This window comes from Lytechinus pictus, chromosome 6, assembly GCF_037042905.1.
Source record: "Lytechinus pictus isolate F3 Inbred chromosome 6, Lp3.0, whole genome shotgun sequence".
Taxonomy (NCBI): Eukaryota; Metazoa; Echinodermata; class Echinoidea; order Temnopleuroida; family Toxopneustidae; genus Lytechinus; species Lytechinus pictus.
This window is the reverse complement of record NC_087250.1, coordinates 13,897,458-14,041,636: the sequence shown is the minus strand read 5'-3', so window position 1 is coordinate 14,041,636 and position 144,179 is coordinate 13,897,458. Positions and strand designations below refer to the sequence as shown.

The 144,179-nt window shown below is 36.8% G+C and overlaps 5 protein-coding genes and 1 long non-coding RNA gene across 7 annotated transcripts; 4 read left to right on the top strand and 2 right to left on the bottom strand.

The window, feature by feature from the left end:
* Positions 1–23,692: 23,692 nt before the first annotated feature.
* Positions 23,693–24,885, bottom strand: LOC135154414 (uncharacterized). Its single transcript, XR_010293809.1, has 3 exons — positions 24,791–24,885; positions 24,268–24,387; positions 23,693–23,800 (listed from the first exon to the last, which is right to left on the bottom strand). It is a non-coding gene; the product is annotated as an uncharacterized LOC135154414 (long non-coding RNA).
* A 6,894-nt stretch (positions 24,886–31,779) lies between these two features.
* On the top strand, positions 31,780–41,749 carry LOC129263313 (zinc finger protein 676-like). The gene is made up of 6 exons (XM_064100776.1): positions 31,780–31,930; positions 36,157–36,255; positions 36,463–36,546; positions 37,207–37,289; positions 38,534–39,113; positions 40,236–41,749. The coding sequence occupies exons 1-6, from the start codon at positions 31,780–31,782 to the stop codon at positions 41,747–41,749; spliced, it is 2,511 nt and encodes an 836-aa protein (XP_063956846.1).
* A 582-nt stretch (positions 41,750–42,331) lies between these two features.
* Positions 42,332–43,679, top strand: LOC135154511 (zinc finger protein 93-like; the record flags this gene model as incomplete). Its single annotated transcript, XM_064100775.1, has 1 exon — positions 42,332–43,679. A coding segment is annotated over one exon (1,320 nt), but the record flags the coding sequence as incomplete, so codon positions are not given.
* Positions 43,680–58,142: 14,463 nt separating this feature from the next.
* On the top strand, positions 58,143–90,115 carry LOC129263773 (zinc finger protein 208-like). 2 transcript variants are annotated; one of them, XM_064100964.1, is made up of 7 exons: positions 58,151–58,308; positions 66,993–67,225; positions 68,216–68,314; positions 69,042–69,121; positions 75,495–75,912; positions 77,029–77,253; positions 85,660–90,115. In XM_064100964.1, coding segments are annotated over exons 1-7 (1,065 nt in total). In that variant the 5' UTR covers positions 58,151–58,300; the 3' UTR covers positions 85,662–90,115. The 2 variants fall into 2 exon arrangements, with proteins under 2 accessions (XP_063957033.1, XP_063957034.1); XM_064100963.1 differs by lacking the exon at positions 85,660–90,115 and having other exon boundaries at positions 58,143–58,308; positions 77,029–81,313.
* Positions 82,994–84,116, top strand: LOC135154461 (zinc finger protein 85-like). Its single transcript, XM_064100605.1, has 2 exons — positions 82,994–83,011; positions 83,415–84,116. The coding sequence occupies exons 1-2, from the start codon at positions 82,994–82,996 to the stop codon at positions 84,015–84,017; spliced, it is 621 nt and encodes a 206-aa protein (XP_063956675.1). The 3' UTR covers positions 84,018–84,116.
* Positions 90,116–101,872: 11,757 nt separating the features above from the next.
* On the bottom strand, positions 101,873–142,464 carry LOC129263775 (inactive phospholipase C-like protein 2). The gene is made up of 21 exons (XM_064100962.1): positions 142,248–142,464; positions 140,796–140,859; positions 138,300–138,393; positions 136,172–136,289; positions 135,428–135,513; positions 134,672–134,792; positions 130,804–130,972; positions 128,970–129,065; positions 119,687–119,786; positions 118,740–118,919; positions 117,367–117,474; positions 116,699–116,823; positions 116,010–116,094; positions 114,372–114,518; positions 113,385–113,482; positions 110,314–110,415; positions 108,404–108,658; positions 107,791–107,880; positions 106,827–106,883; positions 105,856–105,951; positions 101,873–103,010 (listed from the first exon to the last, which is right to left on the bottom strand). The coding sequence occupies exons 1-21, from the start codon at positions 142,367–142,369 to the stop codon at positions 102,939–102,941; spliced, it is 2,385 nt and encodes a 794-aa protein (XP_063957032.1). The 5' UTR covers positions 142,370–142,464; the 3' UTR covers positions 101,873–102,938.
* Between the last annotated feature and the right edge of the window lie 1,715 nt (positions 142,465–144,179).

Genomic DNA, 144,179 nt, shown 5'->3' with positions numbered 1-144,179 from the left:
CTTCTACTCCCCAAGCGGAGTACGCAGAAGAAGAAGGACAAGAAGAGGGAATCTAAGCTCGTAATTTAGCCCCGTTATCTCGTTAGGTGTCGCAACTTTGTATGTTGCCCCAGAACACCTTCGAGTGATGCATGTTTATTTCCCCATGCTCCAATCAGCTTTCGGCCATCGCGCTGGTGTCTCCGTGCTCCGAGCGGATCGAGCTGACGCCTGTCATCTCGCTCCACGGGGAGTCTCCAGCGATTAGTCACGAATCGGCAGCACACTCATCTCTACGGGAACCCCCCGCTAATACGCAGATGCTACCGACACACGTAGGGTTGTCGTCCCCAGTCTGTCGTCTGACTCCCGAGTCTGCCCGTGAATTATTAACGGTGCTGTACTGGTTATGTTACCATTTTCAGACTCGTGTGGCTATACGGCTCTTGCCCTCCGCCAGCCCGCACAGGAAGCCATTGAGCTCCTCCAGCAGAACCTCCCTCACATCTACCCCAAGAGTGGCCCCGCAGATGGAGAGGAAGAATCCCTCCTTTCTGCCCAGGCATACTTCTGCCTCAGGGTACCCAGCTCATGAGGGATTTTAAGGCTGTTTCTGAGAGGCCAACATACGAGGCCCGCGCCCACCGCTCTCACGGGGAGGCCGTCGCGCTCTGTCAAAAGCTTCCTTTTATACATTTATCATTTCCGTTGCCACTAATCCTACTCTCCCCATCTCGGTCGAGTGAGAGCTAGACTAGGCATAGGCGGATCCAGGGGGGCCCGAGGGGCCAGGCCCCCCCCCCCCCCCATTGGCGGAGCAAAAGAAGAATAAAAAAAGAAAAAAGAAAGAAAAAAGGAGGAAAAGAGAGGAGGAAAAAAGAAGAGGAGGAAGACGAGTGAATAAAATAGTATTAGGGGAAGACTTGGAAAATAAAAATAATCTTTCATGTCACTATATATAAAATTTTCGCTCGCGCTCGCATTGCCTGTTACGTGATTTTCATATCTTGTTCAATATGGAGTTTAAATATCAAGTTTAGAAGTCAATATAAAAAACATATTTCATCTCGGAAATCGAACTTGTATTATTTTGTGTGATTTCCAAATTGATTTTTAAAAAGTGCTCTGTAAAAATGTCAGTTTTATGGTCTGAATATTAACATTTTCTGTTCGCGCTGCGCGCTCGCAAATTTGATTTATCAGGTACCTATTATTTTCGTGTTTAAAATATAAAATTTGCAAAATATCCCTTTTCAGGTCTGATTGTCAAAACGTATCAGCTGCACTGCACGCTCGCATTTTGATTGGCGATTTATGTATGTCTCAATATTGATTATACAACAACCCACTCAAAGTCCCCTTCTCATGACAGTGTATAAAACATTAGGCTCGTAATTTGCACTCGCATTAATGGTTAAAATGTATTAACTGATGCGTCCTATTTATAATTACAAAAGTGCTTGAAATGTCCAGTTTTCAGGCCATAATATCATCAGATTTCGCGCCCTCATTAGGCATTAATGAATAAGATATTAATTTAATAATTGAATTGTCCCTTCTGTTTCATCTCGCGCTTAGCAAGAGGAATCATCTTCATATGATGTCCTAAGGATGTCCCGGTCCTATGTCAAAGTAATTATAATGAAAAATGTCAAAGTAATTATAATGAAAAATATCAGCTCTTTATTAAGTGCGATCCATATGCACCTCACAATTTTTCTACAATGTGCTTGAAATATAGAGCTGAAATTGACTCCTTTTTCAGATTGGAATATCAAATAGTTTAAGGTCGCGCTTCGTGCTCCCTTTGATTTTCATTATAAAAGATGTATTTAGAATGCCTTCATTCTAGGTCTAAAGATGAAACACGCGCGCGCATATTTATTCAGATACTCAGCTTGTTCTCTATTTAAATCATTATCCAGTTTCAGATCCCAGTATCAAAAATTTGTGCTCGCATTATTCATGTAGGAAGATCTCCTATTACAGATCATTCTTTTCATGATTTACAAAACATTATTAGAGTATCCAGTTTTTAGGTCTAAATCTCGAAAAAAAATCCGCTCGCGCTTCGCGCTCGCATCAATTGTTTAGTTATATAGCTTTCCTGTTCACAATTACAAAAATTGATCGAAATTTTCCATTCTTTATGTAGAAATGTCATTTTTTTCAGCTCGCGCTTCGCACTCGCATTATTTGATTGTTGAAATATGTGGCTAACTGCAAGCAGTACTTAACAGGTACATTTTCGATCAGTTCAAAACGTATATAAAAATCTTCTACTCGTGCTTTGCGCTCGCATTATTAATGTAAGGAAAATCCCCAATGATTTACGAAACATGAATAGAGTGTCTCGTTCAGTAAGTCTAAATCTCAGGATATTCCGCTTGCATCAATTGTTTAGTCATATTCTGGTTAAGTTACAAAAAGTGCTTAGAATTTCCATTCTTTAGGTAAAAATTTCAGCTCCTTATGGAAGCTTGCCCCGATAATAATCTGCTAAGGAGTGAGGTAGGTTATTATTACGCAAATCATACATGAAGGTATATGCTGATAGATTATGCAAATCATAAACATTATAAAGAATATTTACATCATTAAATAAAGGGCGAGAATGAGCTTGCCACTGACTAAAGGTAATTGCACGCACTGCCATTTTGGGGGAAAGATATATACAATTCAGGCTGCTCTTGTATGTACTCCCCCACACCTCAATGCCATAAGTGAGATAACAATATCAAAGTAAATTTGGGTACAAAATGTCGTAATCGAAACAAAATTCCTATTTTCTTACGTATACTTGAGCTAATCGTCCGTATATGGCTTTTCCGTGACATATGCTTATCAACTGTTATACCTACAAAAGTTGCTTCATCAACTTCTTCCAATTCCTCTCCATCTAGTGTAATATTACAACGCAACTTAACATTCCTTCTTCTACTGTTAATTAATGTACATGTATTTTTTTATTAACTTAATTGTATATTTGATACATCCCCCATACTACCCCATCTAGAAACAGCCTTTTTAGATATGCATTGCCTTCATTTTTTTTTTAAATATAACCTAATGCTTGGTAGACTCTAATTAGTATTGTTATGTTATTTTCAATGTTTCAGAAAATGGATTCCTTAATAAACATGTTAATTTTCAATTAAATTATCTGATCTTGGTAATTTTCATTTATTAACTACCAATTTGTGATGAAAAATTGCTACCAAAATTTGTTATGCAGAAATGGCACAAGATGTTGCACTCTGTACTGAATTGTAATGACGCTACTGTGACATCATGAGAGCAAATAGCAGTTAATGGAAATATTCTTCAAGAGAAATACGGATAAAAGTGGGAAAGGAAGTAGAATGACAGGAAAATTGTTTGCGGTCTCCTTAGGCTTGTACATGAAAAATGACAGAAGTGTGCACTTTTGACCCTCCAAAATTTTCTCCATGTCTGACCGCATGCAGAAGCGGAGTTTCACCCCCTGTATGTTGCTGCCCTCTACGTTCGTTGGTGAAACCCTTTCGAGGTATTCCACTTGACGATTTTAGTAGGCCACCTTTGGCATTCTGCCAACCCTTCACGTCGTCTTAATCACTTTTCGTTTGAAGAGGCGATTCTTGCCTCCTCGGCTATGAAGGCGGTTGCCTCCGTGTCGTAGTCTCCCTAGTTTTGCGCTCTTACTTGCTTAGAATTGCGCCCCCCCCCCCCCCCCCACGAATGAGTCCGTGCTGGTCTAGCATAGAATAAGGAGGTGTCAGATATTATCGTGGTGAATCATGAAAATACGATGATTTTCTTATTTACTAGATAACCGAAGACACCTCCTTATTTCCCTCCCACCGGCCCCTCTCTTTGCGTGGCAACAATTAGGCTCAGCACGAGGAAGAATTTAGTTGCTTAAGCCCCTTTCACAATTGACGTACGACCAATTGCGAACTTTTGGTCGTGCGACAGGCTGCAACAGACATCAATCGCTAGTCATCTCATAAGATCGCACAGAGGCTTTTACAAATGCAACAGCTGTCGCACAACAAAAAGAACCAGTAAACCCCGTCGCACGAGTAAGTCGCATATGCTCTTATTGTGCTCGTGCGATCACATGCGAGTGTTGCACGAGAAAATTGCGAGTGGAACGGTCGCATACATGCGAATGCAACGGTAGTGCAATGCTGTATTAAGCCGTCGCGATCGGTCTTGCAACAGTCTTATGGCCTATATATCATCGCACCCAGTCGCAAGACTGGTCTCTGTACATGTAGGTCGCTAGCACATGTTCAAGTGTTGTACGACCTCCAGTCGAGTAAATGCGACTACTTTGTTGTGCCACCTCTCGCACCAAGTCGTACAACGTTGAACAACACTCAAACGATGATACCCCGACCGATGGTACCACCTGATGCGAGTGAATCGATCGTATTTGATCGCGTTTGGATTTTGAACATGTTCAAACTCCTATTTTGTAACACCGAGGAAAGGTCGCATACATGTGAATGCAACGGTAGTGCAATGTTGTAACCGTGTTGCGATCGGTCTTACAATAGTCTTAAGGCCTATATATTATCGCACCCAGTCGCAAGACTAGTCTCTATAGGTCGCTAGCACATGTGCAAGTGTTGTACGACCTCCAGTCGACTAAATGCGACTACTATGTTGTGCCACCTCTCGCATCAAGTCGTACAACGTTGAACAACACTCACACGCTGATCTCCAGATCGATGGTGCGATCTGATGCGAGTGAATCGATTGCCTTTGGATTTTGAACAGGCAAAGTTCAGATGCGACCAGTCTCGACCACCTCGAGTTCGTGCGATCATCTACAACGACTGCGAGTGCTCGCAAGACACCAAGAGATCGATCGTGCAACAACAGGAAAATATTGTTGCAGGCGGTCGTAAACAGGTCGTACGAAAATTGTGAAAGGGGCTCAATGCAATGAGCGGGGTATGAGCGTATAGGGAGATTGTGCGCTGGCGCAGACTTGCTGTATAACTGTTCGGATGGTGAGCTTTAAGTGGAACATTAAGGCATTGAATAAGGAAATTTCTTCGGTTATGTAGTAAATAAGAAAATCCTCGTATTTAAATTTTCGAAATTAAATGTGGATTAAGGAATCATGTGAACGCCAATTGGATTATAGTGTAAATATCATATTGCAACATAGTCATTGGTGCTTTTAATGTGCAAAATAGTCAACAACTGCCCATAAAATACATAAGTATTTTATAAGTTATAAATGATTGATTGATTGATTGATTTTATTCGTCAAGAATATCACAGGAGATTACAATAAAATTGAAGAATACCTTGACAGGATAGCCCATGAAAGCCGAAATGCTTAATGATGCTATTTTTCATACCCTCTTAATGTGCATGATCTGTAGATCTGCCGAGATTTCTTTATTTTGTTAAAAAGATGGTGGTCACAATGTTTGTCTTGCCTGCATAGCAGAGCGAGACTATAGGTGCCGCTTTTCCGACGGTGACAGTGGCGTTGGCGTCGTCAACATTGAAATCTTAACCAAGGTTAAGTTTTTGAAATGTCATCATAACTTAGAAGGTATATGGACCAAGTTCATAAAACTTGGACATAAGGGTAATCAAGTATTACTGAACATCCTGTGCGAGTTTCAGGTCACATTTGGGGTAAAAAAAACTTTGGTAATGTTGGGGGTATTTGTGGAACTTTCATCATAAATTTAAAAGTTATGGGTCTAGTTAATGAAACTTGGACATAAGAGACACAAGAGCAGCAATGTATCCGTGAATACCCTGTGCGCGTTTCAGGAACATGGCCAAGATCAAAGGTCATTTGAAAGTCAATGAACTCTGGCCGTGTTGGGAGCATGCGTTGGATTGGCATCATAACAACGTGGAGCGTTGTGGCCCAGTGGATTAGTCTTCGGGCTTTGAAACAGAGGGTCGTGGGTTCGAATCCCAGCCATGGCGTAATTTCCTTCGGCAAGAAATTCATCCACATTGTGCTGCACTCGACCCAGGTGAGGTAAATGGGTACCTGGCAGGAATTTATTCCTTGAAATGCCATCGCGCTGTAAAAGGCTGCGAGGCTAAAGCCAGGGTAATAATATCCAATTAAGCGAATAGGGACGCATTTGGCAGTGATATGCGCTATATAAGCATGTTGGTATTATTATTATTATAACTTAGGTTTATGGATCTAGCTCATGAAACATCGACATAAGGGTAATCAAGTATGAATGATTGTTTTTCACTTGTCTTAGGTCACATGATCATGGTCAAAGATCAAAGGTCATTTTGGGTCAATGGACATACTATTTTATTAATAGTGTTTTCTTCTATGAATAATTATTCATTAGCTGTTTTCAAAGGCAGCACTGCTGCTTTATCGAATTGCGTAATGCAGGCAAGACTACCAGAGGCGTTCTACTTGTTATATCCCTTTGCTATATTCTGTATAATTCTGGTTTATTATATTAAGCCATTATTGAATACCATCAGGGTAACTGCTCATTTATGAAAATAGAATGATTATATGCCTAAAAGCAGCGGATTCTCAACTTGAAATTTGGAAATATTAAGACACCTTCTTATGATCTCCAAATTTCAAGTTGAGAATACTAGCCAGCTAGTATTGTTTGATTTATAATTTGACATTTAAACTTCACTTTTAGATTGAGTATTTTTCAGGTCCTCAATGCTAATTTTAGCTTGTTGTCTTCGCCATTTTGTTCTGCCTTATCCATTCACAAGGCGCACCTATTTGAGATATGCATTAAAATGGAGAAACTCTAAATATTTTTAATGTTGAGAAATGTGAACTTTTTATTTGTACTAGCAACTCATGTAGCCATGTCTACAGAAAAGATTTGTAAAAACGCTGTTTATATTTTATACTTTTATACTTTTAATAAAGTTTCCAAGGAGCAAAATACGTCATCGGAAGGTTCTGCGAGACAACACCCAAGGTATCACGAATGTTTTTTTAATGTTAAATATAGTACCTTAAGTTTGAAAATGAAAGAAAAATTTATCCTTCTTGCCTTCTGGAAAGTAATGTCAGTTTGGCTAACAAACATGTCATGTTTAAACTTGAACTTCAGTTGTTTCTTAATGTACATTCCATTTATGCATGGGCGGAAATCCCAGGGGGGACACGTCCCCCTTACCCAAAATAGTAGGGGGGACACAATATCAATTGTCCCTCCTACTATTTTTTGTCTTTTATATTGGAAAGAAATACATCATTAAAAATCGAAATAATACATGTATTTTGGAGGAGATGACCTTACTTTTTGGGCCCCCCTCCTATTGGCGGAGCAAAAAAATTGAAAAAAGGGGGAAAGAAATAAAAAAGAAAAAGAAGAGGAAAATAAGAGGAGGGAGACGAGTGAATAAAATAAAGTCAAGGGAAGACTTGGAAAATTATTTGAAAATATATTTCAGGTTACTATATTAAATTTTCGCACGCGCTTCACGCTCGCATAGCCTGTTCGATGAAATACATATCTTGCTCAATAGGCTGATATGTAGCTTAAAATATCAAGTTTTGAAATATACAATGCATATTTCAGCTCGGACATCGAGCTTTCATTATTTTGTTTGATTTACAAATTGAATTTTTTTAAGTGCTCTGTAAAATGTCCGTTTTTTTGCAGCTTTTTGAGCTGTGCGCTCGCATTATTTGATTTGCCAAGTAGGCCTACATATTGTTTTTGTTTATTCCATAAGATTCTTTATATATTAATTCTATAACAAATTACTTACCCTTTTATGACAGTTTTTCAAAAATTTCTTCTCGCGATTTGCGCTAGCATTATTGTTGAAAATATATCAACTCATAAATCCTATTCATGATTACATAAGTGCTTAAAATATCCAGTTTTCAGGCCTCAATGTCAAAAAAATTCACTCACTCTAATATTAATAAATACGATAGATATAATTTTCATTAATTCCTAGTAACAAAATTGTTCCTTTTTCAGGAGGGAATATCGACAGGTGTCATATCGCGCTTAGGAAGAGGGATAGGAGGATAGTCATCATTTTCATATGATGCCAAAATGTCCTCAGGCCTAGAATGTCCAGGTCTCAGGTCAAAATAGTAATAAAAATATCAACTCGCGCTTCGCACTCGCATCATTTATCAAGTGCTATCCATAAGCACTTCACATTTTCCCTACACAGTGCTTTAGATAGTGCTTAAATTCACCCTTTTCATACCGGAATATCAAGTATTTTCCGCTGGCGCTTCGCGCTCGCATTATTGATTTTCATGATAACAAATGAATGTATTTAGAATGCCCAGATTCTGCTACCTCTAAAACACGCGCACACATGTTTATTGAGATATACGCAGCTTGATCTGTATTCAAAACGTGCTAAAATCATGCAGTTTCAGATCAGAATATCTAAAATTTTCTGCTCGCGCTTTGCACTCGCATTATTTATGTAGGAAAAGGCAAAATTTCCCATCTTTTTTTCTTGATTTACAAAACATGAATAGTGTCTCATTTTTAGGTCTGAAATCTCAATTTTCCGCTTGCGCTTAGCGCTCGCATTAATTGTTTGGTTTTATACCTATACCGTTTGATAATGATTACAAAAAGTGCTTAGAATGTCATTTTTTTAGGTCGGAATGTCAAAAAAAATTCAGCTCACGCTTCGCGCTCGCATTATTTAATAGTTAAAATATGTATCGTCTTTAATGGCTAACTGCAAAACGTCCATAACAGGTCCCTTTCCGATCAAGCCAGAACCGCTCGCAGTGTAATTATTTAGTTACATACGCATCTTGTTCAGATTCACAAACATTGCCCAGAATATTCAATTTTCAGGACAAAATACATGAAATTCCAAAAATGTTCAGCTCGCGCTTCGCGATCGCACTATTTAAATAGGGCTTATGAGTTTATCACACTTTTTAAGTTGTTTTATAAGAATAAAGCTAAGAAGTGACTGTTAGGACATCGGTGTTTTGTCCCCCCCCCCCCCCCCCCCCCATTTTTCACGACCAAGAAAAAAAAGAGAAAAGGAAAGGGATAAGGGTGAATATAGGCCTATTATATTCCAAATGTCATGTCAAAATCTATCACAAACTTTGATTTTTGTAATAAAAATGTTGAAAATTTTGCTCGCTCGCTTCGCTCGCAACTTCTTATTAATTTTACGTGATACGCCGTATCGAGCCCCCTCAAAATGTTTGGCTCATTACGCCACTGGTACAACACCTTCAAAGGAACAAAAAAAAAATCAACTTTGAGCAGCCGATCGAGGAGAATATGGGCGAAAAAAATTTGCCCCCCCCCCCCTATTGGCGGGAGCTGGATCCTCCCCTTGTCCCCCCCCCCCCCTACCTTCAGGGAGAGATTTCCGCCCTTACATTTATTGTTGATTCAAGTACATGTTTTAATTCAGAAATAATCTTTGTTTTAATGTACTTTATATACCGTATTTTCCAGAAAGTAAACCGCACCTTTTTCCGTCTGGTAAATCGACCAACCTGAAGCAAGCGGACAGGCTCAGCGGACACTTTGATATCGCGATATCCAAATTAGTCAGTTTTCCACCAATGCAAACTCATCATCGTTCACTTTTTCGTGTAGTACTCTTACCATATTGCACAATATACGTATTCATGGTAACTGTAATTTTGAGAAGAATTATCCCTTGCGTTAATTTTCTGGGACCTCACGAATTAGAGTTATCTGCGGCTGCAGGAAGTGATAGTTTCACTTTAAGTATGTTACTTTTTTTCTTTAAACCTCTTACACGAGACTTTATTTACATATTTATTAATGCAATGTAAAGATCACAAAATAAATACAAAAATCAATGCAATCAATATATTAATGAATTCTAGCATTTTTTTCCAATTTCTTTGGTATTCTTATTTTTGTCTCGCTTGCATAACAGAGCAAGACTAAAAGCGCCACTTTCTCGATGGCGGCATCGTCAACATTGAAATCTTAACCAAGGTTAAGTTTTTTGAAATGTCATCTTAACTTTGAAATTATGTGAACCCGGTTCATGAAACTTGTAAATAAGGATGATCAAGTATAACTTAACATTCCGCCTGAGTTTCAGGTCACATGACCAAGGTCAAACGTCGTTTAGGGTCAATGAACTTAGACCCTGTTGGGGGAATTAATATAGACTTATCATATTCATTACATCATCAATGCGATATCATTGCTTTTTCTGAAACCTTAATATAAGAGAACACTGCACCAGAATATATTTTTAAAGATTATATATAGATATGTTGGATTAGGCCGTCATAAACGACACGGCGGTGCCGTTGATTTTGTAAACATATGTGATCTTAATATTTTTTTTGATACATGTATGTGAAATTTCCTTTATTGAAATTCCTAACCTGTGTAGAAACCTCATAATAAGAGTATTTTATAACCTTTGTTACTTTTTAAGTGATCCCCACATTTACATTTACTGTTTCTCTTCTTGTCTGATTTAAGTATTGTGCAGATTTTGGTATATTGTTTTGGTGTAGTGTATGTTATAATTCAATTTGTTTTTGTAGTTTGTTTAGTTTATTCATATTTGTTTCACTTGTAGTTATTAGAGTCGAATGTTGACATACCATTGCTAGTACGTAGTCATCGTTTAAAGTCGCATTATGTATTTGTTTTCTTTCCTAATATCGTTTGTTAATTGAAATAATAGTCAATGATATGAATAAATATAAGTAATTGGGAATAACTATAATAAGTGCCGTGGTGCCATGGACGAGTGGTCTAAGACGCCTGACTGTAGCCTACATGAAAAGTCCGGGGTTCAATCCCCGGCCGCGGAACCAAAATCTGAACAATACTATTCATTACATCATCAATGCGATATAATTGCTTTTTCTGAAACCTTAATATAAGAAAACACTGCACCAGAATATTTTTTTATTATTATTTACAGATATGTCGGATTAGGCCGTCGTAAAAGACATGGCAGTGTCGTTGATTTTGCAAACAGATGTGATCTTTATATTTTTTGTTATACATGTATGTGAAATTTCCTTTATTGAAATTCCTAACCTCGGTGGAAACCTCATAATTGGAGTATTTCATTACTTTTTTTTAACTTTTTAAATGATCCCCCACATTTACATATACTGTTTCTCTTCTTGTCTGATTTAAGTATTGTTCAGATTTTGGTTTATTGTGTTCGTGTAGTGTATATTTTTTCTGCGTTGAAATATTAATGTGTATATATTGTAATGTATTCTGTAATACTATCTTTACACTGTAGTCTCTACACACTTTAGTCGGCACTTGTGTAATTGATGAACTTATTATCAATTTATCTATTTAATACTAGTTTATTATAATTCAATTCTTTTTTGTAGTCTGTTTAATTTATTTATGTTTGTTTCACTTGTAGTTATTAGAATCGAATGTTGACATACCATTACTAGTACGTAGTCATCGTTTAAAGTCGCATTATGTATTTGTTTTCTTTCCTAATATCGTCTGTTGATTGGAATAATAGTTAATGATATGAATAAATATATGTAATTGGGAATAACTATAATAAGTGCCGTGGTGCCGTGGCCGAGTGGTCTAAGGCGCCTGACTGTAGCCTACATGAAAAGTCCGGGGTTCGATCCCCGGCCGCGGAACCAAATTCTAAACAATACTATTCATTACATCATCAATGCGATATAATTTTTCTGAAACCTTTATATAAGAGAACACTGAAACAGAAAAAAAAATGAATGTTTTATTTTTTCTCTTTTTCTCGTAGTATTCTACTTCATGTTTCACTATAGCATTGAAATTAAATTGAATCGTCATATAGATTCTTTCTGTTTGGAATCACATTTTTAAAGAGTGCATTGTTCTTCGAACCCCCTTCCGAACTGGACCGAAACTCGTCACTTAGCATCTCGTGTAAAGTGAGGCAGCCACATTCATTATTACCTATACCGGTTACGATCCTAGCCAAAGCGGTGCCAGGTAAAAATGGCAGAGGTAATAATGGCAGAGGTAAAAATGGCAGAGGTAATAATGGCAGAGGTAAAAATGCCAGAGGTAATAATGGCAAACTTAAAGGACAAGTCTACCCCAACAAAAGGTTGATTTGAAAAAAAGGAGAAAAATCCAACGAGCAAAAAAATGAAAATTTCATCAAAATCGGATGTAAAGTAAGAAAGTTATGACATTTCAAAGTTTCGCTTAATTTCACAAAACATAAATATTCTAATCTTCTCCTCCTTGTAAAGTGAAACAAAGTTTTATTTCTCCCTGAACATGTGGAATTACCATTATTTTAACAGTTTATGATTAAGTTAAGTTGGTCCTTATTGTCAAATTTGTAAAAATTTAAATATTGTATTATCCAAACAATAAAAAACAAAAGAAATAGTGAGTGATGGACATCATCGACTCTCTCATTTACAGGTGACTAAATTGTGCATATAACTATTTTGTGAAAAATAATCGAAACTTAAAAATGTCATAACGTTTTTTATTTTATATCCGATTTCGATGAAATTTGCTTGTTTGATTTTTCTCTATCGATTCAAATCAACAATTTTCTGGGGTGGACTTGACCTTTAAGGTAAAAATGGCAAAGGTAAAAATGGCAGAGGTAATAATGGCAAAGGTAAAAATGACAGAGGTAAAAATGGCAAAGGTAAAAATGGCAGAGGTACAGATGGCAAAGCCGAAGATGACAGAGGTAAATATAATAAAGATAAGCTACATCATATCAGTCATTATTATTAGCCTTGACCGGATGGGGTATAAGAACTGATAAGATATTATCTATGTTGTTTTTCGTCATTTTTGGTCTGTACTTTGTCGATTATATGATTAAACTCAAGCATTTTCTTGCCAAAATGATTTAAATTAGTGAGTGATGAAAGGATCTTAAGCAAAACAGCGCTTCACATGCAAACCCAACGATTTTTCATTTGAACACCAATGTGTTTACATGACCCTCGGAAAAAGGCAAGTTCGGGACTACTACGAACTACTTGCATAATATAACTTGGATAAAAAATAATAATAACTAAACATTTTGTCATAGATTAAAAGTCATTTTCTTTATTTCCACATCATGATGGATCATGATGAATAGATATGGATGTCACTGGCGGATCCAGGGGGCACAACTGGCCCGTGCCCCCCATCCCTTGAGAGGCACAGTTAAAAATTTGTAAACATATATGCGGTTCTACCACAAATGTGTCCCCTTTTTAAAGCGAGGACTTTTTTTTTGCTTGTTAATTATTTTTTGTGGACGAATTACCTTAAATTATAGGTGGAAACCTTTTTTTGCTTGTCAGTTTTTTCACAGGAAAATGTGCCCCCCCCCCCTGGAAAATCCTGGATCCACCCCTGATTAATGTGATACGTATAGTAAAATGTAAATGATACTATTATTGTTCAGTCTTTAGAGCAATATCTCATTGCAGCTAGTCCAAGTGGATATTAGGTTCGCAAACTAGTGTCTGTGGTAACGGTAACCGCATGGATTTTGAAATGTGTAGCGAATTAGGGATTCAAATGTATGGGTGTTTCTTAGATAGGTACAATTCTCTAGACCTGAATTAAAGGGAAAGTTCGCCCTGATGAACAATAAAAATAGCAGAAAGTGTATTGGTGAAGGTTTGAGGAAAACCCATCAAAGATCAAGAAAGTTATTAGAAATTTAAGTTTTTGAGTCTGTGTACGTCATATACGAGCAGCTGCCCCGTGACATTTTATGCACAACAAAATGGATCATAATGAGCAAATATTTCAGGAGCGGAAGTTAAATGATTTGTCCCTTGATATATACTGAAGTTACAATAAAAACCATTTTGAATGGTTTTTTTTATAGAAAATTACATTTCATTGACTTTTTATACACCAATATGGGAAAGCTGCTTGCAAATGACGTCACTATTAAAATCTAAAATCATAGCTTTTTTAATCTTTGATGGATTCCCAAAACCCTCACCAACATCATTAAAAAAAAATCTGCTCTTTTACAATGAATTTTATGTATGGTTGAACTTCCCCTTTAATGAATTAAGTACAATTGCGAACCGAAGTGTGCTTCAGATTTGAATATTAGTACAGCGATTTGACATGAGAAGGCCATCTATGTAAGTCCAGAAAAAAATAAGATTTTCAAACCAAAGGGTTATCAGTTTGGTGCAAACGATATATCTATGTTAAAAAATTGTTACCCTTCCCATTATTTAAATTCTCTTAGAACCTTTCTTAGTTAATCTATGCAGGGCCTACATGCGGGGGCTTTTTGAAAAAAAAACATTGCATGGGGTTTAAGGCCATTTTTACTTATGCCATTATGGCCTCTGTCATTTTACCTCTGCCATTATCACCTCTGCCATCTTTACCTCTTTCATTATTACCTCTACCATTATTAACTCTACCATTTTCACCTCTGCCATTTTTAATTCTGCCATTATTACCTGTAACATTATAACCTCTGCCCTTTTTACCTCTGCTATTATTACCTCTGCCATTATTACCTCTGCCATTTTTACCTCTGCCATTTTTACCTCTGCCATTTTTGCCTCTGCCATTTTTACCTCTGCCATTTTTACCTCAGCCATTATTACCTCTGCCATTATTACCTCTGTCATTTTTACCTCTGCCATTATTACCTCTGCCATTTTTACCTCTGCCACTTTTACCTCTGCCATTATTACCCCGGCCATTTTTACACCGAGCCAGAGAAGCAATATCTACTCTCAACTATACGCAACAAAAAGTAAGCCCCCCCCCCCCCTCCCCCTTAAACAAACACTCATAATTTCCGAATCATTGGGAGTTTTTGATATTTTTTTTTTTATATGAGAGTGTAGCTAATTTCATAGCGGTTACACTTCGTAATTCCGAAGGTTCGTAATTCCGAAGGTTCTTTTTTCCGAAGGTTCGTAATTCCGAAACACGTAAATTGCCTATACCTCGATGTTCGTTAATCCGAAAACGTAAAAGGGTTCATTAATCCGAACATTACACTTCGTAATTCCGAAGGTTCGTTATTCCGAAGGTTCGATAATCCGAAAACGAAATAAGGTTCGATGTTCCGAAGGCTCGTTAATCCGAAAAGGAAATAAGGTTCGTTTTTCCGAAGGTTCGTTAATCCGAAAACGAAATAAGGTTCGTTGTTCCGAAGGTTCGTTAGTCCGAATACGAAATGACGTTCGTTAATCATTTAGTTTTCGGACTAACGAACCTTCGGAATTTCGAACCTCATTTCGTTTTCGGATTAACGAACCTTCGGAATTACGAACCTCACTTCGTTTTCGGACTAACGAACCTTCGGAACAACGAACCTTATTTCGTTTTCGGATGAACGAACCTTCGGAATTACGAACCTTCGGAAATACGAACCTTCGGAATAACGAACCTTCGGAATATCCGAACCTTCGGAATAACGAAGCTTCGGAATTACGAATGTATGCGTTCTATAGCTACCATCTGAGTGAATGTTATGGACGTATATTAGATCATGCTTCAGTGAGCACCGCCAGAAGGCATCATTGTCATTTTTTAAAAGTCACAAGCCAAATACCATGACTGTTATTCCATTTTATAGGAGAGAATTCCACATTCTCATGATGAAATATCGCCAGAAGGCTTGTAAAATGTACTTTCTGAAAGATGATGCAACTTTTTTGCTTAATTCCACGGTTGAATAAACACAAGTCAAAATATGCTGGATTTTTTACACATTTATTTCGATAAAAATGATCGAATACGACAGTTACTGTGAAGAGTATGTTAAAAAATATACATCATTTCACGGTTTAACAAACACTTAATGAGAAAAAAAATGCGATTTTAAGATATCAACGGCAAGTATTGTTTCATTTTTGGAACTGAAATTATCTTATCCAGTGTTTTCTGTTATTTTCTTGACCAATAATAATACTTCAATGATTCAAAGGTGTTTAATTAACATCCATGCTTGAATGAACATGTGGAAGGTGGATAGCTCTCTTTTACGTTATTGGAAAAATGAAATTACTAAGTATGGATATCTGTCACAAACCTTCTTGTATAGTTCATTTGGTTTAATTTTTATGAAAATTCCGATGTCTAATACTTCAGTGAGCACACAGTATTACAATCATTGCAAGCTTTCCGTGTGCAAAATTATTTCACGCGACACCCGCACCATGCTGCGAGATTATAAATCCCGCGCCGCTTTCATGCATGTAAGACTGGTCATCAGCGTATGCCCCCTGAGCTGCCGGAGGCGAGTCTCAACGGTCTCTACTATGGCAGCTGGCTGGAGATATTCGAAATGCTGGACCTACAATAGATTATGACATGGATGACAAACAAATCGAGTACATATTGAGTGAGGAAAAACTTACTGAAATCAGTCTTAGATATAAATCATTACAGTCCATCGAATCGATGTTGCATCTAATGTGGATTATTGGTTGATCACTGGCAATTGATTCCATGGGTCAGATAACATCTCCAGGTAAACCATTTTGCATGCGTTGATATGTACACAGCATATGCAATAGGCCTATCCGTCTGAAAACCATCCGAATTTGCGGCTTTTCTTTTCTTTTGCGTGCTCCTCCTGCACAAACGGTAAGCAATCTAGCACACAATGTGATGGGCATTATCTTTTACTTTTCCCCGAAATGGGGATACGATTCAAATTCCCGGGGGACCACTTCCATTGACGAGTGGATACCAGGCGCGACCACGGGATTTCAAAAAGCACCCTAAACAAGGGAAGCAAGTCTTTTTTAGATTATGAAAATGCATCCCTTAACAAGTATTTGGCCTGTGAATTCCCTATAAGTATTGGAAATATATCCCTCTTTTCAGTATCTCAAACATCGTTTTTGACACCCTTATAACAATACATAGGCCTATATTACTTACCGTGCCCACTCTTTCCTTTTTTTAGCGTGGTCGCGCCTGGTATCCACTCGTCAATGGAAGTGGCCTCCCCAGGCGGCCCCTCGAGCTGTGGGAGGAACCAAATATGGCTCTGTAAAGTCGTCCTAAATCGGATATATCGCTGTTACCATAGTACCAACAAGAATTTTGCACACGAAACGCAGATTGAATGTTTCTGTTGCGGATGCGAAACGAAAACAATTCTCATGTCACACAATTTGCATTGCAGGACAGAGTTTTACGACCATGACGACGGGCCCAAAAGTCTCTTCCAAAATCAAAATATCGTCGTAAAGTCCGTCTGCGGTGCACATGCGAAAAGTGGGGAATAGTAGATTAGGGTCGCTAGTCATAATAATAGAAGAGGGTCGCCAATCATAATAGTAGAAGGGGTTCGCCAGTCACAACGGTAGGAGAGGGTCGCCAGTCTTAATAGTAGATGAGGGTCAGCAGTCATAATAGTAGATGAGGGTCGCTATTCATAAAAATACATGAGGGTCGCTATTCATAATAGTAGAAGAGGGTCGTCAGTCATAATTGTAGTACAGGGTTGCCAGTCATAGTAGATAAGGGTCGCTAGTCATAATAGTAGAGGGGGTTCGCCAGTCACAACAGGAGAAGAGGGTCGCCAGTAATACTAGTATAGATATCGCTATAGTAATTATATTACAAGGGGTTTGCCAGTCATAGTATACAAATATACTTTGCCTTGAGAGTTTCTGGTTAAAACTATGGGCAAGAGGTGACTCCAGAATAGTACTATTCACTGAGGGGCGCAGCCCCGAAGTGAATGGTACTATTGGAGGCACCGAGGATCAAAATTTTAAACAAAAGGAAAAAAACAGAATAATGGCTTACCTTTTATCCTGTCTTGTCACTCTGATGGTCTTGTGCTCTTTTCTTAAATAATATCAAATTTTAATGAAATCCAAGTTTTAATAGTCAATGAAAATATCTGAAAAAGTCAAAGCATAAACTGTAGTCTAAACATTGAAAAACGTAGCCGCGACGTCGCGAGAGTCGCCCATGGCAAGCACTCGAGCTCTCGTATACCCCGCTGAATGTTGGTGATTTTAATATCACGCGCATCAGGCGTATGGCGCCGTGACGTCATTTCACCAAATAGTTTTATTATTTGGGGAAATGACGTCACAAAAATGACGTAATTTTCCCAAATAGTATGCCTAGCTGCCAACATTCCAAAATAGTTGAAAATACACATAATCACGTGAAGATTCTTTAGCCAATGACCGGAGGATAATTTTTTTATCCAAAATATAATAGTAGATGAGGGTTGCTGGTCATAATAGAAGAAGGGGTTCGCTTGTAATAATTGTAGACGAGGGTCGCCGGTCATAATAGTAGATGAGGGTCGCCAGTCATAATAGTAGATGAGGGTCACTTGTCTATAGAAGAGGGTCGCCAGTCATAATAACAGATGTCGTTAGTCATTATAGAAGAAGGGGTTCGCTTGTCATAATTGCAGTAGAGGGTCGCCAGTCATAAAATGTAGAAGAGGGTCGGCAGTCACTATATAATAGAAGAGGGTCGCCAGTCAAAATAGTAGATAAAGGTCGCTAGTCATAATAATAGAATAGGTTCGCCAGTCAAAATAGTAGTTGAGGGTCGCCAGTCATATTAGTATATGAGGGTAGCTTGTCATAATAGTAGATGTCTCTATAGTCATTAAAGTACAAGGGGTTCGCCCAGGCCCCCGAAGCTACCGCCATTTTGTTTAATCCATTAGAAGCTAAAATAAGCCCTCATTGATATTGATTTCGTACGATGCTCCCTCGTCAACTGTGGTTTTGTACGTGTATTAGACAATACGCACATCAGCGCAATGACAAATGTCAACTTGGCAAATTCATTAATGTTTTCATTTTGTTACGCGCTCGTGACGCGAAGGATTCAGCGAATCAGCAAGCGCAAATCTGAGACGATATGTTGCGCGCTATAAAGTATCGATATCAAAAGCGATATCACTTAAAAACAAAACATTGTTTGCATGCTAATTCTAAAAGGGAAGATGAAAAGAGTAGACCAAGTCGTGATTAGGTAAAGAGGTCTCCAGTGCCTTTGTCATTCCAAAAATGTCACATGTTAAGATATACAGCAATATTAGTGTTTAACAAATGTAAAGAATCTCGACTCTAAATAGCCGGCAGAGGCCGCGGAAAGAGCAAAGGGGGCTGTTGCACTGACCCAAAGTTTTTCTCCATTTTTGAGGGGGGGGGGCAGAACATGGTTATTACAATTTGATGGTAATTTTCACTGGTTGAGTATGGTTACTGAAAAAAAAAATCCTTGTTACAAATTTCGAGAAGCAAAAAAATATATATATTTTGATCAAGGTATAACGTTAATTAGGCCGGGGTCGGCCCCTTCATATAGATTCCCGTGCATGCTTTCTTCATCTGGCGTCCGTTTCATAATGAATTACAGCTATTTAAACATCGCTGTTATTGTGATTACCGTGGTAACCTAGATTATGATTGGTTATAGCCCAGTGGCGTACCTAGGATTTTTCAAAGGGGGGGGCAAATTCGTCCGCCAAAAAATTTGACAAGAAAAAAAAAAGGTCTCCAACCGCTAGTAAAGGACATTTCGCAACAGAAAAAAAAATGACGGAAAAAAAAGTCTTCGTCTTGAAGTTCAAAGGAAGGGGCCACTTGTGGCTCGTCAGGGATCACTTGCGACTCGTCAGGGGGGGGCAGTCTCCCCCCCCCCCCCCCCCAGGTACGCTAGTGTTATAGCCGTTACCATCGTAGTTACCATACTTGTAGCTCATGATGAAGCGGGCCCCAGTGTTTAACATGTTTAATACGTTTCCTGTCCCCTTTATTCTCCAGCATTTCTTACTGCTTTTCCATTTAATCATTTTCCCACTCGAGTTCTCTTGTGTCGCCTTTCTCCTACATATATTTCCTTTTTATTTTCCCACTTGTTATCTGTTTCCATAAATCTTGTCTTATTTCTCTTCGACCCCATTGTTCCTCCTTCCCACCATTCTAGCTCTCTTACCCCCCCCCCCTCTAAATTATATCTTCATGTGTGCCCCTCCCACTTCTCTCTCATCTCTTTTCAACCCCCCTCTCATCACTCTTTCCCTCTCTCGATCTTCATCTCATTTTGAATTTTGCCAATTCCAACCATTTTCATTTTAGCTCTGTACAAGTACTATATGAATACAAATGAAAGACATAAAGGCATTCTCTGGTTTGTGGTGAATTTTATTAATTAGCCAGAAAAACTATCACATTATCAAAGGACTTAGCTTTACTTTCTTCTTAAGCGTATGTTAATACCTTTAACCGAAAGAAAATGTTTTTTGTATGCAGGGGCAACGATCCGGGGGGGGGGGTGTTACACCCACAAATGTAATAATCGCCCACAAATGAAATAACGCCCACAAATGTAATAACACTTTACCCACAAATGTAGTAACGCCCACAAATGTAATAACACTTTACCCACAAATATAATAATTTTTGATCGCCCACAAATGTAATAATGACTTTACCCACAAAATAAATTTGAAGGGATTTTTGGCGAATCCGTTCTAAACTGAAATCCTATAGTAATACGTTCATATAGCACAAAAGTGCAAAGTCTTTTTTCCAGACCCGGTTGTTTAAAAAATTATAATATAAGTCCAAAGTCTTTTTTCCAGACCCGGTTGTTTAAAAAATTATAATATAAGCCCAAAGTCTTTTTTCCAGACCCGGTTGTTTAAAAAATAATAATATAAGCCCAAAGTCTTTTTTCCAGACCCGGTTGTTTCAAAAATTACAATATAAGTCCAAACTAAGATACGATAATGATATTCCAGTGGAATGGAAATGAGAATCGAGCTTAGTCTTTTCTCCAGACCCAGTTAATTAAAACTGGTGGAATAAATGTCTTTGTTGTTGTGTTAACTTATACGGCCCATATTGTGAATATATGCGCTAAGAGTAAATTAAGAATCAAGCATAGTCTTTTCTCCAGACCCGGTAACTAAAAACTAATTAACCCTATGGCTATAGTAATGCGTTCATATAGCACAAAGTGCAAAGTCTTTTTTCCAGACCCTGTTAATTCAAAAATGATAATATAAGTAAAAGCCTTTTTTCCAGACCCGGTTGTTTTAAAAATTATAATATAAGTCCAAAGTCTTTTTCCAGACCTGGTTGCTTCAAAAATTAGACCCAGTTATTTAACACTGGTGGAATATATGTCTTTGTTGTTTTTTTAACTTATACAGTGCGTATTGTGAATATATGCGCTAAAGGTAAATTGAGAATCAAGCGTAGTCTTTTCTCCAGACCCGGTTACTTAAAACTAAAAACGAAAATACTTTACCCACAAATGTAATAATGCACTTTACCCACATATGTAATAATTTTTGATCGCCCACAAATGTAGTAATGACTTTACCCACAAATGTTATAAATTTGAAGGGATTTTTGGCGAATATGTTCTAAACTAAAACCCTATAGTAATGCGTTCATATAGCGCAAAGTCAGTGTTTTTTTTCCAGATCCGGTTATATAAAACATTTAAACAATCTTCCAAATAAAGATCCCAAAATTATTTTAAAAAAATCTTCTTAATGTTGAATAACATAGAAGTTTAGCGTAGTCTTTCCTCCAAACCCAAATATTTCAAATAGCAAATAAAAAATAATAAACAATAAAATAAAAAAAATACCCCACGATCTTATTAATGTTGAACAAAATGTAAATATAGCATAGTCTTTCCTCCAGACCCAGTTATAAAAAATCATTCAAAAACACAACAACAACAAAACAAAGACCCTGCAATCTTATCAACTTTGAATAGCATGGAAATATGGTGTAGTCTTTGCTCCAGACCCAGTTATTTCAAAATAGGAAATTATAAGAAACAATAAAAACAAACAAACAGTATCAGCAAAGACCCCACAATATCATTGATGTAGAATAACGTTGTTGTTGTTATCTTAGGTTTTAAGGTGCGTATCATATGAATATTTACGCCTATGATTAATTTGTCATCTCTGTGGTATGCGTTATCACATGGTTTTTATAGTTTGGAAGATGCTGGGGTCTAAGTTTTAAGATTAATGTTTCGCTTAATTTGTTTGTTTTTTAAGAGAACTGGGTGTGGGGTAAAGACAACACTCTAAACCCAAGCATTTAATTGGGTTTAAATTTGAAGATTGGTCTTAGCTTTGATTTGTTTTCAATATTTGTTTATCTTTTAAATACCCGGGTCTAGACGAATGACTAAGCATAATACCCGTGTTATTCCACATGAATAAGAATATGACAAAGTTTTATGTTTTTAAGATTGTTTAAATTATTTTTTAATGACTGGGTCTGGAATAAAGACAACGCTCTAAACATGTGCTTTTCTACATGGTCTTAATTTGGAGGATTGTTGGTTCTTGGGATCGTTGTTGGGGGTTGGGATTTATTGTTTTTTTATTCTTAAAATAACTGTGTCTGGAAGAAAGTCTACAATCGATCTTCATGTTATTCCACAGTAATTAGATTATTGGGTATTCGTTTTAGAATATTTGTAAAAACTATTTTATTTTTTTTCAAATAATAACCAAGTCTGGAGAAAAGATGTTTGCTTTACCCATGCATTATCACAATGGTTTGTAGGGGTCTTAGTATTATTTTTTTTTAATGGGTGTGGGGTAAAGACATATTTTTTACTGGGTGTAACTTTTGAAGATTGGTCTTAGATTTGAAAAAAAAAATTAAATTCATTTTTTGAATAACCGGGTCTGGAGGAAAGAGTACGTTTTAAACCTTGTGTTATTCAACGAGAATAAGAATATGATGGGGTCTTACGTTAGAAGATTTGTTTTGGTAATTTTTTTTATGATTAGGTCTGGAATAAAGACAACGCTCTTAAACTCTTTTTAAAACAGGTTCTTAGGTTGAAGGAATGTTTGGTCTTAGATTTGTAGTTTTTTATTATAACTATTTGCGTTATTTTGAAAAAAAATAACTGGGTCTGGCTGAAAGACTTCGCTATATGTCCATGTTATCCAGCATTAATAAGATTATGGGGTCTTTATACTGTTTTTTGTTGTTGTATTGCTATTTATAATTTTGGAACAACAGGGTTTGGAGAAAAGACTAAGCTCGATATTCACTTTTATTCCACTGGAATATCATTATGGTATCTTAGTTTGGACTTATATTATAATTATTTAAATAACCGGGTCTGGAAAAAAGACTTTGGACTTGTATTATAATTTTTGAAACAACCGGGTCTGGAAAAAGACTTTGGACTTATATTATAATTTTTTGACAACCGGGTCTGGAAAAAAGACTTTGGACTTATATTATAATTTTTTAATTAACCGGGTCTGGAAAAAAGACTTTGCACTTTTGTGCTATATCATGGACCTATTACAATAGGTCCATGGCTATATGAACGCATTACTATAGGATTTTAGTTTAGAACGGATTCGCCAAAAATCCCTTCAAATTTATTACATTTGTGGGTAAAATCATTATTACATTTGTGGGTGATCAAAAATTATTACATTTGTGGGTAAAGTGCATTATTACATTTGTGGGAGAAATTATAACATTTGTGGGTAAAGTGTTATTACATTTGTGGGCGTTATTACATTTGTGGGTAAAGTGTTATTACATTTGTGGGCGTTATTACATTTGTGGGTGCAACACCTCCCCCCCCCCCCCCGCCCCCCCCCCCCCTTTCAACTTTGCTCCGCCGCTCCTATTTGTATGTTTATAGCTTCTCCTTTTGCAACAAGTTTTAATGAAAATCAACAAGAAATTTCATACGTCATGAATTTGGGGTTGTGATAATATTTTTTTTTTAATGGACTTGAAAAAAAAAACCTTTTCCATTTTCATCAAGTGCTTCCTAAGTCAGATTTTTCAATTTTGAATTGTTGGATTTCTTGAATGAAAGCATTTGTTACACCAGTCCTGCAGATTGAAAAAAAAAATAGAGAAAGAAAATCAATGAATTTAAATTAAAATTGTCATGATTTGTAATTCATAAATGTTTTAAGAAAAGTGAGACTATACATAGATATATTTCTTCAACACATAACATAGGAAATCTTACTTCTACTAATTATAAACTTGTACTTCTATAAAGCATATCAATACAGTTTACATACCACTCTCCATTATAACTATATGTACTCTATATAAAAAAAATGTCAGAGATTTCTCATAAATATACAAAGTAACATATATAAATTATATATAATAGTCAGAATTAAAGTTGATATGTTTTGTTGCACAGAATATATTGATCTGCGAATAAAAACGACACTAACTATAATCTAAAAACAAATTTGAAATGGGATTTTCAAAGGCAGGTTGATTTGTTGCCTAAAAAATGTGACAAACCCCCCATCATTAAAAATAATCACTAATTAACTCACTCATATAACTGCTGTAGGTTGTATTTCTCTTTGTGGTCCAGACACTGTTCTATTAGGCCTACTTCACCAATTATTTATCATTATCAATCACCTCCATGGAAATTGTAAAACTGCACCATCCTATTGGACAAAATGTAAAATAATAACAAGATTTTTAAAAAAATCGTAAATCTACAAATATGAAATATGGATATCACACTAAAAAGTGATTAAAATGAATTTTATAAAATATGAAACATTAAAAATAAATATTGCTTTGTTTATAAACAAACAGGAAATAAAAAGGCAATTTAAATACTAGTAGATCACGGACATGACCTTATTTAATAAATTTGCCCAAGATATATAACTTTTGGCATTGGTTCTTTTTTAGACTCGAGAGCCTGTATATATAAGAACTGTATTTTCAGTATAGATCCTACCTCTTAGTGGCTCAGGTTATTTTTATTTAATGTAAACATGGTTAACATTCAATACATGTAATGTATCTGTAATTTTGTATGGGTTAGTTTAACTTTTATACCTGGATGAGAATCTGCAAAATGATGCATGCACTTATGATCATCATCTTTAACCATAGGTAGGCCTCTACTGTTTTTCTTGTTCTTCAAACTCAACCTGTTTGTGAAAGAAAAGAGAGAACAATACTAGTAATAAGAAGTGATCTTTTTCATGGCCGTATGTACACCGTTAAAAAAACCCTGATTTTACAGGAAAAAAATCAAGATTTTGCAGAAAGCAATAACAGAATCATTCTGTAAATTCATAAAACAGGAATTTTTCTACAATTTAAAAAGGGGAAAATTGTGTTTTATTTAGGACATTTGTAAGGTTCCATACACTAAATACCAATTTCCTGTAATTTTACATGATATAATGTAAGATTACGCAATCTGGTAAGATTACAGGTGTTCTCGAGACTCTGCTGCAAGAACTTCTTTTATTCTAAGGATAAATTTTCTAAGTGTAGGGGGAGGGGTTTGGGTGGGAGCTGAAATGAGAAAAATTTCATTTAAAAAAAAGGAATTGCATGAAATCCTTCAATTTTACTTTAGAAAATGCAAAAAACGGCACTAGGTAATATTGGTCGCTTCTGGCCCTCGCTTTATGAATTTCAGGTTTCTCTAAATTTTTCCACATGTCTGCCCCCCCCCCCCCAAAAAAAGAAAAAAAAAAAAAAAAAAAAATCTGCATCTTTAAATTTCTGAATCTTATTTCATTTGATTTTAACAACATAATTTCATAATCTCATGCACAAGATGTAGATCTATTTGTCAGAAAGTATAGATCTAGTCCAACCAGACTCAGTGCTGTGCGACTGCATTCATGTTTCTAAATTAGGTCGGCTTATTATAATAAAAATATATGAAAAGAACTGTATCAAATAAAGATTATTATTCCGTTTTGTCCTAAAATGCACCAAAAAAGGGAAAATAAACTTAAAAGGGGAAACAACAGTAACTAATTGCTTCGGCTGTCGCGCAACTTCACTTCCCCGTTTTATTGGAACTTAATGCATAAACATATGGCCATTGAGTCCCTGTACAGATCGAGCTAGAACTTCGGTCTCTGTATTGGTGAGTGGAGCTAACGGAGTTCAGCGGAACAACGAACATTACAGAGACCGAAGATTTTGGTTTAATTACGTATATATGCATTAAACCACGGATGGCTGGCTATGCATACCGCTGTATTAAATACTTTCGGACGAGCTGCGGACTGACTGGCACTGTAACGTGGGATCTAACTCGGCTCGACTCACGTTACCTTGCTCCATGCTACCGATGCACGCCGTGTCCGACCGTGGCCGGGTCCCGCCTTGGGGCCATTGCATGCAGGCATTGCATGCAGGCATGCATGTCCGCACATGAGAATGACGATGTGATATCGATGTGGCAGATATGGCAAGTTCCGACTCGGAGTCCTCGTATAAAAACAGTAGAAGTCTGGATGTATTCTAGGATAGTTGAGCCACATGGCTGATTTGCTTGTTTGTTATGTTAAGCAGTAGGCGAGTGCATTTTATTTGAGGCACTTGCCGGCTTAAAACGAAACTAGAATTTCAATTTCATTTTATTTTCCCAGCGTGTTTGTCCCATTGAAGACACCGTAAAAAAAAATCGCATCCAAATAAAAAAAATCGCCATGAATCCAAAACCCGAGTGATTTCAACGCGACCCGATTGATTTCGAACGCGAACGCGACCCGAGTGATTATAATAAGCCATACAACTTGGCTCTTCAGTAAATTTGATTCTTTAAATTTTTTTTTTCTTAATTTAAAATAGAGATAGAAAAATGAAAATTTTCTTGCCATAAATACTTTTTACCAATAGAGGGCGTACACAAAAATATGCCCAAAATTCAAGTTTTTGAGCGCTCTGGTGAATACAAAAATTATTCCCAAGTTACTAATGAAAAATAACTTGCAACTGTAAGGAAATTAGTATTAGTAATTTTGGTCACAAAAGTGATATCTTATTGATTTTTCAAAGTGTGTGCTCTGACTCTGTACAGCATTGGCATACCTTAGTCCTACCTGTAGATTCCCCACACTCCACAGGCAGGATGGTTGCAGTAGACAAGTGGTTCATTAAATGAGTGGGTATATTGACCTCGAAATATAACTGAGGTCTGAGCTGAGAGACTTGTCATAACTCATATGACATTTGTGAACAATTTTTTGCGATGAAGTATGCTGGACATCGGCCGGTGCGAAACTGCATTAGCGCTCGCATTTTTTGCTGCATTTCGTCCCCCCAGGCCCACCCAAGGGTTCATTACATGCCGCCGCGCACAGAAAATTCAAGCCATAGAGAAGTCGTGTGTTGTGGACCCAAGAAGTGAGATCCCAGCACGCGCGACCCACTAGTTAGAAATCCACTGCCAAACGCGGTTCGTGGTGCGAGGTTAGTATACTAATACTAACCTCGCAATACGTGTGAGTGCCCCATGCCCAATATTATAATTGCAGCTAGCAGTTAAAGTAAAATATATTATTAGTACAAATCCAATAACCAATTCTCATTTTAATTTTCCTTGAATTCTACTCTCATTTCCTTGAAATTGAAAATCCCTTATTTTAACTTTTTCCATTTTCCTTGCAATTCCTTTAGTTTCATAATTTCGTTAAAATTATCCAAAACAAGGAAAATTAATTGCATGCGGAAGCACGCCGGTCACGCGGTAGCCGCAGCGTGCAGCTGCCTAGCCTGCCCGCTCTGGCTCTGCCGACATTTGGCTGGCACTGGCAGGCTGGAGCTGGAGGCGGAGCACGGCGGGAGCACGGACCACGCTTACCTCTGCATCTGGATGAATATTGCAGGTCTGCAGTTTCATTAACTCAAAATTATCGCAATGCTAATAAAATCGGCCGACATTATCCTCCTGGTTTAAGTCTTTAAGTCACCAGTCCATTCACTGCTGTTTATTTCGTCAGCGCTGGACTGTTCAGTCACGTCCAGTCTCCAGATCAGACGCAGTAAAATTTTTATTTCAAGTTTGTATTGTTAAAAATACGGTAATGGATTATGGAAAGCTATTTGTGCCTTCAGTTTGCAGCAAGCCACCACCTCTTCTTCTTCTTTGTTGTTCTTCCCCCGGTATTCGAGGATCAGCGGCTATCCGCAGGTTGGTTGTTGTGTTGAAGCAATTTCTAAGCGAATATGATTAATTTTAAGAATGTATCTGAGGCAGTGGGTCATGACATTGGCAGCAAGAGTGACAGATAAGGTGCGAGGAGGGTAATAAGATATTAGTGGCAAGGATGAGGGGATGAGCAGAGGTGAAGGCTTGGCTAACTGAAGCAGGGAGGGTTAGAGATAGGACATGTTGAATGAGAACAGACCGTTGGGGTTTGAGGGTTGGGCAGGAAGCAAGGAAGTGGGTGGAGCTTTCTTCCTCCGTTGAGCAAAGTCTACAGGTGGCGCTGGGAGACTTGCCTATGGTCTTCAGTCTTTGTTGTGTTAGGTAGGTGCCTGTCAGAAGTTGGGAGCGAAGTCTTGCAGCAGTACGGAGGTGTGAAGGTAGTGCAGGGGGGAATAGACTGCTAGGGCTTGGAAACGTTGAACATTGCTTCCAGAAGGCAAGAGTGTGCTTCTCCTGAGTGGCATCAACTAGGCCAGCATTGTGCTTCTTGAAGATGGCCTGGCGGCACAGTCTTTTCCAGGTGAGGTAGTCGAAGCTCAGGGAGCCAGACAGGATGGCAGGCAAGCTGTATTTGGCGATTAGCTGCTTCCAGTAGGAGATGAAAGGGACATCGGCAGCGAGAGCATTTAGAAGTATTCTGTGCTCAAACCTATCGCTTGGTAAAGTAACCAGTTGCCCGAGAGTCATCAAGGTGTTCAGGTCGATCTGCATAGAGAGAGGGATGATTCCGGTAAGGAGAAAGACTGCCTCGTTTGCTGTGCTTCTGGGGAGCCCTAGGAACTTTTTGAAGAGAAGGGCCTGCGCTGAGTCTAGCTTATCCCTGGACCTCTTGGTAACTCTAATGGCAGCAATGCCATATAGCATCCTAGGAATGCAGTAGGTGGTCCACAACTTGGCAATGGTTGGAGGCCAGAAGTTGTTTCTTGAAGCCGAACCACCTAGCAGAGCGAATATGGAGTTATATCCCTTAGCAATGATGTTCGGCGCAGGATCTTGAAGATTTGGTGACACCAAGATGGGGATGCTGACTGACTTCTTGAACTTCCTCTTCATTCAGGTACCAAGTGTGCTTGAGGTGGTCTTGCCCATTAAAGACGAGGGTTGCACTTTTTGATGGGTTGATCTTGTACTTCCATGTGGTTGCATAGGTATGGATGAGATTCAGCATGCATTGAAGTTCTTTGGCTGAGGAGGCTATGAGGGCCACATCATCAGCTAGAACAATTACCCCAGCATACAGGTTTTGGCAGTGGCATCCAAGATCTTTGTCTCTTAGCAACTTAATCAGGCCATCAATAAAGATGTTGTAGAGAAGAGGGGAGAGGATTCCTCCTTGTCTCACACCCTTCTGAAGAGGGAAGGAGCAGCTGGCATCTCCTTTCCATAGTACTCTGCTGGATGCACCATTGTACATTTCCACCAATGTAGACTGAGCTTCCAGTGGTATAGGAGTGTCAGCTAGCTTTTGAAAGAGGCCAGGGTGCCAGACACAATCAAAAGCTTTAGCAGCATCCAAGAGGGCAAGATATGTTGGCTTCTTCCGAGATGTATTCAGCTCAATAAGCATCTCAAGGGTCAGTGAGGCGAGAATACAGGACTTTGAGGCTTGGAATCCAAACTGAAGTTCGTCAGGTGTATTGACTTCAACCAAGGAGTCCTCAATCTTAGGTTTTAAGGCAATTTCAAAGAGCTTTGATAGAGTTGGGGTCAGGGAGATGCCTCTGTAGCTAGAGGGTTCGCTGACTGGTTTGCTCCCTCCTTTGTGCAGTGGGATGATCACTGCTTCCTTCAATGACGCTGGAAGATGTGCCAGTTTGATGGAGTTTTGGAGGAGAAGGAGAAGAAGGCGACGGAAAATTGGACCTGAATGAACCAGATGCTCAGAAGTTATGTTGTCGAGGCCTGGGGCTTTGTGAAGCTTGAGTTTCCTAATGGCTGTGTCAAGATCATGCGAGGTGAGAGTAAGCAAGACTTCTTCTGCACCTTCTGATTGAATGGAGGGCAGGTAAGGGGAGTGCTCAGTCATGTGTTTGGCTCATTCGTAGTTGGGTGCAGTAGGATCTGAAGAGAGATCTTGAAAATAAGATTTCCAGCCCTTGATGACATCCTTGCCCTGGAACAGGGTCTCCTTGTGTACCATGAATGGGAGGTCCACTGTTGAGGGTTTGCCTGCTTTGTTTGACTTTACCAGGCTGTAGAACAAGGAGCTGTTCATGTCATTTGCCATCTTTATCTTTCCTTGCACTTTGAGTCTGTTGGAGGCTTCAGATTGTCTCAGGGCTCTCCTGAAGTCCTTTTTGGCTTCCAAATAGGATTTCTACGTAGGGTGCCCATCTACTGGTTTACCTGCCTGTTTCCACTTCTTCCAGTGGGCTAAGGAGTGGGAGTAGGCAGATTTGACGTCCTGAGTACACACTGGTTTGCCTTGTTTCTTGTCTTTATGGGCTTTGTGAAGGAGTCTCAAGGAGAGCTCTAGAATCTGATCTTGAAGACGACCAAAGAGCAGATCCACAGTGGCATGGTCCAGAGATAGTGAGTGTAGGTTTCGGAAGATGGTGGCTGCTTCTAGTTCCAGTGGGTTGGTGTAAAGTGAAGCAATTTCATTGCGATCACTGGGCCACAAGATGGAGTATCTCTGGATTGGTGTGAGATGGTTAGCGGTTGCCTCAGGCATGCGCTTTAGTCCAGCTGGAGACTTGGAAGTAGGGAGTTCTGCTGTGATGAGAACAGGACGATGATCGGAGAAGTTGAGGGGATGTTCTGCAATAATTTTATGTTGAGAATAGAGCCCTATATCCTGTGGGGGGATGATAAAGCCATCGATCCTGGATTTCTTAGAGCCATCATCAGACATGAAGGTATAATCACCAGGAGAGCAGCTAAGTGAAGTAAGACTGCACAAATCTTCTGAAGCAAGAAAATTCTTGAGAATGTCAGCCGTGCATTTCCTGGGAGAGGTCTGCATGGGGTCAGCATTGAAATCTCCTGCAACAATCTTAATGTGGTTACGTGTGTCCACGGAACTCAAAAATGACAAGATAGTGGACAAGCATAAATGGTATTCATTCACTTCATCATGAGAGGTACCTGAAGGAAGGTAGCAGTTAATGATGAGGAGGTTTGTTGATGTTGAAACATGCTTGGTTGAGATGGCTTGAACCCGAGGTGTGGTGCTTTTGAGATCTTTGGAATCTATGAAGAGTGCTTTGCGTAGGAAGATGGCGAGACCTCCCTTGCCTCTTCCAAATTTGGGAATACCAGGGTAAGTCTCCTCTTCATGTGCTTTGGCAAAAGTGAGAAAATGGGAGTCTAGACGGGAGAGGGAGTGGAGCCCATGTTGGTTTGCCCAGTGCTCTTGGATGCAGGTAACATCTGAGGTGCATAAAAGGTGCTGGATGAAAGGAGTGCTACTGGTGGTGCCTCGAGAGTTGAACGTGACTACATTGATCGTGCAGGAGGTAGAGCACTCCGGCTGCTTTGAGCTAGATGGATTATTTGATGGTGAAGGACGTGTAAGTTGGACAGAACGACCTGATCCTGTGGAAAGTTTGGGTGGGAGAGAAGGTAGAGAGCTTTTGATGCGGCAAACTGGAGTGATTCTAGGAGAGACGCATGTGTCAGTGCCGATGCTCTGCCCTGGTGAAAACCCGAAGGGGTTGAGTTTGGGCGGTGCATTGATGAAGTAGGAGCTGCATGGATTGTCACTCGTTGGGCAGGAGGAGGATGTGGTGGGTTCCGCTCAGAGGCACTGCTACTGGGATGTGGCAGAGAAGTGTTTGTGGGGGGCTGTGAATATGATGAAGCAGACCTTGAGACCATCATACACACCATCATACACACCACAGACCATCATACACACCACATCATGTCTTTGACTTTGCCAGAGGCAGAGATGGATCAGTATCTTTTAGACGTCCAGGTTTACTTCACAGCCATGGAATGGGCAAAGTTCAGCAGTTATGAAAGAATTTGTATCAAGAACGTCAAAGAAAACTATGAGATGATGAACAAAGTTGGTAGGTGTAGACTAGAACCACTCACACGTATTGCGAGGTTAGTATTAGTATACTAACCTCGCACCACGAACCGCGTATGGCAGTGGATTTCTAACTAGTGGGTCGCGCGTGCTGGGATCTCACTTCTTGGGTCCACAACACACGACTTCTATGGCTTGATTTTTCTGTGCGTGGCGGCATGTAATGAACCCTTGGGTGGACTAGAACTGCATTCAAGGGTTCATAATATCCTGCCTGTGGAGTGTGGGGAATCTGAGGTAGGACTAGGAGTATGCCAATGCTGTACACAGCACACACTTCATTAAAAATCATTAAAATATCACTTTTGTGCCAAGAAATACTAATTTTCATACAGTTGCAATTTATTTTTCATTAGTAACTTGCAAGTAATTTTTTTATTCACCAGAGCGCCCGAAAACTTGAATTTTGGGCATATTTTTGTGTACGCCCTCTATTGGTGGAAAGTAATATGGCAAGACAATTGTCATTTTTCAATCTCTATTTTTAATTAAGAAAAAATAATCTAAAGAATCAAATTTATTTAAGAGCCAAGTCGTATGATAAATAGCTGTAATGGAAACTGACAGTGTCAAAATATCAAGCATTGGTCACAAAGACAAAGAGAAAATATGCCAAACATTGCCAACCTTATTTCAAAGACGTCAAAGAATAGTTAACCCAGGGAGCGCGGGCGGGAGCCCAGGGGCTTACCGTGTATTTTACCATACTCACGGGACTAGGGTGACTTATGGTCTAAATATTTTTCCAAATGAATTGTGAAAACAGAAATTATGCACTTGCCACGATTATATGGATGAAGGTCTAACGAGTGGCAGTTTCCTGACATCTGGGCACAGACTGGAACCTCAAAAAACGAAAAGTTCTCTCCTTCTACCCCCGTCTCCATCAGCCATTTTTGTTATGAATTGTAAGGAAAGATTGGAAATAAAGATGGAACAAAAAAAAGGCAAGCAGGAATGATAGAAAGATGAAGAAAGAAGGATAGAAAAGGGGGAAAATTTCAAACTTCAAGCAAACAAACAAAAATCCATATTTTAAATTTAAAAAAATAAAATGTTTTAGAAATGAATACAATTTCAAAGTGGAACATTGTCAAACTTTAAAATTAGATGAAACATCGTGGCATCACACACAGGCATCTCTCATCCCATTACAAGTTTGCACCAATCACAACAAGACTCAAAATGGAAGCTCAGATCTAGATCTACAGTCCATATAAAAAAAACAACGGGACAGTTTTGAAAAGTCTATAAAAATTTTGTTTCAAATTATGATATCTATATTTTGATGTTGATAGATGCTCTGAAATCTAATCTTTGAAATGCCATTTAAAAAAAAAATTTGTTCATGTTTGAGCAAACACAGGACGTTTTTGTCGGGGGTTCAAAAAGAGGCTTGCGCCAAAATGGCAGAAATTAGAAATTTGATGATCAGACTTCCTCTAAACCTATTCATTATCTCTGCCATGATTTTCGAATTATGCTGTCAAATTTCATTTACAAATCTATTTACTTGAATTATTTTGTTTTTTCATTGAAACTTCTTTAACCTTTGAATTTTCCTTCATAAGTAAGAAAAGAAGACTTTTGTCAATCCAAGCCCGAAGATTTGCATTATTGATTGGGAGAACTTGTAATTATTCAAATCATATTTTATTATTTAAAAAAAATTATTTTATGGTACCTTCCTTGTCCAAGTTTAATTATGTGATTGACAGGACAAACAGGAAAGGATTCATATCTTTCAATTGCAATGGTATATTTAGTCAATTCCGAAGGAGCTAGATATGGAGATTGGATAAAATGTATTAAAAAAGTTGTGAGCGAGCGAAGCGAGTAAGCAAAATTTTTTACTTTTTTATTAAGATATCCAATTTTGTAATAGATTTTGACATAATATTCAGAAAATAAATCATATTTCACTTTCTATCTTTCCTTTTATTTCCTTTCCACTTTTTTTTTATTGGGGGGAACACCCCGAGCCCCCGCTCATCTGTATGCCACTGTTCAAACAACCGCGTAGCCAGGATTTCGTTTTGGAGGGGGCGGTAAATGCACGCGAAGCGTGACAACCAAAGGTGACAACACTTACAAAGCTGCGCTCCCTAGGGGGTGGGTGCAGGGAGGGGGAGTTTCCCCCTCCCGCGCGAAGCTTTCGGTGTTTCATAAATTGAAATGAAAAGGAGCCGTCTCTAGTACCTATATCAGCCCCAATTCAGTTGACTATATTGTGATTTTGAACCTTGTTTTCAAAAGTGATTGTGAACGCACAAAAAAGGGATAACATGGAGGAAGTTAAAATAATATTAACCCCGCGCAAAGCACGGAAGCTAAAGCGTTTTATCATTTTTTTGGCAAAGAAAAGGGTCCCGAGAAAAGGGTATCCTCCAAGTTATATTGAATACTTCCCTTGGAAAGATCAGATTTGAATACAAACAATTTAGCGACAGTGCATATCTTAATTCGCAAAACAGAGGAGAAGAAGGATATATGCCAGGAGGAAGATATTCCTCCCCGTGCTGAGCAATGAAACTCTGAAATTTCAAAGGGCGGACGTTTCATCAAATGCAGATATCTCTAATACCACCATCGGCTCTAATTCAATTGGTTTTCTTCTAAGATTATTGAAATTAATTACAAGGAAAATAGTGCGCAAAAAGTTGAAACTTCTGTGATTTATTGAAATTGTATAAAACAGGATGATGTATAATTTATTTGACTTATCCTAATGCGCTTCATTTTGAATGATAAAGAAACTTTAATAAGTGTCAAAATTTCAAACTGAGGGCGCAAAACAGGACAGGAGATGAATGTGCAGGGAAATGACATGAAGTTTAGTAGAATTTGATAAAAAATATTGTACTTTTTTTATTTAATACGACACGAATTTTATACCTTCCTCTTTTTAAATTAAGAACCTGTTTGCCCCCAAATTATGGTTGTTTAGTAATGAGCTGAAAAGCGGGAGAAGTTGTCTATATGGAGGTGACGGCAGAAATTGATATAAAGATTTTACCAGCCCGGAGCCGACCCGACCAGAAGTTGCGCGATCAATTTAAAAAAAGATAACTTCAGATACTTCGGCCTATCCTTACTCTAATTTCATGCCCTAATGTATATATTTGAACTTTGACTGGCAAGAAACACACATAGATGAGGTGGAAAAACTGGGTTAGAGAAAGGGTGAGGGAAACAGAGGAGAACTGCAATATTGTCATTTAACCGCGCGCAGCGCGGAAGCAAAATTCATATAAATTTAGAGCAATTAGAGTGAAGAAGTTTCTTTTTTTTAGAAAAAAAAAAAGAATAAAAAGAAAAACCCACAAAGCAACCTTTCTTCCCTTTCCTTCCTTCGCTTTTCCTTTTCTCCTCTCTTTTTCCCCTTTTTTTTCTTTTTGGGGGGCGACCTCTCCCACCGCCCCTAGCTACGCGCCTGTGTTCAAAGGCACCATAACCTTTGTATAACACAATGAAAGGATTTGAAAAAAAATACACACACTCCCATACCTCTGTTGAATTTTTTTGTTTTTGCTTAAAGAAGGAATATTTAAAGCTAAAAGAAACAACAACAGACAAATTCAAGCAAAATGAATTTTGACCACATGATTCAAAAATTATGGCATAGATAATGAAAGGTTAAGAGGAAGTCTGCTGATTAGAAAGAAGTCCAATCATCATATTTATCATTTTAGGCCATTTTGGGACAAGCCTCCTTTTTTAACCCCAGACAAAAACATTCCGTGTTCGCTCAAGCATGAACAAAACTCAATATTTTAATGGCATTTGAAACACAAGACTTCAGAGCACCTATTAACACCAAAATATAGACATCATAATTTGAAACAAAAATTCTATAGACTTTTCATATCTGTCCCGTTTTTTCTATACGCACTCTCGCAAAAAGTGTTCACTAGCTTACTAGTTCACGATACTTGGAGAGACATGTAATTTGCCATTATTATTGGTGATCGGTGATCATGTTTCTGTTTAAAAACTTTTTAGATGTTTTTTTCAATAAATAATTCTCAGGCTCACATAGAAATCCTTGTTTCTTCAATAAAAGTTGTAAAGACCGTGTAGCTCAATCACAAATGAAACCTGTTTCTATAATCTAAAAGTCCTCTACTAGGCTCTAACATTAGACTGCACAGTCAAATTTCTGATTATAAACCCATGGATTGTTTGTTTTTCTTGTTTTTCAAACAGGACTACAGGTCACTCCACCGATGTTCATACAACGTCAGCAAGAAATAAAAATAGAGATCAAAGAGGAAAATGACAGCGAGGATGAGAAAATGATGTTAGGTACGTCTGGCACTCAAAGGTATTATGGCCTCACTCATTGTTCCTTGCAGCATTTTCTGCAACCAAAAAGTGATCCACATTTTTTTTCATTTTTTTTTCAAGTCCCGCACAACTTTTAAAATCATAGGCATTTCATAAGTTATACAGTGAATTGAGGACAAAATGTTGATATCCTTTTTCGTTTCAACTATTTATATTAAAATTCAGAACCTTTCCATGTACCTGTCGAAGATGAAAAGCCAGATCATATAAAGGAGAACAAGTTACAGGAAGAGAGTCCAAATCATGGAAGTACCTGTCAAATAATAAATTATAGCATGCTATATTTGAAATTCCATATTTGTTATCAAAACATTTCAATTCTTCCTGTCTTTTTCTTGTGTAGTCTCATTTCACATGGTCTAATAATCGTCCTTCATCCTCTACTGCTTTAGGATATTCCATACTTCAGAGATTGACTCGATCCTGAAAGCACCTCGCAGAGCCTTTAATCTCTGCAGCCAATAAGAGTGGATGATCTTTAGCCTACCTATTGTGGGTATGCATTGACTCACCACAAATAAGAATAGGAGCTTAGTCCTCTACAACCATTAACCTGCCAAAACAGACTCTAATCTAGACACAGTTTAGCGACCTAACCAAATCCATCAAGGAGGCTCACCATCTTACCTATCCATCTCCAATCTGTTACCTATTATCCTGTGTTGCCTCACCATACATAAGAAGAGAGATCTCAGCACACATTGATGGCTTCACCCACAGTTGGAAGAATCACCATCTAGTCTATCCATCTCCAATCTCTTACCTGTTATCCTGTGTTGCCCTCACCATACATAACAAGAGAGATCTCCTCACACGTTGATGGCTTCACCCACAGTTGGAAGAATCACTATCTAGTCTATCCTTCTCTAATCTGTTACCTGTTATCCTGTGTTGCCTCACCATACATAGGAAGAGAGATCTCAGCACACATTGATGGCTTCACCCACAGTTGGAAGAATCACCATCTAGTCTATCCTTCTCCAATCTCTTACGTATTATCCTGTGTTGCCTCACCATACATAACAAGAGAGATCTCCTCACACGTTGATGGTTTCACCAACAGTTGAAGGATCACAGTCTAGTCTATCCACCACCAATCTCTTACTTATAATGTCGTGTTGCCTCACCCATACATCATGAGAGAGGTCTCTGCACGCATTCAGAAAACCAAGCCAGATCTTAGATCTGTTTACCCGTCTCGTATAAAGAGAAGTCAGTCCAGACACAATTTTCTGCATTCAATTGAATTCCTTGAAGGCACTACCCTACAGCTTAAAAATCACTTAATTGTCTAGCCCTCTCCAGTTAAAGGGGAAGCTTACCCAGGGGTGATTTCATATGTGTCAAACGGTACATTTTGACAACAATTTTTAGTTTCCTAGCCGAATGCTTGAGCAATAAATTTTTCTTTTTTGCCAATGATAAAAGCTCTATAGTGGGTAGTCATGTGAAAAACTAAAAACCAACACAAAAAAAATTATTATGGGTAAATTATAGGTGAAAATATTGTGTGTCGTACAGGACGCAGAAATGTCCCGTACGACACGCTACATTTTAAGCTCTGGACAACATATCTTTGATGGTTACCAGTTTTTGCATGTTACCCAGTAGTACTTTAATATTACCACAAAGCAAATTGAAGTTCTTCATTCGTTTAGACAGCAGGTTGAAAGATATTGTGAAAATGGCTGATTTTTCTAGCATGGAATAGGGCCCTGAGACAAATTTTTTTTAAAATCATCAGAAATTATAATAAAGCATCACAAATTAAAAAATAATTAACTTTTTTCATCCTTGCTGGATTTTCCTAAAACCTTAACCAATATTTTTTATAATCTTTTTCTGCTATTTTTGCTTTTTTTTTTATGGTGAACTTTTCCTTTGATGGAGCACAAGCTCTTCTATCGTCCTAGTGAATCACTCTTTATAGTTTCTAGTGAGGCATGGCCAAACTTGCCATGTTTGAATCATCCATGGACTGTAACAGAACAATGCAAAGTCCTCATTCATTGACTTTTAAATGGTATATTGGAGATCAATAGAGTAATTAAAGTCCATAAACAAAAGTATATCATAGGGAAAATCTAGACAGTATAGTTCTCCAACTGTCTTTTAACACAGGTTGCATTATAATGGCACACTAAGAATAGGATGAATCTGATCATGTGTCAAAGTAAACATGTATGTCATGTCATCAGTTATATGTTAAAGTTTGTCCCTTTTTCTTTATAATTAGGTCACTATTAAAGTGGAGATTAAGTATGATGATGGGAATCTGCTAAATGCTCATGAAATCAAAGGAGAGGGAATCATTGCACTCCTTCCAATTGAGGACTATGATGAAGCTATCCAGTTACAAATCAATCCAACACCATCAGGTGATCTCAACACTCAGTCATGTGATCAGGAGGCGGAACAAACCTTGACAGATGTAGCTTCAGCGGGCGACCAGACTCACAAGCAATCAGGCGATCTCAGCACTCAATCAGGTTATCTGAAGGCAGAACAAACCTTGACAAAAGTAGCTTCAGGGGGAGACCAGACTCCCAAGCAATTGGGTGATCTCAACACTCAGTCAGGTGATCTCAACACTCTGTCATGTGATCTGAAGACTGAACAAACTTTGACAGAAGTTGCTCCAGGGGGAGACCAGATTCCCAAGCAATCAGGGGATCTCAGCACTCAGTCATGTGATCAGAAGAGAGAACAATTCTTGACAGAAGTAGCTTCAGCGGGCGAGCAGACTCCCAAGCAATCCCAACCATCTTGTTCAAAAGTGGAGGAAGGAGATGATTGGCAGGAAAGAAAGGGCTCAGGTAAAAAAAGAAAAAAACAATATGTATTTGACCTCTTTTTTTATGGGTGGTTATGTTTAACCAGTGAAGAAATAAATAAATCTTCCCTAAAAATTCTGTACATCAATTACATTCCCATCTCAATTCTGTAGGGTATCTTGATATAGTTGGAAACTACCTAAAAAGAGAGAAATAGTACCTTCTTTCTTCACTCTTAAGGACCGTATACTGGAATTTAAAGTTTATGTTAATCTATATACTAACACCAGTGTATACATGAAGGACATAAATGCCACATACAGACACAGTCAACAAACATCTGTCCATATTAATATAGGCACATTTTACGCCGATGGATAATGTAGAATAAAGCTCTACAGTCATTCTGTTTTAAAACTTATAAATGCTTATGGTCTTATTTTCTTGACATAATCTATACATCTCTGATTTTCTTCTCTCCTTTTGGTTATCCACACCCCCCCCCCCCCTTCACTACTTGAAAAGTATAGGGGTAGGGGCAGTTGTCTTGGTTGCTGAACTTTAACCCTTGCTTCCATGTACATGTTATACAATGTAAGGCTTGTCTAGTCATGGATGATATATCATGTCATCCCGAGTTATATGTTGATTTGGAACAAGCCACTTGGCAATGTATCTGCATGCAAACGATGATGCGACTGTCATCCTAAGACTCCCCATGGCCCGTATTCTGATAGCAGGTTTAACTTAAACTCAGGTTTAAAGTTGTGGTTTAAGTATGGGAAGCCAAAAGTATCAAAATTTTTATTAAGTTGTATGTTTCTTATGTTTACTGTGCTCTTTCCTGATTCATGATGGTGAAGACAATCATCTATTTATACTTCCTAGACAATTATGAATGATTTGAGAGCCAAATGAGCTGAAGTATGATATCTCTACTGTTAGTGATTTATGTAACAATTGGCTCTCCATACTTAAACCACAACTTTAAACCAGAGTTTAGGTTAAACCTGCTATCAGAATACGGGCCATGTATGTTTTACACTGAAGTCATTTTGTTTGCCTTCCATGTTCTTTTTCGATCATGTTTGAGTCTTTACGGGCCTAATATAATCTCTGAATCATTTAATGATAATATGACAATGTAAATTTCTTTTCCAATAGATTCTGGGATCTACCGATGTGAGTACTGTGGATCATTCTATGCTATTCCTCTCATCTTAGCAAGGCATCTCAAGGACAAACATGGAATACATGGTATCTACATGCGGTCGCAGGAGGGCATTCTACAGTTTGTTGATGGAGAAATACAAAGACCTCCCTGTAAATCTAATGACTTTGAACTTGGTGAAATGGGGATTTTAAAAGAAGGAAGTGAAGTAAATATGATACTTGAGTGTAAGTCAAGTATAGATTCATATTTTGCATCATGCCATGAAGTAATTAATGATGAGAAGCCCTCTGTATGTGATCAATGTGGTAAGGCATTTAATAAAAAACAGAGTCTCATAAGACATAAACGAATCCATACAGGTGAGAAACCCTATGTATGTGATCAATGTGGTGAAGCATTTAATAAAAAACAGAGTCTCATAAGACATAAACGAATCCATACAGGTGAGAAACTGTATGCATGTGATCAATGCGGTGAGGCATTTAAATTAGAACATCATCTCACTAGACATAAACAAATCCATACCGGTGAAAGGCCCTATGTATGCGATCAATGTGGTAAGGGATTAAGTCTATCTTATGATCTCACAAGACATAAACTAATCCATACCGGTGAAAGGCCCTATGTATGCGATCAATGTGGTAAGGGATTTAAATTAGAACATCATCTCATAGAACATAAACGGATCCATACAGGTGAAAAGCCCTTTGTATGTGATAAATGTAGTAAAGCATTTAGTCAATCTGGTGATCTCACGAGACATAAACGAATCCATACCGGTGAGAAGCCCTGTGTGTGTGATCAATGTGGCAAGGCATTTACTCGATTAAACGCTCTCACTATACATAAACGAATCCATACTGGTGAGAAACCGTATGTATGTGATCAATGTGGTAAGGTGTTTAAATTAGAACATAATCTCACTAGACATAAACAAATCCATGCAGTTGAGAAACCTTATGTATGCGATCAATGTGGTAAGGGATTTAAATTAGAACATCATCTCATAGAACATAAACGGATCCATACAGGGGAAAAGCCCTTTGTATGTGATAAATGTAGTAAAGCATTTAGTAAATCTAATGGTCTCACAAGACATAAACTAATCCATACCGTTGAGAAGCCCTATGTGTGTGATCAATGTGATAGGGCATTTAGATACAAATGGAATCTCAGAAGTCATGAGCATATCCATATAGGTGACAAGCCCTATGTATGTGATCCATGTGGAAGGGCATTTACGAGATCTTATGATCTAACAGCACATAAACTTATCCATACAGGTGAAAATCTTTATGTATGTGATCAATGTGGTAAGGCATATGCTCGACAATCTAATCTCACAGCACATAAACGAATCCATACAGGTGAGAAACCTTATGTATGTGATCAATGTGGTAAGGCATTTAATAAAAAACAGAGTCTCATAAGACATAAACGAATCCATACAGGTGAGAAACCCTATGTATGTGATCAATGTGGTGAAGCATTTAAAGGAGAATGAAACTCTTGGAGCAAGTTAGCTTTTGTGAAAGCAGAAAAATCAAAGAATAAGATCAACAAAAGTTTGAGTAAAATAGGACTAGCAATAAAAGAGTTATGAGTATTTGAATGTCGAGATCACTAATGATATGGAGATCCTCCCATTGGCAATGCGACCAAGATCTGTGATGTCACACACGTACAACTCTCCCATTTGGACACTGAAAATATACCCCAAAACATCTCTTTTTGCTCATTCTAATCATATGACAAACGATTCATCAATGATATAATGTTGTGAAACCTCTGTACTCGTCATCTCATAAAGAGAACACCTCACCTTGTGATAGACTCTAGTAAAAGTGAGAATATAAGTGAAATAAGTACTAAAGTAAGGAGGGAGTTGTACGTGTGTGATATCACAGATCTTGGTCGCATTGCCGATGGGAGGATCTACATGGCACTAGTGATCTCAATATTCAAATGCTCATAACTTTCTTATTATTCATTCAATCTTCCTCAAACTTTCAACAATATGTTTCTTTGATTTTTCTCTTTGATATGGATTCAGCTGGTTTCAAGGGTTTCATTCTCCTTTAATAAAAAACAGAGTCTCATAAGACATAAACGAATCCATACAGGTGAGAAACTGTATGCATGTGATCAATGCGGTGAGGCATTTAAATTAGAACATCATCTCACTAGACATAAACAAATCCATACCGGTGAAAGGCCCTATGTATGCGATCAATGTGGTAAGGGATTAAGTCTATCTTATGATCTCACAAGACATAAACTAATCCATACCGGTGAAAGGCCCTATGTATGCGATCAATGTGGTAAGGGATTTAAATTAGAACATCATCTCATAGAACATAAACGGATCCATACAGGTGAAAAGCCCTTTGTATGTGATAAATGTAGTAAAGCATTTAGTCAATCTGGTGATCTCACGAGACATAAACGAATCCATACCGGTGAGAAGCCCTGTGTGTGTGATCAATGTGGCAAGGCATTTACTCGATTAAACGCTCTCACTATACATAAACGAATCCATACTGGTGAGAAACCGTATGTATGTGATCAATGTGGTAAGGTGTTTAAATTAGAACATAATCTCACTAGACATAAACAAATCCATGCAGTTGAGAAACCTTATGTATGCGATCAATGTGGTAAGGGATTTAAATTAGAACATCATCTCATAGAACATAAACGGATCCATACAGGGGAAAAGCCCTTTGTATGTGATAAATGTAGTAAAGCATTTAGTAAATCTAATGGTCTCACAAGACATAAACTAATCCATACCGTTGAGAAGCCCTATGTGTGTGATCAATGTGATAGGGCATTTAGATACAAATGGAATCTCAGAAGTCATGAGCATATCCATATAGGTGACAAGCCCTATGTATGTGATCCATGTGGAAGGGCATTTACGAGATCTTATGATCTAACAGCACATAAACTTATCCATACAGGTGAAAATCTTTATGTATGTGATCAATGTGGTAAGGCATATGCTCGACAATCTAATCTCACAGCACATAAACGAATCCATACAGGTGAGAAACCTTATGTATGTGATCAATGTGGTAAGGCATTTAATAAAAAACAGAGTCTCATAAGACATAAACAAATCCATACCGGTGAAAGGCCCTATGCATGTGATCAATGTGGTAAGGCATTTAAATCAGAACATCATCTCACAGAACATAAACGGATCCATACCGGTGAGAAGCCGTATGTATGTGATCAATGTAGTAAAGCATTTACTCGATTAAGCCATCTCACTAGACATAAGCAAATCCATACAGGGGAGAAACCGTACGTATGTCATTATTGTTATAAGGCATTTACTCAATATAGTAATCTCGCAAAACATAAACAAATCCATACAACGGGAGACGCCCTAGGTATGTGATCAATGTGGTAAAATAATCCAATCGACCCCACCATCTCACAAAACATAAAAAAATCAACACAGGTGTTTACTTTTATCATCAAATTGTTGAGTATATGCCTATTTAAAGGGGAATCCAACCCAAATAAAAACTTGTTTTTATAAGGAAAAGAAAAATCAGACAAGTTGATAGGTGAAAGTTTGAACAATATTGGACAAATAACAAGAAAGTTATGAATTTTTAAAAGTTGTAAATATTGGTAATCACTATACCCATGGAGACTTCAAATTGGCCGCATATGGGATGTCATAGTGATGTAAGGCAAGGACTACTCTTCCATGTACTCCAATACATATTATGGCTAAAATGTCATTTTTCCTAAAAGTTTTATTTCAAATTATATTTTTCTTTCATGAGGACATAAAAACAATATACTACCTGGGTTATATTTAGATTACTGCCCCAGGGGAATGGGTACTTAGGAGAAAACCACAAATCCCTGATAATAAAGTACATGGCCTATGGGTAAGTTGTCCTTGCCCCTTGTCATAATTTACTAACCCAGTTGCCAATTTGAAATCTACATAGTATTAGTGATCTCAATTTTAAAGCAGCTATAACTTTCTTATAGCTTGTCCGATTTCTTTCAAACTTTCACCATTCTGTTTAATCTATTTTTCTCCTTCCCAACACAACATTTTATGGCCGAGGCTGGATTCCCCTTTAAGGCTCCCATAAAAGTAAACACTTTACTAACAAGAATATATATATATATATATATGATATATATTGCTGAACATCAAAATGCCTAAACAGATACCTATTCATGAGCATAAATGTTTCATGTTTCATTTGTGAACTGATGAGCTTAATTTCCTTTCATGTGCATGCATACTGTAACTTAAGATTGGAAGAAATCATGTAACTGGTAAACACTTTACTAACATGAATATCAGTATGTAGGACTAGAGTGAAATTTCATGGTATCTTTGGAAGAGTTCTAAAAGGTGAAGAAATAAAATATCATCATTGATTTTAACATATTTTGTCAATATCATACTAATAATTGACATACACGAAAATCAAGTTAAAAAATTATTTGTCCGGGGGTCAAACTCAAGGTCAAAAGTAAAGGTCAAAGGTCACGACCTTATAAATCGCTCCAATACATTATTTGATGCACGTTTTGGATTCCTCTCTAAATTTCCTAATAAATGGTACCAGTTTCATGAAAATTGGTGAACACGTTACGACGCAGTGGCCATTGAAAGTTGAAGGTCACGCCCATTTTTGTCAAAGCAAGGAGAAAAGGGCGGGCCGTAGCGCGAGAACCGACGGACCAATTGGAATTATTTTTTGTTTGTTTTGTGCGTGGGCCATTGTGAATTTTATGTGTACCAATTTACAACGAATTCCGAGAGGGTAGGGTGCAAAATTGCACATTCATTGGGTGAATTGGCATGGAATGACCCGTACCCGATAGGATGCAAAATTTATAATAATAATAATACAGGTATATTTACCGAGAGAAGCGACTTCAGTTCTGAAACTGTTCTCACAGTGAGCCCTGCTATTATTATTACTCCGGCTGCCTTTACCTGGGCTGCCTAGGCGCCCAAGCATTCAAAGAATTTCTTCCTACCGGGTTCCTCATTCACCTCACCTGGGTTGAGTGCAGCACAACGAGGATAAATTTCTTGCTGAAGGAAATTATTGTATGTTTGAATTTGCCAGCGCCATTATGAGGCTGCGATGAAGGCAAGGAATGCCCTCCAGTGAAAGGAAATCGTGCACTTTTCACGTGGGATTGAAATTAATCCAATGACCGGGGTAATGATATGCAATAAAGCGGTTTGAGCTGTTATGGGAAAAGTGCTGTATACCTGGGGGGGGCCACTTACATTGATGAGTGGATACCATGCGCGACCAAAAAAACACGTAAAAAGGATGTCTTTTTCACGATAGGGCACGTTACGTACGTAACGTGATAAGGGTGTCAAAAACACAAAAATAATGAAAAAAGGGTGTCTATTTCGCTAGGGCAATTACGTGTTTAGGGTCGAATTTGCGGGGATGATAAAACAAAATTAAAATGTTTTATAAAGGATGTCCTTTTTGCCCCAACACTTCGTGTTTAGAGTCCAATTTGCGCGAGGTGTAGAAGGTTGGGTTGTACTACACCAAATAAGGTAAAGTACCGAAGGACCCGTAACAATAAAACATTCTTGTACTTGTTTAGGGGTTCATTTCAGGGAATATTTGCCAAGAGTGTCGTTTTGTTTCCAATACTTGTTAAGGGTAGGGTTTCACACGCCAATACTTGTTAAGAGGTGCATTTTCAGAATATGGAAATTACGTGTTTAGGGTGCTTTTCAAGACCCCATGGTCGCGCATGGTATCCACTCGTGAATGGAAGTGGCCCCCCCCCCCCCCCCGGGATATTGTTATTAAATAAAAACATTCTTTTCCAGGACTTTTAAACAGATGGGTGGAGATTCAAGATGAAAAAGAATGAAAGGTTTATGTACTGTATATGATATTTTTTAACACATGACATAAAAGGCCGGACCCCGACGGAAAACAATTACTTTTGTTGATAGGGTGTTTCATCCTTAGTCGCGTGCATTTGAGTGTCCGAAAGTCCACACACACACACAGCTTCAACACAGGGAACAGTGGTTTTCATGGACGTAATATTGCAGAAATCCGGGTATATCTTTATAACTATCAATAATCTCACACCAGATTGATAATAGTGTGAAAATTTTATCTAATTCCATTAATTTGATGTAAATATTATTACAAATAATTCACTATTTACGTCTCGCTGTTCATTCGAAAGTGTCCGTATTCACAACTCTTGCTATGGCAAACGGTCCGACTAACCACCCATATTTTCGAGACCTAGACACCTTTGTTTCCCCCTGGAATATGTCATGGGTCGAGCTTGATTGTCATCTCAATGCTAAATAGATTACCTACAGTTTGATGTATAATACTTTATGACTGGTATAATAGTTACATCTCATTTTTCTCCCAAACTTTGAGACCAAGCAGGCAGAAAATGGCATATTTCTGAGTACAAGGTCACGTGACTAACGTATGATAGTGTCCGTTCCTAGACCCTTTTTTTATTTGAAACAATTAATACAGTCCAAACAAATTTAATTAACGCATTTAATGTTGAAAGTAACAATGTTTTTGTACTATAAAGCTTTGCCTACTGATATTTATAATATAGCTACGTTTGAGGAAGCAAATATCGAGTCCGAAATTAATTTTGATTTGCAATAGGGTCTGCGTAAGTATACTATATACTAGCAGGCTAGCATCGTCTGCTACGTAAACCAAATGAGCGAACATGACCAAAACTAACCATTATGAATTAATTTTAATAAATCAATTAATTCAAAAGGGTGGAAGAATAAGGTGCCGGGTAAAAATGGCAGAAGGAAAAATGGCAGAGGTAAAAATACCAGAGGTAAAAATGGCAGGGAAAAATGGCAGAGGTAATAATGGCAGAGGTAAAAATGGCATAGGTAAAAATGGCAGAGGTTATAATGGCAAAGGTAAAAATGGCAGAGGTAAAAATGGCAGAGGCATAAATGACAGAGGTAAAGATCATGACATGCAACATCAACGAGGAAGACAGGGCCTTTTCGGTTAATATCAGTCCTAATTATTGAACTTGAATGGACTCGACCCTCTCGACGAAATGAGTATTATGAACTGATTAGATATCATATGCATTTTTGTCATCATTTTAGGTCTATACTTTATCGTTGATATGATATTTTCATGCCAAAATGATTTTAATTAGTGATTGATGAAAGGATTTATCTTGGCCAGTTCGTATAGTAGAACAGCACTTCATCCCATACATACCCAACAAATTTTAATGTAAACAACAATTTGCGTTACCATTAACACACTGAAATAGGCAAGTTCGGGATTTCTTTGAACAAATTGTAACAAAACGCTCTGTAATAAAAGTAATTTTTATACATCATAATGGATCCGAATAGATATTGATATGATACGCATGTAGTTTGGTGTAAATGATAAAATAATATTAACTAGTGTTCAGTTTTCAGAGCAATACCTCATTACACCTAGTCCAAGTGGATGTCAGGTTCCTAAACTAGTTTCTATATGGTAACAGTTATCGCATGAATTTTGAAATGTGTAGCGAATCAGGGATTTAGATTTTTTTTTAAATAGATTTTTAAAATGGAAATTCACCCTGACAAATGGTTTACTGTAAAATTAGCAGAAAAATATATTGGTGGTTTGCAGAAAGTCCATCAAAGATTAAGAAAGTTATTAGAATTTTCAGTTTTTGATCTGTGACGTCATATACTAGCAGCTGCCACGTATGCACCAAAATATATACTTTCCAAGTTTTTAATCAGTGGTTCATGATTGCCAAAAAATTCTTTCAGGAGCGGATGTGAAATATTCGTATGTTGATATACTTAAGGTATACAATAAAAACCATTTTAATTTTTTAAAAGAAAATGACATTTCATTTATATTTTTTATTACACCATAATTATGTGGGAAAAACTGCTCGGAAATAACAGCTTTATAAATCTTTGATGGATTCTCTAAAACCCCCACCAATATCATTTTAATTATTTTCTACTATTTGTACAATAAACTTTATGTCAGTGTGAATTTCCCCTGTAATGAATTAAGGATAATACTTGGGATCCAAAGTGTGCTTCAAATTTGAATATAAGATGAACGATTTGACATGAGAAGGCCGTGCATGTAAGTCCAGGAAAAAATTAAAAAATACCAGCTCAAGTGTTTTCAATTTGGGGCATAATATTTACAGTATCATTTGAAAATATTACCCTTTCCATTAGTCAAACATTATTATTCAAATTTTCTTCTCAGAACCTTTCTTATTTAATCTGCTATAAGCATGGAGGGGATTTGTTTTTTTTTACCTTTGCCATGTTTACCTCTGCCATTTTTGCCTCTGCCATTAATTACCTCTGTCATTTCTACCTCTGCCATTTTTACCTCTGCCATTTTTACTTCTGCCATCTTTGCCTCTGCCATTTTTACCTCTGCCATTTTTGCCTCTGCCATTTTTACCTCTGCCATTTTTACACCGAGCCAAGAATAAACGGGAGTAAAATGGTGGCAATAAAAACGGGGAAAACCCCATTGACGTAAATCCCAGAGGGGTAGATCTTGAAAAAGTATAAATAACTTCTCAGATTTACGCCTCCCCACATCCAAGTGCATGATGTTTGTCCCATTTAATCTACAATCCTTTTGTATATCACTTCATTTTTGTTATGTAAAAAAAGTAAATCGCCAGGCATCGCTGTCATAAAAAATTATTTGCAATAAGGTCTAACATGAGGCGAAAGATTTTCGGACATTATTGAGACTCCTGAAATAGATGGGGTTTTTCACCCTTTTTCTTATTCATTCCCAGAAAATTCAAAGAAAAATAACTTTGCGTTTCTATAGAGTATAGGGTAATCACTTCATTTATTTGCCTGGTTATACACACTTGTACGTCATGGTAGTATTGTTATATATTAAGTTCGGCATTCAGTAAACCTTTGAACAAGAAAATATGCCAAAAGAAAGATGTGCACAAAACGAAAGTCACCCCTACTTGTATATCCAAATACCTTGACTTGAACGATACGTTTTGGTCAATAATATTTTGCAGGAGAGCATTGATGTCCTCATTATTGTGGAAATGAGGTGCCTATAGTCATGAAAGAGTGAGCCCATATCAAATGCAAAAATTTCACTTTTAAGAAGTCATAATGGTCGTTTGGTGATCAGTAGCTCCAGTGGCGTAACAGGCGGGGGGCAGGGGGGGGGCAAGTTGCCCCCCCTGGCGGATTTCACCGGGAAAATAAAAGAAAAGCGGGGAAAAGAAAAAAAGGAGGAAGAAAGAAAGGGAAAGGGGAAGGAAAGGGGAAAAGGAAAGAGGGGAAAGGAAAGGTACAGGGAAAAGAAAACGAAGAATTTTTTTAATGGGAAAGGAAGGAAAGCGGGAAATGTACAAAAAAAGAACAATTGAAAAAGAACAAATCATTCCGAAAAAGGCCTATGTAATGCAATAGCACCGTGGGAAATAAATCAAAAGATGAAAAAATGGCAAACAACAGCGGGAAACGTAGGTAGAATGGGATTAGTCAAAAGCTAAATTGGAAAACAAAGAAAAGGGACAAGAAAAAAATAATAACATGACCGGGCTGCCGATGATTGAAATTAATGAGTAGGAAGAAAGATGGACTGCAAACAACATTGTGCTATTAGTTTGCTAAATTATATTCAAATAAGCTACCGGGGCTTTGCCCCAGACCCCAAGCAGGCTCTTTATTTATAACCTTCAAATGGCTCTATAACGCCCCCCGTTCAATCATGTTCAATCACTGGCATACAGGCGCGAGGGGGGGGGGTCTTGGTTAATTCCACACCCAAGAGGAAATAAAAGAAATTATAGGAGACAACGTATAATGAAATGAATGGAAACAATGAAATGTGTTATTTGCTGAATATATAATGGAAAAATATATCACATAATTAGAATTTAATTTCAATAGGCAATTTTTTTCCAGCTCGCTTTGCACGCTAGCACTTTTTACAAAGTTTTCCCACATTGCTATGATTTGCCCCATCAAAATATTTGGTTAATTACGCAACTAGGTTGAATCTATGTGTTGTGTAAAAGCTGTATTCTATATATACCTGCGATTTGATTAAAATAGCGGCAATCTGCGAGGTTTAAATGGCTTTGATATCATGAAGTTCGGGGGCTCCGCCCCGGACCGCACAGCACTTTGTATGGAAGGGTTGGGCCATGGCCCCAAAAGTTCTACAAAGAACAAACAAAAAAAGGAGGAAAGAAAAGCAAAGGAAAAGTGTAGGATATGATTTTATTTACTGAATATGTCAAAAAATAGCTCAAAGTTAGATTCTCATGAAGTGGTGATTTTTTCTCACTCGCTTCGCTCGCTCGGGACAGCTTTTTAGCACATGTGCTGTAGCTGCACCCCTCGTTTTTTATTTTTTTTTACTCTTCACTGCCGCAAAGAATCATGTTCACAGTGGCGTACAGACCACAAAAAAAGGAATCTAAAGAGAGAAGAGTGAAATATATTATTCTCTGGATATCATGTCAAAATCTATCACAAAATTGGATTTTTGTATTAAAAAGGTCAAAAATTTTGTTCGCTCACAACTTTTTTTAAAGATAAATTCTGCCTAATACGCGATATCTGGCCTTCTCAAAATAGTCGCCTCATTACACCATTACGCCTGTTCAATGCATGATATGACCAGGAAATTTTAGGCTCTTGCCCCCCCCCCCCCCCCCCTGGCCACCGACCCCTGTTACGCCGCTGAGTAGCTCATAATGTATGGTGCTTTCGTTGTATGCGGTTGGATGTAATTAATATTGAACATTTTATCATGTGACCCCATCAGATACCTCTCGTGAAAATATTGAGGTTCAGTGAGCTCAATATAATATGATCATATTTTTACAATTTTTAATAAGTGAAATCAATTAATGGTTTCAGAAAGAATAATCATTCATTTCTCTCTAAAGCGTATCTTCGGATATGAACATCGGATGTTTTTTTCATGTTATTCTTGTTATTATTATGGACTTGAATAACTAAACTTGATTGATTTTTTTCTCATTTTGGCAAAAAGAACTCTCTTTTGGGTTTGGAAGGGGATGACAGTTTTGCATTCTAAATGAGCACACTCATGCGGTACATATATTTCATTTTAACACATATATATTAGCTGATATTACACACTGATGGTTCAAGAAAATGTTGGAGAAATATCATAACATGACAACTGAGTTTTGATTGTTTTTATGTTTGTTTTTTTGTTTCATGCACTTATAAAGCATTTAAAACATGTAAAAATCCAGGGTTGAAAATCGTATAAAGAATGACGGTAAGCCCGATGGCGCACGAGAAGCCACACAGTTTGTAATTTGTGCTAGTCTTAATTTGTCCGAATCTGCATTTCATCATCATGCATTAAGAAGAAAAAACATATTTGCCAGACGGGTTAGATTTAAGAGAAGTTGCATACATCATGCTCAATAAACAGATCACTTTGTACATGGTCCAGACAATTTTTGTCATTTTTTCTTTCGTATGAGTTTAGAATAGGCTTACTTGTAACACAAATTGAATTTTCAAAAAAATTATAGAAGTACAGCACACTGCAACAATGAAGGAATTTCCAAGAACACCATGCATGTCAACGACTCCCAAATGTCCTAACTTGTGATGTTAGTGGGGGTAGTGTTGAAAGATCCCCATCCACAAGAACATTTGTGTCAATCATCCCCCCCCCCCCAACCAAGAATACCGATCGACACCCGTGATCTAATCCTAACAGTTACAGATGTTGAAATAATTAACAATATGTGAACAATTAATTGAATAATTATTTAACATTTGATATCAATTAAAAAAATGAATAAAAATTGAACAGTATTGAACATTATGTAAATGCACCTGGAAACTGCGATGCGAAACCATGCCCAGAGCTAAAAAAGAAATTGGCTCTGGAAAACTGAACATGACTCCATGGTAATAAAAATTACCCCCCATGCATCTTTTACCCTTACATATATATTAATATAGAACAATGTTTAAATCATTCACTTGACATGAACATTTTGTATTACAACAATACAGTACCGGTATACAGTGCGTCTCAAAAAAAACTATACACTTTTGAAAGGGCTACCAAACAAAAAATATGTCACTATGGGGGAATATACTTATATAAATGGAAAGCCAATGAAGTCAACTTTCAGATGACACCAAAAGGTTGGAAAACTGTTCATGCTTGAGTGAGCTTTACCCACTTAAACAAAGGGTATGAAAATTAGGGTGGGCAGGAATTAGCCTTTCGATTTCTGTCAGTTTTTGAGAGGCGAGTCCCTCGGAACTTAAATTAATTTAAATTAAATTAATGGTCATTCATGATCGATTTAAATTGTTGGAGCAAATTTCATGAATTATACGGAAATTTCATCCATTAGTGAGCGTGAATTGCAATATTTAGTGCAGCATTTTAACTTAACAATGTGGATCTCAGCAGTGTGTTCATTGGAGTCAGGAGAATAGGGGTAAGATAGGACTTCAGTTGGTGAATACGTAAGCTGACGGGAAAGGGTCAACAGAACATTTAGCCTCCCTCCTTCAGGTCCGTCCCTCCCTCCCCCCCCCCCCTCCTGTTGAGATTGAGACTGACTGCTATTACATGCACGTATTAAGTCCAGAGTGGACTGTCAATTTGATAATAAATTCTGAAAATTAGGTCATCAACGTTCACTAATCAATCATTCAATCAACAATTTGTTAGTAAATCAACTCAATGTGATCAATCAAATATTCACCTTTTTCAATAAATCATCAATCAAACATTCAGATTTTTCAGTAAATTATTTCATAAATCACCATAATCAGTCAAGTTCTTAATAATCATTCAATGGAAAAGAAAGACCCATCAACCATGGAGCTAATAGCTCTATGCATCAACAATAAGTCACGAGGCATTGAAGTTTTTAATTTAATTTTTAATACCATCCAGGAGAAATAAAGGGGGTGGAGGGCGTTTTCATTATTTAACAAATAATCATTATTTATAAATAATGGGAAACTCAACAAATTATTTATAAATAAAGAAATGTGCACTGGCATTGTTAATAAATGATTATTATTTAGAAATAATAGAAAACTTATTTATAAATAATGGAAAAACGAATTGCAATTATTTATAAATAATGAAGTATGTAGTGTCTTTATTTATAAATAATGAAAAACGAAAATCATTATTTTTAAATAATAAAAAACAAATAATCATTATTTATAAATAATGAAAATCACATAGGGCTAATCATTATTTATAAATAATGAAAAACAAATAATCATTATTTATAAATAATGAAAAACAAATAATCATTATTTATAAATAATGAAGTATTACTTGGAATTATAAATAAATAATTAGAAATGTTATTTTATAAAATAATAATTATTCACAAATAAAATGTAAATTATATATAAATAATAGTTATTATTTAATAAATAATGATTATAATTTATAACAAATAATTGTTCTATATAATATTGGTACAATCGGCGCCTCATATAATTATATATTCCGCCAGTCGAAAAATAGTTCCAAGTCACTTATTGTTATCTTCCCAATCTGGGCGAAGGAGTTCAGTAGTTACTATTTCTAGAATCAATGTTAGATTTTGAATCATATTCATACATTTTTGTCAATCAGCAATATCAAATTGACAAAAATTCGGATGGGTTGGGTCGAACGAATATCTTTAGCCCCTGTAATTAGGCCCGTGGCACCTATATAATTTTTGTGGCTGAAACTGAAGGCACAAATAGCTTTCCATAATCCATTACCGTATTACTAACAATACAAACTTGAATTAAAAAAGTACTGCGTCTGGACGGGACCGAGGCCGAGTCCAGCGCTAGCTGACGAAATAAACAGCAGTGAATGGACTGGTGACTTAAAGAAAACCAGGAGGATAATGTCGATTTTATTAGCACTGCGATAATTCTGGTGAGTAAATGAAACTGCAGACCTGCAATATTCATCCAGATGCAGAGCCTCAGAGTCAGAGGTAAGCGTGGTCCGTGCTCCGCCTCCTCCAGCCTGCCAGCCAACTGGCCAATTGTCGGCAGAGCCAGAGCGGGCCCGGGGATCGGAGCGGGCAGGCTAGGCCGCTACGCGCTGCGGCTACCGCGTTTACCGGCGAGTCCATGATGCAGGTATGGCAGTGTATCCTATTGCCGGACACCTTTATTTCAGTGATTAAAAAAAAAACTAGAGGAAATACAAATAAATTAAGAAAAATTGCACTTGCTATTCCAAATATTATGAAAATTATTATGATATTTTATATTTACCAACCATTTTCTAACTTAACTAAGTTCAATTGCATCGCACTTGCCACATACCAGCAGGCAGCATGGGCACCATAGGTACGCTACTCTAGCGCGAGAGGGCGCGATTTTCGCGTCATCATTTTCGCGTACGAAAATGGCGACAAGCTGCTTCGGGAGCCGGTGCGAGCAATAACGGCAAGCCCTACTTGAGTCTCCTGTCTAGGATGGTAAACATATATCAATGGGAATGAAAACGATGACATCATCTTCCCAATGCATTCAGCTATACTGCACGGTAAGCTTTTGCGACGGAGGATCGAGATCGGAACAAAAATTGCACTAAAACAGTCTGTAAGTACAGTGTATGCATCAAATCATCATTATATGTTATTTTCATGGAATTATCAGACATATTACGCTAAAAATACATATATGCTACTCGAAAATTGAAGTCGTAAGCTTTCATTTCTTACCTCATTCATGGCAGCATTTCTTGCCACCATTTGCCACGGACGAATGTTAAACGCCCTTGCTATTTGTTTCGTGGGATTTTTTTTTAAGTTTGGCGACGCGTTTCGCGGGCTTATTTATGGCGGCTGCTAGGGTTTTTGGTTGCCCGCGGTGTGTAGTCCTGCGCATTGGAATTTGTGTAGCAGACCGTCTACCGTGATATGTCTGGTATTTCTTTGATTAAAAAAAACTTTTTCTTTTTTATAAATTAGGAATTGAAAACCAGACACAAATGTAGAAATCAGAAATACATCCCACACTGACACACATTCATTTTGATTGAATAAAATATTGAAAAAAAAATGGCAAATGACGCAACAACTTTCTGAATCTTCTCGAACCTAATTTTAGCCTTTACTTAAGGTAATTTACTTTAGTCTTGATTTATTATTTGATGATTATATTCTGTTGAAAATTCATGTAACATGATTTCTTTTGGCCTAATCAAACTTAAATTTTTTATTATTTTAAAAATGAATGGCCTAGATCTAATTTAATTCATTATCATTTTAATTTTCTTTTGTTTTCATATTTTTATTTTCATTCAGATTAATTTCTTACCTCCATTTGAGCATGGCAATACTTACTGATCTGAAGTCGAGGGGCCCAACAATGAACAGACTTGGGCTGCATGAGCCGTCGAATATCTGTGGTTCCAAGAAAGCGTGATGGAAATGCCGCCTTAAAAAAACCAACCCCACCTCTGCCTCTGGGCTTTGTTCTTGGCGATCCTGCATTCCATTCAGACTGCAACTTTAAGCAGGAATTGTTCTACCAACTACTTAATTATTCACAAATGTGAATTGCAGCTTTTAAATTGACAAGAAAGAAACAATTGATTTATCTCACCCCCCCCCCAACTGTCTTCTAACATTTTCTATCACCCCAAACTAACACTTTTTTTCTTGTATGTCTGTTTAAATATTTTTATTTAGACTTTATGTAATTTTTTCATGATTTATTTAAGAAGTATGAGCAAAAAAACAAACAATTTGGTACATGCAGTAGAGAAGAGAAGGAACATAGTGTTAAAAAAGGATACACATACAGATCTGAATATTAAAATAAATTTAAAAAAGAAATGACAAATCCACACTGACACATGAAAGTATTCATTTTATTTTTTTTCCTTGTTGGCATTGGTTACATTAATTAACTCCACATAAAAATATAAATTGGATATTTTATCAGTATTAATGAAGTTGCTCAATAAAATTTAAAATGAGGTATTCTCATTGGAGGTAATGGTTGATACAGATGGGTGGGTGGACCTGCAGCCACTAGCGTACCTATGGGGGGGGGGGGCAGACTGCCCCCCCGACGAGTCACAACCCATGCAAGGGACGTATCCCTGCCCCCCCCCCCCTGATGAGCCACCGGTGGCCCCCTCCTTTGAAGTTTAAGACCTTTTTTTTTGCTTGTAATTTTTTTTCTGTTGCGAAATGTACTTAATAACCTGTTGAGGACCTTTTTTTTTTTTTGGCTTGTAATTTTTTTTTCTGGTACGAAATCCTTTATTTGTGGTTGAAGACTTTTTTGCTTGTCAAATTTTTGGGCGGACGATTTTGCCCCCCCCCCCCCCGTGGAAAATCCTAGGTACGCTACTGCCTGCAGCTCTATTGTTTTATTAGATTTTCATTTTTTATTGCTGGGGGGGGGGGGTATTATGTAGAGCTGAAGCCAAATGATCTTATGAGGCAAGATTCAGTGTACAGCTCAATATGATGCATGTAAAGTGATTTATTAAACTTTTGAAATATCAATTAAGAACTGGAATGATGAATGATATGAATATAAGAAATATATTAAATGCATTTAAAGTGATTTATTAAACTTTTGAAATATCAATTAAGAACTGGAATGATGAATGTTATGAATATAAGAAATCTATTATATGCTAGTTCATCACAACTTTAGCTGGATCTTGCTGCAGAAAGTGCATCGTGTAGTTCTACAAATATCTCGGGTGAGAGGCAGTTTGGCAGAGCGGATGCAATGCTTCATAGGGCCCCTAACATTTCTGTGGTAAGGTCGAATCCAAACTGATGTTTTCATCAAATGATACAGCCTCCTGGCTACAAAAATTTCCTGTAGATGAAAGAGAAAACAAAATAATGAATGCAATGAAATTGGGAAAAAGTGAGGCTAGAGGAGCAAAAACAAAAGCAAATGGTTGTAAAGTTAGTACAGGAGAGGAACAAAATGAGAAGAAAGGAACTCACAGAAAAGGAAACAAAACAGAGAGACAAACTTGAGACTAGCTCCTTTAAAAAAAGTTCTGTATGGTGTACTATGGATCTGTAAAAATATTTTAAAATTATGTAAAGTTTCAAGGATTGAGCATGCATAGGAAATCACGTAAAGGCAAGGATATCAAGTCACGAATTAAAACAAAAAATGAGGGGGGGGGGAAATGGGAATTACATCACCCCCCCCCCCCACCCCGCCTCTCCAAAAAAAAAAAAAAAACGACTTTAATAATTAACTTGTCAAAACACTATCTAGTATCAGCTTATGTTATTATCCTTTTTAATGTTATTGTTAGGGATCGAGAGAAAGGATGAACGCGGGGGGGGGGTGCATTTTTCGAATTCATACTTTCAGGCATCAGTGTACTGAAGGGGAACATTTAACATAGGACTACAAAAAATTGCGGTGGACAGACAAGAAACAAGAAATGATGATTAAAATGAAAGAAAAAATTCTCGATCTCAAAACAACTTGAAAAAAGAAAGATGCAAAACCAAATGTTATCAACTCACTTACATATTATATTTGAAATCCATCCCAATGGTCTTCCATGTCGTAATTGTGCACTGTAATTCAGATAATCTAGTTAAAACATGTGAAATTAACTTCAAGTCTCAAATCAATCGTCTTGCACACTGTGCCTTGCAAAACAACAAAATACTCTGATATTTGCGTATCATGAACGCACATGCATATTTATGAGCGCCGCGAAAATGACCAATCTCATTCACAAATGATGCGCACTTACGCTTCGTCACCATGCCGCGAGAAGCGTTTATGCGCGATGTAAAATCTCCGCCCCGAATTGGCAATCCCCGAATGCGCATGCGCGGTGGTGATTGATACTCGATGGTCGACAATTCGTTCGGAATGGATAATACTTAAAAATCATTTCTTTAAAAAATCATAACTTGAGTTATTCTTCATCATATGTCTTAATCAATGCATCATCGTAATGGGTGACACATTTTCTTTATGTTGAGGTAAGTTTCAACAGATTTGGATGAAGATTTGAATTATCAGTGGCGTACCTTGCCATGGCTCCATACCCATACAAAAAACAATTAATTTTGTGCGTGACAAATTACATCATGATTCCGGATGCGCGCCGCGCCGGACGGGTAAAGATATCCTTGATTAATGATGTAAGATTAAGAACAAACTTGCGTGATTTTTTCTTATAATATCATATCATGAATAAATTTAATGTTGCAAAATCAGATCGAAATTTGGATCGGCAGTTGAGCTGAAATCGATCGGCGATGTTTAAATTTAAAAACAAAGGAATACATCAAAATTTTGTTCGCGGTCACGCGCATCTTCCTGACAGACAAATGCATTGAAATGGAAGTCGCCAACATGCGCGATCGTTTGGAACATGTTTTAAAGAGAAATTCCAGTAGTTGCAGTAAACACTAATTTCATGAGAAAGTCTGTAAAACAAGGCTTAATTGTCAGTATATCATCGAGGATCTAGATCTGGTACAGTTACATAAACTGAACTTTGTGAAATCTTGAAATCTACGCTGAAAAATGTTCAGACTGAAGATCCCCAACACAGATAAGCGCACGTGGGACAGTGTATAATTATTGCTTTGAATGTCGGGCCCGACGCTCTACCCGAGTCCTGAGCTTATTTGCTGATTTCTCAGCAATTACGCAATTTCTTCCAAAATCCTTTGGCACATACGTTTTATTTATACAAACAGACACTTTGGTGGTCATTTCATTGGATTCTGTACGAACTCATTTTGAAATCGTTACCAAAACTAGCATTTACCTTTAAAGGGGTTTTGAGGTGTTATTGCTTAAAATAAACCGAGTGATTTTTATTAGAAAGATAAACGAAAGACGCATCTTCCGAGCAAAGGCGCAAAGGAAAATAAAATAAAAATAATTCCCATAGATCACAGGTTAATGAACGGTCGGCGGGACATCATTTATAAGTATTTTTAGGTGCTGGCGATTTAGAATTATTGGAATGATCTCTTGATCTCGTACGACGCATCATAGTAAAGTCGCAAGTGTAATTAAAATGTAGTAGAAGTCGCAAGCACGCACAATGATTCGGAATATGTTATTAAAATGTTTTGGGGAGCTAGCATTTTCAAATCAATTTATTACTATCTTGAGAAATGAACTTTTGATATCTAAGAAGAAATATAAAAGAAGCATCTCCCGACGAAGTTGCAAAGACAAATAAATTGATGTTGAAAAGATGTATATCATCATAAATGATGTAAGATTGTAACGCAATGAGCTCCGTCAGTAGTACGATCTTTAAAAGTTCACACCGGCGTCCGCTATCACCACGAGGTTAAAAAGAAGTGTATATCATTATAAACGATGTAAGAGAGTAACGCAATGAGCTCCGTCAGTAGCACGATCTTTAAAAGTTCACGGCGGCGTCCGCTATCACCACGAGGTTGAAAATAAAATGTATATCATCATAAACGATGTAAGAGAGTAACGCAATGAGCTCTGTCAATAGTACGATCTTTATTTATTTAGATTTTTTTTTGGGGGGGGTTAATTGTTCGTGGTTAATTAAAGATGAAAAATAAATAAGCCCATGTGTGTGTGGTAAAGGGGATGTGGAGTGAGGGTGTCAAAACACTCTTAAACATTTAAATCTGATTTCTTAAATGTTTGAATAAGCCTATTAATCAGTTAGCCTTAGTGTTTTTAGAAACAAGTTAAAGACCGATTTACTGAAGAAATGCTTAGATCAGTAAACAAATGCCTGCTTGTTATATCTCGTCTAACTTTATAAATTGTATTCTTCCCACAATTATCTATGCAAAAATAGAGCTCTGCCTATTTTCTTTATTTTTTCCTCTTTTCTTTCTTCTTTTCGAATTTCAGATTCTTATACTTTAGGTCTAATAGAATGCTTGCATTCTGCATTTCACCTTTTTGTTACTTTTTAGTGTATCTTTTGTAAATATGTATATCTGTACTTTGGTTATTTACTCCAATTTTTTGTTTGCTTGTTCTATGATGTTTTAAAATGATTGCTAATGTAAGTTTTTAACATTCTGGTGGCCTATGGCCCACAAGCTAAGCTTCTTAGTAGGTCACCACGTTTCATTTCCATCTCTTCTCATGGGTGTTACTAATGTTTCATAAAAAGTAGTGCATGTATTATGTATATTATCCTGTAATTATCCTGTAATTATTTACTTTTGTTCTTTGCTATTTAGTTGTATCCCAATAATTTACTGTTGTTATTATTGTTGTTTGATATCGGAATTGAAACGAAATAAAGATTCATTCATTCATTCATTCATTCATTACTTAGCATGCTATTCATGTACTAATTAAAAAATTGCAGGAGCTGTGCTTACTATAAACAAATTTACAGTGTGGTTCACCGTTACATTCTTTTTTTAAATTGCCCCTGGTTCCAGAAAATTGCCCCCGCTTCGCTTCGTTATATTTTACAAAATACTTTTTTTTAAATCAAAATACCGTTTTTTTCCTCTAAGAATACTGTTTTTGCTTTTTGGAGGTTGGCATCTCTGGGTATATTGACTTGAAATGCGACTGAGAGATATGCTGTGACATTTGTGTACAATAACTGGTTGTGAGGTATAGTGGTAATCAGCCGGTGCGAAACTGCATTAGTGCCGAAAAGCCAATGTCAATGAATGATATCTATCAGCAGTGATCTCATGTTTTTAACGTTATAATAATTGATGAAGCTGAGGATGAATTTATTCCTTCTGTAGTACTAGTAACGTGGTAAATACAGCAGCTCCAACTGTCCAAGATGACCTTGACAAAATCAGTGAATGGTCATCGAATTGGATGATTGATGAAACTAAACACCCAGATATGTGAGGTCATCAGAGTCTCGGGGAAGAGGAATGCGTCCAATCAAATCTAAATTGCCTTTCTAAGCAGAAAGCAGAAACTTTGGCAGGGCTAAGGAACTGAGATGTTTCGTAACTGCGGTCTTGCGAGCGGGATGGGGCTGCTTCTGAACAGCACTTCTGACATTGGAGTATCTAGAGGACTGAAAATTAGGTCTGAAAAGGGGGGTCATCAAAGCAGCACGTCCCACACTAATATATGTGCGTGCCCCACCCCCCCCCCCTCGGGCTAGCGACCATCATCTACCAAAATGACTTGCAAACCCCTTTATTATGACTAGCGACCCTCATCTACTATTATGACTGGCAACCCTCCTCTACTATAATGACTGGCGACCCTCATCTACTATTATGACTAGCGAACCTCTTTTTACTAAACTGGCGACCCTCATCTACTATTATGACTGGCGAACCTTTTTTACTAAACTGCCGATCCTCATCTACTATCATGACTGGCGAACATCATACTATCATGACTGCCGATCCTCATCTACTATCATGACTGGCGAACATCTTACTATCATGACTGGCGACCCTTATCTACTATTATGACTGGCGAACCTCTTTTACTATTATGACTGGCGACCCTCATCTATATGACTGGCAAACCTCTTACTATTATGAATGGCGACCCTCTTCTACTATTATGTCTGGCGAACCTCTTTTACTATTATGACTGGCGACCCTCATAGTAATAATGATACGTCCATTTATATAGCGCAGTTACTATGTGCCTTATACTCAACTGCACTTGGTTACTTGGTATCTTATTATTACCCCGGCTGTAGCTGAGCCGCCATATTAATAGGCGCTAAAGCGTTCAAGGAATAAATCCTACCGGGTACCCATTCACCTCACCTGGTTCGAGGACAGCACAATGCGGATAAATTTCTTGCCGAAGAAAATTACGCCATGGCCTCATCCACTATTATGACTGGCGAACCTTATGATCAACAAACCCCTTTCCCCCTTATGACTAGCGACCCTCTTCCTTGATCATGACTAGTGACCCTCATCTTTGATTATAAATGACGACCCTCATTGTTGATTATGACTAGTGACGTCTATGAACTTATACCCTTATGAATAGCGGCCCTTACAACTATTATGACTAGCGGGTATTATGACCAGTGGTCCTACAGATTAGCGGGTGGAACCCGGACCCCCCTCCAAAAAAAAAAGAATATGGAAGATAAGGAATACTGATAGGGGCAGGGTTGGGCTTAATTACTTTTTTTACAATTACATAATTGAAGAAATGTTCTATTACTTTTCAGCTAAATTACATTTTTTCAACTACAATTTCCATTATACCAATTACTTTTGTCAGTTACAATTTCAATTACTTTCTATATGAATAATTGAATTCCTTTAAATACATGGACATTTGTATTATGTCCCCTAACTCGCCATCTCATGTCATTCGCCTACTGGTCATATACCGCCCTCCATACAGCCGGAAGAGGACGGGAAGCAGACCAGCCGTTTTCCTAGATGAGTTTACTTCCTTACTTGAAAGTCTACAAGTAACTTCACAAAAGATACTTTTGGTAGGAGACTTGAATTTCCATATGGAAGTTTGGCGTTTAAAGATGTCTTAGGCATTTTCAACCTCCAGAACCATGTGTCTTTCCCAACCCATTTGTCCGGCCATACATTAGACCTTGTTATATCTGATGCAGGTGATCATATCATCTCAGGTCTAGAGAAACACAGTCATCTGCCTTCAGATCATGCAGCGGTTACATGTAATCTTCGCCTAGGTCGGCCTCAAGAGGTTAGGAACATCTTCTCTCACGCAACATGAAAAATATCAACTTCAATCTACTCCAGCGGGATCTGTCAAAGAGGCTTGAGGGGAACGATCCAGATGGTATCGATTTGTTAGTTGACCTGTATAACATGTCTCTGGAGGATGTATTGAATCAACATGCACCAGTGAAAGATAGACATGTCATTCTTCGCCCAAACGCTCCCTACTACAATGATTCTCTTCGGGTTGCAAAGCAGGAGCGACGTCACTGTGAGCGGCGAATGCTGAAGTCTAAAACTGAGATTGATCGACAGATTTACAGGACTGGGAGTAAACGTTACTACGATAAATTAGCAGTCGTGAAATCATCATACTTCCATGATAAGATAGACTCTTGCGATTCACGTAAATTATTTCAGACTGTGGAGAAGCTAGCTACCGTAAAACCAAACGTTCTGCCACCCCATACTTGTGCAGAATCATTAGCAAATGAATTTGCTGACTATTTCCATCAGAAGATCTCTAATCTGTTGCTTGAAGTGGATAAGGCACAGTCAGGTGATCATGGCTCTATTGAGCACAATGAAACATGCCATTCTTCACTGTCTAAATTAGAAACTCAATGAAGCTGATGTTCTGAAACTGATTAAGTCGTCATCATCTGCAACCTCCCCTCTAGATCCCATGCCTACTACTATTACCAAGAAGTGTGCCCTAGTATTACTACCATTGATGAAGAAGATTATTAACACTAGTCTTGAAACCGGAGTCTTTCCTTCTTAGTTAAAAAGAGCAGTCGTGACACCACTCATCAAGAAATCCAATGTTTCGGCCGATGATCTGTCTAACTATCGTCCAATTTCTAATCTTTGCTTCATGGGAAAATTAATTGAGAAAGCTGTTGTCAAACAACTCCAGGAATACCTGTTCGAAAACGATCTGCACAACCACTTTCAGGCAGCTTATAAGCCACACAACAGTGTTGAAACTGCTCTGCTCGGGGTACAGAATGACATATTGGTCTTTCTCGATGATAGAAATGAAGTTCTGCAGGTCCTCTTAGATTTTAGTGCTGCATTTGATCTGATTAACCATGACATTTTGATAAATCGCTTGAAACATTTGTATGGTATCGATGGGTCTGTACGGAAGTGGATATCATCCTACCTCTCACAACGTACACATGTTGTGAAGGTGAAGGAAGCTGTTTCCAAACCAATCACTGACTTATGCGGGGTGCCTCAGGGATCGATAATTGGTCCATTGTTCTACACGCTATACAGCTCTCCAATATCAGCAATTATCAAGTCCCATGGCCTGGAAACAATGCTATATGCTGACGACACTCAAATGTATTTAGCATTCAAACCACATGATCTGCAGAATGCTACAAGCAGGATTAATGTTTGTCTCGCTGAAGAAATAGTTTGAAAATCAACCCACAGAAGACTGAAGTGATTCATTTTTCATCTCAGTTGAATCCTGCTTTAACACCTGCTTGTATTGAAATAGATGGGGTGGATGTACATGAGACAACCAAAGCACGCAACCTTGGCGTTCACATGGATCAACACCTTCAATTAAAAGAACCTGTTAGGATTATGACTCAAATTGCAATGTGTTCATTGAGAAGAATTGCAAAAATTCGGAATTACTTCAAGTGTAAAAAGACCACTGAAATGTTAATTCACGCTTTTGTTTCTTCCAGAATTGACTTTTGCAATTCACTTTTATATGGCCTGCCTGAAAAGGATTTAAGAAAGATACAAATAGTGCAAAACAGCGCAGCCAGACTTATCATGCGTGCTAAAGGTAAAGATCCCATTACGCCCTTGTTGTCGCACTTGCATTGGTTGCCTGTACAGAAGAGAATTGTTTTCAAGATAATAGCAATATGTCATAAAACATTAGTTAGTAAGTCCCCATTGTACCTGTATAATCTGATTACTGAATATGTCCCACAAAGAAATCTCCGCTCTTCTCGCCATAATTTTTTAACTGTACCAACGTCTAAAACATGTTCGTTTGGGGATCGTGCCTTTCAGTCAGCGGCACCTGTACTGTGGAATAAACTGCCTAATAATCTGAGGGCCATCACATGTACTTCCACCTTTCTAAATTTTTTAAAAACGTACTTGTTCTCATGTTAGATAATTTTGTTTAGGAGCGGTATGTTACAATGTTTTGTTAATCTTTCATTTAGTATTTTATTCTAAGTATACCTGTATTAGACTTAATTACCTCTTTTGTAAAGCGCATAGAGATTCTGTAGAATATTATGCGCTATATAAGCATCTATTATTATTATTATTATTATTATTATATAGTCATAAATGAAATATTTTGTGTGTAGTGCCACCCATTTCAACATAATTCTATTAAAAGTTAGAGATAAACTGACAAGATGAAGTTAATTAGTTTAGACAGCATTGATCCTGCCTATCGCTCCGTTTAATGCTAAAGTCAATTGACATTCTCAACAATATGTTGATCCGCATGCTTTCTTCATTTATAAAGATCATGATGTACATCATGTAAACTTTACTTATGAGTCGCGACCTCATTCATCAAGGGCAGTTCAAGCTTTCGCCTATAGGGGGGGGGGGGGCAGGACAAAATATTTTCATCCACATTCTCCCCGAATTTTTGAGGGGGTGTTTCCAACTTACATGTAGTCTAAAGATCTTACGTTTATTCTTACATAAAAAAATGAGGCCACTGTATGAGTTTATAAGAATTGCAACTTTGCTAGTATGAAAATTTACATAGTTTGATTTCTTGTTGGAACCTATGACCTATGCAAATTTTCACAAATATTTCAAATGGTCAATTTGTGCACTTCTTTATCGCAATATTGTTTCCTGTTTCCTCCACATCATGGGAAAGAATACAGTTGCATGCAAGAGATATGCACCTATAGCTACGGGAAAAGAAAAATATGCAATCCAGAGTAAATTAATCAATAAATTAAGTAGTAAAGTAATGTAATTGAATGTATTGACAGTAATTGAAGTTAATTATAATTACTTTCCCTTTGAAAATTTCAATTACAAATTTAAAATTACTTGCAAAAAAGTAATTTTATGTAATTGAACCCAACCCTGGAATGGAGAAGGGGGAAACATTTTCTGAATAATGTGTTAAAATTTATGACAATAAATATGAATATATATGTGTGTATATATACGTGTATATATATATATGTATATATATACATATATATAATTTATATTTTATATTTCTACAGTAAAAAGGTCTTTTAAAATGTCTGCCCCATACGACTTATCTGGGTCCCTTTTGTAAAGTTTTGGCTCATAAAGCTGTCACTTTGACTCAAAACATAAATTTAAGGAATTTTAACCAAATCTAAGGAATTTTCAAAGCTCAAAAAATGATTTCAGTTTTAAGTTGTGGAAGGGCTGACCGGGCTGGAGCTGGTACCAGTGTACTCACACTTCTTGATAGGTTACAGCGGAAAGCACTCCGCTTCCTGAGAATTGAAGACCCTTCCGAAGTTGGGCTTTATCCTCTCAAGCACCGGATAAATGTTGTTTCTCTCTGTACCTTCTACTGTCACTTCTTCCTGAAACCATCCCTTGAGTTGTCTAGAATTCTTCCCCCCTTGGCCCCCAATGTCCGTTTGATACCTACAGAGTCACTGTCCCAGAGTCAAATACTTTTCTTCATCAATCTTCATATAGTCGAAGGATGTCTCGGCTTTGGAATTCACTCCCCTCCAACACATTCCCTTTAGCTCCCAACATGGACAGATTTAAGAATATTGTTAATTCATATTTAACTAGCTTGATGTAAGACCTTGTAGTTATTAATTTAATTATGGTTGTTTGTGGCAGTGATGGGCCACTTTTCATCATTTTATGATTGCAACATCAGGTCTGAATAACAATCTAAAAAAAGTAAATCTCAGTCTATTTATTGAGTTATACTGAGATAGACAGTGACTGTGAGACCAGTCCATGAAGCCTTAGCTGCAGATCAAATGTAATCTTTAAACAAAAACTTTGTATTTTTCTTCCAGTCGCAATCTTGCCTCTTGGAACGGGAAAATATTTGTGCCTTCAGTTTGCAAGCAAGCCACCATCGCATCATCATTATTACATCACATCATGTCTTTGCCAGAGTCAGAGATGGATCAGTATCTTTTAGACGTCCAGGTTTACTTCACAGCCACGGAATGGGCACAGTTCAGCAGTTATGAAAGAATTTGTATCAAGAACGTCAAAGAAAACTATGAGATGATGAACAAAGTTGGTAGGTATAGTCGACGTTCATCAGGGTGCTACATAAGCACTTGCCTGATTGCCCGGGGCAAGTGTTTTGAATTAAAGACTAAAACTATTTGCCCTAAATGGGCAAGCAAAATTCTCACAAAATTAGGGTTGATATTATATTGACCCTAATAAAATCACTTTGGAAAAAGAAGAAATGCAATAATAAAGTAGATCAGTTCATGTCAAAAGAGAGAAAAAGGTCAATGGTTTATAAAACCACAAAACTTTCTTTTGAAGAGGTAAAACTTTTTGTAATGATTTTTTCAGGCAAGTGATATAGATTTTTTGGGCAAGTATATTCTTCCAACTATTCAAACATTTACTTGCCCGACTGCGCAAGTGCTTCAAAAAGTTATGTAGCAACCTGTTCATTATTCAATAATATCAATGTTATAAAATTTTGGGGTCCTATTTTCATTCTTGCAATAATAGAATTATTACTTTTTATGTTTTAGGATTAATTATCGTGAAATGGGTATACAACCCAAATGGAAATTTAAAAGAAATATCAGAGGAGATTGTAAGTTTTTACAAAATGGTATGATGATTTCAGAATTGTTTGCTTATAAATGTAGGCTTACAGTCAGGACAGGGTCCATACACAAAATAATGAAATGTCGTCTTTCAAAAAATGATTAAGTTTAGATTGCTATTTTTCTTTTGTGGGGACCTACAGAATTCAGTTTTCAATGTTTGCGGCCCTGAGGGTAAAGGTGTTACAAGAGAAAACCATATATTCTCAATAGTTCAATACAAGACAATTTTATGAAGAAGATATCAGAAAGGCATTCTACATGATCAGACTGTGAATTGCAGATTATGAATGTGATACAGATGAATAATAAGAGCTGAAAGGTTAGCCAAGAGCAGGATACTTGCAGAGACACATAATTTACCATGATGTCATGTTTCTGTTTAAAAACTTTTTAGATGTATTATTAACCCATGGTGTGTTTTTTTTTTCAAACAGGATTACAGGTCAATCCACCTATGTTTATGCAACGTCAGCTAGAAATAAAAATAGAGATCAAAGAGGAAAATGATAGTGAGGATGAGGAAATGATGTTAGGTACGTTTGGGAATAAGCTTTCTTTTGGAAGCACTGGAGGGTATTGTGGCACGCTCATATTTTTCCTTTCAAGTCCTGCACAACTTTTTAATATCATTTGCTTTTGAGAAGTGCAATGAATTTGTGTCCATGAGAATAAACTGTTGACGTCCTTTTTTTTTCACATGTATATATACTAAACACCAGAACATTTCCAAGGTAATGGGAGTGGAAAGAAGTCACCAGTGCTGACGAAATACACGGCAGTGAATCAACTGGTGACTTAAGGGAGGAAAGCCATTTAGTTTTCAATGTTTGTAGCCTTGAGGGAAGGCCTAAAGGTGTTCAGGTGTTCATTTACTTCTCAATAGTTAGATACAAGACAGTTTTATGGAGAAGATATCAGAAAGGCATTCTACATGATCAGATTGTGAATTGCAGATTATGAATGTGATACAGATGAATAATAAGAGCAAGAAATAAAAATAGAGATCAAAGAGGAGAATGACAGCGAGGATGAGGAAATGATGCTAGGTACGTCTGGCACTCGAAGGTACATGTATTATGGCCCCACTCATTGTTCCTTGCTCCTTGCAACCAAAAAGTGATCCACTTTTCTTTTTTTTTTCACTTTTCTTTCAAGTCCCGCACAACTTTTAAAATCATAGGCATTTCATAAGTTATACAGTGAATTGAGGACAAAATGTTGATATCCTTTTTCTTTTCAAATATTTTAATCAAAATTCAGAACCCTTCCAAGTACCTGTCGAGTACGAAAAGCCAGATCATATAAACGAGAACAAGTTACACGAAGACAGTCCAAATCATGTAAGTACCTGTCAAATAATGAATTACATAGCATGCTATATTTGAAATTCCATATTTGTAATCAAAACATTTTAATTCTTCCTGTTTACTTCTTGTGTGGTTTCGTTTTACATGGTCTGTTACGATACTGCAACAAATAACAAGTAAATAATTTAAAATTTAGATTTGATTTCCTCTTTGTTTTTATTACAGGAAATATAACACTCAAAAACTAATAAAACATAAATAAATATATATATATTGGTCTTACATGTACATTTCTTGAAGTGGTAGAGGTAAAATTCCGAAGTGATGATACTGTATCCAAGTAATAATCCAAGTTGGTTGGATAAATGAAAGTTCACAATGATGGCGACGATGAAACGGATGTTGAAGCACGATGAATAAAGAGAGAAACTGTAACGAGTTGAAATGTCCGCAAAGACGTGTTGATGATTAACAGTCAATTTCAGCAATCCATGGGTTGAAAAAAGTTCATTGAACAGGTTGATGATGTTGATGATCTCGATGAGAACTGAGAATTCCTCTCAAAATAACTGCAAACAGTTCATTGATGGCAGGCAAATAATTCCACAGAAGATAAATATTCCAGGTGGAAATAAACTCTGCTCTGACATAAAGTCTGGCGTGAAACTCTGAGTTCTGATCTGATGTGATGAAGTCCTTGAAGAAACTGCAGTTTATATTATACACATTTCAACTATTCTAGAGACTTCTAGTATTCACTATTATTTAGAACATTCTCCTTTCTGGAGCATTCTACATTTCTAAAACATTCTTGAATGACCTCAGTGAAATCAACAACATAGCTAATCCTATTGTTCATTTCCACTACCACTGGAATCCTATTGTTTGCTTTTCCCTATTCAAAAATAAAACTCCTTGGCCTTTAAAGAGGCCTGCAGAACAAAAGCTTTTACAAACACGTTAGTTCTTTATCATTCTTGGCTAAGGATATCCTTAAAGAGGAAATAACTAAATAAATAAATGTAATTGCTCTTACAATTCTTATATATAACACCTCCCCCACCGGGGAAAAGAAAGCTTTACCGTAGTAAAGGTTTCTTTAAGATTACATTTTTTCCTTTAACTTTCCAAAATCATCTTGATAAATCATTTATATTATCGTGTACAAAGATATAATACTAACAAACATGTTTAAATGGACATCAAAGACATTTTCTTCAAATGACACACTTGGTCAAAAGCATAGATAATTTCACTTTTTATACTCTTGAAAGAGCATCAGCAATTACATTATTCTTTCCCTTTATGTGTACAATTTTCAAAGGGAATGGTTGGAGCATTAGGCTCCATCTGTACAGTCTTTGGTTCTTTGTTTTGAATTTCTTCAAAAACACAAGAGGATTGTGGTCTGTATAGACTGTAATCTCTCCATTGGTTAGATACACCTTAAACTGCTGAAGGGCTAGTACGAGACTCAGGGCCTCTTTTTCAATAGTTGAGCACTTCTTCTGAAGCCGATTGAGTTTCGTAGAGAAGTAGCACACTGGTTTTTCGATGCCTTCTTCATCTTCTTGGAGCAATACTGCTCCTACTCCAACATCACAAGCATCAATAGCTACTTTGAACGGCTTTGTGAAGTTTGGAGCTGCCAAAACAGGCTCATTCACCAAAATGGCCTTTAATTTCTCAAATGATCTCTGACATTCGTCAGACCAAACATACTTCACTTTTGCCTTCAGCAGGTTTGTCAGTGGGCTAACCACTGTACTGTAATTTGGAACAAATTTCTTGTAGAAGCCACTCATACCTAAGAATCTGAGCAATTCTTTCTTAGTTGTGGGAATTGGGAAGTGTAAGATAGCTTGTATCTTGGCTTCTCTTGGTAGCACTTGCCCTTGACCAACCACATGACCAAGATATGTGACCTTTGCCTTGGCAAATTCACTCTTCATCAGATTCCCTTCTAGATTGGCTTTATCCAGCCTGTCAAACAGTGCTCTCAAATGATCCAGATGATCATTCCAAGTATCACTGTACACTAGGATGTCGTCTATGTATACGACACAATTGTCAAGTCCCGCAATCACTTGATTTGTTACTCTTTGGAAGGTTGCTGGTGCATTTTTCATTCCAAAAGGCATGACTTTGCATTGAAATAAGCCTCCAGGTGTAACAAAGGCTGATATCTCTTTGGCTCGGTCAGTCAGTGGAACAGTTCATCGATGGCGGGCAAATAATTCCACAGAAGATAAATATTCGAGATGGAAATGAACTCTGCTCTGACATAAAGTCTGGCGTGAAACTCTGAGTTCTGATCTGATGTGATGAAGTCCTTGAAGAAACTGCAGTTTATATTATACACATTTCAACTATTCTAGAGACTTCTAGTATTCACTATTATTTAGAACATTCTCCTTTCTGGAGCATTCTACATTTCTAAAACATTCTTGAATGACCTCAGTGAAATCAATGTAGCTAATCATATTGTTCATTTCCACTACCACTGGAATCCTATTGTTTGCTTTTCCCTATTCAAAAATAAAACTCCTTGGCCTTTAAATAGGCAAGAGGCCTGCAGAACAAAAGCTTTTACAAACACGTTCTCGAATGTTCTTTATCATTCTTGGCTATGGATATCCTTAAAGAGGAAATAACTGAATAAATGAATGTAATTGCTCTTACAATTCTTATATATAACACCTCCCCCACCGGGGAAAAGAAAGCTTTACCGTAGTAAAGGTTTCTTTAAGAGTCATTTTTTCCTTTAACTTTCCAAAATCATCTTGATAAATCATTTATATTATCGTGTACAAAGATATAATACTAACAAACATGTTTAAATGGACATCAAAGACATTTTCTTCAAATGACACACTTGGTCAAAAGCATAGATAATTTCACTTTTTATACTCTTGAAAGAGCATCAGCAATTACATTATTATTTCCCTTTATGTGTACAATTTTCAAAGGGAATGGTTGGAGCATTAGGCTCCATCTGTACAGTCTTTGGTTCTTTGTTCTGAATTTCTCCAAAAACACAAGAGGATTGTGGTCTGTATAGACTGTAATCTCTCCATTGGTTAGATACACCTCAAACTGCTGAAGGGTTAGTACGAGACTCAGGGCCTCTTTTTTAATAGTTGAGTACTTCTTCTGAAGCTGATTTAGTTTCGTAGAGAAGTAGCACACTGGTTTTTCGATGCCTTCTTCATCTTCTTGGAGCAATGCTGCTCCTACTCCAACATCACAAGCATCAATAGCTACTTTGAACGGCTTTGTGAAGTTTGGAGCTGCCAAAACAGGCTCATTCACCAAAATGGCCTTTAATTTCTCAAATGATCTCTGACATTCGTCAGACCAAACATACTTCACTTTTGCCTTCAGCAGGTTTGTCAGTGGGCTAACCACTGTACTGTAATTTGGAACGAATTTCTTGTAGAAGCCACTCATACCTAAGAATCTGAGCAATTCTTTCTTAGTTGTGGGAATTGGGAAGTGTAAGATAGCTTGTATCTTGGCTTCTCTTGGTAGCACTTGCCCTTGACCAACCACATGACCAAGATATGTGACCTTTGCCTTGGCAAATTCACTCTTCATCAGATTCCCTTCTAGATTGGCTTTATCCAGCCTGTCAAACAGTGCTCTCAAATGATCCAGATGATCATTCCAAGTATCACTGTACACTAGGATGTCGTCTATGTATACGACACAATTGTCAAGTCCCACAATCACTTGATTTGTTACTCTTTGGAAGGTTGCTGGTGCATTTTTCATTCCAAAAGGCATGACTTTGCATTGAAATAAGCCTCCAGGTGTAACAAAGGCTGATATCTCTTTGGCTCAGTCAGTCAGTGGAACAGTTCATCGATGGCGGGCAAATAATTCCACAGAAGATAAATATTCGAGGTGGAAATGAACTCTGCTCTGACATAAAGTCTGGCGTGAAACTCTGAGTTCTGATCTGATGTGATGAAGTCCTTGAAGAAACTGCAGTTTATATTATACACATTTCAACTATTCTAGAGACTTCTAGTATTCACCATTATTTAGAACATTCTCCTTTCTGGAGCATTCTTCATTTCTAAAACATTCTTGAATGACCTCAGTGAAATCAATGTAGCTAATCATATTGTTCATTTCCACTACCACTGGAATCCTATTGTTTGCTTCTCCCTATTAAAAAATAAAATTCCTTGGCCTTTAAATAGGCATGAGGCCTGCAGAACAAAAGCTTTTACAAACACGTTCTCGAATGTTCTTTATCATTCTTGGCTATGGATATCCTTAAAGAGGAAATAACTAAATAAATGAATGTAATTGCTCTTACAATTCTTCTATATAACAGGTCTAATAATCCCCCTTCATTCTGAACTGCTTTAGGACATTCCATACTTCAGAGATTGACTTGACCCTGAATGCACCTTGTAGAGCCTTCACTGTCTGCAGCCTATAAGAGTGGATGATCTTTACCTACTCTGGGCATTGTCTAACCACAAATAAGATTAAGAATAGGAGATTAGTCCTCTACAGCCATTAACCTGTCAAAACAGACTCTAATCTAGACACAGTTTAGCGACTGAACCAAATCCATCAAGAAGGCTCATCATCTTACCTATCTATCGCCAATATATTATTTTTCTGTTCTTCATTCGTTTGGACAGCAGGTTGAAAGATATTGTGAAAATGGCTGATTTTTCTAGCATGGAATCGGGCCCTGAGACAAAAAAAATATCAAAGTCATCAGAAATTATGATAAAGCATCACTGGTTTAAGGTTTATGAAGAAAAAAATTCAATCTGTAAAGAACAAACAATTGAACCGGAAATTCAACATATTTTGTCTAATTAAATCACACTTTCAATAGTACTTTCTCAAAATAAATGATGAACCTGAATGAACATCAAACCATGTCTCTTTGTGTGATTATTGACTTTTGACAGCTCTATCTTAACTTGCAAAAGGACCATAAAATTATCAGTAGTAATCATAATATCTTCATGAAATATCCGCATTATTTTCCTAGCAAATATTAAAAAAAAAGCTACATCAGTAATCCTTTTGATGTTTGTACTGGAAAATAAATCTCCAGGAAAATACAATAAATTCAACTTGAATTTCAGTATAAATATTTCACTTGACAAATTGTAAATCCTACTCAAAACAACTCTTTAAAAGTTTGCTTAAATTCCTTTGACTAGCCACATTAAATTGCTTTGGTCCAGTTTGATTCATAAATTATTTTATAAATCTGAAATGCTTGTATAATATCTCTTTAAATAATATTCCATAGATATATGAGCTTTCATAAACCCTGGAAATTACTACTCATTGCTGAATATAAACAATGCAAATTTAGTGTGGTAACTTCGGTTTTGGTTTCATGTCCCAAATCTACGTAACTTACATATCCCTCTTTCATCCAAAGAAACTAATGTTATTTCTTAAATAATTATCATCAAAATAATTTATCCTCAACTCAATTATTTCTTTCCGTTCTCTTTTTCCTTGACAAGTATAACACAATGAATTTTATACCTTTTTTCATACAAGACGTGTCGCATTCTGTTATCTATACGGCGACCTCACAATATGCAAAATTTATGCAAATGAACATTTAACCACGTGAAGGTTTTCTTCACTTTCATTTTTACATTTTAGATAATTGGTTTAGAAAACCTTTTAAAACAATATCTAAGCACACTTACTTCTTTGGCAGGAACTACGAACTTTGTTTTACATAATACTAGTTGGCCAAGCTTCATCCTAGACGGAATCTGGTACTTTTTGAGAAATTTCAAGCACTCTGTCAAAACTTATTGCTCGATGTTTTATGACGTTTCGAAGCTAAAATTTTAGGCTGAAACCGATTTTTACCTATAAACATATATTATGGTATCTGCAACAAATAAATAGTTTCGATCATCGAAACAGTCACAAATAAAAAATAATTATATTAACTTTTTCATCCTTGCTGGATTTTCCTAAAACCTTAACCAATATTTTTAATAATTTTTTCTGCTATTTTTGCATTTTATATGGTGAACTTTTACTTTGATGAAGCACAAGCTCTTTTACCGTTCTAGTGAATCACTCTTTCTAGTTTCTAGTGAGGAATGGCCAAGCTGGTCATGTTTGAATCATCCATGGACTGTAACAGAACAATGCAAAGTCCTCATTCATTGACTTTTAAATGGTATATTGGAGATCAATAGAGTAATTAAAGTCCATAAACAAAAGTATATCATAGGGAAAATCTAGACAGTATAGTTCTCCAACTGTCTTTTAACACAGGTTGCATTATGATGGCACACTAAGAATAGGATGAATCTGATCATGTGTCAAAGTAAACATGTATGTCATGTCATCAGTTATATGTGAAAGTTTGTCCCTTTTTCTTTTTAATTAGGTCACTATTAAAGTGGAGATTGAGTATGATGATGATGGGAATCTGCTAAATGCTCATGAAATCAAAGGAGAAGGAATCATTGCACTCCTTGCAATTGAGGACTATGATGAGGCTATCCAGACACAAATCAATCTAACATCATCAGGTGATCAGAGGTCAGGTGATCTCAACACTCAGTCAGGTTATCTGAAGGCAGAACAAACCTTGACAAAAGTAGCTTCAGGGGGAGACCAGACTCCCAAGCAATTGGGTGATCTCAACACTCAGTCAGGGGATCTCAAAACAAAGTCATGTGATCTGGAGACTGAACAGACCTTGACAGAAGTAGCTTCAGCGGGCAACCAGACCCCCAAGCAATCCCAACCATCTTGTTCAAAAGTGGAGGAAGGAGATGATTGGCAGGAAAGAAAGGGCTCAGGTAAAAAAAGAAAAAACAATATGTATTTGACCTCTTTTTTTTATGAGTGGTTATGTTTAACCAGTGAAGAAATAAATAGATCTTCCCTAAAAATTCTGTACATCAATTACATTCCCATCTCAATTCTGTAGGGTATCTTGATATAGTTGGATACTACCTAAAAAGAGAGAAATAGTACCTTCTTTCTTCACTCTTAAGGACCGTATACTGGAATTTAAAGTTTATGTTAATCTATATACTAACACCAGTGTATACATGAAGGACATAAATGCCACATACAGACTGCAGTCAACAAACATCTGTCCATATTAATATAGGCACATTTTACGCCGATGGATAATGTAGAATAAAGCTCTACAGTCATTCTGTTTTAAAACTTATAAATGCTTATGGTCTTATTTTCTTGACATAATCTATACATCTCTGATTTTCTTCTCTCCTTTTGGTTATCCACACCCCCCCCCCTTTCACTACTTGAAAAGTATAGGGGTAGGGGCAGTTGTCTTGGTTGCTGAACTTTAATCCTTGCTTCCATGTACATGTTATACAATGTAAGGCTTGTCTAGTCATGGATGATATATCATGTCATCCCGAGTTATATGTTGATTTGGAACAAGCCACTTGGCAATGTATCTGCATGCAAACGATGATGCGACTGTCATCCTAAGACTCCCCATGGCCCGTATTCTGATAGCAGGTTTAACTTAAACTCAGGTTTAAAGTTGTGGTTTAAGTATGGGAAGCCAAAAGTATCAAAATTTTTATTAAGTTGTATGTTTCTTATGTTTACTATGCTCTTTCCTTATTCATGATGGTGAAGACAATCATCTATTTATACTTCCTAGACAATTATGAATGATTTGAGAGCCAAATGAGCTGAAGTATGATATCTCTACTGTTAGTGATTTATGTAACAATTGGCTCTCCATACTTAAACCACAACTTTAAACCAGAGTTTAAGTTAAACCTGCTATCAGAATACGGGCCATGTATGTTTTACACTGAAGTCATTTTTTTGCCATGTTCTTTTTCGATCATGTTTGAGTCTTTACGGGCCTAATATAATCTCTGAATCATTTAATGATAATATGACAATGTAAATTTCTTTTTCAATAGATTCTGGGATCTACCGATGTGAGTACTGTGGATCATTCTATGCTATTCCTCTCATCTTAGCAAGGCATCTCAAGTACAAACATGGAATACGTGGTATCTACATGCGGTCGCAGGAGGGCATTCTACAGTTTGTTGATGGAGAAATACAAAGACCTCCCTGTAAATCTAATGACTTTGAACTTGGTGAAATGGGGATTTTAAAAGAAGGAAATATGATACTTGAGTGTAAGTCCAGTATTGATTCATATTTTGCATCATGCCATGAAGTAATTAATGATGAGAAGCCCTCTGTATGTGATCAATGTGGTAAGGCATTTAATAAAAAACAGAGTCTCATAAGACATAAACGAATCCATAGAGGTGAGAAACTGTATGTATGTGATCAATGCGGTGAGGCATTTAAATTAGAACATCATCTCACTAGACATAAACAAATCCATACCGGTGAAAGGCCCTATGTATGCGATCAATGTGGTAAGGGATTTAGTCTATCTTATGATCTCACAAGACATAAACATATCCATACCGGTGAAAGGCCCTATGTATGCGATCAATGTGGTAAGGCATTTAAATACAAACGGAATCTCAGAAGTCATAAACATATCCATACAGGTGACAAGCCCTATGTATGTGGTCAGTGTGGTAAGGCATTCAATCAATCTCAGAGTCTCGCAACACATAAACAGATCCATACAGGTGGGAATCCTTATGTATGCGATGAATGTGGTAAGGGATTTAGTAGATCTGGTAATCTCACAAGACATAAACTAATCCATACTGGTGAGAAGCCCTATGTGTGTGATCAATGCGATAAGGTATTTAGACACAAATGGCATCTCAGAAGTCATAAACATATCCATACAGGTGACAAGCCCTATGTATGTGGTCAATGTGGTAAGGCATTCAATCAATCTCAGAGTCTCACAAGACATAAACTAATCCATACAGGTGAGAAACCCTATGTATGTGATCAATGTGGTAAGGCATATGCTCGGCAATCTAATCTCACAGCACATAAACGAATCCATACAGGTAAGAAATCTTATGTATGTGGTCAATGTGGTAAGGCATTCAATCGATCTCAGAGTCTCGCAACACATAAACGGATCCATACAGGTGGGAATCCTTATGTATGCGATGAATGTGGTAAGGGATTTAGTAGATCTGGTAATCTCACAAGACATAAACTAATCCATACTGGTGAGAAGCCCTATGTATGTGGTCAATGTGGTAAGGGATTTAATAAAAAACAGAGTCTCATAAAACATATTCGAATCCATGCAGGTGAGAAACCCTATGTATGTGATCAATGTGCTAAGGCATTTAACAAAAAACAGAGTCTCATAAGACATAAACGAATCCATACAGATGAGAGACCTTATGTATGTGATCAATGTGGTAAGGGATTTAATAAAAAACAGAGTCTCATAAGACATAAACGAATCCATACAGGTGAGAAACCCTATGTATGTGGTCAATGTGTTAAGGCATTTAACAAAAAACATAGTCTCATAAGACATACACGAATCCATACAGGTGAGAAACCCTATATATGTGATCAATGTGGTAAAGCATTTTACAAAAAACAGAGTCTTAAAAGACATAAACGAATCCATTCAGGTGAGAAACCCTATGTATGTGATCAATGTGGTAAGGGATTTAATAAAAAACAAAGTCTCATAAGACATAAACGAATCCATACAGGTGAGAAACCGTATGTATGTGATCAATGTGTTAAGGCATTTAATAAAAAACAGAGTCTCATAAGGCATAAACAAATCCATACCGCTGGAAGGCCCTCTGTATGTGATCAATGTGGTATGGCATTTAGTCAATCTAATGGTCTCACAAGACATAAACTAATCCATACTGGTGAGAAGCTCTATGTGTGTGATCAATGTGATAAGGCATTTAGATACAAATGGAATCTCAGAATTCATGAGCATATCCATACAGGTGACAAGCCCTATGTATGTGATCCTTGTGGAAGGGCATTTACGAGATCTTATGATCTAACAGCACATAAACTAATCCATACAGGTGAAAATCTTTATGTATGTGATCAATGTGGTAAGGCATATGCTCGACAATCTAATCTCACAGCACATAAACGAATCCATACAGGTGAGAAACCTTATGTATGTGATCAATGTGGTAAGGGATTTCATAAAAAACAGAGTCTCATAAGACATAATCGAATCCATGCAGGTGAGAAACCTTATGTATGTGATCAATGTGGTAAGGGATTTCATAAAAAACAGAGTCTCATAAGACATAATCGAATCCATGCAGGTGAGAAACCCTATGTATGTGATCAATGTGGTAAGGGATTTAATAAAAAACAGAGTCTCATAAGACATAATCGAATCCATGCAGGTGAGAAACCCTATGTATGTGATCAATGTGGTAAGGCATTTAATAAAAAACAGAGTCTCATAAGACATAAACGAATCCAAGCAGGTGAGAAACCCTATGTATGTGATCAATGTGGTAAGGCATTTAACAAAAAACAGAGTCTCATAAGACATAATCGAATCCATACAGGTGAGAAACCTTATGTATGTGATCAATGTAAGGGATTTAACAAAAAACAGAGTCTCATAAGACATAATCGAATCCATGCAGGTGAGAAACCCTATGTATGTGATCAATGTGGTAAGGCATTTAACAAAAAACAGAGTCTCATAAGACATAATCGAATGCATACAGTTGAGAAATCTTATATATGTGATCAATGTGGTAAGGGATTTAATAAAAAACAGAGTCTCATAAGACATAATCGAATCCATGCAGGTGAGAAACCCTATGTATGTGATCAATGTGGTAAGGGATTTAACAAAAAACAGAGTCTCATAAGACATAAACGAATCCACACAGTTGAGAAACCTTATGTATGTGATCAATGTGGTAAGGGATTTGATAAAACACAGAGTCTCATAAGACATAATCGAATCCATGCAGGTGAGAAACCATATGTATGTGATCAATGTGGTAAGGGATTTAACAAAAAACAGAGTCTCATAAGACATAAACGAATCCATACAGTTGAGAAACCTTATGTATGTGATCAATGTGGTAAGGGATTTGATAAAAAACAGAGTCTCATAAGACATAATCGAATCCATGCAGGTGAGAAACCATATGTATGTGATCAATGTGGTAAGGGATTTAACAAAAAACAGAGTGTCATAAGACATAAACGAATCCATACAGTTGAGAAACCTTATGTGTGTGACCAATGCGATAAGGCATTTAAATATGAATGGAATCTCAGAATTCATAAACAAATCCATACAGGTGACAAGCCCTATGTATGTGATCAATGTGGAAGGGCATTTACCAGATCTTATGATCTAACAGCACATAAACTAAATCATACAGGTGGGAATCCTTATGTATATGATCAATGTGGTAAGGCATATGCTCGGCAATCTAATCTGACAGCACATAAACAAATCCATACAGGTGAGAATCCTTGTGTATGTGATCAATGCGGTGATGCATTTAATTACAAATGGAATCTCACAACACATAAACGGACCCATACAGGTGAGAAACCCTATGTATGTGAACAATGTAGTAAGGCATTTATTCAAGCTAGTGACCTCAAAAGACATAAACTCATACATACTGGTGAGAAGCTCCATGTGTGTGATCAATGTGGCAAGACATTTACTGAATTTATCCAACTCACTAGACATATACAAATCCATACCGGTAAGAAGCCCTATGTATGTGATAGGTGTGGAAGGGCATTTACCAGATCTTATGGTCTAACAGCACATAAACGAATCCATACGAGTGAGAAACTGTATGTATGTGATCAATGTGGTAAGGCATTTATTCAAGCTAGTGACCTCAAAAGACACAAACGAATCCATACAGGTGAGAAACCTTATGTATGCGATCAATGTGGTAAGGCATTTAATCAAATTGATAGTGTCGCGATACATAAACAAATCCATACAAGTGAGAGACAGTATGTGTGTGATCAATGTGGTAAGGCATTCAATCAAAAACATAGTCTCACAACACATAAACTAATCTATACAGGTGAGAAAACCCATGTATGTAATCAATGTGGTAAGGCATTTTATAAATATAGGGATTTCAGAAGGCATAAATTATTCCATACAGGTGAGAAACCCTATGTGTTTGATCAATGTGGTAAGGCATTTAACCCTATCTAGGCTGGGGTATTTTGGGAGTTCCTATGGCCAGTGGGGGGGGGGGCCTGGGAGATCTCGGCCGTTGGCCGCGCGATCGCGCAGAAAATTGGCATGCAGGTTGTCTTGGACATAATCTACAAAACTGTATAATAATTTATTTCATGCAAATTGGTTTTAAGCGATTATGCTAATTCATGCGTTAATTAGTATGCAAAATCATACTTTTCCCTCTAACTCCCTACATAAAGCTCCATTTGTTCCAAATTTTGGTTTAAAAACTCTTTGGTGTTCCTAGCAAGTGTACATGAAAAAAAATTGCGATATGAGATCAATTTCTTATGCATTTTATTGTCTCACCTGCATAGCAGAGTGAGACTATAGGCGCCGCTTTTCCGACGGCGGCGGCGGCGGCGTCAACACCAAATCTTAACCTAAGGTTAAGTTTTTGAAATGACAGCATAACTTAGAAAGTATATGGACCTAGTTCATGAAACTTGGCCATAAGGTTAATCAAGTATTACTGAACATCCTGCCTGAGTTTCATGTCACATGACCAAGGTCAAAGGTCATTTAGGGTCAATGAACTTAGACCATGTTGGGGGAATCAACATCAAAATCTTAACCTAAGGTTAAGTTTTTGAAATGTCATCATAACTTAGAAAATATATGGACCTAGTTCATGAAACTTATACATAAGGTTAATCAAGTATCACTGAACATCCTGCATGAGTTTCACATCACATGACCAAGGTCAAAGGTCATTTAGGGTCAATGAACTTTGGCCGAATTGGGGGTATCTGTTGAATTACCATCATAACTTTGAAAGTTTATGGATCTGATTCATGAAACTTAAACATAATAGTAATCAAGTATTACTGAACATCCTGTGCAAGTTTCAGGTCACATGATCAAGGTCAAAGGTCATTTAGGGTCAATGAACTTTGGCCAAATTGGGGTATTTGTTGAATTACAGCCATAAATTTGAAAGTGTGTTGGTCTAGTTCATAAAACTTGGACATAATAGTAATCAAGTATCACTGAACATCCTGTGCGAGTTTCAGGTCCCATGATCAAGGTCAAAGGTCATGTAAGGTCAAAGAACTTTGGCCACGTTGGGGGTATTTGTTGAATTGCCATCATATCTCTATAAGTGTATTGGTCTAGTTCATAAAACGTGGAAATAAGAGTAACCAAGTATCACTGAACATCTTGTGCGAGTTATAGTAGTTTTCAAAATCAGCACTGCTGCTATATTGAATCGCGTGATGCAGGTGAGACGGCCAGAGGCATTCCACTTGTTGTTTTTTGCAATTTCTTATGTATTTCTATGTTTGTTGGACCTTTTGTTTTTCATTGTTTTTTCAATTAAATTTGTTGGGGACTCTTCTGAGATCATAAACGGCATTATATAAATACATTTATACCAGCAAAACTAAAATAATCAGACATTCATGATATTTGGTTGAAGACAGAATTTGCATTTACTTTGTAAACGAAATCACGTTTTTGTGCAATTTTTGGTCTGACATGCACTGATGCACTTACATAATGTTGCATAATTTTGGAACACGTACCCGGGTGACACAAAACTTGTCTCAAACGCTGCACAAGACTTAAAAGTAAAAAGCCAGCGAGCGGCCCGGTCAAAAAAATTTGCACAGCAAAAATATTGCACGAATCGTTGAGGGGGGCCGGGGGGCCTCTGAGGCCTACCCCCCCCCCCCCCCGGCCTGGATAGGGTTAATCATTATTTACTCGTGTACAACATAAACGAATCCATACAGGGGAGAAACCTTATGTATGTGATCAATGTGGTAAGGGATTTAATAAAAAACAGTCTCATAAGACATAAACGAATCCATACAGGTGAGAAACCTTATGTATGTAATCAGTGTGGTAAGGCATTCAATAAAAACAGAGTCTCATAAGACATAATCGAATCCATACAGTTGAGAAACCTTATGTATGCGATCAATGCGATAAGGCATTTAAATCAGAACATCATCTTACAGAACATAAACGGATCCATACTGGTGAGAAGCCCTATGTATGTGATCAATGTAGTAAAGCATTTACTCGATTAAACCCTCTCACTAGACATAAATAATTCCATACCGGTAAGAAGCCCTATGTATGTGATAGGTGTGGAAGGGCATTTACCAGATCTTATGGTCTAACAGCACATAAACGAATCCATACGAGTGAGAAACTGTACAGTATGTATGTGATCAATGTGGTAAGGCATTTATTCAAGCTAGTGACCTCAAAAGACACAAACGAATCCATACAGGTGAGAAACCTTATGTATGCGATCAATGTGGTAAGGCATTTAATCAAATTGATAGTGTCGCGATACATAAACAAATCCATACAAGTGAGAGACAGTATGTGTGTGATCAATGTGGTAAGGCATTCAATCAAAGACATAGTCTCACAACACATAAACTAATCTATACAGGTGAGAAACCTTATGTATGTGATCAATGTGGTAAGGCATTTAATAAAAAACAGAGTCTCATAGTACATAAACGAATCCATACAGTTGAGAAACCTTATGTGTGTGACCAATGCGATAAGGCATTTAAATCAGAACATCATCTCACAGAACATGAACGGATTCATACCGGTGAGAAGCCCTATGTATGTGATCAATGTAGTAAAGCATTTACTCGACCAAACCATCTCACTAGACATAAGCATATCCATACAGGGGAAAAACCGTACGTATGTCGTTATTGTGATAAGGCATCTACTCAATACAGTATTCTCACGAGACATAATAAACAAATCCATACAACGGGAGACGCCCTAGGTATGTGATCAATGTGGTAAAGTATCGACCCCACCATCTCACAAAACCATTAAAAAAATCCACACAGGTTAAGAGTTTAGATTTCCTATGTGATCGAAGGCAATTGTCTTCCAATCCTATACCATACAGGTTAGAAGCCATATTTTTGTGATCTATGTGGTAAGGTTGCTATTCAGGGCCTGTATTCCATAAACGAGATAAGCATACTTAAAAGTAAAAAATCTAAGCATTTTGTCTTATTTTCTATCTAAGACAAAATTCTTAGCCAAGACGCGTATTCCATAAATTCAACATGGCTAAGAATTTTGCCCTAACATTGAGGCAGTTGTGAGCTGTCTTAATTTTTTTTAGTTTCAAGGCAATTTTGGCCCACGCCTTTTCTTTATCCTGAAACGTGATACGTAAATTAGACGTGGGTTTCAAGATTTCTTCCCTTTCTCTTATTTTTGCTATTAGCGTAATTTTCTCTCCTTCAGTGAAATTGGCCTTCCTTTTTTCTCAGCCTCCATCTTGATATTTCTTATGATGCGATTTTTGCTTTAACACATAAAACACATAGACTTTTTACCGCGGAGCAGCTGTTAGGTTTGCGACAAAAGTTATGCGACATTGCAATATTCTCATGACGTCATAGAATTTGAGACTTTGGCTTAGCCATATCCTCTGACTTGAGAAAAATGTCTTAAAGTTTATGAAATATCGTTAGGGAAGATTTTTTAGACAAGCAAAATGCTAAGGCAAATTGCTCAAACTTAAGCAAAAAGCTTATCTCGTTTATGGAATACGGGCCCAGGTTTCTCTCATGAGATACAATCAAATCCATACAGGTGAGAAGCCCTGTGCATGTGATCAATGTGGTAAAGCATCTAGGTAGAGCCATGGCGTAGTGGTTCTGACTGTCGCCTTGTAAGCAGAGAGTCATGTGTTCGAATCCCGCCGCAGTGTAGCGTCCTTTGCCAAGGCGTTAATCACTTTGCCACTCTCGACCCAGGTGCTAAATGGGTACCCGATAGGATGCAAAATTTATTATAATAATGATATAGGTTTTCCTGGTCAAATGTCCGCAGATTGGAACCAATCGTCCATATAGGTATTTCAAATGTCCGTGTACATGAACAAATGTCCGCATAAGAATATGGATGTCCGATTAGGGATTTCAAATGTCCATGGAGGTTCAAAGTGTCATAGCTAAATCAAATATCCGATTAGGAAGTTCAAATGTCCACGTAGGTTTAAAGTGTCCATATAGCTATATCAAATATCCGATCAGGGAAACCAAAAGTCACATAGGGAACTAAATGACCAATGAGAGAGTGTAATATCCCACTTGGGAAAACAAATGTCGTATAGGGATCTCAATTGTCCACGGTTTGAAATAAAGATTATTCGAACATGATAACTTCATTTTTTCATCTGTCGCTTTTTTACTTTCCGTCACTCAGCTTTCCCTTTCCCTTCCTGCTCGATCTATCCATTTGTCAGGCAAGGGATTCCCCTCCCCCCTCATTTCACAAATTTGCTGACCTCCTTGATTTTATCCTTATTATTATTTATTGATTTATTCATTTTTTGTCTATTGTTTTTTTTGGGGGGGGGTCTTGGCCCTGTATGTTGTATTTGTCTTATTTATTTATTGTATCCCCCAAACAGAGTTCGGAGGATACTATGGATTTGGCCTCGTCCCGCCGCGTCCGCCGCAGAGATTTCCTTGTGAGCGCTCTATCAGCTGCATTTCTTCTCCGATCATCTTCAAATTTGGCATGAAGGTTGAGTATGGTATAGCGAAGAAGCCTATTGATTTTGGTGTGGGCGGAGACATCGTTGCCATGGTAACAAGAGTTTTTGTGGAAATATAGCAGAGATGTCCTTGTGAGCACTCTACCAGCTGCATTTCTTCTCCGATCATCTTTTAATGTGGCATGAAGGTCCATTATGGTAAAGCAAAGCCGCCCATTGATTTTGGTGTGGGCGGAGACAGTGTTGCCATGGTAACAAGAGTTTTTGTCTCACCCACCAGAGGTGAAGGCGAGACTGAGGGATCCAAACGTCGCCCGTCCGTCCGTCACAAACCTTATGACACAACTCCACAGCCGTAAGTCACTTTTCAACAAAACTTGGATGGTATATGGACTTGGGGGACCTGCATGTTATGCTGCAGTTCGAGGTCACATGGTAAGGTCAAAGGTAATTTTCAGGTCAACGTTAAAGTTTACATGCAAGACTCTCTTATGACACCTAACTCCGCAACCGTAAGTCACTTTTCAACCAAACTTGGATGGTAGATGGACCTGGGGAACCTGCATGTTATGCTGCAGTCAGAGGTCACATGGTAAGGTCAAAGGTCATTTTCAGGTCAACGCTAAAGTTTACATGCAAGACTCTCTTATGACACCTAACTCTGCAACCATATGTCACTTTTCAACCAAACTTGGATGGTAGATGGATTTGGGGTACCTGCATGTTATGCTGCAGTCGGAGGTCACATGGTAAGGTCGAAGGTCATTTTCAAGTGAATGTTAAAGTTTACATGCAAGACTCTCTAAGATACCTAACTCCGCAACAGTAAGTCACTTTTCAAGCAAACTTGGATGGTAGATGGACTTGGGGGCCTGCATGCTAGGGTCATTGTCGCCATGATAATTGTATTTATTTGTCAAATTTCTGTGTGAGCTCTATATATGGCAATGACGGATGATGCGGTGGGTTCAGGGAATACATGTGCTCGGCTGCGTGACCCGCCGAGCATCTCTAGTTTTTTTACACATTCATATATTTCTTCCCTTTTCATTCTACCCCGCACCTGTTTTGGAGCCGTTTATTTCTTGGTGGAGATTGAGCGCCTTTTTGTATCAGGCTCTTTTCTCCTTCCATTCATTCCACCTTTTCAACTTTTCCTTCTCTACTCATTTGTTATAGGCAATCAAACAAATGTCATAGTGGTTTCAATAGTCTCTATGGGTGTAAAATGTAATTTTTCTTACATATTCTGTTGTTTATTTACCAAATTGTATTCCTTCCACTACATATCGAACGCCACACAACATGATCTACGGACAAATTACGGATATTATTTACATTGATTTACTCAAACCCAGAATATATAAATCTTAACATGGCATTTACTTTCATAATTCATATGAAAAACTCATTATTTGTCAAAATGTTTGTTCCTTAAGTTATGAAACCTATTCAAGTTCATAAAAATAATTGTTTAATTCTTCTAAGTATCAGTTTATATATAGATAAATTTCCTCAGTCTCTCACCCATCCCAAACATGTAATTTATCTTCTTGCAGGCACAAATGAAAATTATTTCTATTAATATGTCTGTATTTTTATCATGAATAAATCTACAACCTTATTTTTTGTGCCATATGCTAAACCATCTCTTCATGAAAATGCATGTTAATTCATAACGGTTACATTTTATACACTCATTTGCATTACCTGAGGCATAACGTGCAGTGCTGTCAGAAATCCACTTAAATTATATTTTGGTAATTCAGATAAACCTCTTAGACGATATAATTTTCAATGCTGGGGTGGATTTTAATTACTTTAAGTCGATTTTATTAGAGGGGGTGGGTAGGGTGTATCTAGCTCGATAAGAAGTTTTCATTTTCAAAAGTCTCACTCAGGCAGGATAGTATTTCGAATTCTTGTACTTAAAAAAACATCATTATGCAACTAACCTTGATTTATTAGAAGTACCTCTTATTCCTTAATTAATTCAAACAAAGGTTCTGTCTTCTTTATTAACAATTATTCATTTTTTCATATCTTTTTCATCATTTGTTATTTACCTTGTTTTGGACCCTATATGGAAGACTAGCAGAGTGATGCCTACATTGTCAATGTTCGATGAGAACAAATATTTAGACATAACAATCAATTTCAACGCATATTATTTTAAATAAATATGTTATTTATGTTACACTCTTGGTATGAAGCATGTTTGTTTCTGTTAAGCTTTCAACAAATGATCAAGTATTTTTTCCCCTTTTTATTTCAATAAACCAAATTGTAATTGGTTTTACCCTATTGTTTGAATAATCTTTACTACTGAACAGAATTTCGATACTTAATGCGTACATTTGTCATACATTATAAGAAAATTTCAATCTCTTTTCAGCATCATTTAGCAAATGGACATTTGAATTATCTAAACGACATTTGATTTACCTATGTACGACTTGATGCCTTAATTCATGCATGATTATGTAACAATTGCTATTGAACGGATATTTGCATTCCCTACGGACATCTTATTTACCTATTAGGACATTTGATTTACGTATAAAAAAATGAATTCTATTGTGCGGACATTTGACTTCCCTAAGGACATTGTATTCATCTATTGGGATACAATTCTGGTTAATGGGACATTTGAATTCCCTATCGACATTTGAATTACCTAATCGGACACTTGCTCTGACACGGCGGACATTTGACCTGGAAAACCTATAATATAGGTATATTTACCCAGGGAAGCCACTTCAGTTCTGAAAACTGTTTTAACAGCGGGCCCTGCTATTATTATTACCCCAGCTTTACCCGGGCTGCTTAGGCGCTCAGGCATTCAAGGAATTTCTTCCTACCGGGTACCCATTCACCTCACTTGGGTTGAGTGCAGCACAATGAGGATAAATATCTCGCTGAAGGAAATTATTGTATGTTTGAATTTGACAGCGCCATTATGAGGCTGCGATGAATGCAAGGAATGCCCTCCAGTGAAAGGAAATCGTGCACTTTTCACGTGGGATTGAAATTAATCCAATGACCGGGGTAATGATATGCAATAAAGCAGTTTGAGCTGTTATGGGAAAAGTGCTGCATAAGATCCAGCTATTATTAATATTGTCTCATAAAACATAAATTAATTAATTTACTTCCTAGAGGAAGTAAATGGGTACCCAGACATGCCAACTGTTCCCTTTTTAGAGTATTTGTTCCTCTTTTTTGCTATAAATACACCAATACTTTTTTGTATGACTTGTTACTTTATAAAATAATTTCTGATCATGGAGTATGTATTATACATAGCGCGCCACACTAGCGCCAGTCCGACAGTCCCAGACCGGTAAAAATCACTGTCGGGCCAGTAATTTGTTGCATGAAAAGAACAAGTAAATTCTTGCCTACGAGCACATGTTTAACAGGGTGAATTATCAAGTTTTCAAGTTGATTCATTTCACATGTTCTTTCGCCGATCTCATTACAACAGGCTGGCGATTGTTATGTTGAGACAAGTTTTTAAATATACTCTTTTTTGTCAAAAAATACTTTTTTTCCTTATAAGAATACCTTTTTGGGGTTGTAGAAGGTTGACAGGTTCGGGTACCTGGGAGGATTGGTTCCTTGAATGCACTTTTACCACACAGTGCAACACTTTGACCACACTGCAGCACTGTGGACACTAAACACACTGCAACACTGTGGACACTAAAAACACTGTGATCACTGTACACACTCTGCAACACTGTCAACACGCTTACACTGTGGACACTAAACACACTGTGCAACACTGAACACACTCTGCAACACTGTCAACGTGCTTACACTGTGGACACTAAACACACTGTGCAACACTGAACACACTCTGCAACACGCTTACACTGTGAACACTAAACACACTCTGCAACACGCTTACACTGTGGACACTAAATACACTGTGCAACACTGTCAACACGATTACACTTTGGACACTAAACACACTGCAACACTGTGAACACTAAACACACTCTGCAACACACTTACACTTTGACCACTTAGTGCAACACTATGAACACACTGAACATCCCCCCCCCCCTTCAATGGGGATATTCTTGGCAAACAAATGAAACATTAAAATACTGGACTGACAAGTATTACAAAATGTTATTTTGTATTTGATAATTAAATGATAGAGATGTTTCAAGCTATACCATCTGTTTTAACTCTGCATTGTTTAAAATTTTGTTGTGCAATGTATTTGTCATTTTTTATAATTAATTATTGAATATCTAGTAATGATACTGATATCTGGAATTGTTCATTATAAAATTATATACAGTTTTATACTTCAAATAAATAGAACTGAATGCACAGTTATATTTCCAATAAATCCAAATATTTTGATTTCAGATTTAAACTTTATTAGCTCACCAGAAGTGGTCCTAATCCATTTTTCTAACTTTTTCCCAATGTGAACATGCCTGCACTTGGATAAATGACTTGCTTTTGAAATTAAAATTAGTAATTAGAAAACGGTTCAATTTTCTTTTGCTACAGAAGGAAAATTTGTTTTCTGAAATGAATTTCAATTTGAAAGCAAGTCGTTTGTAAATGATATGTTGCAGAACCTTCCAGTAAACCCAATAAATTTCTACATCGATTGTACGCTGAAATCCAATGCCGGCTGCGCATTGTTCGCCTAACAGCGCTAACAATGAGCCCAGTCACATGGTCAAAACATTTATTTCATTGCACAAGAAAATGTAACATTAGGCTTTGCCGCCACATTATTGATTGTAACAGGGCCTCTTTTAGCGCTAACAACATTTCTGTATGGTTGGTACAATAGATAAGTAAGATTCCCACCTTTTATCATTCAGATAAAATATGTAATTCCATTTAAGAAAACTTTCACTTTCTGTTTTCTACATTTTTATATGAATGTCATTTCATTTTCTGGCTTACCATAGTGGAAGTGACACTGCTGGCTTACCATAGTTGAAATGACACTGCTGGTTTACCATAGTTAGAGAGCATTGATCATATTTTTCTAAAACAGGGCGCTGTTCTTGGTTCTGGTATGAGGTAATTGCTATGCATGATTAAACTGTTTTCCTGCATATATATACATCAAAAGAAGTGTTTCATTTTTTTTTACATTACAATAAAATGACAACGTAAGTATGAAGGGATGTATGATTTTCAATCGTTTTTATCGTCATTTTGGGTTGTGTATGAATTGACACATTTGGGGTAATGGCAAAATCTGCACATTCAGCCAAACATAAAATCTAATCTCAACATAAATAAATCATAATCCCTATATTGGCATTATTCTGAACCAAAAACCTTATTACAATCCTAACTCTAACCCTATAAAGGCAGCATTTGTCTCCCCTTAATTATTGCATTAAAGGGATGGTCCGGGCTGAAAGTATTTAGAGCTTAATGAATAGAGTAGAATTCACTGAGCAAAATACCGAAAATTTCTTCAAAATCGGACAACAAATAACAAAGTTATTGAATATTAAAGTTTTTAGCAATATTTTGTCAAAACAGTCGTCATGAATATTCATTAGGTGGGCTGATGATGTCACATCCCCACTTGTTCTTTTGTATTTTATTATATGAAATTAGGTTTACTCAATTTTTCTCCTCCAATAAATAGAAAAATTGGATTTACAACTGATTCAGGGCATTAGATATTTATTGCTGCAACTTATTTCATTATAAGGGAGACATTATTCACACAAGTATGAAATAATGAAAAAAATATGATTTTATGTAATAACATAAGAAAACGGAAAGTAGGGATGTGACATCAGCCCACCTAATGAATATTCATGATGACTGTTTTCACAAAATATTGCTAAACTTTAAACTTCACTAACTTCATTATTTGTTATCCGATTTTGATGAAATTTTTTGGCATTTTGCTCAGTGAATTCTACTCTATGTATTAAGATATAAATATTTTCAGCCCGGACCATCCCTTTAAAAAACTGTAAGGCAGCCCCATTCTTTTTTCTTTGATATTTTTTTGACTCGAGTTTTAGAGGGAGCCAAGTCGGTGCCAGGCAAAAATAGCAGAGAAAATTAGTGATGGCAGAGGTGAAATATAAACAGTACCGACCATTTCTGTCTACTATATTTTCACTTCATACCTCTTTCAATTATGTATTTTTAAAGGGATGGTCCGGGCTGAAAATGTTTATATCTAAATTTTCATCAAAATCGGATAACAAATAAAGTTATTGAATTTTATAGTTTATCAATATTTTGTGAAAACAGTTATATGCACATCGTCATGAATATTCATTAGGTGGGCTGATGATGTCACATTCCCACTTTCCTTTTTCTTATGATATTACATGAAATCATAAATGTTTCATTTTTTCATACATGTGTAAAGGATGTGTCTCCATTATGATGAAATAAGTTGCAGTAAAAATAACTAATGCACTCAATCAGTTATCAATCCAATTGTTTTAGTTCTTGGTAGAGAAATTTTAAATAAACCTAATTTCATATAATAGAATACAAAAGAACAAGTGGGGATATGACATCACCAGCCCACCTAACAAATATTCATAAAGACATGCCTAGAAGTGTTTCACCGGAATAATGCAAATCTTTAAAATTCAATAACTTTAATACTAAATAGGTTCATTATTGCGGACTGAAATAATCGCTAGAGGGTATTCATTTGTCTCGCAATCTACTGTGGTCAACAAGGAAATTCGTGATCACTCTCGCAAAGTGTTCACAAGCTTTCTAGGAAATTCGTGATCACTCTCGCAAAAAGTAGATTGCGAGACAAATACCCTCTAGCGATTATTCAATAACTTTATTTGTTATCCGAATTTGATCAAGTTTTCAGCATTTTGCTCTGTGAATTATACTCTATTTATTGAAATATATTTCCAGCCCGGACCATCCCTTTAAATCCAGCTATTACTATTATCATTAATTTATTATTATTTAAAGGTCAAGTCCATCCCAGAAAAATGTTGATTTGAATAAATAAAGAAAAATCAAACTAGCATAACACTGAAAATTTCATCAAAATCGGATGTAAAATAAGAAAGTTATGACATTTTAAAGTTTCGCTTATTTTTCACAAAACAGTGATATGCACAACACAGTGACATGCAAATGAGACACTTGATGATCACTATTTCTTTTGTTTTTTATTGTTTAAATCAAACAATATTTCATTTTTTTGCAGATTTGACAATAAGGATCAACTTGACTGAGCCATATAGTATCAAACAATGCTAATTCTACATGTTCAGGGAGGAATTAAACGTTTCACTTGACAACTAGGAGAAAATTTAAATATTTCATATAATAAAATACAAAAGAAATAGTGAGTGGATGACGTCATCAGTCTGCTCATTTGTATACCGACCAGGAACTGTTTTGTGAAATTGCGCAAAACTTCAAAATGTCATAACTTTCTTATTTTTCATCCGATTTTGATGAAATTTTCAGTGTTATGCTTGTTGGATTTTTCTCTTTTCATTCAAATCAACTTTTTGTTGGGGTGGACTTGTCCTTTAATAAACATTCAAACCATGATTTCAAACCACATACGTTCATCCAAATCACATCAAAACCATCTTTGCGAATGTGGATCAATATGTACATGCATAAACACAGGACAAAACAACTATACTGTGACGAGTATTTCCTGCATATTCATTTTATTTTAGTCATTCTTAATATGACTCGATAATTATCTATGACCACATTACACACGACCCATATCAACAAGCATTTAACTGTACTGCATATAAATCTTATTCATACATTCTATACACTGGCGCCCGGACTCAGAGAACGTAGAAAACCTTATGTACAAGATCTAAAGAAGTATCTCCCTATTATGCTAGTTTCATGAAAGGACTTGACGGACGTTTTGTCCGACAAGTCCCGTTTTATCCGACAGTTACCATAGTGCCAGCGCCTGTCATTCTATCGAAATCAAGGAAAGTTGTCAGATCTGACAACCTGCAAAAAAACCGTTTATGAAAAGCTACCCTGTTACGCTTACTAGTTTCCCTTTAAGGGGAGCCAACTGACCAAAAGCGTTTGTAGGTTCTCACTGACTGTGTTATGAATAGCTAGTCTTAATACATACCTGTTGAGATAGCTATTACTAATACAGATGATAAGTTTATAGCCTATGATTTTATTTGTACATAAATATGAAAAAATAAAATTTTGCGAGAAAGAACTTTTTCAGCTACTTGGTCACATAATTTATTATTGTGGTATGAATGTATTGAATAGTGAATTAGTATGTTATCGTTCAAGTGGGTTTATATTACAAGACTACACTTCTTAGAATGTTGCAGTATGGGTAATGAATCTGGCCAGGTTTGAGCAGTTGAGGTCTCGAGATGATACTATAAAGGTTACTGGTATGTATCGGCTTTAAATCATGCAATACATCTTGCAAATGCACACAAAAAACTATATATGGCCATTCAATTTATGTTTTTATACAGAAAAAAATGCATAAAATCATACTGCTAACAGTTTGCTTCTTGCCAAATTGATGGGGAGAGGGCGGAGGGGGTATAATATGCCCGCATAAAAAAAATTGTATGCTGATAGATATTTTGATAGATGGCAATCAATATTCTGGTTTGGTGACTATATAAGAACAAGCATAGTAGTAGGTTGAAAAAATTTATTCACAGACAGCAACTTTTCTGGTTTGATTATTGAATATAAGTTACCAAGAGTTGATAAATGTATTCATTGAGGTCAAATTAATATTCTGGTTTGATAACTGCATAGGAACAAGCATAGCAGGTTGGATAATGTATTTACTGACAGCATCTACCCTTGTGGTTTGAATATGGTATGAAAACTAGTATAACAGATCAATAAATCTTTATGTCAAATAAATATATTTGCCTTGACGACTACATAAAACTCGCATAATAGGTCAATAAATCTGTTTGACTACATAAAACTCGCATAATAGGTCGAAAGATCTGTTTGACGTCAAATCGATATTCTGCTTTGACTACATAAAAACTAGCATAAAAGAGGTCAATAAATCTGTTTGATGTCAAATCGATATTTTGCTTCGACTATAAAAACTAGCATAATAGGTCAATAAATCTGTTTGACGTCAAATCGCTATTCTGCTTTGACTATATAAAAACTAGCATAATAGGTCGATAAATCTGTTTGACGTCAAATCAATATTCTGCTTTGACTACATAAAAACTAGCATAAAAGAGGTCAATAAATCTGTTTGATGTCAAATCGAAATTCTGCTTTAACTATATAAAAACTAGCATAATAGGTCAATAAATCTATTTGACGTCAAAATCAATAAAAACTAGCATAACGGGTTGATAAATCTGTTTGATGTCAAATCAATATTTTGGTTTGACTACATAAAAACTAGCATAACGGGCTGATAAATCTATTCATTGCATCAAATTAATATTCTGGTTTTATGCATCACACTACTTTAAAGAGTATGACAGTATTCCTTACTGCATAACCTCTGTTTCTAAATACTATTCAACAGAGTTGAACAACATTTCTTCATCATAAGGTTCTACATTATATCATTAACTGCAAATTCATATATACATGTATACACACCCGCATGGTATATTATATGTATATTACCTATTAATAGACATGATATTGATGGTTCATTTAATATAAAGATGGACATCAGATGAAAATAAATAGATCAAGAGAATGGAAGAGTGATATAGGGAGAGATAGAGAGGGGCGGGAAGGGGGAAAAGAGAAAGGGAAGGGAGAAAGGAGAGAAAAGGAGGGAAAGAGAGAAAATGAGGGGACGAAGAATGCAATGAGAAAAGGAGAGAGGAAGAGGAGTGGGCTGGCAACAAGTGGAGCGGTGGCAGTAATAGGGGTGGGGTGTAGGCAATGGGGGAGGGGTGATGGTAGAGGGAGGAGAAAATGGGAGAAGAGCATGTGACGATGGTGGGGGATCATCATGGGATTAAGTAATAGGGTAGTAGAGAGAAGTGAGGGGATGTGATAGCATCATATCCCTACTGGTAAGAACAGTGTCCCACAGTCTGTGCCACAGCATATGACACAGTGTGGAACACAATGTGAAATCCCCTTCACACTGTTAAATCTGAGCATTCAACACAGTCAAACAGTGCCGGCTGCACAGAAACGTTGCATATTAGCCTATCAGGTGAACATGACTGTGGACAGTCACACTGTTGAGGTGTCTACAGTGTGAAAATACCTTGACAATGTAGAATTTGAACATTTCAACAGTGTGAATCACATATTCACATAATCCACCATGTGAACATGGCTGTGGACAGTCGAGATATCTGGTGTGAAACTTTCTTCACACTGTAGAATTTGAGCATTTCAACGGTGCGAATCACATATTCACATAGTCAACCATGTGAACATAGCGGTGGACTGCCAGACTGTCGAGATATCCACAGTGTGAAAATATCTTCAGTATATATATATTAACATGACCAATTACAAGTTCTCATTCATTAAACAGCAATAGTAAACATGCATATCAAAATCTATGAGTACTGCTTGTTTTACTCTACTATATACATGTACACCATGCTAGTATTAAACACATGGACCCTGATAACATTTACGACCCTCTTTTCATATAATTATATCAATATTAACATGTTTTAGAACTGATGCATTCAATTATTTGAAAGCAAATTATATAGTCCAAGAAAATAGGTATAATTCAATCCATAAACGTTTACAAAAGAGGAGCATTGTTCATTATCTATCTGAAATAGCATAGCAATTATGATGATTACATAAATGAAATAGAAGTTAAGATATTTGATTTTTTAAAAACACTGCAAGTAGGTCAAAATAAACAAATATAAGAATTTCATTTAGAAATTGCAAAATAACCAAGAAATTGTAAAAAGAATGAAAAAAAAAAGCTTTAAGCTTCTATATTTGTTTGCAGTGCTGTAGAATTAAAGGTGAAGTATTGCATTACATTTGGCAGCAAAATAGAGTAATAAAAATTCAAAGCAGCAGATACATAGAGTATACATGCAATAACAGTACTGTGATTAAAACAGATCATAAAACAATAACATTTTGTAATAATTTAGGATCAATATTCCCTTGTATTAAAGGTCAAGTCAACCCCAGAAAAATATTGATTTCACAAAACTGTGATATATGCACAACTTAGTGATATGCAAATGAGACAGTCGATGATGTGTATCACTCACTATTTCTTTTTTTTATTGTTTGAATTATACATTATTTCATTTTTTACAGATTTGACAATAAGGACCAACTTGACTGAACCATATAGTATTAAACAATGCTAATTCCACATATTTAGTGAGGAATTAATCGTTGATTCACTTGACAATCAGGAGAAAATTAGAATATTTCATATTTCACATAATAAAATACAAAAGAAATAGTGAGTGGATGATGTCATCAGTCGCCTCATTTGCATACCGACCAGGATGTGCATATAACTGTTTTATGAAATTAAGCGAATCTTTAAAATGTCATAACTTTCTTATTTTACATCCGATTTTGATGAAATTTCCAGTGTTATGCTTGGTGGATTTTTCTCTTTTTATTCAAATCAGCTTTTTGTAAGGGTGGACTTGTCCTTTAATATATACTGGTAGTCACAATGTACCAAATTTTTTTCATGATTTAATCATGTGAATATATTTGCATACGCTGTGATTTGAATTTTATCAAATGTAAGCCTGATAATAATTGCATTGCCTTGATCTAATGAGGATAGTAAGTGTGCTAGATAAACCATATCATTTAATTACTTTCTAAAGCAGAAAAATATAAAAATATATCTTAAAATCCACCCACCTTTCTTGTTTAGCATTGTTGTAACCATGGCCCTAGAAGTTATAGGGCCCTGGTTACAACAACGCATTCCATGACGTTGGAATTACTTTCCAAGCCAGGAAACTCTCAATATGAATCATAAATCTGCTGTTCGAGCCGTTGTTGAGCTTGAAGTTACGGGGACCTAATTACAACAATGTATTCTGGGACATTTCAATTAATTTCTGAAGCAGAAAAATGTTAAAATCTATTGTAAGATCTTCCCATCTGTCAATTGTTGAGATCTATGTTATGTGTACATGATTTGATTGTACACAATATTCAATGTAATCAATCGTAGAAAAGTTGCACGAGTCCATCTTTTCCATGAGTCGAACATTCGATCAGTTGAAGCAATTTTCTACACCAGATTATGCCAAACATGTGTTATTTATCCTTCTACATGTAAAGTTTTCCCTAAAGCAAATTTCCATGGTCCAAAGAGATCTGACTTAGGCAAAGTTACCTATAAATGCATGCCACAAGCATTTGAATGTCTTTCACAGAGTTACACAAAGTCACCCAAATCAATATCTGCTCCATCTCCACAATCACAAATTATTATTGTTGATAATAAAAACTGAGGATGTAAAAACTTTGCTCTCCCCATCTTAACCCTATCTAGGCCGGGGTATTTTGGGAGTTCATATGGCCGGGGGGGAGGCCTCCCAGGCCCCCTTGAGATGTCGACTGCTCCGAAAATTGGCACGCAGGTTGCCTGAGATATAATCTACAAAATTGTATAGTAATTTATTTCATGCGAATTGTTATTAAGTAATTATGCTAATTTACGCGTAATTAGTATGCGAAATAATACTTTTTCCTATAACTCCATAAATAAAGCTCCAAATGTTCTAATTTTTGGCATAGAAACTCTTTGTGGTGTTCTCAGCAAGTTTTCATGAAATAAATTGTGATATCAGATCAATTTCTTATGTATTATATTGTTTTTTGCAATTTCTTATGTATTTCTCTGTTTTTTTGACCCTTTGTTTTTCATTGTTTTTTCAATGAAATTCGTTGGGGACTCTTCTAAGATCATAAACAGAATAAAATACATACATTTAGACCAGCAAAATGATTTTTGGTTGAAAACACAATTTACATTGACTTTGTACACGAAATCACGTTTTTGAGCAATTTTTGGTCTGACATGAACTTACATAACGTTGAGTAATTTTGGAACCGCGTACCCGGGTGACACAAAATTGGTCTCAAAAGTTGCGCAAGACTTGAAAGTAAAAAGTCAGCAAGTAGCGCGGTCAAAAAAATTTGTGCGGTGAAAATATCGCGCGACTTGTTGAGGGGGGGCCTCGGAGGCCCCACCCCCGGCCTAGATAGGGTTAACTTATCAATGGTTACAAAAAGTCAGGACCTAAAAATCTTTGCTTTCCCCATTATTACCTATCACCTTTGTTACAAACTGAGGCCCTAAGCTTTGACTCCCCATTATAACTTCCCAACTAAAGTGAGGACCTAATAAGCTTTGATTTCCCTGTTACAGCAACTTCATACCAAAGTGAGGACCTTGAAAGCTTTGCTCTCGCCATCATAACTTGTCAACTTTGTTACAAAGCGAGCCCCTTATTTTTTGTTTTGCCTTTAACATCATTACTAATGAACTGTTACAAACTGAGGACCCTACAAATCTTTGCTCTCCAATAACTCATCGATTTCATTCCAAAGTGAGGACATTATTCCCCTTATTACAAAGTGAGGACCATGAAAGCATCATTTCATGCATTGCGACAATGCAGGTGGAAATTATACATTGTTATTAATTCCAATATGGAGATGACTATGTGAGGACATTACAGGGTTGGCAGCACACATCTACATTGTTGTTGCAGACTGTGTGAGGACATTAAAGCATGGAGAGCACACATCTACATTGTTGTTGCAGATTGAGTGAGGACATTAAAGCATTGAGAGCACACATCTACATTGTTGTTGCAGATTGTGTGAGGACATTAAGGCATGGACAGCATACATCTACATTGTCGTTGCAGACTGTGTGAGGACATTATGGGGTTGGCAGCACACATGCACATATTGTTGCAGACTGTGTGAGGACATTAAAGCATTGAGAGCACACATCTACATTGTTGTTGCAGATTGTGTGAGGACATTAAAGCATGGACGGCACACATCTACATTGTTGTTGCAGACTGTGAGGACATTAAAGAATGGACAGCACACATCTACATTGTTGTTGCAGATTGTGTGAGGACATTAAAGCATGGACGGCACACATCTACATTGTTGTTGCAGACTGTGAGGACATTAAAGCATTGAGAGCACACATCTACATTGTTGTTGCAGATTGTGTGAGGACATTAAAGCATGGACAGCACACATCTACATTGTCGTTGCAGACTGTGAGGACATTAAAGCATGTAGGGACAGTGATTTTCCGTTTCAAAAAATTGCCTTTTCCGTTTCAGAAAATCGTAAATTCCGTTTCAGCATGTCAGAAAACGGAAATTCCGTTTCCCCATAGACTTTGTGTACACGGAAAATTGGCAATTCCGTTTACCATTCAGTAGCAATAAATCACTCTTGCTGCGCTGGTCAAAATTTGTATCTGCCACTGTACCAACAACGCAGTAGAATCCGCTCTAATCGGATCTATGCAGGTACACAAAATAATTTCACAAACAAATCTGACATAAATACATCCTAACCTTTCACATTATTAGCATTATTTTTTTGTTAAATTAAATTTTATCGATAATTTTGGGGGTTTTTGGACATCGTTTCGACCAGTCAACGACTTTAGCCTATCCGCCATTTTGGATTTCAAGACCGGAATATCGTGCTGTTACATCTTCAAACGTAGAGGGCAGCAACACACGACCGTGTTGTTTGCATGTGAATGTTTTCGATACGGCCGACCCCGCCGCCGGCCAAGACCCGGGACGCGGGCGAGGCCCGCGGGGTACGATCGAGAGTGATGGAGTCAAGAGCAGTCACGATGTGTGGATTGTCATACTTTGTAGTGAAGTGAGATCGTGTTTTGCGAGGTTTTGTGGCCAGTTAATATTCGTATTTTGTTGAGATTTTGGAGTAATTACTGTTGCTGTTCTTTTGAGGAAAAATATGTTTTCCGTGATTTTCCGTTTGAAATGGCACTTTCCGTTTCAAAAGGCAATTTCCGTGAATTCCGTCCGTTTTTCCGCGATCGCGGAAAATCACTGTCCCTAAGCATGGAGAGCACACATCTACATTGTTGTTGCAGACTGTGTGAGGACATTAAAGCATGGAGAGCACACATCTACATTGTTGTTGCAGACTGTGTGAGGACATTAAAGCATTGAGAGCACACATCTACATTGTTGTTGCAGACTGTGTGAGGACATTAAAGCATGGACGGCACACATCTACATTGTCGTTGCAGACTGTGAGGACATTAAAGCATTGAGAGCACACATCTACATTGTTGTTGCAGATTGTGTGAGGACATTAAAGCATGGACAGCACACATCTACATTGTCGTTGCAGACTGTGAGGACATTAAAGCATTGAGAGCACACATCTACATTGTTGTTGCAGACTGTGTGAGGACATTAAAGCATGGACAGCACACATCTACATTGTTGTTGCCGACTGTGTGAGGACATTAAAGCATTGAGAGCACACATCTACATTGTTGTTGCAGACTGTGTGAGGACATTAAAGTATGGAGAGCACACATCTACATTGTTGCAGATTGTGTGAGGACATTAAAGCATGGACAGCACACATCTACATGTTGTTGCAGATTGTGTGAGGACATTAAAGCATGGAGAGCACATATCTACATTGTTGTTGCAGATTGTGTGAGGACATTAAATGGACAGCACACATCTACATTGTTGTTGCAGATCGTGTGAGGACATTAAAGCATTGAGAGCACATATCTACATTGTTGTTGCAGATCGTGTGAGGACATTAAAGCATGGACAGCACACATCTACATTGTTGTTGCAGATTGTGTGAGGACATTAAATGGACAGCACACATCTACATTGTTGTTGCAGATCGTGTGAGGACATTAAAGCATTGAGAGCACATATCTACATTGTTGTTGCAGATTGTGTGAGGACATTAAAGCATTGAGAGCACACATCTACATTGTTGTTGCAGATTGTGTGAGGACATTAAAGAATGAACAGCATACATCTACATCGTTGTTGCAGACTAGGTGAGGACATTATGGATGGGGTTTGCAGCACACGCCTACATGTCGTTGCATAGGAACCATACCTTACAGGGCAAGAGAAAAGGTGCAGTACATATATATTTGGCAAAGTCTAAAAATGTATTGCACAAACAAAAATATACTAATAAAACTAACAAAATAACAAAATACATGTAGATGGTATAAAAGGAATAAAATAGTTTGGTTTGTTGAGATAAAGAAATTTCTGTCATTTATCCATGTTGCATGATGATAAACTGTACACCATACATTAAAAAATGTAGTGTTTGTTAGAATGTACACTCGACTGGTTTATACATGCATTACTTGTTCGACATGCAGTTGGTCTACTGATCAGATAGTCTTAACCTATTTGGTCTACTGTCAATTAAGTCTAATTTCTGTTTAGTCTACATTACACTTGGTCTAATAACCATTTAGTCTAATTTAGTTTAATGCCCAGACGGTCTAATTTCAATTTCATTAAATTCTTATTTTTCACTTTGTCAAAGGAAAATTTGGTTCATCAGGAAAAGTTCACAGACTCATCGGTGTTAGATCAAGTTTTGCTCATTGACTTTTATTGGTTACTGTTTGACATAACACTGACTTTTCAAGAACTAGCTGTAGATGGACTGGGATTAGACCATGTGGGATGAGACCATACATGCGGCAGACGAACTGGACGTAGACCAAGTGGCGATTTACCAACTGACTGACTACTGCATTTATTCTAAGGTGTTACAATGTATTACAATTCAGAGGTCAATGCCATCCAATCTACATTGGGTGATTTCAAGTCCGGTGTTGGAAGCACAATTTAGATTGCGTTTCCTAGCTCCAAACCTAATTCTGAGTTTATAAGCATAATCCACTTCACACTATTGAGAACTCACTACCGAGTGAGCGACTTTTCAGGACCATCTTCATTTTATGTTTGGTGTTATATTCTTATAAATATTGACCTAACGCCAGCACCAACACCAAAAGGTCAACACTGAACTTGAAATCACCCATTGGACACATGAAGTTTTACAACATTCATAATGGGGGCTTTCCCTATTCCACAATTACATCATTTCTAGGGTCATAGGTTATATAGTGATGAACACGGACACAGAGACCGCCCTCTATGGGTAGGACCTGATCATCTACTTTCATCTTCTTCTTGTATATCACCGACGTGTGACTGCTTTAGTGAAGTTGCTGTCTCATACACCTGCAACGAAACATTAAGAATGAATAAGAATAATGATAGAAATTACAGTGATAATAACAAAGATGATGATGATGATGAAGACGATGATGATGACGATGAGAGCGATGGTCATGGCAATGATGATGATGGTGGTGGAGTCATGATGAAGATATTGGTGATGATGATGTTGAAAACAATAGGAAATAATAACAATGATAATATTGATATTACTAATAATAATGTTTTATCTTTATATATCTCTTAACCCTAAAAAGACTGGGGGGGGCTGATTCAGCCCCCCCCCTCGACATTTTTCACGATAAATCCGCCGCGCGAAATTTTTTGACCACGTCGCTCGCTGACTTTTTACCTTCAAATCTCGCGCAACTTTTGAGACCAAAATTGTGACCCCCGGGTACGCGCTTCTGAAATTACGCAACATTTCGTAAGTGCATGCAGACCCAAAATTACTCAAAAACGTGAATTTGTGTACAAATCCAATGCAAATAGTGTTTTTAACCAAAATTCATAAATGTATCATTATTTTTCCTTTTACTGCTTAAAATCAATTAATTTTATCTTCTTTATGGTCAAAATAAAGTCCCCGACAATTTCCATTGAAAAAACCATAAAAAACAAAAAGTCGAAAAACAAAGAAATACATAAGAAATTTAGAAAACAATAGAATACATAAGAAAATAAATGTGATGTTGAAAATTTTGAAAAATAAATTTGATCAGATGCCTATCTAGAGTATGTGAAACAAAAATTAGCATTTTAGGGGCATTATTTTATTAATTAGAGCAAACTTATGATTTTACGCATAAATTAGCATAATTAATGAGCAATGAGATATTTCGCAGAATTTGATATTATAGTTTTGTAGATAATGCCATGGGTAACGCGCGTGCCAATTTTCATCGCAATCGCGCGATTGACGGCCGAGATCATAAGGGGGGGCTGAATCAGCCCCCCCCCAGTCTTCTTAGGCGTCGAAATAGCCCAGTCTATTTAGGGTTAATAGATTGCGACAACATTTCTATTAATACCCTAGTCATCAGATCCTGACCTCCTGCATACAATATAATGCGTTTTCTCCACTCCTTGGGGAGCATTCCAACAAGGGTTTCAAAACTATAGCTAGAGTTCTTAGGATTTGCATCCTACCAGGAAACCATTTAACACCCCGTAACACAAAGGTTAGCGATTGATCGTACACTTGATTTTCACGATGGATTGTACATTGTAGTCAATGGAATCAATCGTAGAAATATGTTCTACGATCATTGCTAAGTTTTGTGTTACGGGCCCCAGTGGGGAGTGGCAAAGTGTGAATTGACGCCTTGCCAAAGGACTGTCTTTTCATCTCAATAACCTAGCCCCATAATACTTGTCTGATTGTTTAGAAATTTTAAGTCCCAGGTAGAAGAACTAGATCCTCTGAAGACCAACTTAAATTAACATATCCAACTAAACGAAAACAGACCGGAGACAGAACCTTCACTGTCGCATCCTCAGTGGAATGGAACAAACTCCCTCTCAAACTAAGACAATCCCCCAAAATTGAGTCATCTAAGAAGTCCCTTAAAACTTTTTTGTTCCAGACAACTGCCTTCATTTTGCATGTCATTCTGATTTATTTTGTTTGTATAAATTAGTTCAAACTAGATTGTGAGTGCTTTGGGCCATGTGGGAAAAGAGCGTTATAAATATTGACTATTATTATCAACAGTTACACAAAGAATTCAATGTACTTACCTTTTTCCTCAATAATCCATTTTTCTTTATTTCTTGGAACAATTACATGTACTGCACGTTAATATTAATTTGGGTATTTTCCACACTATGATACTTTCTGTTCATAGCACTTTTGAATGTTCGTTATTATTATCGTCATTAGGAAAATAATACAAGATAAGGAATGGGCTCTTTTCTCAGAAATAAAAGGTATAATACACCTTTCTTTCGAAAAGCATTTACACAGAATGAACAATATACCCTCAAAACAAATTCTCTTATTAATCTTGACTCATTTCATTCTTTCAAAGTATGAATACCTATAAACAACAAGATTTAAAAATAGTCCATTGCCTTTTTTATGGTTGACATACTCAACAAAGGATGAGTGTGTCGGCTAGGAAAGACAATGGACAATGGTCACCCCCCCCCCCCTTAAGTCACTTTTGTCTTTAATACTTTGCATAAAGTGCCAATCTCATCTCCATTTTAAATGTATGTACCATTTATATCATGTAACATTCATTCATTGTCTTTTATGCTTTTTACCTAAAATTACCTAAGCATTTTAAAAACCCTTTTAATATGTTTTTTACTATGTCACTTATTGTGCCAAGACAAACTTGTTAACATGAATTTTCCAGCTCCGGCTGTTTTTTCATGTACGACAGTGTTAAAAAAATGTTTGATCATCAATAAAGACCATTTATTAATTGAAAATGAATAGAAAATTAATGGTTCTTGCCAATTTGAGGAGCACAAGATTACTTTACCTTACGAAGAGTCTTTATGGCCCGTATTCCGAAGTCAGGTTTAACTTAGACCATGGTCTAACTCTGTGCTAAAATTATGGGGAGCCAAAAACCAAAAAATTCTGCTCATATTGTATTTTTCTTATATTTAGTATTTTGTTTCCCTTTGCTTTCATAATGAAGAAAAATACTTCAAATATCATTCACAGACATTTATGGACAATTTGAGTGTCATATGAGTTAATAAATTGAATGTTTACTGTTAGGGATTTGTGCCCCAATTGGCTCTCCATATTTAAACTACAACTTCAAACCAGGGTTTAATTTGAACCTGAGTTCAGAATATGTCTTTATTAAAGGGTTATCTGGTACATTACCTGTTTCATCCATTCCTGGCATTCATCTTTAGCACCCAAGATGACCTCCTTTTGACCTTTCAACACGCGGATGTTCCAAGCAAAGTTCTCGGTAGACTAAAAATAACGATATCAATCACAACAAAGAAATGTTCAAGGTTTATTATATTTACATAATTTAATGTAATAAACTTGTAAACAAAGTCGCAAACAAAAACAAACTACATCGGGACGACTAATGTGGAAAATTTTGCAGCAATCTAACATTTCACAGCATATATCTAAAGTGGGGGATAGGGGTCCACCCCCCCCCCCCTCCCCAAAAAAAAACTTGGTCTCAAAAAGCCAGGTGAAAGTAGGGTTAACCCATTGCCAAATAGAGCTGGAGGATCAACTTACAAATACTATTGGGGATAGCTGAATTTGGTGGTCAATGGGACAGCCCATTGCCTACTCATACTGGACGAACCCTTTCAAAAGCCTAATGGGGCATTGAAAGAAACTTGCGATCAATTGCAAGTCTATTCTTCTCTTTCTTTCCTCTCTTCCTTATTCTTACATTTTTATTTTGTTTTCTTGGATGCAAAACCAGTTTAAAGGTGTTTCAACCAATCAAGCTTTTAGCTTATGTTGTAACACCTTTGTATGTTCATTATTTACTTGTGTTTCATGTATATATTTATATATTATCTGTGTATTCTTTTACATTGTACATTGTGAACATGCATGAATAAATAAATAAATAAATAATAAATAAATAAATAAATAAATTTTTGGTCCCTAAATCAATCATATGCCTTGTTATTAATTGAAAATTTGTTATTGATCGCTAATCTGCTCATTGAAATACTGAATGTTATCTCATTTTCTACAATTAAAATTGATCTATCAGTTGTAATATTGCAACAGAATATTTGCAATTGATTGCAAATATTTTCTTGCAACACCCCCTGAGTGAATTACAGAAGTCAAGAGATTGATGTGATACATACCCGAGTAAGCTTGCGTCCTTTGATTCCTTCTTTAGTTAGCAGCTCAGTCAGATTATCCTATTAAAGACAATAACAGAATATAAACATTCTGAGCTATAAAATTCTTTTTCCATGATATGAAGGAAAAATATCATGAATAATAATCAATCCACTCTAACATTTACTTATATTGTGTACACAGATCCCCGTTTCAGTGCTTGTGGTGCTTTGAGAAATGAAAAGAAAAAATATTTTTCAGTTTGCTCCAAATGATTCCAATAGTCATTTTAATATGAGTAAGGTTTTTTTTTTTTATTCTAATAATTATTTGTTTAATCAATTTTGAAAACTTGTTTATCATTTCAAGGTTTAGGAAGTGCTTTTTCAAGCTCGATAAATATCTCAAAATTTATTTTGAGAAACTTGTTGTACGACAGATCACATTGACATATAAACCTAAGCCCCGCGCCACTATGCGACGCGATTGCAACAAAATCGCAGAGTGTGCGCCAACCTGCAATATGCTGCAACTGCGATCTGGGGCCCATAACACAAAACTTAGCAATGATCGTAGAGCATTTTTCTACCATTGATTCTATTGACTACAATGTACAATCGATCGTAAAAATCAAGCATATGATTAAACGCTAAGCTTTGTGTTACGGGACCCAGATTTGCTGGAGAAGAATCGGCGACCAAATTTCAGGCCTTTGACACGTCAAGTCTTCCTGCAACTTATCTGATAGTTTTGATAATTTCAGCCAATCAGATTTGTTCTAGACAATGATGTCACGACTGATTTGCTGTACTGTTGCATCACAAACGACATATGCATAAAAGAGGAGGTGCCACAAGGATTCAACGTCTTGCAGGAGTGTTGCAACGTGTGCTCTGACTTGTGATGAGATTGGTAACTTGTTGCAATTGGATCTCAGTGCAATCGCATCTCATAGTAAGCGCTATGTTGTAATGATTGATGTCTTACATGGTATTGCATTCCAGCCGTGTGAGCTTCATCTATCCTAACAGAGATCCCTTCTGCCTGCTCCGTTAACTTCTTGCATTCCTCTACAAGCTGAAAAGATATAGCACATCATTCTCACATTTGATACCAATCAACTTAATACAAAGAAAAAGCTCCCCTGAATCAATCCGGTGAAACAAACATTTTTAATAAAAGTTCTTAATCAGTGTTCCTACCAAAAATATTGGCTAACCTCAGTAAAAAAATGTAATTTGGTTATGTATGAATGATAAAACATAAAACAAAAGTGCCTCCTTCAGGAGACACTTTTGCTGTTTCATGTTATACATGGCATATGACTAGAAAGAAAAAATATTATAAAACAAATGATACTATTTCAGGAGGAATAAATGGTGTGATTCCTGATTAAAAGCCTATTAACTGAAAGTTATCATTAAGCAACCTAAATTAGCAAAGCAAGGAAAACAGCAAAATCACTTAACAGTGGAAATAGGAGACTCATCATTAATCTTTTGCATTAAAATTAACACGCCTTGTGTTATATGCATGTTCATTTTCTTTCTTCAAAGTATCAAAACAAATAGAAAGACAGAAATAGTAAAATAATCCTTACTGTAGTGTAAGCCATTATTGCTTTCCGTAGTACGTTAGGAGCGTTTCCCTCGAGTCTGAGTAGCGTTGTGTCCCCATCCACCTCCACCATGATAGAAACTTGTTCCGTGGTCTTTGCTAATCTATTAAACAATGATCTTACACACTGCTTGAGATTGGCCATTGTTGCCAAGCCGCAAGACTCTTTGAAACTCAACATCGTACACTGTATGTTCTCACGTAAATCTATGGCTTCTCGCAACGGTTGCAAAGCAGTCTGCAAAAATTAACAAAAATAGAGGGGCAGATAAACTATTAATGGGATGCACCAGGCTGAAGATATTTATATCTAGATAAATAGAGTAACATTTACAGAGCAAAACGCTGAAAATGTCATCAAAATCGTATTACAAATAACGAAGTTATTGAATTTTTAAGTTTAGCAATATTTTTTTTAAATAGTTATATGCACATCATCATGAATATTCATTAAGTGGGCTGATGATGCAGGGGTGTGAGTGGTCACAAATAAAAAGATCTGAAAAAAGCTGAAACTTGTAGAAAAAGTCTGAAATAGAAAGAGCTCCCATACTTTTTGTACAGAGGAAAGCCAAAAATAAGCTGAAATTAAGCTGAAAATCAAAACGAAAAAAATCTAAAATCAGATAAAAATCTGAACTCTCACACCCCTGATGATGTCACATCCCCACTTTCCTTTTTCTTATGTTATTACATGAAATCACAAATGTTTCATTTTTTCATACATGTGTAAATGACGTGCCTCCATTATGACAAAATAACTTGTTGCAAAAAATTACCAAAAAAATAAATGCACTTAATTAGTTGTCATTCCAAATTTTAGTTCTTGGTAGAAAAATGTTGAATAAACCTAATTTCATATAATAAAATACATAAGAACAAGTGGGGATATGCCTAGAACTGTTTCACCGTAATAATGCAAATCTTTAAAATTCAATAACTTTGTTATTTGTTGATCTGATTTTGATCATGTTTTTTAGCATTTTGCTCTATGAATTTTACTCTATTTATTGAGATATATCTTCAGCCTGGAGTATCCCTTTAAGGGGCTTTTACACCTGGGAGCATCTTGCACAGAGTTTATATACTTTAAAAAATGTTAAAAATCTATCAGAAACCTGAGTTCCACTTCCAATCAATGTTACAAAGCATTTGCAACCATTGCGAATGCTTTGTAAAGTCTATCTCAAGTATTCTGGATAGTGCGATTGGTTTGGAATCTATCGCAGACTACAGGGGTCAACTTCATAAAGACTTACAACTTTGCAATTATGATAACTACTATGGAAACCTTGATTTTTGACATGCAATATTTTGTGTAAGAGTATTTATATATTAATGTCTTGGGAGTGCATGGGTGGGGGCACATGCCTCCGGGCAAGTGCTGAATTTTGCTTTTGTGCCCCCTGATCCACATGCCTTCCCGCATTTCTTTGCTTGCTGATATACTGTAATTGTTTTTTCTGATGTTATGTGTCTGTACTTTTTTATATAGGTCGAATAAATAACAGCTTTTCCAGCTTCCCAGCTTTTCAAGAAAGCAAAATTCCCTGATTATTCCCTGACTTTTCCCTGATGAAGTTTAAAAATTATCTGATAAAAATTTAAACCCATTCCCAGTTTCGCATGTTTTCTAAGTTGTTGCAGTGAATTACAAATTAATACCACCATAACCAGTCATTCAATGGATGGTTGTTTCAATATGCAACAAAATATAACAGATTCCGACTAATTTTTGGCCGATCAAAATTCCCTGATTTTTCCCTCATTTGAAGCATTTTTCCCTGATTTGAGGTATTTTTTATCAAATTCCCTGATTTTTCCCTGACTGGAAAAAAGTAAAATACTTTTCCCTGACTCCCCTGATGGGCTGGGAACCCTGAATAACAATACCTTGAATGCATCATCGACAAGCTTGACTCCAATGGGCTTCATCCTTGTATACTCTCTAGATTTCTTTGATTTCTTCACAGACATCCCCCTCTTTGTTGGTTTCTGTAAAAAAATAAAAATAAAAGAAGAAATGCAGGGGCATCGTCATCGTTTTAAACAGAGGGTCGTGGGTTCGAGTCCCAGCCATGTCGTAATTTCCGTCAGCAAGAAATTTATCAACACTGTGCTGCACTCAACCCAGGTGAGGTGAATGGGTACTTGGCAGGAAGACATTCCTTGAATGCTTGAGCGCCTAGGCAGCCCAGCTAAAGCCAAGGTAATAATAATAGCAGGGCCCGCTGGGAGAACAGTTTTCAAAACTGAAGTGGCTTCCCTGGGTAAACATACCTATATTATTATTATTCTAAAATAAAACCAATGGCATTTAGGACAGAGTTAGCGGCAATTTTTAAAAATTGTGATCACACACAAAGCCCAATAGGTCACATAGCAATGGTATCTGTTTCTAACTTACTGAATTGGGTATTTTCACTATCTGCAACAGAAATGTGGAGTAAAAACAGGAAAATTGCGAATCCTATTTAACCTTTTGTTGACCCTAGAATCAGTTTGCATTGAAGTATTACGAAGTTGCTTTGATAAAAGAAAATGTTTAATTATTTGGGTATTACATATCCAACTAGCTATGCCAGAATGCCCCCCCCCCCTCCCGAGAGTAATTATCTAAGATTACAATGTTCACATACCACTTATTTCTTCCAGCCTATACAACATTTGTGCATACAAGTGAATGAATATTTGTAATGATTAATTTCATTTGTCTTTGCTAGGGATAATGGATAGTTAAATTAGGGCAATTGGGATAATATCTGTGTTTTATAGCATTATAAGGTAGATTTCTTTCCTGAATCACAATAAATCTCAATTATTTACAACATTTACATGCCCAATATAGTCTACTCATTCAATGTCACAATATTTCAATATTACTGTCATATCAGCCCTATGTTGAAATACATATCCTCCTTAAACACAAAATGAGACCAAATAAAAGATAAACGGAAGTAGAACCAACAAAAACCAATCCTATGCTTTGACCAAGCACACTATATAAAACCCCATAATAATGAACAATGACCATACATTTGGCCTACATGTATATCCATTTATTAGTATACAAATAATGAATGTTTATGAGTGCAACGGACAGAATACTTCATGAGGTGAAAGATGAAATGATCCATTCAATGAGGCTACGCCTCGTTGAATGGATCATACATTTCATCTTTCTCCGAATGAAGTAGTCTGTCTATTGCGTGAATGATAAGAACATTCTTTATTTGGTTTATATGACACCTAAAATAGATTCTTTTTCAGATGAAATTTATGAATTTCGATGCAAAATATGCTCATGAAGTGCGAGCTCGGTCTGTTGATTGTCGCGTACAGTATACAACAGTCTACCCCTGCAGCAGTATCGGTGCGCGCATGCACTGGACAAAACAGTCTGGATCCAAAATTGCACGATGAATGGATCCAAAATTGCACGGTTGATGACGTCATTGAAAATGGGCTGAATGATCGATATCAAACAACCAATCAAATGACAAGGATCTATCTAGGTGTCATATAATAATAAATATTACACGTTCTATAGCCAAATCTTGATGTTGATGACAAGCATATTAAAGTCAAAATGAGGTTTAGACCTCTTGTTTATAATAGCTAACCATTAAAAAAATGTATGAGCTAACACTGGAATGGAATGAGACGATGTACATGTACTCTCCCTGAAATTCTCAAATTCAAATGTTTTAGTACCGAGCATGAAAATAAAATCTGAAAAAATAGAAATGAATTACCAATACCATATAAAATATTATTATGAAATGAAATCAACAAATAATACACAAAATCCTATTCATACAATTAAATCATAACATATGAGTAAAGGTTGCGATGGACCCAGTTACATAAAACTTTCGAATCAATAACAAACTAGATAACAAGTTTGCTCTCAACTAATCAAATAGCTTACAAGATTACCTTGAGACTAGTGCTGATAAATAAAAAAAAATATTTATCATACAAGGATCCTGGGGGTGTTCCACAAAGAGTTAAGTATGACCTAGAGTCGCACTTAAATGTTCAGTCGTGTGACGAAAAAACGGTATCACCGCATTGGTCAATTTATGCCAAGAGGATGCGCGTCTTTATCAATAAAATTGTGCGTTACACAATCATGTGCGCGTCAGCAATAGGCATGATTTTAAGCTATACTTAAATCTTTGTGAAACACCCCCACCCCCCTCATGTAGTACCAGTTCCAACTGAACACAACTCAAGAAAAATCAAACAGAACTTGATTTTTAACCAATCAGTAGCATGCATTTGAGAATTAGGTTTGATATGTTTTTGTGCAACCTGCCCCTGATCTCACCTGCCAGTCCCAAGGGGAAAGCCACTATTAAAAGAAACAGTAACAACAGGGATACATTGTATTAAAACTCTAAATAGTAATTTATCAAATTAAACTTCTTGAATAGAGATATAATTTACGAATAATGCACGTAAGCGTGTGCATGCAGGGCCAAATAATGAACTCTGTGCTCGACTCGCCAAATGGATATACCGCACCGAGGCCCGCAGGACCGAGTGCGGTATATCCATTTGGCGAGTCGAGCACTGAGTTCATTATTTAGGTCCTCTATGCACAAGAATGAGTGCATTGTTTGTTTTATACAACCCCCTCCTCCCCAATGTTACTGAGTTGCCCCGAATGCTATATTTGATCTAAATTCTAGATATTTCTAGATAATTCCAGACCTCGCACTATCCTGCACTTTGACGTCAGAGTGCAGGATAGTGCATTTTGGATGCAATAGTGCAATTCGCTGAATATCATGTGATCCGATTTGGACCAATCAGATTACAGAACATTCTTAGGAGTTTTATAATACAAATAATGCACTGAACTGAGTTCATGAGTGAATCCATGAGGTCAAAGGATGTATGAAGGATCATAAAATCAAAGCAATATCTACAATAAATGAATGATTATAAAGACTTACCCCTCCTCCTCTCTTGTTTGTTACTGCTACATGAACAAAGAGAGATGCAGGTTTCAATGGTTCTCCGGTGTTTGATAGTAGGGTTATATGACGATATCCTGCATTATAAAGTGAGTAAAAACATCCATACAGAGGCCTTGATATACATGTCAAATACTTGTTCAAACCTTTAAATCTCTGTCAACCACACTTCCTTCTAACATTTCTTCATTATTTCAGCAACAAAGATCTACATACTTTCTTTGTTCTGCAGCTGCTCCTTCCTGTGTCATTCCAAAATCCAGAAAACAGGCCGGTTTCAACTCCTTTCAATCTCTTGCCCCCTGTCTTTGGAACAAACTCCCTCCATCTCTTCGAAACCTCTCTTCTCTTGATCTCTTCAAAAAACATCTCAAAGTACACTTACACAACCTTAAACCTGAACTTTTTTATGCCATCAACACCACTTTGTGTCCTCTGGAAAAAGCGCTATATAAATCCAATAATTACTATTATTATCATTATTATTATAATTATCATTATTATGTGAGAACCCTTTCTGCCAAAATCATACAGGAAATAAGATCAGCTGGTACCCTATTCACAAGTACACTAAATCTTTACAGGGAGCAAAGTGTGGAAAAAAAATGGATCAACATTGTGCTGCACTCAATGCAGGTGAGGTAAATTGTACCTGGCAGGAATTTATTCAGTGGAGTAATTAAAATTGCAAACAAAACGAAATGGATGTGCAAATGGGACTATGCAAATACTTGTCAATATCTGTTCTGTCGTATAAGATTTTTATTTGTATTTATGTATTTTTGTATTTTAGGTGTGAAATAAATGAATCTGAATCTGAATTATAAGGTGTCGAGTCAATAAATTCAAGCAAGAAAACTGGAGAATCCTGCTCGGTACTATTATTTTCTAATCTCTACTTGGTTGATTGAGGTTTATTAATATAGGATCATTCAGATGGTATGGTATATTGACCAATAAACATACCTGGTTGTAAGCATTCAAATGGTATGGTATATTGACCAATGAACTCGTCACCGATGAAGTCATCATCCAGGACCACGAAGCGCACCAAGGCTAACTCTGGAAGATTGACAGAAAACTCAAAGCTCTCGTCAAAGATTGGGTTGTAACCTAAGAGAAAAAAAAAGTTAAGTACTTCAGAATAAAATAAGAGTAATAACATACATTGTAAGAGTGAAATAAAAGTAACGTAAAAGAGAGAAATAAGAGTTACCTAATAGTAGAATAAAAGTAACATAAGAGTATCATTAATTTGAATCTGATTAAGTGGTTGCAATGAAATCGATTATACATATCTTAATTCTGTAACTACACTGTCAACCAGTATCTCCCTACTATTGGTCAATTATAAATAAAATAATAATATAAGATTTGTATAGCGCACATATCCACCTTGCTAGGTGCTCAAGGCGCTCCTATATTACTCCGGTGCACACAGCTTCTTGAGGAATTACTTCCTGCTGGTACCCATTCACCTCACCTGGGTCGAGTGCAGCACAATGTTGGTAAATTACTCGCTGAAGGAAAACACGCCATGGCTTGGAATCGAACCCACGTCCTTCAGATTGAAAGACAAGAGTCTTAACCACTAGACCACAACGCCCCCATAAATAATAGTTTAAGGACGTGCTAAAATGAGCAGAAACAATGATTAAATTGCAAGAATTGAATGCAGGAGAGAGGAGAACCCGCTAGACGAACAAATATGAATCCATGGATCAATATGGCCAATGTAATTGCAGTTAAATATGGCTACATGGGCACCAGGGCCCTGTCTTACAAAGAGTTGGGCAATTCCATAAAATAATCGACCTTTTTGTACATCCGACCCCCAATTTTCTCAAGTTTTACTTCACTTCATAAACTGACCAAGTCATGGTCATTTGAGAGCATTACAGACTGGCAAAAGAACAAGAAATCAGAGACAGAACATTTATGAAGGTCCCACATATAGGGGGTCGGACGTACATATTCTATGGAATTGCCCAGTTGCAACTGATCTGATAAACCACAAACATGAAATGCCAGTAAAGCCAGCATAGCCAGCACTAAAATGCAGGTTTGTTCAAAATGATGCATATTCATACATTCATCTTTTTTTTAAATAATCTTCTACATTGTATGCTCCTCTTTATTTACATAGAACATTGTGTAAATTTTTTGTTGATGGAATTCCATAGGGTTGATGTTCATCAGATCAATCGCAAATCTTTGTAAGACGGGACCCAAGGCCCCGTATTACAAAGAGTTGTGATTGATCCAATCAATCACAACTATGGAATGCCAGCAATGACAACATCTAAAATACATGTTTGATCAAAATATTTTCTATGATGTATTTTCATGCATTCATTGTTTTCTTGAAAATTCACTGTGCTTCTCTTTGTTTACAAAGGACATTGTGCAAATTTCCTGTAGAAAAAATTATGACACCGATGGATTTCCATAGAGTTACGCTTGATTGGATCAATTGCAACTCTTTGTAAGACGGAACCCTGATGTATATAGCCTGCGCACATGAAATGATACAGTCTGGAATTTATCATTTGATGCATACTTTTTTTATATAGTTGGTCATCCGAATTATGAGCACTACTTTACCATTATGAGGTACTGTCTTGGTGCGTTCCTCTCTGCAGTCGGCTGGTATGCCAAAGATCTCTACGGAGATGTATGGATCTATCACCTAAACAAAATAAAACAAATAATGTTTATTATCATCTATTCCTCTCTACAGTCGGCTGGTATGCCAAAGATCTCTACGGAGATGTATGGATCTATCACCTAAACAAAATAAAACAAATAATGTTTATTATCATCTATTCCTCTCTATAGTCAGCTGGTATGCCAAAGATCTCTACGGAGATGTATGGATCTATCACCTAAACAAAATAAAACAAATAATGTTTATTATCATCTATTCCTCTCTACAGAAAGCTGGTATGCTAAAGATTTCTGAAGAGATGTATGGATCTATCACCTAAAAAATAAAACAAATAATTAAATTATATTGGATGGCTCAGAATGGAATACCAGAAATATTCCAAGAGTTTGGGAAAATATTCCACAAATCGCATATGTGTGGAATATTTATGTTATGTCATGAAATCCTTTCATGGTCCTTTTTAGGGATACGACAGATCTTGGAGAGACTCTAGAAAGAATGGTCGCCCCAAAGCATGCATTTCAGGGGAATTTTAGGGGTGATTTGGGCTGTCTTGGGGGCGAAATCGAGCGTCGCCCTCATGTAATTCCTACGCTGTTCAAGAATGATAAGAAGAAAGACTCACATCTCCTTTAGATCCTGATCCTCTTGGTTTAGGGAACTGTTGGCCACTGATGATCTTGATGTGAAGAATCTGAGGCGATACTCCCGGAATCAAGTCAAATGAGTTCGGTCGGAAATAAGCAATCTCTGAAAAATAAGATTCAAGATTTGGAGTGAGACTCTTATAAATTGGTTTGTTCAAAAATAATCTCTGAATTTTAACAACATTAGAGATTAAAGATATTACTCCAAGGATCACATCAAATGAGTTTTGTCAAAAATAAGCTATCCCTGAAAATACCAATCAAAATTTGAGGCGATATGCTACGGTAAGATATATGGAGGCTTTGAAAACTTAACATGAAAGGTTTGAGTTAAAAACTAAGGCTTTTTGGCTGTAAATTTATAAAACGATTATTGTTTATTCAAAAGTAACTCCATTTTTTCAATCTGAAAAAAAATATCTTTTTTCTTATACTAACATAATGATGGACCCTGGTATACAGCATACATGTATATCCACTCAAGCCCATCGGCCAATGCTGAATAATCGCATACATGTACATGCACTTTAGTACTGGGGTGTGCAACAAATGTCGACTTTTTCCCACAAGGCATTGCGAATTTCGGCCTGTCCACTGCGACCGATAGATCACGTACTGTATTGTGAATCCACCGAATTCTGCTCACCTTCTCTCATGATAGCTGGTTTCAATACATATCCACAGCTGCCGTTCATCTGAAACTTTCCATCGTAGAGATCAATCATTAATCCTGGCGTCTGGTAATTTAGAGCCACTGAAAACAACAAAATATATGAACATCTAATTATATGCACACTTTCACATTCAAAGGCAACGCCCAAATTTCTTTTTCATGAAGTGAAATATAAAGGTTTATTTCCAAGTGGTCTAATGCTAATTCATCTCATTACCAACTTGTCTACTATCATTTGGTCTATCATTAATTCGTCTACTATCCACACGTTCTTATTGCCATTTCGTCTAATAACCAGTTGGTCCAATAGCCATGTAGTCCATAAACCATTTGGTCTAATTGGAAAAAAGTTGATTGGGCGAAATGAATGAAAAGAAAATTAGGCAAAATGGTCATAGACGAACTGGGGATTAGACGAAGTGATTATTGGACCAAATTGTTATTGGACCAAACGGTTGTTAGATGAAATGTTGATGGACGGAATGGCATTAGACTAAATGAAGGTATACCATGTGATGAGTGAACAAGTTGGCAATAGACAAATCAGCAGTTTACCAAATATAAAGACACCTAATAAAACCAATGTAAGAAGAGCAGTATTATAGACATTGGTTAAATTTCAGAGGTCTGGCTTATAAAAAAAAAAGAACTTTAATGTGGGTTGTATTTTAATGTTCATTTGGACTAAAACATAAACACCAAGGAAGGAAAATGAATTGTGAAGACACTTTCAAAATATCTGTGTCTAAAAAATCATCTCAATTCTCTTCTCGCCAGCTGATTATGCTGACAACTTCATGGTCATGAAGGGGTTGATTAAAAGATTTAAACAAAATGGCCCGAATTCACAAAGGTGGTTTTGAAAACCCACGGTTGAATCCATGGTTTATGCAGATTTCCTGTATAAATTACGCTTAATTTACCGTGTATCAGACGCGTGTATAAAAAATGTCCAATGCTGATGCTGATGCGCGCTTTTTTCACAGTGCGCCAAATTGACGCCTGTTACCATGGTTAGATATGCTATTTTATTCGTGAGTCAACTGTTTGAAGAGTGGACTCATTAATTTAAAACAATGGATAACCACGGCAACATGAGAAAAAGTACTTTATTCCACAATCGCAAAAATATGCCTGTTTTTTGGTAAGCGTTCGCTAGCTAGGCAGCAAGCTTCGTCAGACCCTCATAGCTGGCGCTATTGCTGATGCAGCATGAAGAATCTTACCGAAAAACAGGTAAGTTTTTGTGATTAAGGAATAAAGAATGTTTTCTCATGTCTACACACCAATCAGATGAACCTTTCGAGTGAAATTATGTTTAGTATTACAATATTGTTCCTACTCACCTATTTGACATCCAACATTCCACATATCCTGCGGGTTGAGGTTGGTTGAATCTACCCTGTTTGCGTTAGGATACACCCTGGATAGGAAACTCTTGTTGTGACTCACAAAGTCCTCAGGACACATGTTGGCAAACTTCTCTGCTGTGTTCTCCACGAATGAACATAACTCCCAGTACCTCTCTGAAACAAGAAACAAACACAACATAATCTACAATCAATTTACATTTAAATCCATGCAAAATATCTTCTCGTACCACTTTCAAAAACACACACAACAAAATTAATTATCTATCGAGGTTTACATCTACAATATGCACTCGTATGATCGTGTTGTATTCTCCAAGAACAAACATAACTCCTAGGATCTCTCTAAGACAAAACAAATACAACAAAATTAATTTACCATTTCAGTTATACCTACCAATATACCAAAGAACATGTGCATGTAGATTATGTAACACTAATATAAAATGGGTCCAATGATGAAGCCAATAGGCAGTGCTTACGCAAGTCACATGCTATTTTTTTTACTTTGAACACACAATTTTCCAGCCGTGCATTTTGGATGCATCATTTCACCCAAAGCACGTTAAAAACTAAGACCCCTTCAGAAATACTTTGTGAAATCTTGAAATATTAGCTGAAAACCGATAATTCCAATGATAACTAACACAAAAAGGCATATGTGGGACAGTGTATTAATATTGCTTGGAAAAATACCTGACATTTTAAGGAATTCTGTGCTTATTTTGCTAATTTCTCAGCAAATACACATTGTTTTCCAGAGTCAATTGGCACACAATTTTTTATTTATACAAACAAATACTTGGGTGGAAATTTTATTGGATTCTGTTCGAACTCATTATGAATCGTTACCACAACTGGTATTTATCTTTAAAATTACATGTCATCCTAAAATGCAAAGTGAAAAAAAGAGAACTACTTACGATTCTGTCTTGCTTCGTTGAACCCTGGAAAGCGAATTGATTTGCATAGTGTAACCAGGTCTGATAACTCTCTTATTAATGGCCTCTTCTTCAATCCATCCTGTAATACAAAGAATATGATTTGTCAAACCAGGTCCTATAACTCCCTTATTAATGGCCTCTTTTTCCCTCCATCATCTGAAAATATAATCATTATTACTTGTAGCGTGAGACCGGGCCCTGGATACACAGAAAATTTACAGGGCAAAGGTTCGATAATATAAACAATTAATTCTATAGTGTGACCGTGGCCCTTTACCACAATGAGTTACACTTATTAAAGGACAAGTCCACCCCAACAAAAAGTTGATTTGAATAAAAAAGAGAAAAATCCAACAAGCAAATTGACAATTTCATCAACATCAAATGAAAAAGAAGGAAGTTATCATATTTCAAATTTTCCTTAGTTTTACAAAACTGAGGACTGATGATGTCACCCACTCACTATTTCTGTTGTAGTGTATCAAATCAAACATTCTAATTTTCTCCTCATTGCCCTGTGAAACGAAGGTTTCATTTCTCAATGACCAAGTGAAATTACCACTATTTTAACATTTCATGCTTCAGTCAAGTTGGTCCTTATTGTCAAATAGACCTGTAAAATTTGAAAAGTTGTATAATTTAAACAATAAAAAACAAATATAGTAAGGGACATCATCGGCCCTCTCACTGAATTGTGCATATTTTGTGAAAAATAAGTGACATTTCAAAATATCATAACTTTCTTGTAACACTGTACAATTATCTTGATGAAGTTTTTGTATGGCATATGGTCTGAACACAACGTATTCACTTTCTCCACTCCCTGGGGAGCATTTAAACTAGAGTTTCCAAATATTGAGTAACTTTTCAGACCCAATGATTACAGGTATAAAAGATTTTTTCCTCCTACATCACATCAAACTAAACCCTTCATACAACACCTAAACAATACACAGATATTGTTTTCCTTATGAATGAATATATTATAATCTAATCAATTTACAAATGAATGGTTGGATAAAAAATAATCTTAAGATACAAGCAACTGGAAATTTGTGGCAAAAAAAAATCCGTCGAGAGAGATTGTACCTCAAACATTTTTTTAATTGTTTATGCTTTGTTCCTACTATGTATTCCATATTGACGTATCTGATGAAATTCTTCTCTCCTTTTCATCAATGATGTGAATATAATGATAATAATATTAATAACACAAATTAAAAAAAACATGTAAATGGTAGAAAGCCAGTTTTCTACTTTAATTCTCCAAAAAGAAAGAAGCATGATAAAACTTTATCTCCAGTTATAGAAGAATATTTTGATAATTTAACCAAAGTTTAACTAAAGATTAAACCTGAAGTTTGGTCGTCTACGGAATGCTAGCTTTCAGCTTTTTTCTTCAATATTCATGACATATATAATGTATGTACCAACCTCATAATACTGTATTCCCATTTAAGAGTAACATCATTTGAAAATAATTATTCAAAGTCATGCTTGTTTGATTTTTCAATGATTTAAAACCCACACTGGTCTACATGCTTGAATTCATTCACATGCAATCAAAAACTGAACTCAAACTTGAAAAAAAAAAATCAAAATTTAGATTAGGAAAAATATTTTTTTTACGTCAAATAAATTGGTCATGTTAACTGTAGGAGAGAAGGAGGAAAAATAGAAATTGTTTTTTCTTTTTAGTTGGTGGTAGCAGAAATATTGGAGAAAAATATTGGTGAAGGTTTTATGAAAATTCCCCACTAAGAGAGGTTGAATAAAGTTTTTAATTTTGATGTCATATGCGAGCTGCTCCTCACATATCATATAATAACAATCCCATACATTCCATCTTTTCAATGGACCATGATGAAAACCCCCATTCCACAGAAGACAAGACATCTGAAAGACCACTGTCTGTAAGACCATGAAACTTGCTTGATCTTTCAAAGGTCTTTCAATGAACTTTCAAAAGTATCTGAGGTCTTTCATAATTCCTGATTGATCTGTCAGTGTTCTTCGTGGCCTTCATGATTTCCAAAACTTTTTGAAACAGTTCAAAACAGTCTATCAGCGGCCTTTCAGGAAACTGGTCTTTTGATGGTCTTTCAGCAGTCTCTTGATGATCTTTCAAAGTTCTTATTAGTCTTTCCATGATCTTTAAACCAGGGAAGTCTATAACACTTCCCTGTTTAAACAGTCTCTAAAGATTTTTGTGGAGATCACTGAGAGATCATTAAAGGATTCATTGAAAGATCTTTAAAGACCAGGAAAGTCCATGGAAAAAATACTGAAAGATCACTTGTTGCATAAAAGATCTCTGAAAGACCATTGAAAGATCTCTATAGGACTAGTCTAAGCCCAGTAAGACAAGAATTATCAATCAGTCTTTCAGAGTTCTTTGAGGGGTCTTTCAGAACCATTCCAGAGATGACAAATTTCAGTGATCTTGGAGACTGCTTTAAGACCTCGCCAATGTTTGGTCTTTCAATGGTCCTTCAAAGGTCTCCCTTATGCGGAATGGGATCAGAACAAACTTAAGACAATTCTTTTATACAAGAAGGGTAACTGGAATGATGTGTCTGATGATATATTAAACCTAAAAGAGCCGGATTATTTGTACCCATCTCACAGCCGAGGAGGGTGGGGGATTCCGCCCCCCCCCCCCCTGAGATCTCGGCCGTCGATCGCAAGGGCGCCGCGAAAATTTGCACAGTGGTAGTGTGCAATAAAATCTACAAGGCTGTATGATTAATTTTTCTGAAAAAATAAGATTTTTTTTTAATGAATTAATTATGCTAATTTATGCATGAAATAAAACATTTGCTCTAATTAACTTACTATGGCCCCAAAATTGCAAATTTTTTATTCACAGACTCTTTGTAGGATTCTGATCAAACGTACATAAAAAAAATTGGTATCGCAATTTTTTTCTTATGTATTTTATTGTTTTTTTAATTTCTTATGTATTTCTTTGTTTTTGTTTTTTATGGAAATTGTTGCAGACTTAATTCTGATCATAAACAAGACAAAATTAATTATTTTTTATCAATAAAAGTAGAAATAATGATACATTAATAAATTTTGGCTAAATACACAATTTGCATTGGATTTGTACATGAATTCACGTTTTTGAGAAATTTTGGGTCTGACATGCACTTACATAATGTTGCATAAATTCCTAACCGGTACCCGGGCATCGCAAATTTGGTCTCAAAAGTTGCGTGAGACTTGAAAGTAAAAAGTCAGCGAGCGGCGCGTTGAAAAAATTTCGCGCGACGGATTAATCGCGAAATATGTTGAGGGAGGCGGATTCCGCCCCCCCCCCCCCCCCCCGGGCCTTTTAGGGTTAACCCACAAATAAAACAATTTTAAATTCTTTTGGAAAACTGCCTTTTAAAAAAATCAATATCATACAATATAAGGAGGAGCTGCTCATCTGTGACGTCACATAATCAAACTTTTAAAGACATAAATTATCATTCTTTAGACAAACATTCATCAAACCCCCACCAAATATTTCTTCCATTTTTCTGCTTCTATCAAGACCAATTTATCAGCGTGAACTTTTCCTTTAAATCCTTATATCCTTGGGCTCTCTACTGAGTGAATTTTGGCACTTCATAAGTTACATTATTATTATTATTATTATGATCACTGATCCAATTATCCTACGTTTGTAAACCTTCTGGCTGCGACAAAAACAACATCATAAATACCAGCAGAAAAATATTTTTAATAAACATTTATGACCTGTGATACCTTTAGATTTCCTGCATTATCATGCATTGCCAAATATTACTGATTTGATAAGAGAGGTTAGGCTTACATGTAGATTAAATAGAAAAGGAACGTCCTGTATTTAACAGAAAGGATAGTAAAATGAAAGGAATGGGGCTTCAGTTATTTTAATAACTATAGGTGCAGCTGAAATGAATCGAGTTCATATTGCAGAATTACAATACATTTATGCGAATTTGATCCAGAAATTGCTAAAATATATATATATAAAAGGTCTCTCTCTTGACTTCTTCCATTTGAGTCTAAGTATATGTGTATGTACCAGCACATATGTCAATACAAAAGGAATTCCATTTGCCCACGTATATACCAGAAGTGTAGAGGTATCTGATCATATTGCATAGGTTGACTGTTACATTACATACCTCGTACCAAAACACTTGATATGCCAGAAGTCAAAGAAATGTCACATAATTAAACACATACAGTTGTGCTCAAAAGTCAGTGATCCCCACCACAAAATGCACTCCTTCATGCAGAGTATTGAATGTAGACAACAATAATACAAGGTTTGGCGAGCCCAGAGAAACAAACTTTATTATTAAAAAGTGTAATATTTCATCATCTGAGTAAACAAACTTTATTGAGTGAAATATTTTATCATCTGAGTTTACAATAAAATATCTAAAATATGGCAGAATTTGAACACTTCAAATATTCATTTTCTGGTGGGGTTCACTAACTTTTGAGCACCGCTCTACATATCTTTTTATCCATGCAGAATACACTACTTTCGCCAGGATGTATTTTCTATGACCGGTTGACTACTACTATTTGATCCCTTTTAGAGCGTGCATAGTTACTAGATAAAATCAACCAATTATTAACAAGGCCTTGGTCCCATCTTTCAAAGAGTTACGAACGATCCAATCAACCTCAATTCTATGGAAATCCATCACTGTCATAACAATTTTTACAGGAAATTTGAACAATGTCCTGTGTAAACAAAGAGCAGCGCATTGAATTGTCAAGAAAAATATGAATATATGAATATACATCACATATAGAAAATATTCTTAACAAATATGTATTTGAGATGTTGACATTGCTGGCTTTCCATAGTTTTGGTTGATTGGATCAATCATAGCTCATTGTAAGACGGCGCCCTGTTGTTTTGGCACACTTTATAAGGAAACAGCTGAGAGTGGCCATAGCAGGTGATCTTGCCTACATCATAGCCCAAATCGCCCCTAAAATCACCCAGATAGAGTGCTTTCAAATGACCTTCTTTTCAAGAGACAGTCTCCCCCAATTCTACCACAAATAGTCAAGAATATTCAGCAAATCAATATTTTACGGCAGAATAGCATTATTTGTTTTTACCCCATACTTGCTTGGAGCTTTTTAAAAAAGCAGCCCTTGAAATGAAAAAAAATAGCCCCCAAAAAATTCAGTGATTGCCCTATCGTGAAAAAGGGCGTTTTTGGCAAGCGTCCCTTCTAGGTTAGGATGAAAAAAAAATGATTCACACGGCAAAGCAGCTACTACAGGAAAGGACACAAATATTGCTAAGAATCAAGTCCTATTTGGGATGGCAATGATGGTGGTTATGATGGTAGTAATTTTTTACCTGATTACTACGAAAGCATGAATGCTTGTAAGCAGGCAACCAGAGGACCAACGGCTTAAGGTCTTCTCTGAGGGACCTGGTAATGAGGATTAATACCTTTAATACCAAAGGACACTAGCGCACCAAGTTGGAATCGAACCCGGGTCACCGAATCCGAAACCCCCGCTCTACCGACTAAGCTATCGCGCCTCCCTTTTAAGTTTTAAGAGAGAATGACTCAACAAGATCTGTGGATTGGTATCACGTTTTCTGATCATATAAGTGTTGATGATGTACAATGCCTGGCTTGGCTAGTTCTCTAATGTCTAAACAAGACTATATATCACCAGCACACGTGTCACATGGGCCCCATCTTACAGAGTGTTGCGATTGATCCGATCGATCGCAACTATGGACGGCCAGCAAAGTCAACATCTACATGTATTATTCATGTTTGTTCAAAATATTTTCTAGCATGATGTATATTCATGCATTCATCGTTGTCTTGAAAATTCACTGTGCTTCTCTTTGTTTACAAAAGACATTGTGCAAATTTCCTGTAGAAAAAATTATGACCGTGATGGATTTCCATAGAGTTATGATTGATTGGATCAATCGTAACTCTTTGTAAGACGGGGCCATGGTCTAATCGGTATTGCAAGAAACTTGCAATACCCCCACTAGACCATGTGATCCATTAGATCATTTTCTGATCATGTATTTGATGGTGTATAATGCCTAGCTATAAAGCTAATTCTCTTATGTCTAACAGGACTATAATCACCAGCACATGTGTCACATGGTCTAATGGGGCATTGCAGGAAACTTGCAATCGATCGCAAGTCAATTTTAGATCCCCAAATCAATCATAGTTCTTGCCATTAATGGAAAATTTGCCATTGATCATCAGTGTGCTTCTTGTATCAACATCCATCAATTTGCTTCGTTAAAATTGATTGATCACTCATAACTTTACAACTGTAATTTGCAATTGATTGCAAATATTTTCTTGCAACACCCCCTAGGTCCAGTTCATCTACAACCAAATTGTTTACTAAATCATCTTCTTATTCCGCATCCCCTCAACTCTGGAACAATCTACTACAAAGTATGAAACAGATTCAATAGAGAAATTCAAATCCACGCTAAAAACCTACTTTTTTATTAAATAGCCTTTCCCTTTGCTTATGCAGCCCCTCAATTGTCTATAGTCCGCTGTGAACTATTCAATTACTTAAATTTTTTGCTGAAATTCCAACTCTCTTTCTATTTTTTCCTAAGCGCTTTAATGTTTTGTGATAAGCACTATACAAATAATGTTAATGATTATTAATATTGTCTAATTGCCATTTAGCTCATTTATCATTTTGTCTAACTTCCACTCAGGCTATACTCATTGGCCCATATTCCGAAGCCTGGTTTAACTTAGACTTTGGTCTAACTCTGAGCTAAATTAAAGTAAACCAGAAATGTAAAAAAAAAAAGAAATAAAATATAGAATTTGTAGAGCGCACGTATCCACCTTGCTAGGTGCTCAAGGCACTCCTATATTACCCCGCCTAAGCTAGTCTACCGATTCTGGTGCTCACAGCTTTTTGAGGAATTACTTCCTGCCGGTACCCATTTACCTCACCTGGGTCGAGTGGAGCCAAGTGTGGATAAATTTCTTGCTGAAGGAAAACACGCCATAGCTAGGATTCGAACCCACGACTCTCTGTTTGAAAGGCGAGAGTCAGAACCACTAGACCAAGAATGAAGAATGACAGAATGAAGTAAAACTGTATGCTTCTAATATTCACTGTGGTCCCTTTCCCAAGCTTTATTGTCATTCCCAAACAGTTATGGATGAATCGAGCACCAGGGCCCTGTCTTACAAAGAGTTACGATTGATCCAATCAATCTCAAATGTATGGAAATCCACCCACACCATAATTTTTTTCTACAGGAAATTATCTTTGGTAAACAATGAGAAACACTCTGAATCTTCAAAAGAATGAAACACATAAATATACATCATATCTAGAAAATATTTTGAACAAATTTGCATTTTAGATGTTGACGTTGCTGGCCGTCCATAGTTGTGGTTGATCGGATCAATCGCAACTGTTTGTAAGACGGGGCCCTGATGTGCTGTCAATTTTAATCTTTACTGTTTGAAATTTCTAATGTAATGGTCATGCGCAGACCAGGGCCCCCATTTCATAAAGGACTTGCAACTGTTGTAACTTTGTCATTATGGCAACTACCATGGTGACCTTGATTTTGATTGGCTGCTGAGCCCTGTTGCCACAACAACAGTTGGAAGTCCTTTATGAAATGTACCCCAGAGTTAGAAATAAACCTCTATTCACAATAAGGGACATTTTGTCTTATTTTCACTCAGTCTAACACCATTTATTTAACATATTTAGATGAACTTAAATCAAAATTTCATAACACAACATCATTTACCTTGAATAATAAATGTTCTAATGGAGCAATTGCACTCGCTACATTTTCAAATGCATTTTTTTTACCCAGCAGAAAGATTTAATTAATAGAAAAATGTTCCCAAAACCAATGATTTTATGCCCCAGTCTGTCAGCTCTAAATGAAGTTGAAACATCTAATAAATGTATGAAAAATACAAGTGTTAGTTCAAAACGTTAGCAAAATGAATGCAAAAAATGGTAGAAAGAGACAAACTGAATGGCTTTACAGAAGCCATTATTTTTCCAAGGTCAATTTATGAAGGCAAAATGGCAGAAAGAGGATGCGCTAAAAAAAAACATCAAACCGTTATACCTTGGCTATAGAAGCCATTATTTCTTTCAAGGTCAATTTATCCCTTAACCTTTTGACCTTGAGATCAGGGTCGTCATCCCTCCGGAATGAGAAAAATCGAGCCTATAAACACAAAATGAAACAACTTTACAAGAGAAAGATGACAAAATGAAGAGGAATACACACATTTACACCAAATAAAATAAACTTAAATGAGAAAGATAAGAAAACAAAGAGGAATGTATAAATTAACCAGAGTGATAAAAAGAGGTAAGTCTTGCATTCTACGGAATCATAATTTTATGTGTAAAGAAACTGTCGCATCAGAACGTTTGGCCTTAAATATGCCGACAAAGGTAGACCATGGCATGCAGTTTTCTTGATCCCATTCGTTGATGTCAAGAATCGCCTTTTGTTAACAACACAAATGATTCCTCATATAAAGAATATGAATTCTTGATATTTTGCATACGCAAAAAGCAATTTTTTATCGTCAATTTTAATCTTTATAATCTGAGACTTGGTGATTTATTCATTTATTAATTACACTTTTGTTCTTTCATCCCCAGTAATCAATAATAAGCCAGAAAATTGAGTGCTTTGAAACATCTACATTAAGAACCTTACAAATGTTAGTATTATTATTATTATCATTAATAAATAGAATGCTTGATTATGAGACCTGGCAGTCCAAGAATGATAATTGATAATTACCTTAGCGTTTAATCTACTTTTCTCTGTGCTGTGGTGGGATTTGAACCCTTACCCCTTACAGAGGAAGGAGAGATATCTTTCTCAATTACACACAATCTATTGAAAGAAATCAATGGGTGCTTTCAAATCCGGAGTTGGGGTTGGAAGCACAATTTGGATTGCTTCCTCTAGCTCCAAAACCTATTTTTTAGAGTGTAAAACTGATCTAGATCACATTATTGACATCTCTACTAGTGAGCGACTTTTCAGGACCGTGTTCATTTTACGTTTGGTGCTATAATCATGTAAAAATTGACCTTACACCAACACCAAAAGGTCAACACTGAACTTGAAATCATCCAACGTATGAATCAGGGAGATGTTGAAAATCTGCAGATTTTCACTCAAAAATCAATTTTCTGAGAGGCTCGGCAGCCCTGCAATATGATGATTGATAATTACCTTCTTTATCTTCTTTCCTCTATCTGTATCCGATCCTTCATCTTCATCAGTGACTTCCCCTTCATCTCCTTCTACATCATCAGCTAGCTTCTTACCCTGCAAAAAATTTACAAATAAATTTAAAAGTTACTGAAATCCTTCAATCTGATTGGCTGATAGTAAAATTCATTCCTTACCCACACCATGCCCCCCCCCCCACCTGTGGCACTGCACATGATGCTACACACTGTATTTTGCAAAATATATTTCATTTAGAATACCTTTCAAAATTACAAAACTTTTATCATTTGAACCTACAACTGGGTCTATTTTGGGAGACTAGTCAAAAACATCAGGGGCCCCGTTTCATAAAGGACTTGCAACTGTTGTAACTTTTCCATTATGGCAACTACCATGGTAACAGGGCTCAGCAGCCAATCATAATCAAGGTTGCCATGGAAGTTGCCATAATGGCAAAGTTACAACAGTTGTAACTCTTTATGAAACGGGCCCCTGGTATGTTAGTGACTGTGTGTGTTGGAAAGTTATGGGAAAGTTGGTGTGTGGGGGGGGGCTAACTGCTTTGCTTTGAAACATGAAAGGAATTCTTGCTCCCAGCCCCTATATTTCTTTCTCTCTCTCGCACACAGATCCACACACAGAGAGATGGGGGGGTCAATTTGTTTCTGAAGTCATGACTTTTCCTGATAATGGGAAGCACGTGGGTTGAATTGAATTGTACAGATCAGTGGATCCACGTGGCTTCTCCTCCAGCTTTGTCTCCCATAAAGTTTTGTTGGCCGTCGGAAGGATCCAATCACGTATCAGCTCAAGTGAGCTTTTTGTGTGTGTACTTTCTGTTTTAACTGTTAAGTATGCAGACAACATGCATTGTGTATCGAGGAAAAGGACGGTACAGGTGGGATTAATATTTTCGGAGCTCTTTCAGATTGGTGTTTACCTGGGAATGTGATAAATCATTGTTCATTTTTGACAAATTACCTCGGTAACATTGTTTTAAACCTGTATGTAAAAGTATGTAAAAACAATTGTTATCATTGTTATCTTGGCCTTTTGTTACTGTTACTGTAGTATTCGAGTTATCCCAAGTGTCTAATTGGGATCTGCCAAACATTCGAACAGTAAAAATTTTGCTAATCGAATAGCAGTCGGCGGCAAGCCATTCAAACAATTTATCAATCGATGTTCACTCCAAGGCCTAATTACTATCATCATCATCATCATTATTACTGATATTACTATTACTATTATTACTTATTATTAACCATATCAGACATCTGAGCAGGTCAACTTTAATACATTGTTGCCTGCTTAAGACTGGGATCAAATGGCCGGTCAATAAATTTCCAATTGTTTATCCACGGGCCCAATTTATTGCCCGCTCAGGAGAGTTAATGAGAAAATGCGTGGAAATGTAGCGGGCAATAAGGCAGAGCTAACATCCGGGTATTCTACACAATTTTGTACGCGTCATTGAACCGCGCAGTGCTATACGTCACAATGTAAATCAAGTTGAGACGCTGGATACCGTGTCCCTAGGCCAGGGACGCGTCATTTCATTTACGTCACAATGGTAATATTCAGAGGCCCAGTCTGCTCAACATGGTAAACTAGATTCTCATTCTTAAACTCTAAAATATCTAAATATTAGCGATTTTTGCTCTAGATGTCTGCTTTGGTTAATAAAAGCAATATTGACTGGCCTCGGGGCGAAAGGACATATATCGCCCTCACTAAATTGATATCGCCCGAGTCGTAGACGAATCTAGTTTGGGCGATATATGTTGTATCGCCCCGAGGCCAGTCAATATTGCTTTATCATTATTATACTAACCTTGATAAGAATCTTGCCTCTCAGTTGATGAGGTGAAGGAAGGTATGAAAGATCCTCATCTATCGTCTCACTATGAAGCTTGTCACCAAACACAGACTTGATATAATGGGCCATTACTCTCTGTTGATCAATGCTGCAATGGTTCTCAATCGATACAATCACTGGATACCTAGTAAGAGATCAAATAAATGTAGTAAAGAGATGAAATCATCTATCATCTCACTATGAAGCTTGTCACCTAACACCGACTTGATATAATGGGCCATTACTCTCTGTTGATCAACGCTGCAATGGTTCTCAATCGATACAATCACTGGATACCTAGTAAGAGATCAAATAAATGTAGTAAAGAGATGAAATCATCTATCATCTCACTATGAAGCTTGTCACCTAACACCGACTTGATATAATGGGCCATTACTCTCTGTTGATCAACGCTGCAATGGTTCTCAATCGATACAATCACTGGATACCTATTAAGAGATCGAATAAATGTAGTAAAGAGATGAAATCATCTTGATACGCTCATTGTGAAGCTTGTCACCAAACAGCGACTTGATATAATGGGCCATTACTCTCTGTTGATCAACGCTGCAATGGTTCTCAATCGATACAATCACTGGAAACCTAGTAAGAGATCAAATAAGTGTAGGAACGAGATGAAATCATCTAGATACGCTTATTGTGAAGCTTGTCACCAAACACAGACCTGATATAATGGGCCATTACTCTCTGTTGATCAACGCTGCAATGGTTCTCAATCGATACAATCACTGGATACCTAGTAAGAGATCAAAAGAATGTAGTAAAAGAGATGAAATCATCTATCGTCCTACTATGAAGCTTGTTACCAAACACAGACTTGATATAGTGGGCCATTACTCTCTGTTGATCAACGCTGCAGTGGTTCTCAATCGATACAATCACTGGATACCTAGTAAGAGATCGAATAAATGTAGTACAGAGATGAAATCATCTTGCTATGCTCATTGTGAAGCTTGTCACCAAACACAGACTTGATATAATGGGCCATTACTCTCTGTTGATCAACACTGCAATGGTTCTCAATCGATACTATCACTGGAAACCTGAAGAGATCGAATGAATGTAGTACAGAGATGAAATCATCTTGCTACGCTCATTGTGAAGCTTGTCACCAAACACCGACTTGATATAATGGGCCATTACTCTCTGTTGATCAACACTGCAATGGTTCTCAATTGATACTATCACTGGAAACCTAAAGAGATCGAATTAATGTAGTACAGAGATGAAATCATCTTACTACGCTCATTGTGAAGCTTGTCACCAAACACAGACTTGATATAATGGGCCATTACTCTCTGTTGATCAACACTGCAATGGTTCTCAATCGATACTATCACTGGAAACCTAAAGAGATCGAATGAATGTAGTACAGAGATGAAATCATCTTGCTACGCTCATTGTGAAGCTTGTCACCAAACACAGACTTGATATAATGGGCCATTACTCTCTGTTGATCAACACTGCAATGATTCTCAATCGATACTATCACTGGAAACCTAAAGAGATCGAATGAATGTAGTACAGAGATGAAATCATCTTGCTACGCTCATTGTGAAGCTTGTCACCAAACACAGACTTGATATAATGGGCCATTACTCTCTGTTGATCAACGCTGCAGTGGTTCTCAATCGATACTATCACTGGAAACCTAGTAAGAGATCGAATAAATGTAGTAAAGAGATGAAATCATCTATCGTCTCACTATGAAGCTTGTCACCAAACACAGACTTGATATAATGGGCCATTACTCTCTGTTGATCAATGCTGCAATGGTTCTCAATCGATACAATCACTGGAAACCTAAAGAGATCGAATGAATGTAGTAAAGAGATGAAATCATCTATATACGCTCATTGTGAAGCTTATCACCAAACACAGACTTGATATAATGGGCCATTACTCTCTGTTGATCAACGCTGCAATGGTTCTCAATCGATACAATCATCGGAAACCTAAAGAGATCGAATAAATGTAGGAAAGAGATGAAATCATCTTGATACGCTCATTGTGAAGCTTGTCACCAAACACAGACCTGATATAATGGGCCATTACTCTCCGTTGATCAACGCTGCAGTGGTTCTCAATCGATACAATCACTGAAAACCTAAAGAGATCGAATAAATGTAGGAAAGAGATGAAATCATCTTGATACGCTCATTGTGAAGCTTGTCACCAAACACAGACTTGATATAATGGGCCATTACTCTCTGTTGATCAACGCTGCAATGGTTCTCAATCGATACAATCATCAGAAACCTAAAGAGATCGAATAAATGTAGGAAAGAGATGAAATCATCTTGATACGCTCATTGTGAAGCTTATCACCAAACACAGACCTGATATAATGGGACATTACTCTCTGTTGATCAACGCTGCAATGGTTCTCAATCGATACAATCACTGGAAACCTAAAGAGATTGAATAAATGTAGAAGGAGATGAAATCACCTTGATACGCTCATTGTGAAGCTTGTCACCAAACACAGACTTGATATAATGGGCCATTACTCTCTGTTGATCAACGCTGCAATGGTTCTCAATCGATACAATCACTGGAAACCTAGTAAGAGATCGAATAAATGTAGAAGGAGATGAAATCACCTTGATACGCTCATTGTGAAGCTTGTCACCAAACACAGACTTGATATAATGGGCCATTACTCTCTGTTGATCAACGCTGCAATGGTTCTCAATCGATACAATCACTGGAAACCTAGTAAGAGATCGAATGAATGTAGTACAGAGATGAAATCACCTTGATACGCTCATTGTGAAGCTTGTCACCAAACACAGACTTGATATAATGGGCCATTACTCTCTGTTGATCAACGCTGCAATGGTTCTCAATCGATACAATCACTGGATACCTAGTAAGAGATCAAAAGAATGTAGTAAAAGAGATCAAATCATCTATCGTCTCACTATGAAGCTTGTTACCAAACACAGACTTGATATAGTGGGCCATTACTCTCTGTTGATCAATGCTGCAGTGGTTCTCAATCGATACAATCACTGAATACCTAAAGAGATCATATCAATAATAATAATAACGGTATATTTACACGGGGTACCCCGTTCAGTTCTGAAATCTGTTCTCATTTAGGCCCTTCTAATGGGTATTCATTCACCACACCTGGGTTGAGTGCAGCGCAATTTGGGTAACTTTCTTGCTGAAGGAAAACATGCCATGGCTGGGATTCGAACCCACGTCCCTCAGATTGGAAGACAAGAGTCATAACCACTTGACCATGATGTCCCCACAAGAGATGGTTTGAAGATGAAACCAGCTACATGTACGTGCTGACAATGCAGCTTGACAGGTAATTGATATGATAGACCATTGTTCTATGTTACATGACGTCTAGAATGGTCATTGTCATTCGATTGGTTGTTTGATATCGATCATTCAGCCCATTTTACAATGACATCATCATCCGTGCAATTTTTGATCCATTCATCATGCAATTCTGGATCCATATGATTTTGTCCATCGCATGTTCACCGATAACACCAGCACTATGCGTAACCAAGTTTGCAGCGTGCATTACTGTCACATGTATGTTTGCAACAATCAACAGACCATGTTCCCTCAGCCGAGGTCTGTTGATTGTCGCAAACATACAAGCAAGCATTACAGCTGGTGTTGACGATCTACATGTAATTTGCCCATTCACTAACGCCAACCCCCAGGGTTGGGGAAAATTGTGATTTTAATTTCGGTCTTGGTGTTGATCTTGAAGCTCACGATTAGGTGGCGAACATGATACCAAATGGATTTCATCAATGTCTCGGAAGTAGACCAAACTAGACAGAATACTCACTCTGATGTTTCGAACGCATGTTGATTAATCGCTTCTATAGCTGATTTGAAGAGTATTTTAGATGTGAGTGTATGGCCGTGATAGATTATAGGTTCATCATTGCCTCCATCCCATACATCCACTGAAATAAAACACACAAAACAATATTTAACAATAACAATATGCACCATTTTGCATTATGCTTGAAAGTGCTACAAGTACCCTGAATTTGGCATGACGACCTTCATCTAGTGCTTCGGCATTCAATGAATTTTAATTTGCAACATTTGTAAAGCGCTTAATACAATGTCTCTGAGTGCCCCACACTACTACCAATGACAACTACCTTGATCAAGTGCTTGAACGTTCCCTACTATCAACTGAATTTTTTTTTTTAATCAGATATTCAGAGCGAAGAAAGAATGTGGTATTCGTCATTATTTAGTAGTATTTATAAAAATAATATGCAAAACAGATAGGCATTTCATGCATATTATGTTAATTGTGCGCCTTGATTGTCATTACCGACAGATTTGTGCGCTATATTAATCTCTAATTATTATATTTATGTGATAATTTAAATCTTGAAATTTTCAGCAAACTTTGGAAAAAGTTTTTTCCCATCCCGCCAGTCAACCCTGCATCTGTTTCCAAGAAAGTGCTTAAGTGCTTCCCCGTTCGCGAATTCATTTATCGGGACACCAGATTCCGGCCGGCGCAACACCGGTGAATTCTGGAACAAAAAAATTCTGACATGACTCGGGGGCTAAACCTTACATTCCACCCATCTGCATCCTTTCTGTAATGCTGACACATACGCTGCTACACTTGATGGTCCTTTCAATTGGTCCTCAGTTAGATACCTACAACATTAAAAAATGAAAACATATATATAAATCTTCATTCATATATTGTTATTGTCATTGTCATCATTATCATAACCATCATTAATATCATTTTCATCATTTGACTGTCATACAAACATAAATAATACAATTTAAAAGTGTCACTTACACAGACAGTAACATCAATTTTTTATCCCTGTTTCCAGACGTCCCAAATTCAGTCTAAAATTACATGCAAGGCTTGAAAAAATAATGACTTACGAAACACTGCAGCAGTACAGGTATATGTAGAGGGGGAAGTCACCACCCTTCCCCTGCCCGCAGGGCTATTAGGTATATACGAGGGATTGCCCACTTTAACTGGCCCCTGAAGCTCCCCTGCGCCTGCAGCTAGCTTGCCCGAAATGAATGTAGCAAGACGCACGCAGGTTTTTTTACACAGCCGCTACCAATTATGCCTACGATCTATGGGTTCTGGAGACCCCCTTTTTCACAGCATTGCATTTTTAGCAATCGTTGATCAGAGCCATTCCGGAGACCCCGTTTTGAGACCAATATTTAGTTCCAGAGCCCCCGACCCCCGACTTTGGTGCGGCACATAGGTATCATATTATAATTCGAGTACCCTCCCCCCCCCCCCCGCCATAACATGTGTGATTGCCCTTTAAATACTCACGTATTATGAGAAGCAGCAATGAAGTAGTGAGATAACGATTGGGTCATGTCCTGACAAACTCTCCGTTGAAGATTGTCAAAAATATCACATTCTGATGATAATAGATAGCTTGTAAAACCTACAAAAAAAAATAACATTATGATGGTGTATATATATCGTCTCTATTTGCACATTAAAAATGGCACATTCACATACAATAGAATAGAAAGAAAAATGGAGAAAAACAAGTGGAATGCCTCTGGCCGTCTCACCTGCATCACGCGATTCAATATAGCAGCAGTGCTGATTTTGAAAACTACTATAACTCGCACAAAATGTTCAGTGATACTTGGTTACTCTTATTTCCACGTTTTATGAACTAGACCAATACACTTATAGAGATATGATGGCAATTCAACAAATACCCCCAACGTGGCCAAAGTTCTATGACCTTACATGACCTTTGACCTTGATCATGTGACCTGAAACTCGCACAGGATGTTCAGTGATACTTGATTACTATTATGTCCAAGTTTTATGAACTAGACCAACACACTTTCAAATTTATGGCTGTAATTCAACAAATACCCCAATTTGGCCAAAGTTCATTGACCCTAAATGACCTTTGACCTTGATCATGTGACCTGAAACTTGCACAGGATGTTCAGTAATACTTGATTACTATTATGTCCAAGTTTCATGAATCAGATCCATAAACTTTCAAAGTTATGATGGTAATTCAACAGATACCCCCAATTCGGCCAAAGTTCATTGACCCTAAATGACATTTGACCTTGGTCATGTGATGTGAAACTCATGCAGGATGTTCAGTGATACTTGATTAACCTTATGTATAAGTTTCATGAACTAGGTCCATATATTTTCTAAGTTATGATGACATTTCAAAAACTTAACCTTAGGTTAAGATTTTGATGTTGATTCCCCCAACATGGTCTAAGTTCATTGACCCTAAATGACCTTTGACCTTGGTCATGTGACATGAAACTCAGGCAGGATGTTCAGTAATACTTGATTAACCTTATGGCCAAGTTTCATGAACTAGGTCCATATACTTTCTAAGTTATGCTGTCATTTCAAAAACTTAACCTCAGGTTAAGATTTGGTGTTGACGCCGCCGCCGCCGCCGCCATCGCCGCCGCCGTCGCCGCCGCCACCGCCGTCGGAAAAGCGGCGCCTATAGTCTCACTCTGCTATGCAGGTGAGACAAAAAACACAATATATGATATAAGGGCAAATAGGTGGCGATCCCCCCCCCCCACCCGCGAAGCCTGTGAGGCATTAAAGGAAACAAAAACCCAAAGAGAGAATCAGACAGATGGCTTGTAAAACCTACAAAAAACAAATTCTGATGATAAAAACCTATAGTAAAATCATCAACAAATCACGTAGTGCTTCAAAGAAAACTGAATAAATAAAACATGTGATTAAAAGATAGCAGCAAAACTCCTAAACAAAAACTGTACTCTGGGCCCGACTTACAAAGAGTTATGATTGATCCGATCAAAATCTGACTGAAAGTCATGCTTCAAGGATTAACTGAATGTGACTGTACTGATGCAGTGTTGATTAAATACCAAATGCTTAAACGCTTTATAAACGCTTCAAACGTTCAATTTAAATGCGATATTAATGCTGCAGTCACATTTCCCCTACAGTCGCCATATGGCAAGTCAAAAACAGCCATTTTATCTATGTTTATTCAAACCACTCATATGTACATGTAGCTGGTAGAAAAAAGATTAAAATGGCTGTTTTCGACTAGCCGGACGGCAACCGTAGGAGAAATGTTACTGCGCCATTAGTCAGACATCAATCTATGTGAAACACCCCCTCAACTTGATAAATGGAAGAGGCATGAACTACATGTATAAACATTAGTGCAAGAAAATTTGGAGACTGATTTCACAAAGCAGGAGATTTCTTGCATTCCATAAACTATTCATTTATCTTTACACCTGCACAATATTCCTAATGTATCTTCATAGAATCAAATATAAATCTTCATCACACACCAACATATATCTCATAAATGACTAGAAATCAAAGTTATGATTAATTTTCTTGATTTTGAGTTCAACACTTCAGTAGGGTGGGTTTCATAGTTTTGAATGAAAAAAAAGATAAATACCGTCAATGCCGAGGTATCCCTTTTGACGACCCTCCTCAGAGACTTCATAGCGTTGTATGAGTGACAGACATTTTTCCTTCGTTACGCCAGTCATCTGAAGCAAACAAAAATAATTACATGTACAATGTTAATAATAGACACAGTGGCCCGTATTCTGAAGTCGGGTCTAACATAGACCACAGTCTAACTCTGTACTAAAATCATGGGATGTCAACAATTTAAAAATCCTTTTTATAAATATAATATATTTCTTCTTATGTTTACTATTTTTTTCCTTTTTGCTTTCATAATGAAGGAAAATACTTCACATATCATTCACAGACAATAACGGATAATTTGAGTGTCAAATACTCAAATGAGTTAATAAATTGGATGTGTGCTGTAGGGGATTTGTGCCCCAATTGGCTCTCCATAGTTAAACCACAAATACGTATAAACCAGGGTTTAATTTAAACCCGAGTTCAGAATACGGGCCAGTCTATTTTATGTTTATTGTTGGCCAATTATCTTTAAGGACACTTAACCATAATTTACTTGTATGTTGATGATCATTGTGATCATGGTTGGCATATAAAATATTTCAATATCTGTCAGGAATACTAATAAAAACATGAAAAGGGTTTCTGGTATTAAATGAGGGACTAATTAAAGTTCCTTTTATATTATATATTTTTCAGTATTCTAATCATCATTAATCTAATTATCTTGAAAATATTCTCAAATTATTAATATACTATGAAATTCTTAATAATATGGACCATAAATATAGTGCAGTTACTTTGTTAATATACTCTACTGCGCTTTATAACATTTGGTATGATATATACCCTGGCTGTAGCCGAGCTGCCATAGAGGCACTCACAACCACAAAACCACACACCCAAACCTGCCAACCCCTGGGAATGAAAAACTGTATTCTGTGATAAAAAAAACTGTATTTTTCCCCAAAAAGGAGTATTTCATAATAAAATGCTTGGCACACTCACTCATCGCGGCGCTCAAGCTGCATGCAAGCTAAAATGCGCACTGCTCTTGCAGATGAAAAAAAAAACATTAAAACATGTGTATATCTTCACCCTAGTTTTAACAAAATGATTGAAAAAAAAAACAAGTAACTGTACCTGAAATTACATTGATCTAATAACCATATTGGTGTACGTTTTTTATACAAAAAAAGGATTTTTCAAAGAAAAAACGTACTGCCGTATTTTGGTTGCAAAAACGTACTAAATACGGCTATAACGTACTGGTTGGCAGGTCTGCACACCCCATGCGATGAACAGAATTACACTATACTGTGAGATTTGCCACATATTTATTTACTCTATCATAACACTATCATCACAAATCTCATTTGTGATTCATTAGAAATGCATTATACATGTACTGTGAAATAAATCATTCTGATTCACTGGGTTCATAACTTGATATATTATGCTACAGTCAGCCTTGTGCCCCAGTCACACGGATAACACCGACTCCAAACCGACCAATGGTATGTCATTGGATATAATGCTTTAGCTTTGGTCGGTATGGGACCAGTTTCATCCGTGTGACTGGGTCTCTAGCCCGACTACCAGCTGCATGTAAGATGAGACTTTCAGCTGAATAACATGCAAACCATCCAAGCTGAATGGTGGACAGAGAAATAGGTTTGAATTCAATCTTCAATCTGATTTGAAGGTACAGGGAATAAATGCCCGTCGGTTGAATTGGCTTTTACAGTTCGTTTGGAAGACAAGTGTCCCTATCAAAGAACAGTGAATCAAAGGGGAAGGTGACCCTGAAAAATAGTTTGTAAAAATAGCAGAAGAAATAAGAAAAATTATTGGTAAGGGTTTGAGGAAAATCCGTTAAAGATTAAGAAATTAGAATTTAAAGTTTTGGATTTGTGATGTCATAAACGAGCAGCTGCCCATATGTTATGTAATATAAAATGCATAAATTTCATTTTATTAATGGTTCCTGATGACTTATTTTTGTTTTTTATTCATGATCGGGTGTGAAATGATTTGTCTATTGATATACGAAAGGTACCAAGAAAAATCCATTTTCAATTTTCTCAGAAAATGACATTTCATTGATGTTTTATCATTCGCTATGTAGGAATACGCTCGCATATGACGTCACAAATCAAATACTTCAATTTCTAACAACTTTTTTATTCTTTGATGGATTTTTCTCAAACTTTCTGGAATATTTTTTATTATTTTTCTGCTATTTTTACAATTTACTTTTTGTCAGGGCGAACTTCAGGAAAAACTTCCCCTTTTATCATCAACATCATCATCATTCATCATCATTCATCATCATCACCATCATAATCAACACCATCATCATCATCACCATCATTATCATGATCACCATCATCATCATCATCACCACCATCATCATCATCATCATCCTCATCACCATCATCATCATCGTCATCACAACTAACATCATCATGACTTTCATCATAATCATCAACCTGACTTCTGGCTACATCAAACTTACCCCTTGTTCTGCTTCTAAGAATATCATGAGATCGTCCAATGTCATAAATTCACTACTCGAGTACCTGTTAACAAATAGATCAAATGGATCAATGAAACTACATGTATTTCTATAGAAAAGTTTAAAGTGATTTAATCCCCTAGTTAAACATGCCTCAAAATCCCATACTAGCATTAATTCTGAATGGGTTGAGATATGACGCAGAAACGTCACCTGTTATTTAAAAAATTAAGTGCATAAATCAGCATATTTTAATGACTGTTTACTACTACTACTAATAATAATGATAATATGAAACATCAACATAATGCTTAATATAAATGTTTCTATTAAGCACTGCATACTATAACTCCGGCTTTAGCACATCTACCCTGATCGGACACTCAACATTCAAGGAATTCCTTCCTACCGGGTACCCATTTACTACACCTTGCCAAAGGACGCAAGTGCTGCGGTGGGATTTGAAGCCCGGGTCTTGTGGTTCAAAGTGCGAAGACCTATCCATTGGGCCAAAACAGTTATGTGCTACATCAAATCCTTGGATCTGATTGGCTGAGAAAAAAAATAAGTCAGTGAAAACAACTAGTTACTTTTTGAAACACTCTCCAACACATCAACTTACCCGGCAATAAGAAAAAAGATTTCAGGCCCGTCTTACAAGGAATTACAACTGATCCGGTCGATCTTAACTGTACGGAAATCAATCGATGTCATCATATTTTCTACAGGAAATTTGCACAATGTCCTTTGTATAAAGCAAAGAGAAGCACACTGAATTTTCAAGAAAATAGTGAATGTATGAATATCATATCTAGAAAATATTTGAAACAAACTTGCAGTTTTTAGGATGACATTGCTGGCTTTCCATAGTTATAGTTTATCTGATCAATCGCAACTCTTTGTGAGACAGGGTCCAGGGGCAAAGATTTGTGATTGATCCAATCAATCGCAACTATGGAAAGCCAGCAAAGTAAACATATAAAATGTATGTTTGTTCAAAATTTGTTCTAGATACGAATGTATATCCATAAATTCATTGATTTCTTGACAATTTGGTGTGTTCTCCTTTGTTTACAAAGGACATTTTGCAAATTTCCTGTAGAAAAAATTATGACACTGATGGATTACCATAGAATTACAATTGATTGGATCAATCGTAACTCCTTGTAAGACGGGGCCCAGGTCTTTTTTACATTCTTTGAATAATTCCAAGAATGAATGCTTTGAGCGCCTAGGCAGCCCAGCTAAAGCCGGGGTAATAATAATAGCAGGGCCCACTGGGAGAACAGTTTTCAGAACTGAAGTGGCTTCCCTGGGTAAATATACCTATATTAATATTATTATATTAAGTATTTTTCATCCTCCCGCAACTCCCTCCCACCCTCTTCCTCCATTTCTCCTATCTCTCCATCTCTCTCTCTATCTATCTCCTTCTCCTCTCCTAAAACTCACCTGACAAGTAGGAAATAGATTTCAGGTCTTGTTGACATCTCTTTGAATAATTCTAAGAATTCGCTGCTTGATAATGTAGGTCTGGCTTCCTCTGGCTCCTGGTACATCCTAGGTTGTGTCATTTCCTGAACAAGAAAAAAAATGACAAAAAATTGTCAACTTTGATTTCAACATCCACATCAAGAAACTAATGTCTAGAGTCAATACAGGGAGAGTTGGATAATTTGCAAAGCAACTTCTGCGCCCACTATCAAATTTGCTTTTTATATGCATGAGTGATAACTACTTATCCCATGTTTTAAATCTGGTTTTGTCCCCGTGAATGGGGGTGGCCGTATTCATCTCGCCCAAAGAGTTGCGATCATCCAAATTTTGTTGCTACGATTTCCTCACATGAGCGATTTTGATAATAGCATACGTGTGAATAACTGGTTTTCAGTGCCTCTTTAAATTTGACACAATATTCTTTACAGTTAATTTGAACCTCAAATAGATACTTTTCATTCACATTTTCAGAAATAAAGAAAAATGTGATTTGTTCCCAAATCGGACAGTGAACCAGTCGTAACAAGTGCGGTGGCCTTAACACATCTCAAGCACACCTATCATTATGAAGTCATGCAGGAATGGAGGACAAGATGGCCTACTATATTAAACATGTCCATCATAGAGGGGTGAAATGATATTCAAAGAATTCCAGGATGCAAAGTGAGTTGGCTCCTCACAAGGAAAACGTTCTGGGAATAAGTGCTTGAAATATTGCCATAACAAGTACTAATATGATCATACATGTATTTCAAAGTAATAGAGTGTACTCACTTTTGTTGCTACCATTTTCTCATAAATCAGCAATTAATAGGATAATTAGCCTAAAGTGTGAGTAACTAGTTTGTGCCTCTTTTGAATTAATACACAATGTCCATTTTACATTTTCTGTGAAGGTTTAATTCAAAACCAGCATTGTGGAACAACTTTTGCATGGGGTGTACTCACTAATACATGTATGTTCAAACTTTCTTTTCCAGTATATAATTCATGGTTTACTTGTAGGTATAGTGTGAACATCTCTTTTCAGTGTATGTTCAAACTTTCTTTTCCGAGTATATAATATATGGTTTAGGCAAGAAGTGAACATCCCTCTCAGTGTATGTTCAAACTTTCTATTCCGATTATATAATTCATTGTTTAGGTATAGTGTAAACATGCTTTTCTTATTGTACATATATGTTCAAACTTTCTTTTCAGAGTATATAATTCATGGTTGAGGTATAGTGTGAACATCCCTTCTCAGTTGTGACCTTTTCAATCTGGAAATTAAACACGATGCTATTTGTTGCAAACCACTCAAGAATATGATTCGATTTCACATTATTCCATAGTGGCTACACATACTCTCTACAAGATAAGGAGGTGCTGTTTGCACTCATTTCTCATGGCCAATTCTTTCAAATTGATTCTATATTCTTGCTTTCTTGGTATAAAAGTTCAAGATACATGCAACATATATATATACGGAATATCGGCAGCACTAAAAAGGGGCAATTTTCAATATAACTGTCAACTGTCAATCTGTCGTCTGTCATAATCAAACATTATGCTTTCTTCAAATAGCAATTTATTGATCAGTCATGCACAAGACCTTTGCTTTTGGGGGGGGGGGCGCTCTTCATTTTTATGACCCTGAATTTTTTTTGTTTCTCCTTTTCCTTCAAACTTGATATGCAGTATTTTGCAGGATGTGATGACTGAATCAAAATCACAGATACTTTGGTTCCTACCCAAGATAGCTGCTAATGAGAGCCACAGCCCTAATTATTAAGTTCACCCTGACGTGGAGTAAGTTTTAAGAAAGGGATCGTTCCCCCACCCATATATGTACCTGACATCCCCTCCCAAAGCGAACATGTACATGTACATGTAGAAGATATGAAT

What these genes read in the sequence shown, in the direction of transcription:
- LOC129263313 (XM_064100776.1), top strand. Translation starts at nt 31,780, where the DNA reads ATGTCTTTGACTTTGCCAGAGGCAGAGATGGATCAGTATCTTTTAGAC. An exon ending in GGATGAGAAAATGATGTTAG is followed by an intron (nt 36,256 to 36,462) that starts GTACGTCTGGCA and finishes ATTAAAATTCAG; the next exon opens with AACCTTTCCATGTACCTGTC. An exon ending in AGAGAGTCCAAATCATGGAA is followed by an intron (nt 36,547 to 37,206) that starts GTACCTGTCAAA and finishes CACCATACATAG; the next exon opens with GAAGAGAGATCTCAGCACAC.
- LOC129263773 (XM_064100963.1), top strand. An exon ending in ACGAAGACAGTCCAAATCAT is followed by an intron (nt 69,122 to 75,494) that starts GTAAGTACCTGT and finishes CTTTTTAATTAG; the next exon opens with GTCACTATTAAAGTGGAGAT. An exon ending in GCAGGAAAGAAAGGGCTCAG is followed by an intron (nt 75,913 to 77,028) that starts GTAAAAAAAGAA and finishes CTTTTTCAATAG; the next exon opens with ATTCTGGGATCTACCGATGT.
- LOC129263775 (XM_064100962.1), bottom strand. Translation starts at nt 142,369, where the DNA reads ATGACACAACCTAGGATGTACCAGGAGCCAGAGGAAGCCAGACCTACA. An exon ending in CAACGAAGCAAGACAGAATC is followed by an intron (nt 118,920 to 119,686) that starts GTAAGTAGTTCT and finishes TTCTTGTTTCAG; the next exon opens with AGAGGTACTGGGAGTTATGT. An exon ending in AAGGACGCAAGCTTACTCGG is followed by an intron (nt 105,952 to 106,826) that starts GTATGTATCACA and finishes CGTTATTTTTAG; the next exon opens with TCTACCGAGAACTTTGCTTG.